Source organism: Natrix helvetica (assembly GCF_964273705.1).
Source record: "Natrix helvetica genome assembly, chromosome: 4".
NCBI classification, from domain to species: Eukaryota; Metazoa; Chordata; class Lepidosauria; order Squamata; family Natricidae; genus Natrix; species Natrix helvetica.
Genome location: NC_138550.1, coordinates 47,220,530 through 47,364,708, shown reverse-complemented (window position 1 = coordinate 47,364,708; position 144,179 = coordinate 47,220,530). Strand labels below are relative to the sequence as shown.

At 35.8% G+C, this 144,179-nt stretch overlaps 1 protein-coding gene across 2 annotated transcripts; it reads left to right on the top strand.

The window, feature by feature from the left end:
* Nucleotides 1–24,398: 24,398 nt before the first annotated feature.
* Nucleotides 24,399–90,698, top strand: NRIP1 (nuclear receptor interacting protein 1). 2 transcript variants are annotated; one of them, XM_081951473.1, is made up of 2 exons: nt 24,399–24,919; nt 85,216–90,698. In XM_081951473.1, the coding sequence occupies exon 2, from the start codon at nt 85,534–85,536 to the stop codon at nt 89,017–89,019; it is 3,486 nt and encodes a 1,161-aa protein (XP_081807599.1). In that variant the 5' UTR covers nt 24,399–24,919; nt 85,216–85,533; the 3' UTR covers nt 89,020–90,698. The 2 variants fall into 2 exon arrangements, with proteins under 2 accessions (XP_081807599.1, XP_081807600.1); XM_081951474.1 differs by lacking the exon at nt 24,399–24,919 and adding an exon at nt 25,013–25,191.
* Nucleotides 90,699–144,179: the final 53,481 nt, after the last annotated feature.

Sequence of the window (144,179 nt, the reverse complement as noted above, 5' to 3'; positions counted from 1 at the left end):
ACACAAAACCCACCTATGCTTATTCTGAAAAGATAAAGACAACATACAAATTTATCATCTCATCTGCTCTGGGTGAGAACTGGAACTATTTATTTGAACATTATCTAAATTCATTTTTTTCCAGAATACTGAAATGTGAAACCAGGTTGAAGGTTAGAATAATAAATATCATTAATTTAAAAATAATGTAGATGCAATGAAATTCAACAGAAGATAGGAATAAGGAGAAAGGAAAATTAGAATTAAGGGTGAAATGAATGTCTCTGAAACAGATTAGACTGTCTTGGCAGTAGATAATTAGCAGGCTAAAGGGTGTGAGGCCAAGTTCTAAAACGAACATGTGATAATTATTCACATATTGAGACACTTGTTCAAAGTCAGCCATAGAAGTTGCAAATGAAAACAACAGTAAAATGCCGAGAAAAAAAGTGGCAAAATGAAATATGCTGGAATTACAACAAAACATGTTATAATATGTTGGATTTAAACATTTCATTTAAAGAAATTTCTGCATTTGAAATGCTAATTTTAAAACAATATATGCTTTTTAGGCCATCTACTCTTATAATTTTGGAGGGGGGGAATTAAGGACTCATTTCCAATGGTTCAACCCACCAAGTGCTTTCTGCAACTTAAATAAAAACAGCTGCCCATCATGAACTCATATTTTAAAAGGACATACAGTTCTGCCCATACCAGCTGCACATGTACAACAGGATATAGAAACTTTATACATGCACAAGCACTCTAATTCTTTACAGGAATACTACATTAAAATACAGGAGGGCTTCTGTCACTGGAAGATCCTTATGAAAGGAAGGATAGAAATTAACAGTGATCCACAGTAGTGACGAGGGAAGTAAATGTGAAAGAAATTAATCTTCTAAAATGAAGGCCAAACAGAGACAACAGAATTCACTTCTCTATTGTTGTTGATAAACTATGAGTATTATTATATAATAAAGATGGGTGGGTACCAGATAATTTCTTGAGTCCAAATGCACTCTAGTTATTTGGGAATAATACATTTAAAGGTGTGGCATATTCAGACCATAGCAGTAAGGAAGTTTAATCACTGATGGCCTAATGCAGAAAAGAGTTCTTTGTTTTACAAAGACACATATCATCGGAACATAAAATGTGACATGCATAAAACAAGCAAACCTAAAAGCATCAAAGCATAAATGGATCACATTAAACTAGATGCTTTAGAAATAAAGTAGTTTAGGTGGACTGGAATGTGTCACCCAAGTTAGATAACTATATTCATAATATGATCTCATATGATGGAATGGACTGACAATGGTAATTCAAACAGGTATTATGTACCATATTTACTTGTAAATGAACTGAGAACTTGAGGTGCCAAAATGCATCCCCAACATTGTGGCTAATATATAACTCTATATAGTAATCCTCTTTAAAAGTGTCCATATAGCCATTTTATATTCACATATAAACCCATCCGCAGATAAACTGAACCTCAAAGCTTTTAACCAAAAAACCATGAAATGGATAATCCATTGTTTGTCTAAATTAGTAGTTCTTTAATTAGGGTATTGCTTACTGTTTATTTGCTCCTCTGTTGTTAATCCTGGGGTTAATCTCTGCTTATCTGGGTGTTAATTGCTGGCAAGGAGTGTTCTAGTCTTTTTATTTTCTTCTTTTTATTTTCTCTTTGAAATGATGTGCAAATATTGTTTTTGATGGGTGATTTTGTCTGAATGTCAAGCTTCCAGGAATTCCCTAGCATTTTGTAATGTAACTTGGTCTAGGATGCTTAGTTTCACAACTGAAACTATGGCTAAATCTGCCCATGTGTTGTGAAATTAAGGAGGGTTCATATTTTCATCTGACTACAAGTTGATGTTCATGAATGTGTTCTGCTGGTTTTCTACTTGTCTGGCCTACATAATGTCTGTTAGTCTTCACTAATACTCTAATACCCTAATCAAGGACTATTAACTCAAACAAGTTTTAAGCAACATAAAGAGAACATTGGATGCAAACTTCAATAATAAATGAGAAAGGACTGCATTCAGGAACTAAATGCAAACTTGGAATTATTCAAAAGTAATCACATCAGTGATGATAGAGAAAACCAAAATCAGGAACAGTATTCTAAAAACTTTTTTTGTCATATTTCATCCATGATTTTATCTGTTAATGTTTTTATTGGCTATGTTTTTTACAATGGATGCTTTAGTGTTTTTCAGTGTTTTTATGTTATAAGTTGGACATGACATGGGCAGCAAATAAATTTTATGAGCAAGCAAGCAAAGTTTCATGATCAGGACTGTGACAGAAATGATTATACGGGAATTTAGGCATGACAGGCAATATACCAATTTTCTGATAGGTAAGTACCAAGTATGGATAAAACTCTCATTGAACTTTTAAAGCTGCAGGGAAATGAGTAGTTTAAGTAGTAACAACTTTTTGTTAAATATAGAAAAAAATGTGTAGCCTAGAACATATAATGTACACTGCTTAGAACTATTTAGGTTAAAGTGGTTTGTATGTATGTGTGTGCATGGATGTTCATGCACATGTGCATGTGTGTGTATGTGACATCAGAATAGCTGAAGAAAAGAGATATGTACCAATTCCTCGCAAATGAGTTGCTTAAAAGCTGACAAGCAATAATAGAGCCATACATGAAGAGAGAAGAATTTAAAATGAATAGGCAGGTTTCAAAAAAGGCAATGGGATACAAGTTCAGTGAGCTAATATAAAATGTATAATAGAGAGATAAGAGAGTACAAGAAAGAGGAAGATTATCTTTGCTTCATTGACCACAGTAAGGTCTTTGCCTTGTGTAGATCATACAAAAATGTGGAACTTATTAATGGCTAATGGTGTGTCAGGAACCTGAATATGCTTCTGAGGAATTTTTCCAATGAACAAAAAACTGTTCTAAGAATTGAATTGGTTCTGAATAAAGAAAAAAGTGAAATATATATTTTAACTTACATAGCAAATACATGAATGTTAAGATCGGAAGGAAAGATAACTCAAATAAAATTGAAGCGAGAGAGTAACAATTTGAGACATGTATTTTCCCATGTAGAATTGATTCATTCTTGATCTCAGATTCTACTTGAAAAAAATGGCAGTTGGGGCAAGGAAAGTTTTTTTTCACAATTCTATCTGGTATGGCAATTATAACCTTACCTGGAATGGGACACCCTTTTCACCTGTATTCATCTCGTATTCACAGAATAGGAAGAAAAGGAAGGAAGGAAGGAAGGAAGGAAGGAAGGAAGGAAGGAAGGAAGGAAGGAAGGAAGGAAGTTTCAATGATGCATTAGTGTATAATTTGGGAAATAGTGCATAAGTGGGAAATTGGATAGGACAGAAAACGAAAAATACAGATAGTCCTCAACTTACAACAGTTCATTTAGGGACTATTCAAGGTTACATGGTACTGAAAAAAGTGGTGCAGATACACTGCAAAAGTCCCATGGGCCGAATGAAAAACCAATTATTTGGTTCTTGGTGAAATAAAACTGATTGTTCCCTTGAAGCAACAAGCTCAATTCACATTCTCTGAGTAAATGTCTATTGGAGTGGATAGCCATAACAAATTTAATTAATAATAACAATAGGCAATAGGCTTGAAAAAGTTATGTTTGGCAAAGTTGTAACAGAATAAGAGAATGGAAAGGGCATGTAGACATAATTAGACTCTGGAATATCTCTTTATTATGAACTATAACTAGAGGCAGCTCAAAAAGAAAGTTTTCTATGCATTGTCCTGGAATCAAATCTCACTAATTATTTAAGCATAGTAGTCGTAAGTGCAGGATGGGAATGTTCCTGCATGCTTAAGTAATTTTCCATTTCCATATGGTTCCAGTCTGAAACATTTATAGTATAATGGAGAATAATGTTTACAATTTATCATATTTTCTGCTTTTAAAATAACATGCCTCAAGTTTAAAATTATATTCAGCCAGGTTTTTTTCTGAAATATTCTGAAATATTTCTGAAATTATTTCCAAATTTCTCTTATTTGAAATTTAGTCAATAACTAAATTAAATGAGAGATCATTACTTCAACAAGGAGAATTTTATCAGTTTGTTGGATGTTGGAGAAATAATTGTGAAAAAAGCACATTTCTTCTAAGCTAAAATAGCAACTAAAACAGTCTATTGTAGTTTTATAAAGAAAAAATAACTACATTTTCATAATTATATAAAATAATTTCATAATCAGTATACAGTATTCATGCACATAAATATATGATGCTAAAATGACTGCAGACAATATGGAATATGATGAATTTCATGTATGCAAAATATGTGAAAATAAGATTGTATGAATAAATTATGTGATACTCTATTGATTTTTGTCTATGAATGATTGGATAGTATTGCATTTCTAAGTTGCTATGTGCCATAAGTGATGATGAACTTTTTACCTAAGACTAGTTTGCTTACATATATAGAGTATAGATCTATGCATATTTTGATTCTTTTGTGGAATCATAAAAGTCTGGATGATTTTATTTTATTTTATTTTGTGACAACCACCACAATTTATTATAGAATATGCTGCTTAATTTAAAATAAGAAACTGCTAAATCCCAAAATACAACTTGTTCTGTAAGTTTCTCTCTATTGGAGCTGGAAAGAAAGCAAATGTCTATTACCGTTGATTTCTAGGTGTTTTGCAGGAAAGTAACAAGGCTTTTGGCCTATATTTTATAAAAATCACTAAAATTTCTGGATTAAATGTTCCACATCATATATGATTTCATATGTTTCTTATTGAAATATTATTTAATTAAAAAAGGAAATCCTGCAGTACAAAGAGAACAATATTGGTATGGAAGGATGGTATGTTTTAGTCTCCATGTTCCGATAGTCAAAAAACATTATTGGGCTTTAATTGTTTTGTGTCTGTGTGACACACATACTACATTCCAATGTTGTTGATTTCAGTATTCTAGTGACGACATTCTCCCATCCTCCAATAATATTGCCGTATCAATCTTCAAAACAACTATCGCAACAACAACAATTCAAAAATAGTACTTTGAGAATGTGAATCAAAAAATAAAAATAAAGAGCAAAGAAAAAAAGAGTACAAGTGGAAACCATTGCAATAGTAAAAATAGAGGAAAGCTGACAAAGGATAGGGACAGAGAAAGGCATGGTGGAAAGGAATGTGAAAAGCGGGAGAAAAGTAAAAGGGGAAAGAACAAAGTATAGAGACAGAAAAGGAAAAGAAATGGGTCAAGCTGATTCTACAGTAAAAAAGCAAATAAGAACAAATCATGAAATCACACAAAATATTTTCCCTTCTGAACAAGTACAATGGACAGAGCAGCTAGAATCCATCTGTCAAAGGAAGTGCCTGCTGCTGTCACTGCCTGTCTTTTCCTAACAGCTGTATCATTTTGGGCATGATGATGATGATGATGATGCAACAAGCAAGCTTCTTGGGCTTGGAGGAATAAGAAGATGCCTGGAGCAGAGGCCAAGGGTGTGTCAGCTGAGCACAAAGTTTCATGCTACTTTGTGGCATTTTTCCTTCCAAATCTATGCTTATAGCAATTGTGTCTTGTGTACAAAATACCTTAAGTTACATCCTTGGCAAATTATTATATTTCATTGATAGACTTTGAATCTACAATCATATGAAGAATTGATGCTAAGGACAGAAAAAAATAAGTTTCCCACCACCTTCCCCATAATACAGTATACTATCAGTCTTCAAGATAGGCCAGGTAAGAAAACTGAATCCACAAATACTATTGAATTTTATTTTATTGTTGGACAGTATGACAGTTTTCCTCTGTTCCCTCTTCTACCAAAGAGAAATAAAAAGGAGTAACCATTCCTTCTCACACTCTTCTCTTTCTCAGCGGTAAGCTAATATTTCTTCATTCTCCTTCATACCATCTCTATGTGTTAGATTCAGTGTCGCCTTCCACCTCTGAAGGAGACATTGGCAAGGTGTTTTGGGAATCAACTACACATTTTGACAGTTCCTGAAGACCACCTGTGGAAAGTCAGGGGAAACTAGAGAGTTTCCCTGGCCTTTTTTCTGGCCTTCCTAGTCCAATGCCTATCAATTAGCATACAAATTGGAACAGTTCTTCCAAATTCTCTAGTATGCCTTGTATCACTAATTCATCTTACTAGTTCATGAACAAGCACTTCAAGAAATTGGTCCATTGGAGCCAAATCATTTTACTCCACACACTGCATATAATTGAAAAAATGTATTCATGTTCTCTGTGATTGCTTTGCTTTAGTTTCTGAACCTCTTCATTTGCAGTTGCCCTCCCTGCAAAATTATCACATACACCGTAAATTTTATATGAAGTTTTGGTAATTCTACATGGGGCTGCCCTTGAAGAGCATCCAGAGGCTTCAGCTGGTCCAGAATGTGGCCGTGTGGGTTATCATGGGGGTACCTAGGTGCTCCCATGTTACATATCTTTTAGGTGGCCTGCACTGGTTGCCGGTTGCTTTCTGGGTATGATTCAAGGTACTAATTATCACCTTTAAAGCGCTCCATGGCTTAGGCCCAGGGTACTTGCGAGACCACCTACTGCCATCAGTAGCCTCCCACCATCCAGTGCGATCCCACAGAGTTGGCCTCCCAGTCGGCCAGACAGTGTCAGCAAGTGCCCCCAGGGGGAAAGCCTTCTCTATGGGAGCACCTTTCCTCTGGAATGAACTGCCCCCGGAGCTTCGCATAATCCCCGACCTCCGGTCCTTCCAACGCGCCTTAAAAAGTTGGCTTTTCCAGCAAGCCGGCCTGGCCTGAACAAAATAAAATAAATGCTTAATTTAATTGTTAATTTTAATCCAATTTTTAAAATGTTATTGTTCATGCTAATTGGGTTTGTTGGATATATCTAATTTCTTTTTAACTTTTGTAATTTGTGTTTGTTTTAAATGTTGTATGCCGCCATGAGTCCTTTGGGAGAAGGGCGGTATATAAATCCAATAAACAGTAAACAATTGTACAGCATCAGAGCAGTGTACTCAATGAGGGGCACAACTGTCCCTTCATTTAGCAAACTCAGAACAAAAGCCATCCCGGAGTAATGTGCAGGAAATTCTGATGGCCAGTCCATAAACAATGTCCACCGCATTGTGAAAGTCAGAATTGATCCTGGGCTGCTCAAACCTGTCTGGCAAACTCCCATGACAGCAAAGAAATATTGATTGGGCTGCAGGCTGCTGAGCTGCTCCTGGCTGAGGCAAACTTTCTACCAACTGCTGTGTTTGCTCTAGCATGGCATTATGTAGATTTCTTATTTGTATATCCATTTGTTGTTGATGTTAGAAGAATGTGTCTGCTATTTATTCTGAGGGCAGTGGGGTGCTCCGAAGATGTGATGCTATCTCCATGATCAAAGACACAGTTCAATGCCTCTCTGATAGAAAGCAGTGAAGGTTTCAAGATTAAAGTCAGCCCTTTCAGGTACTGTATGCCATGTCAGGAAAGAGATATTGCAAAGACTACTGGAATTCTATTTAATTGTTGTAGGATAATAAGAGTATCTTGTTTGTCTGATAGACTTTCTCACTGCTCCTATTACACCCAAGAGAACCAAGATGGACTTCCTTCGTCCTCAGAACTGAGCTGGTTTAATTAGTTGCTCTTGCATTCCTTTTCCAACATTTCCTCTGTAGGTTTCTACACATACAATACATAACTAAATATATACTTCTATTACATTCTTCTTTTTGTTTATATTAAGATGGAAGCCAAAGATAGATTATACACCAAATTAAAAAAAAAACAATAACATGAAGACAACATCAATGTTAATTATTTTGTCTTTTTGTAAGAAACTTTTCAAAATCAATTGTAGCACGATATTCTTCTTAAATTAATATAAAGATCACACAATATTGAAGCATTGTATGACTCTCCTCATCACAACTATTACATTCATGAAAATATTAATACAAGTTACTAATTGTTTATAGAACGTATTTTTCAAGACAGATACTACATGACCATCATGAAGAATATTCCAGACAAGACATTATTAAATCTGGACATAAGAATCAAAAAAGAGACTTACAACTTGAAAGCTTTTGAAGATGAGTTGGTATTGGTGCTGGAAGAGCCTTTAAAAGGAACTGAAATATTAATGAGAAAATGAAAAAAAAATAGTGCATCAGCTGGTTTTAAGATTAATAAATAGGAGACAAAAATATTAGCAAAAATATGAAGATACTACAGAAAATTGTAAGTCATTGTATTTTTTTTTCTGTCTGCTTTTGGCTTTTCTTTCCTTTTCATTCTTTAGATCTCTTACTTTTATTTTAATTATTAGTTTGTGTTAGTTTTTATTACTTTATTTGAAAATCTAATAAACTTATTTTTTTAAAAAAATGGTATTTTAATTAACGAGCTTATTCTTCATTTATTTTATTACTCAAACAATAATAGCACTTTTATCCCACTGCTTCAGATTTACAAATATTCAAAAAAAGTTCACATATGTATTTGGACACAGATCTTAGGCAAAGCTTTTGATTATCCAAAACAATCAGAGATTGAGATGCAACTTCTTAGGATAAAGGTTACTACACAAATATTTGCTATAGCCCCATATATGCTTACATCTTGCTTAGATCAGAAGCATGTTTAATATTCAACTATAATTATTGCAGCCTTTTTAAGTATACGTATATTGTGATTTTATCCAGTAGAATAAAAAGTCTTTCTGCAGTTTCATAAATTAGGAATACAATAATAAACGTAAGCTTCAACTAAGCTTACATTTTAGGATGTGCAAAATGACAATTTATTTCTGCATTTGATGCACGCTTGACATAAAAGCAGGTATAAAATTTTCACAATTCACAGAAAAGCTATTTTGGTCTCAATTTTTTATAGTTTGCCTAATTTAGAATACCCATTAAAAAGCCCAGCCATGATAATCCCGTAATGAAGTTTTTAATTATTGCACCTGGCTCATTGAAGAACAGGTTTACTGTGCTTTTTTCCAAGGATCTCTCTCTAAAATAGAAAATTTGTTCTTATGGCATTATGATGGTCACATGAATAGACCATATTGACACATTCTTCAAAAGAGATACAAAATAGCTGAGAAAAAAAACCAAAAAGACAAGAATATATCATCTACAGTAGAGCTTCTATTGTAAATATGTCTGTTTGGCAAAATATTTTTACTATCAATTTCAGAAATGGGGGCTTATGTTGTTTGTAATAATTTAAGATTATTTATCTTAATACTTTTGTCTATGTGGTGTGTCTGGAAGTCTCTAGGTCTGTATGTAAAAAAATGGTCAAAGTAGAGTTTTATTTTTCTGTAGTAAAATGAAATAAATGATTTTTAACTATGTACATTAAAGTAATTAAAATTAGTATGTTTTAAACAATGTAAGACTAAGTGTGAAACAGAACTAAGTACTAATGAAGACTTCCTCCTTCCCTCCATTCCTCCCTCCCTTCCTTCCTTCCACATGATTGTAATATTACAGAGTAGAGTTCATTCATTATAGAATCTGTTTTTAAAAAAGCTAATATGTAGCAAGGCAAAATGTGTGACTTGATGTCACCTACAAAGCTATATTAGATGAAGAAGGGAGATTAAGATCGAAGCAAGAGCTAAACCAACAAGGGATAGATCTGGAATGGTTGTCTTTCCTCCAAATCCAATCATGTTACTCAAAAAATATGAAAGAGTGGGGCATTAATGGGAAGTTAATGGAAATATACAAGATACTTTTGGGAGCAAAAGATAAATTTATAAAGTTTTACAAATTTTTATTGGAATATAAGATGGAAGAACAGCAGGTTAAGGAGACAATGGTTGCATGGGCAATAAACTTTGGTTTTAATATACACCTGGATACACGGCAAGAACATTGTGAAAGGAATAGGAAAATAACATTGTCAATATAGTATAATGAATACTTATATAAGATGTTTTATAGGTGGCATCTTCCACCCACAAGAATTGCCAAAATGTTTAGAAACTCAGCACCAAACTGTTGGAAATGTGATCATGAATCAGGCATGTACGACCACATGTGGTGGTTGTGCCAAAAAACAAAAGAATATTGGCAGAATATCCAAAAGTGGCTGATAGAGATAACCAAAGAGGAAATAGAATTCACTCTGGAACTATTTCTTTTGGGAATTATCAACAATAAATCTAACAAGGGGGTAATTTACTTAACAATACATATTATTACAGCAGCAAGAATGGTCTTTGCCCAAAACTGGAAAAACAGGGAAATTCCACAAGAAGGAGAAATAATTAGGAAAATTCTGACTTGCGCTGAAATGGATAAATTGACATGGGAATTGAAGAATAAAGATGAATCAGAATAATATAAAATCTGGGATAAATTTTATCAATGGTTGGGACAAAAAAGGAAAGACCCAAAATAAGCAATGTCTAAGATTCATAGAATGGAGACTAGACTCATACAGAAGTCTAGTGTCCATTCTATGAATCTTAGTCATAGAACTATAATAGTGAAAACGTATAAGATAAAAACAAAGCAACATGGTTGGAAATATGATATTTCTATATTTGTAAATATGGAATATGAAATGTTAAAAAACAGGGTGGTTATAATGTATAACTTTATATTTAAGCATGTACGGCATAGATTTTGCCAGGACAGTTACATTGTGTCCAATGTTTTAATTTTTGTTCAATTTTGTTAAATTAATCTTTTAAGAAACTTTGAAACAAAATTTGTTGATCAACAGGCTAATTTTGCCATTATTTTTAATATAAGTAGGAAAGATAGATGACCTGGAAGAAAGCCATGTATTACAGATGCATTTCTTGCTAATTACAATAATTTTTAGTTTCCTTAAAATTAGACTAGGATAGGATAGGGTAGGATAGGAGGGGTAGGGTAGGGTAGGGTAGGGTAGGACGGACTAGGCTAGGGAAGGGTAGGATAGAATAGCATTTTTGGGCCAAATATGATTGGACACAGAAATTGTCTTCAGTGCATAACCTCTCAAGATAATATTGAGTGTACATACTAAAATACAAACAATATGTACATACAAACAAGTGTACATACAAAAAACAAGGTAATATAATCTTTTTTTAACTTTTAACTTTTATTTAATTTATAAACCGCGCCCTCTCCCAGAAGGGACTCGGGGCGGTGTACAGTCATATTAAAACACAATATAAATACATAAATATAAATAAATATAGATGGAGGAGGTAACATATAAACTGTACAATAATAGTTAAAATTAAAATTGGAGATACGTTAAAAACTACCCCTAAAAAAGCTACCCCAGAATAAAATGTTTGCCAGGAGGTTAAAAACGGGACTATAATTGCCTAATTCAGGATGGCTATATGACAATCTAACCAAAGTATAACCTTATGGAAATACAGGCATAAATGAATTAATGGAAGTTTGGATATTTTTAATTGGAAATATATTGCAATTAGTTCTTGAATAAATAAGTAGAAAAAGAATAAGTACATGACATTTAAAATAAATCTATATCTCATTTATATTTCACTAGCTAATGACCCGGGGTTGCCCACATATTTTATAGATGTCAAAGTGTTTTTCTGACAGGGAGCCATTGAGAGGTGCCTTTCTTTCCGCTACTCCCATGCCCATCATCCCTTCCCTCTCCCTTCCCCCTCCCTTGAGCTCCTCTTTATTGGCCTGTCTACGATCCTGGCACGTTGCCCTGAAGCATTTGTATTTGTATTTATTAGTTTGTAAAACATGTGTAAGATAGCAGGTATAAATATAAACATGGACGTGAACAAAAGAAATGAATACAAATAAATAAGGACAGTAGGACAGGAATGGTAGGCATGCTGGTGCGTTTATACACACCCCCTTTATGGACCTCTTAGGAATGGGTGAGGTCCACAGTAGACAGTTTAAGGTTGAAGCTGTGAAGGTTAGAGGATGTAACAACGGAGTCAGGTAGAGCATTCCAGGCACTGACCACTCTGTTGCTGAAGTTGTATTTTCGCTCCTCTTTCCCGCCCTGTCTACAATCCTGGCACATTGCCCTAATCCATTAGGCACTTTCCCATTGGTCCACTGGAGGGTGAACATCATGGCTGGTTTTCCAGAAGAAACTGCAAAGGAACTGACATCACAAACAATTGCCATTCTAGGATGCTACATTCGCTCTGCTTAACGGCCCAGGCTCCTTCCCATGACATCACAAACACTTGCTGCTCTAGGATGCTGTACTCACTCTCCTTAATGGGCCAGGTATTCCAGAGTTATGCTGGAACACACACACACACACAGAGACAGACAGACCCCAGGGGTGTCTTAACCCCCACCCCAACCCAGTATTTGTTTCCAGAGCCATCCATGTACCAAGTTTGATTGAAATTGCCCAAGGCACTCCAGAGTTATGTTGGAATGCACACACACACACACACACATCCCAGGGGTGTCTTATGCCCGTCCCGTCCCCCCCCCCAGTATTTGTTTTCAGAGGTAAGTCATCTGTGTACCAAGTTTGGATAAAATTGCTCCAGGTTCTCCAGTGTTATTCTGGAACACACACACAGACATACACACAGAAACACACACACCAGGGGTGTCTTACCACACCAGTATTGGTTTCCAGAAGGTGAGTCATATGTGTACCAAGTTTGATTGAAATTGCTTGAGGTGTTCCAGAGTTATGCTGGAACAAACAAATATACATACATCCTTTTTTATATATTAAAAATAAATAAATATAATAATAAATATAATTATATATTTCTTTATATATAAAGAAGATTAAATATTTTTATTAACTTAAAGGAACTTACATTTTCTGATAGAATAAATGACAATCTTCTCAAAAAAATGTTATTCTATGATACATAATACATGTATAAGACTGACATATAAATAATTACACAATATAGCATTTGAGATAGTTAGCATATTCCTATGCATATCTGTGAACCAGTTGGTATAGTGGTTAAGTCATCAGGCTAGACTAGTGATGTGAGTTCTAATCCCACTTTGGGCATAAAACTAATTGGGTAGAGTTGGGCTAGCCACTTTCATTCAGCCCTAACAAAGAGGTAGTAGCAAACCACTTTTGAAAACTTTACAAGAAAGCATCAGAAAGCATATCCATCCCCTAAATTTATGAACTTTTTTCTAAACTGAACCCTTTATTATACAATAGTAATTTTAACTTTAGTACTATTACTACATTAGTTAAGAATGGAATTATGTTACATAAAGAAGTTCCAGAAACAAAAGCTATAGTACAGAGCTGTATTTTGGTTATTCACTGCAAATAGCTCTAAACTAACCTAACTAAGTGATGAAAAAGAGACTCCCATCACTATTCATTTCTGAGTTCCTGATATGAATTAATACCTATATATTCTACCAAGTACTGAACACTATATCAGTGACCACAGAGTAGAAAAATACTACTCACAAAAAAATAAAGATGTGAGATGGTTGCTATGAATTTCAATAGCACTAGCCAAACTATATCTGGGATGAAGTGTGTTTTTCAAAGGGCAAGTCTGAATCCTTTCTAAAGGGATTCCGTGTACTATAATTTTTTAAACCTTAAACCTTAGTGAATGTTACTGTTATTTGTGGATTTCCCCCCTCAAGTGCAATATGATTTACTAGATTTACTAGATTGTACCTCGGAAGACTCCTCCCACCCCCCTCCGCAAAAAACGGAACCTGAAGATAAATTTTGTAACAACTGCTCTTTGGATGTCATTATTTTCAAATAGTTTTTTGAGAACAAATCATTTGAAGGGAGCTGCTTTCTGGAATAATTTTGCACACCTAGGAGGAATAAATGTCTTCTGATATCTGTCTTTAGCTGGGTTGGATGAGTCAGGCTGATCTGTAGGCCTTTCACCCTTTAATCATTTTTATAATCAGTGCAACAAAGCTTTAGGTACTATGTAACAATGTTATGCTTAAGAAAAATCCACTGGTCAGATCAACCTGGATAACTACTTAACTTGCTGATCATTGGAATGTATTTCATTAAAGTATTCCCATGCAAAGCCCAATGACCGTGACTGAAATGTGTACATTGTGGATCCTCTTGCTGATTATATGAACATATTAAACAGACTTCTCCAAACTGTATCCCTCTAAACACATTTGATTACAAACCCTAGAATTCTGACACATTATGGCTATTGAAGATACTTGCTAGGAATTCCGGGTGGTTCTACCATACATGAAGGATTTAATTTGGGAAAGATAATATAAACAAATATCTTCTCAACTCAATAAATTATTATTATTGCATACATTCATAACAGTACACATTTATACAATTATTAAAGATAATAGTTTTCTTCTAGGTAATTCAGTTTAGGAGATAATACACACATGGAATAATAAACATGGAATATGATGCAAACTAGTTGTACATTGTCATCAAGTAAATGCTAGAAAAGGTTAGAAGCAATACAGTACAATAGTAGAGTTGGAAGGGACCTTAGAGGTCTTCTAGTCCAACCCCCTGCCTAGGCAGGAAACCCTATACCGTTTCAGACAGATGGCTATCCAACATCTTCTTAAAGACTTCCAGTGTTGGGGCATTCACAACTTCTGGAGGCAAGCTGTTCCACTGATTAATTGTTCTAACTGTCAGGAAATTTCTCCTCAGTTCTAAGTTGCTTCTCTCCTTGATTAGTTTCCACCCATTGCTTCTTGTTCTGCCTTCAGGTGCCTTGGAGAATAGTTTGACTCCCTCTTCTTTGTGGCAACCCCTGAGATATTGGAACACTGCTATCATGTCTCCCCTAGTCCTTCTTTCTCTTAAGCTAAACATACCCAGTTCCTGCAACCATTCTTCATATGTTTTAGTCTCCAGGCCCCTAATCATCTTTGTTGCTCTTCTCTGCACTCTTTCTAGAGTCTCCACATCTTTTTTACATCGTGGCGACCAGAACTGAATGCAGTATTCCAAGTGTGGCCTTACCAAGGCATTATAAAGTGGTATAACACTTCACATGATCTTGATTCTATCCCTCTATTTATGCAGCCTAGAACTGTGTTGGCTTTTTTGGCAGCTGCTGCACACTGCTGGCTCATATTTAAATGGTTGTCCACTAGGACTCCAAGATCCCTTTCACAGTTACTACTACTGAGCAAGGTATCATCTATACTGTACCTGTGCATTCCGTTTTTGTTGCCTAAATGTAGAACCTTACTCTTTTCACCATTGAATTTCATTTTATTAGATAGTGCCCAATGTGCAAGTTTGTCAAGATCCTTCTGTATCTTAAGCCTATCTTCTGGAGTGTTAGCTATTCCTGCCAGCTTGGTGTAATCTGCAAATTTGATGAGTTCCCCATTTATTCCCTCATCCAAATCATTGATGAAGATGTTGAAGAGTACTGGGCCTAAAATAGAGCCTTGGGGTACTCCACTGCATACTTCCCTCCATGTAGATGCAGTTCCATTGAGGACTGCAAGAGCAAGAGCTATCTTGTTTCCTTCATAAAGAAACCGGTGCTTCAAATGTAAAATGGCAACCCTTATATATGGTCTAAAGATTATATGGACAAATATACTTTTTGTATAAAGTGATATCCATGTGATTTGGCATTATATTAATATCATCAATACCAAAGATATCAATCTTGGTGAAGCTGGGTCACTGTGCATATTTTAATTTGACTATACCAATTTATAATTCTAATTATAATTTATAAAGCTTTATTCTATCATACAATATTGATTTGCTTCTTGCTTTTATAGATGGACACTTATTTTAATCAGTTGCAATTTCTATGTGTAAAACCTGTGAAGTACTCTCATATAACTATAGAGAGTTTGTGAAAGGGGCAAATTAGTATCGTAGAAAAGGCATCCATATAATGCACAAAGTACATCAATAGCATGGATCACTGCTAGATGCACTGGATATGCAGTATGAAGTATTATTTACAATTTGTAAAGGTATTGTAGTAGCATGCAAACACATATTTTACAGATTAAGCATTCAATAAGTTTTGCCTATTGCTCTTAGACTTTAGAGCATGGTTGACTGATCTGAGTTAATAATGCAGAACCCTCTGGTCCTGAATAGTGAGAAGTATATTTTTAGCACAGCTATCCAGTTAAAAGAGGATGCTGACTTTTATAAGCATACAGGTTCTGCAAGGAAAAAAGTAGAGATAGATGATAGATAGATAGATAGATAGATAGATGATAGATAGATAGATAGATAGATACTGTAAATATACAGAATATAAATATAGATATGCAGTATAGATACAGATATAGATATATTGTAGATATAGATACAGATATAGATATAATACTAGATAAAATGGTTTTGAGTAATATTATTATATGCATGTTTGAAATCAGAATTGCAGAGTATGTGAATTAGCAAATGGTATAAGTAGCACCAATCAATTCCATATAGTTATAGTTTCATCAACAAAAACTATTGATGAAATGGAGACACAGATAACTTTGCAGAATTTCTAAAGCATTGGAGAAGGACAAAGAGGCAAACCTAAACAATACCAAAAATAAATCCAAAATTTATCAGTAAGAAACTAAGAATGTTCACTGTTCATACAATCATGACTACCATATTTTTGGAGTATAAGACGCACCGGAGTATAAGATGCACCAAGATTTTGAAGAGGCAAATTTTTTTAAAAAAATTTTTGCGCTCTGCAGACCTCCCCAAAACGGTCCTTTTTTGCAAAAACAGGCCCATTGTTTTTTTAAAAAAGGGCATGAATAGCCTTTAGAAGGCTTATAGAGTGCTCCTGGGAGCTGGGCCCCTTTTTTGGCTCATTTTTTTGACTCATTTCTGCCCTCCCCAGCCCCCAGGAGCACTCTGAAAGCCTCCTATGCATGGCCATTTTGGTGAAGGGGGCAGAGTTTCAGGAGGCAAAAAATGCTGTATTCAGTGTATAAGATGCACCCAGATTTTCAGCCCTTTTTTGAGGGAAAAGGGTGCGTCTTATACTCCAAAAAATACAGTATTTGTTTGAGAGAGAGACTGAGAGGGGCAAGTTTGAATAGAATAGACTGTTTTGTAAAATGACTTGGATGACAAATGAAAACACTGAAAAAAACCAGTTCTGCAATATTTTGATGAAGGCCTTACTTGCATCTGGAATTTGTCTAATGGCTAAATGCTTATCACTAGTTGTAAAAAAATTATACCCAATTCAGACTCTAAAATGGTTTTATTTTATTGTTTCCATTTCAAATTCAAGTAAGCAACATTATTGCAAGGACCGATATAGTGGCTTGCAAAACAAGTGCATGTAAGAAATGGTAGATGGAGCATGCATGTGATTAGGTTAGAATTTCTGCTTTTATTTTCATCAGTAGCACACCCACAACTTACTGTGTGCAGGAATGGATAACATCATCCCCTACCCACTCATACCACTCACAACTCATTGCAAGTGCACTATACCTACCTCAAAGCAGTGCTTCAACACTGCTATTTTTTTTTATCCTAAGCTGTTTTAAGCCTTTATGAGCAGATGGTCTGCAGTGCCTCCTTCCAATCTAATGACAGCCCATCTCTGTGATGGGTGGGGAGGGGAGAAGGGATTGTTCGCAAGGCTCGTCTTCCCCGTGTCAAAGGAAAGGACAAAAAGCAGGGGAAGAAACAATAAAGACCTCCATAGTTCATACTTAGAACAGTTTGTTGCTTGAGCAAAAACCTATGCAAAACCATTGTAATCTGGACTTGAATTTTACTGAGGGTTTCAAGAACAGCAGCACAAAAGACAAGCATCTTAGGCAACTATGATGGATTACCCTAAGACTTGTAACCTAATCTGTATTTTTTTCACATAACATTAAGCATTAACAGGTGAAATGTATGCTAGAAAGTTCAAATTGGCATGTTTTGATTTTTCTGCTCCCCAAAATAGATTTTTGCTTACAACCTGGTAGTCTTTGGCTTACAACCCTTTTGTTTAGTAATCGTTTAAATGTAAAATAGCACTGAAAAAAGTGACTTATGACCATTTCCACATGACTGTCACATAATCAAATTTTGGATGCTTGCCAACTGTGGCAAGAAAGTTTGTAAAGTGTGGCAAAATTCTTTCAACAACTGTCCTGCTTAGCAAGAGAAATTTCAGTTTAAATGTGGTTGTAAATCGAGGACTATCTACATGGAAAAGAAATGGAATTAATATTATTGCAAATAGTGTTAAGTAAACAATGAAACATTGGACATAAATGTTACATTAATGTTGAAGAATGGAAGGTCTGGAGTTGTAGATGGTTAATTAGAAAAATGATTTGAAATGAAGCAGTGCGCTTGTGGAATGCTGTGTGATTTGTTTAAGATATATGTGAAGTCTATCTGAATAGCTGTAGGCACAGGGGCTACCTACATCTGGCAATGTTCCATCTTTAACCTTGGATAGACTTCTCCAATCAAGATTGATATGCAATTGGAGTCTTTCAAGAGACATTGGTCCTGCTTCATGAGCAGATGGCAGCAGTGACTAAGAAGGCCTTCATCTGGAATTTCCTAAATTGGGTGACATTTTAGACAGCCATATCCTGATCACCTTGCAGTTTGACTACTGCTATACTACATAGGGGTGCCCTTAAAAAACACTTGGAAAACTTCAGTTGGTCCAGGATGCAGTAGCACAGACATTGATGGTTATATCTGGATGTGGCTATATAACACTTTATATAGTACAATGTTTGCAGGTTTGCTTCCCTGTGCAATTCAATGTGAAGGTCATTACCTATATAGTCCTACATGGCATAGGGTCTAATAACTTGAGGGATGGACTACAACTTGCAGGTATTTTGGAGAATATTAAAGCTTGGCTCCTTGGCCAGATTGATCAAACTCCCTTGTGAGTAATAGGGCTTGCTTTGATTACTCTCTGGTTTGTGCCATTTTTGTTGTTTGTTCTTATCATTACACTGTGTTCCCTGAAAATAAGACCCACCCCGAAAATAAGCCCTAGCTTGATTTTTGGGAGTGGGTCTAATATAAGCCCTATCCCAAAAATAAGCCTGGGATAAGAGGTGGTGAGTGTGCAGGGGGTGATGGTATCCAGCAACAGACACAGCCTGCTGGCCCCTTGGCACAGCACAGATAAGTCCGAGCCAGGAGGAAAGAGGAGACAGGCGATCTAGACATGCTGCATGGCTGCCTGACTCATGGGAGGCTCATGGGAGGCTTGCGCGGTGGCACAGCAGCAGGCAAAGGCAGAGGCACAGGGGGAGGCAAGCCATTCTAATGCATGATGCAGGCGCCTGCCCTGACACAGCTGTAGGCAAGCCAAGAAATGGTGGGATAGGTTAGGTTTAGGTTAGGTTTATTAAATTTATAGACCACCCCCTCCCCCCGTAGGGACTCGATAGATAGAACAGGCAGTGTGTTGGGATTGCTTGCCTCCGCCCTGTGCCTCTGTCTGCCTCTGCTGTGCACTTTTTCACCCAGAGAGAGAATGGAAGCTTCATCTGCTTGCAAATTGAGCACTTTAAAACAGAGCTAATTACTCCATTTCAAAGCGCCCCATTCATTAATCACTCTGTTTCAAAGCACCCCATTTGCAAGCAGACGAAGCTTCCAGTCTCCATCATTTCTCTGTCCGGTGAAAAGTGTGTCCACCCTGGGAAGCCTTGTACACCATTGCGGCCACGGGCAAACAGATTTTGGGAGGGAGTGGGCAGCTGGTTGCAAAACAAGACATTTCCTGAAAATAAGACCTAATTGGTCTTTTGGTCCAAATATATATATATATATATATATATATATATATATATATATATATATATATATATATATATATATATATATATATATATATATATATATATATATATATATATATATATATATATATATATATATATATATATATATATATATATATATATATATATATATATATATATATATATATATATATATATATATATATATATATATATATATATATATATATATATATATATAGACACACACACACAAATAAATATAACACAAATATAAAAAGGCAACATAAAAAATAAAAATATGGTTTTTTGCCTGGATGGTCCTCTGTAATGAGCCGAAGGACAGAAAGGGGGAGTAGTGAGTTCCCTCCCATATTTGGGCATACCATGGGTTGTAACACAAATACATATACATATACATATACATATACATATACATATACATATACATATACATATACATATACATACATACATACATACATACATACATACATACATACATACATATATATATATATATATATATATATATATATATATATATGACCCGATCTTATTTTCGGGGAAACATAATTATTATTTTATGGTTCCATGGGGCTTTATCTGTGAATTGCCCAGGGTTACTATTACTGGGTGTTAATATTAATAATATTAATACTACTTATTGATATGAACAATGTGTCAAGACTCCGACGGATGCCCTAATTAAATCATGAGCCTCGAGTCAAGCTTCAAAAGAAATCCAGTAATTTATTAGGAGCTTCATGTTGGCACCTTCCCATGTGAGCCAGCTCTGACCCCAAGTAATTTACGGTCTCAATCATGACCCTGTTTTACCCCTCCCCTCAGGGTGTGTCATCAATCACATTCATCCACAGGGCAATTTCGTGGGTTGTAGAAATCACTCCACTTTGGCCGCTGTAAGTAACCCTGGGATACAACCTTGAGAAAGACAAGTCTGGAATGTGCATCTGTCTTTTGCTGCTGTGCTGTTTCATTGGTTTCCCATCTCCCCTCTCCTATGGCAACTCGAGAGCATGCCAGGGATGCTTTGCGAGTTGACACAGTGCTATTTTACCTCTATTTTAAGAGAAGTTAGGTAGAGTGAAAACAAAAATTACAGGGAAACTAAGCTGTTAAGTGGATTTGTAAACTTATTTGGCAGAATTATGATTGAAAAGGGCTGATAAAATGGTTTTTTGAAAAGTTTGTATGAATATAGAATTTAAGACTAGTTGTTTAATGGCATTAGAAAAATATATGAGAATAAGACATGATTGAGAATAAATCAAATACTAAGTATATATTCTACACTGAGGAGGAAATAGAACAATGATGTCTGATGCCCTTTGTTTATTTATTGAATCAATTTGTATGTTTGCCCATCTTACCAAATGACTCTGGACAGAAAACAATATTAAAATAAAATAAAAATAATTACAAGAGATTTCAAAAATTAAAATACACAGTAACCAAGAAATATAATAATCCACAAGCATTAACACAGCCAGGAAACAGCGTCACACATTTGGGGCCTCTGATCCAGGAACAGAAACAGACCTTACAAAAGACTAGCAGAGTTAAGGCCATTCTGATCTCTAAGGGAAAAATGTTCCATAAAATGTATTTATGTATAAAAGCAGACAGAACGTTTGTGGTAAATGCTAAAGGTAGGTTAATTTAGTATAAATGTGAGTATAGTTTTGTATTTAAATAATGCCAGGTTTTTTATTCAGAACCCAAATGATTTGCAATGAATGTTGGTTTATGTAGGCTGAATGTATGGATCTGAAAAGTAATGTGTTAAAGGTCAGAGTATCTGAGCTTGACAGAGTCAAATGGTTATTATCAGTGCAAGTTCTATATGAATGATAGATAAAACAAAACAAAACAAAGAAATAACAAAAAAGCTGGAAGATTTGTGTAGCTTGGATAGAGAAATTTCAAGAAATTCAAGTGCTGGAAGGAAGATTGTAGGTAATACATAATCTGTTGTAAGGAAAGAGTATTTGTCAAAAGAAGAAAAAAAATCACTATGTATGAGACCCCTTCTTCCCATATATGGAATTGAGATATGATTTGTATTAATTTGCTTAAGCAATTTTTTATTTGCTTATTTACTCTTTATTTTTCTCTGATTGTATATATTTTACATGGCTTTTTATTTTTCCTTTTTAACACTTTGCATAAGTGTGGAAATGGAATGGTGCAAGAAGTAGGTGTATATAATTTCTATTTGTTTTTACTGTTGTCATTATTTAATTTCATGAAATATATGGGATTAGTGACACTGAGTATATTCAGTGTTAGAATATTTTATATAAAGCCTTACTTTAAATAATGGATTTCTTTCAACTAATCAGTGCCTGGTCTTCACAACTTTTTACATATAGCAATAACACTAAAATTCAATTATGAATTAATTATTTTTTATCTTTTTTCTTTTGTTAATTTTGAAGAGCTTGTTCGAATTTATATAGCTTAGTCTAACCAATGATTTAAATTAATTGCTAAAACTGAAAATAATTTGCCCCACATGAAATACAGTATTACTTTCCCATTCTTAAATTATTAATGTTGAATCAAATGCTGAACTTACATTAAGTTAGAGTCATATTTTCTTTTTATTAGATACATTTCCCACAAAACAGATTTCACTCACACTTTTTTCCTAAAATGACTTTCAGTTTCAAGATGTGTCATGATAGATTCTCTGTAAAGGAATGCATCTTGAAAGTTGTAGGACCAACATTTTATGCCAAGTTATATAAAATGACATGTAAGACGATGTAAACATTAGTGACCCACCCATTAATCATTATTTCAATTAATAATATGCAGGTAGTCCATGGCTTACAACAGTTCATTTAGTGACCATTCAAAGTTACAACGGCACTGAAAAATGACTTATGACTGTTTTTCATACTTACAACCTTTGCATTATCCCATGGTCATGTGATCAAAATTCAGATACTTGGCATCTGACATAACAACATATTTATGACACCTGCAGTGTCCCAGGGACATATGTTCTCCTTTTGTAACCTTCTGACAAGCCAAGTCAATCGGAAAGCCAGTTTCACTGAACAACTGCTGTGATTCATTTAACAACTGCTGTAAGAAAGGTCATCAAATGGGGCAAAACTCACTTAACAATTATCTCATTTAGCAACATAAATTTTGAGCTCAATTGTGGTTGTAAGTCCAGGACTACCTGTATTAAACACTTTTTAAGTACTTTGTTGTATCAAACACAAACCAACATTTACTGCAAATCAGTTGGGTTCTGAATCAACAACGTGGCATTATCTAAATATTCAACTGCAAGAATATTAATATGGCACCACTCTTATTACATTTTGCTATAACACTTGACAACTGACCTGGAATTTGACAAGTTAATGAAGTTTTTGTCCTATTGTCTATAAAACCGTAATACTGGAAAAGAACAGGTGATCCTGTATGACCACCTGTCTTTTGTTCCAAGGCAAAATTCTTTATTTACTATCTAATTGTTCAATACAATTATTAAGGTAGTTTAAATTCTTGGTTCATCTAACCCAGGCATGGTAACCCATGATTTTATGATCCGCAGGCAACATCCACCCATTTGGCTGTCTCTGTCTAGCTTGTGGTGTGGTAAGGGAACAGTAGTGGCAATGAGAGAGCAGTGGTGGCTGGGGATGGCTGAGGGGCAGCAGGGGGCAGCAAGGGAGCAGAAGCCCTCCACAACAGTCCCTGTTCCTCATGTGGCCCCTTGGGAAAATTAATTGCCTATTCCTGACCTAACCACACTTTGACTTAATGTCAAATAGAATTTTTTGGAGAACGTTGGTAGACATGAAATAAAATCTGGTAGAAGAATTAAAACAACAATTGAAACATAATGCAGTAAGGTGAAATGCAAGTGCATCATAAAATATTTATCTATTTCCTCTTTAGAAAGTTTTAAAGGAAAATATAATTACATTATTGTTTCTATTATCTAAAGACAATGCTATTTAGGTCACTTGCTCCTAAGTACTGGAATTTTTACAACACTTAAAAGATTTTTTTTTAATTTTTTGGGCATCTGACTGGGTATTTCCTTTCACCTTTAATCTTTTAGATAACATAGAGCTGTCATATTTGTTTCATATACATTAAAAAGATTTCAATTTATTGACCATTCTTCTAGCTCATTCATATACTATGGCTAAATTTGAATATTTGCTCTGTATCAGTTCACTGTGACCCAACATGAAATCATTCATCTGAGGAAATTATTTGAACTTCCCTAATTACCTTCACCTGAAAAGTCTAAAGCAGTTCATGTTAAATTGCACTTCTGTTAACACACACACACACACAAAAACACACACGCCTTGGTTTGCCATGCCTGTTTGTTGACTGTATATTCAAATCAACTTTGAAATCAACTTTATTTGCAAGCCTCGTAGCCTTCCATGAGACGGTGCCAAATAGTCAGCTGTGATCTGTGTCAACATACAACCGCCCCCTCCCTTTCTCCATCAGATTTTCCTAGCTGGTGGTGGGAAAGAAAAAGGTTAAACCAGCGAAACTTGGCCAAACGAATGAATGGCAAGAGAGCGAGAGCGAGCGAGAGAGCGAGAGCGAGAGCGAGAGAGAGAGAGAGAGAGAGAGAGAGCGAAATGGAGGGAGGGACTGACAGGCTGGAAAGAAGGGAGGGGAGGGAGGGAAGATCGTAGGCTGCGGGTGAGGCTTTGAAAGTCAGCCTCGCAGGCATTGCAGCAGAGCCCCGAATCAGGGAGAAAGGAGGGAGGACGTTTACACACAGAGACGCAGATACCCTGTGGAGAGGGTGAGGGCAGCTTCCTGAAAGGGCATTGTGCAGTTGCGCGAGTGCAGATATGCTTCTGTGCGCTTTCGTATCGGCGTCGGAGGCGGTGGCTTCATGAGTTGCTTGGTAGAGCGGCGGCCGCTTTCTCTTCCTCTTCCCTTCCATTAAGCCGCCACTCGTCGGAGCTCCCCACGCTAGAATTAACTGCCTTGAGTTCGCGTCCGCTTGTCACGGGTGGCCTTTGGAGCAAGGGAAGGTGCGCGCGGGCGCGCGCGCTCAGAGCCCTCTGACGGGCTGCGGACAGGCGGGCCGGCGCTCGCTCCAGACAGGGCTGCTGCCGCTGCTTCCCGAGGACGGCAATGGTAGTCGCGGAAACGGCCGGCGGGAACGCCACGAACCTCATTTTGGGAGGTAAGCGCGAGGGCCCCGGTTGGCTTTTCGCCGGAGGAGGGGTACGGGAGGGCGGGGAGAAGAGGGCGAGGACGACGAGGAAGAAAATGGAAATGGCCGCGGCTGAGGTTAGGGACTCCGGGGGTAGAGCGAGCTGGAGAGGCGCCGCTTTGGCACCCTGACAAGAACCGGGATCAGGGAGAGACTCAAACGGACGGATGGGGCACAGGCGCTGGAGGAAGAACGGGGAACGGGGTACTTCGGATCTCTCAGGATTATTTCCGGTGGAACCGGTCAGTTTCTCCCCCCCCTCTCGCTTTTCCTCCCACCCCTCCCCCGCCACAGGGGCTAAATAAATAAAGTTTGGAGGCGAATTAGGAAAACAGAGCGAGCAAAGTTTGTGCTCCCTGATGTATGGGGCGGCTTTTTAAAATTCTTTTCCCCTTTCGCATCCCCCATACTTTCCCCTCAAGCTTTCTCTGAATTAGGGAGCCCACAAAGTCTTGTGCGCAGTAGCTGCAGTTCCACCAGCTGCTCCTCTGCGGATTTAGAGCCGAGGCAAACCTTGGCAAGCAAATCCTGAAGGCTCAGCCCTCTTCTTCCCACTCCCTTCCTTGCTCCAGAGCCTCCTTGTACAGCTCGGAAGCTCCCGTTTCTTCTTTAATTTGCATGCACAGCCAGGCCATGCCTCTTTTCTGCCTGTGCTCACCTCTTGTTATTTATTCACTTCCTTTCCATTGGCAAACAGGGAGATATACACGCATGCATGCATGCATGCATACACGCACACAGATGTTAAGATTTTTGTTCCCAGTCCAACCTTATCTTCAATAACAGATATTTCCGAATCGCTTCGTTCAATAATGTGTTCCCACTTTCTTTATTCCATATCTTGTTGCACCATTTATCTCTAGTGATGATTTTCTTGGCTAAGGCTGCTTCAGAAATAACAGGGAGAAAATGGTAAAATCTCTATAGGTTTTTTGGATTGTACTTACTGAATTTAATGACAAACAGTTGTGATTGGAAGATCACTGGCAGGGGTGTTAAGAAACTTTCTAAAAGTATAAAGTCTATAATGACTTGACAACACTGTCAAACCTTAACACATTCTGTATTAGTTATAAAGTTGTGACATTATTAAAAATGGAAGTGCAATATATGGATAATTAATGTATATTCTTTTGGTCAACTATTTTTCTAAATACGTAGTTTATTTGCCAAACCAATTATTTCTGCAATACCGAAAGGCATATTTTTGGGTACAAAGCAGATGTGGTGTCATGCATAATATAATCCACAAAGTTCATTTGGAACATAGGACAATTCAACTTTTAATTTCAGCTTGATTTTAGAGGTGAAGGTTGCTCTTTACTCTCTGGAATAAAGCCTGTTATGAAAGAAAAGATGAATGAATCTGTATTTAACTTTTAATGGATTATAGCTCGGTGTGACATATGTCACATTCTCAGTAGACTAGTTAAGCATGTGTGATCTGAATAAGCAATATGCTTAATAACACAGAAGTATTTTATGTTTCCAAGTGTTCTGCTTTTGCTTTCTGTTTGTCCCTGGTATTTTTTAATCTTTCTTTTTAAAAAGTTTTTGGCTCATTTTAATTCTTCAAGGAATTCAGGAAGGAATTTCTTTTTATATAAAAAAAACCCTAAAGCATTGGTTTAAGACAGACGATAATGAAAATATTGGTAGAGTAGTGGCTATTTTAACCATTGTAAAACAAATGCAATGTTTAGCTGAAATATTTACATTATAGAAGTCCCTAAATTCAAAGTAAGGTATAGACAATTATTTGTGTTTGAGAAAATATGCTTTGGTTTTTAAGTAAATTCCCAGGCACAGACTGATCATATAGATATACACAAATACATTACTAATAAAGGTGTGGCACTGAGAATGTAACTTATTAATGGAATGTGTTCAAAGAGCTGCACTTACTCAGTAAATTCCAGATTCTTTCAGTTGCTTGTATTTGCTCAATACTTAACAGTTATAGGATTTAGCATGATTAATTTGGGCAAAAGTCTTGTGCTACTGTTGGCCCCTATTTTTGGGCATACTTTAAATTTTTCTTCATAATTGGAATAGGATTAAAGTACCTACAATACCATCTTTATTATAACAATGGCGGTAGCACTTAGACTTATATACCACTCCACAGTGCATTACAGCATTCTTTGAGCAGTGCACAATGTCATTATATAACTTTACTAAACCAGGATTACTAATTTCTCTTCCTTTCTCCTTTTTTGGGGGGGAGGGTGGAGGTAAAAGTAAAAGATAGATCTGGTCACAAGGCTGCCTTTCCATTTCTTTATCAGATTTACATGGCATTATTTACCATTGTGTGGATGCTTTTTCACAAATTATCAATATTTATAAGTTCTTAAAATTTCATTTCTATTAAATAACCCCAAATTATAATTTTCAGAAAAAAGTGCCAATCATTTTCAAACTACAGAGTTTAGTGTAGGATGGCACTGTAATCAACAGGAGATATTGAAATGTGAATTTGCTTGTTGAAATATCAAGGTTTTTATTCATATTGTTTTCCTAGTCATTTACACATTATTGTAAATTTTTGTGTGTGCTTGGACTCCTACAAATTCCTAAAAGGCCTATGAATTCTTAAAAAAAAAAAAGCCCATGTCAAGTCAAGCTTGATTCTTGTGGCTAACCAACACGTCCAAGTTGTCTTGGAAACAATACATAGATCTATAAAAGGCTTATTGCTTTCTTCTAGGAGGTCTTTTTTATTCAATTTCCCAATCTTCTCTACAGTCCTCAGATCACTTGGTGATCTCCCATCCAAGGATTAATTTGGTCTTTTCCTCATTATTCTGATCTTAAAAAATAAGATCACCAAGAAGTGTTAGAGTCTACCACCAATGGTGGTATGGATTTTAAAACTGAATAATAATTAAAAGAAATGTTTTTTCTCAAGTTGCTTTTTTACAACTATATAATACCTGCCACAAAAAATGAAACATTATTTTAAAAGTGGGATGCTTAAAGGTTGATTTGGATATGTTGATGCTGGATAAGGATTCTTCTTGTCTTTGTTTCTAGTGAAAACTTAATTTCAATATCTGACTGAAATGCATACTGCATAATTCTTTTGATTTTCTATTTAAACTTTCTGTTAAATAATATGATTACTCTGTAGATTTTTAAAAATATAGATGAAATATGCATGTAGTGAAAATTAACAATTAATATAGATCACTTCCAGTAAGGATGGTGGTGGGGAGTGAAAGTACTTCCTCTGATTAAACTCTTAGGAAAATCCATTTAAATTACATTAATTTTAAAATTAATAATTACATTGGTATGAAATTTGCTATTGGTGCCAGTGTGAGATTTCCTTCCAAAAGTAATACCAGCTTCAGTAGATTTTCTTCAGAACTGTGGAGAAAAAATGGAGAAAGAAGTTAGATTGTCGATATAGATATATAGATATAAATACAGATATAGATGTGCCAAACTTGTAAATTATTGCCTTTATCAACTGACACAATGTGCTGTTTAAAATCTACCAGTTAAATGCCAAAAAAAATCGTACAAAATCTAGTTGGCTTTCAGGTTAGTGATCTCTTTTATCACTTCTCTGCTTCCAAAAGTGGCATTTAAAACATTGATCAACAAAATGATTGATGCATTTGCAGCAGATGTGGAAAATACAAAAACTACTTGATTTTATATAAAATTTCCTTGTATCTTGTTTGTGAATATGACAGTACTGTTAATATTATGTTCCAATACAACAGGTTTTAAATCATCTAAGAATGCCAAGATATAAAAATCTAACTGCTATAGAAGTTACATAAAATTATGAAGGTCTGAAAGATGCTGTATAGTCTTGGGTGGAGATCCCGCTTCCAGTGAATCAGGGTTGATACAAATAATTTATGGTCTGTGCTACTGCTGCTTTGTTAATTGCCACCAAAATAGACTTTGGCCATTTTAGAAAATCTGTTTCCAGGTTATAGAGATCAGTACTAAGTCTTAAGAAAAAGTTAGTGCCTTGGAATATTTTTAGAATGTCAGTAACAATGTATTACAATGCATAAGAAAAAAAAAGTTATTAGACACAACGTTAATATTTACCACATGGAATAATATTGTAGGCTTTCTACTATATTGATAAAGAGCCAGTTCATAAGAAGAGAACAAATACATATCAATACACAAGTATACATTCAGAATGAAATGTCTTTCCATTGTAACAAAGTATTCATTATCTATCGTAACATTGTATGCTTTTGTTGCTTTCTTTTTCCTTTCCCCTCATTTGTTCTGTTTCCTTTTTATGTTTTATATAAACATAATAAACAGTTCTATGTAGCCCCACTCCGAAATACAAAGAAACTTCAGTATGCAATTGCTGATCAACGTCCATGATTCCCCCAGTAGTAAATGTAACAAGACTTCTTTAAACCCACAAAATTTAACAATTATTGCTTATAATCTGTTGGGTATCTCATGTTCTAAAAGGAAAAAAAAAGAAAACAATATTCAGCATTACGAAACAAATAATGATCTCAGATTCTCTTCAGTGTATATTTATCTGACATGTTGTATACTGTAACCCTATACAGGTAGTCCTCGTCTTACAACAGTTCACTTAGTGACCATTTGAAGTTACAACAGCACTGAAAAAAGTGACTTATGACCATTTTTTACATTTATGACTGTTACAGCATCCCCATGGTCATGGGATTTACATTTGGATGCTTGACAACTGATTCAGATTTTTGATGGTTGCAATGTCCTAAGATAATATGATCAACTTTTGCAACCTTCTGACAAGAAAAGTCATTGGGGAAACCAGATTCAATTAACAGTTAATTTAACAACTGCAGGGATCAACTTAACAAACATAGCAAGAAAAGTCGTAAAATTGGACAATTTTAGTTAATGAATTTCTCACTTAGCAACACAAACTTTGGGCTCAATTGTGTTCATAAGTTGAGGACTACCTGTACAGTGCTTAGTTTTCTAGATGTAAACTATATTGAATTCAGTAGGACTTAGATTTTGGATAGAACTGGTATTGCTTCAGAAAATTATTTATGCAATTAAGTGATTTAGACAAGTAATTGCTTCTCAGACGTACAGAATTATTGCATAAGTTACTCATGTCCTGCAGGAAAACATTTTGAAAGTAAGAGGTCCTCCTTTCCCTTCCCCCCTCCTCTTCCACCACCATCTCCACCTCCTTCATAAATAATAAGAAGGGAATCAGAAATGTATCTGATTATTAAAATATAGCAAATACGGCCTAGTAAAAATAGTAAAAAAATATATATCACTGACTTTTTTATTGCTTGTGTCTTTGTTGTAAATATATCTGTTCTATAAATTGAACCAATAGTGTTTTTTTTTTTTGACAAAAATTTTTATTGGTTTTTCAACATTTATAGGGAAAAGGGTAAATGGACAGGTATACAAATTATGACAGTTGCAAAGTGTGACAGGCGCCCCTCTCTCCATACTCATAGTATACATTTATATATAATGCATTGGTATATAATTGATTACAATCAGCATATTAGTTCTGTTACTAAATTCAATCAGATTAAACATTACAATATAAAATCCAGATATAATTCCATTATCACTTTCGGTCAGTTTATAATAATATGATTTTCTTGTTTATTTTTGTGATCTGAGTCTTCTTGCTATTGCCCCATCTCCCTCCACTGGCAGAGCTCTGGCCCCTCCCGTGTCCTGCGTGTCCGCTGTAGTGTCTCGTGTTTTTTCTAGGAGTGTTCTATTTTTTTCCATAAAGGCCTGCGCCTCTATGGGTGAATTGATTCTAATTCTTGTCTCCTCCCAGAATATCAGCATACGTTCAGGCATCAACCATCTAAACCACACCCCTTTCTGATATAATTTATTCGCTAATTGCGAATAATTTTTCCTTTTTTCTCTAATCTTCTTAGGGATCTGCTTCAGAATGGTTATCTCCATATCATGGTATGTCAATGCTTGCCCCCTTTGTACACCCAGAATTTCATCTCTTGTGCTTTTTCTAAGAAATTTAATGTGAACCTCCCTGGGTACATTGTGAGTTCTAGCATAAGCTGAGTTCACTCTATAAACCAGGTCTATTTCCCACCCCATCTGTTGTTTTTCTTTATGTGTGTAGTCAGCCAGGATGTTTATCATGATGTCCCTTATGTTTTCCCCATCTTCTTCTATAACATTTTGAAATCTAAGGTAATAGGACATTCTCTCAAATTCTATTTTCATCTGTTGGATGTCAAGATCTTTGTTCCCTTTCTGCACAGCTTCTACCCCCCCCTCACCTCCTCCACCCCCCCTTCCACAAGATTCAGTCTTTGTGAGTTCTTATATATTTGGGCTTGATTTTCTTTAATTTCATCTTTCATTTCCCTTAGCTGTTTCTTGATTTCCTCCTGGCCCTGTAAAATTTGTTGAAGCATTTGTTGAAAGTCCATCTCTGTAGTCTTATGTTGCATCAGTTCTGTTATCTTTGACTGTGTGGCTGGACTGGATGTTGCGGATGTTGGAGCAGAAGTGGCAAAGCCAGGTTTTCCAGGAGGAGGTCTTTTGGATGCCATCCTTTATAACGTTAGAAGTTCAGTCCATATATAAGATAAACAGTTAGAAAAGAAGGGTAGCCAGGTGAGTCCAGGAGCAGAAGAACCAGGCAGAAGAGAATCTCTCCAATAAGTCTGGCAATAGATAGAAAATTTCCCCTAGAAGGTTTAAAAAATACCAATCCACAAGAGATTCCTCTGGGAGACACGGAGACAAAGACCGGAAGCCTGAATTTTAAAGGTGGAGTCAGGTTTCAGAGTTCATAAAGACAACGGAAGTGTGCCATCTTGCCCTGCCAGTTTTGGGCACAGAGGCATAACAAAGTTTTAAAAAGTTCCAAAAGTCCTCAAATCATTGTAATATGTAGGATTAAATTAAAAAGAAAATCATCTCAGCCTAAGTGAGGCTTCATTCGTTGGCTCTCCCCCCTCCTCCTTCCCCGGGGGCTGAGAGCAAAATTGTTCCTCGCCGCTTGTCCAAGGGGGGGGGGAACCGCCCTCCCTCCAGCCGCACCTCCAAAATGCTCCGAAAGTTTAAAGTTTTAAAAGGCTGAGTAAATCTTCATGCAAAATAAGGGATGAAGAGAGAAGCAACCTCACCGCACCGCAGCTGCTTCCTTCAATTGTTGCATTCTCCAGTCGGCTTGTAGCGAGGCGCGAGGCGTAGGAACGCGAAGCGCCCTCTGAGCTTGCTCCCCGGTGCCTTGGGCGCGCGAAAGACCTCCCGCCGGCCGCCTCCGCTGCAGGAGTCCTCCGCGATGCCGCCCCTCCGGCAGGACCCCTCTGCGGGGTGTCCTGTGCCCCCCAAGGAGTGGGGAAGCCCACCAGGGAGCCGGAGCGGGCAAAAAGCTGCCCGCCGCCGCCGCCGGAACCGGAACCCATCAATAGTTTTATTTTTTCATAGCAAAGTTTAAAAAGAATTTAACAAATGAATAAATGAATGAATGAATTTATAGCGGATTCAAATGAAAGGATTATTTTTAGAGAAATACATTTCTGACTTTTGGACAGAAAAATGTAGCCTTGTGTCCTCTTCACTTGCCACAACTGCAATTTTTATTTGCAAGACCCTTAGTCTGGATAGGATTAAATTTCTTTTTCTAGTGATTATAAAGATCATACTTTCATATATACTAGTTGATTGTTACTATGTACTAGTACAGATGTAATAACATTTTATTTTTTATTTATTCAGTTTCTATAGCCATCCATATTAATCAATGATTTTGGATGGATTATAATTAAAAAAATATTACAATTGAAACAATAAAACATTTTTATTATTCTACTGTGAAATATAGTGGGCAGAAAGTATCTTAGAACCTGTTTTTGTTTTCATCAATCTCCAAGAATGATTTGTTGTAAGCATTATACTATAATATATTATATTATCTAATGAAAGGAGGTATTTCCAGAAAAATGTTCCAGAAACATCTTTGGATAATGTTTTTCTTATGTATTTATTTATTGTATTTTTAGATTGTTGAATCAAAACACTTGTAATGCATCAATCAAAAAACATAGTTAAAATATCCATGCTAAGTTTAAATAAATTAAAAACCACAATTTACTATTCAAAATGATACAAACTGAAAATATTTTAATTTTAATAATAATAAAAATGGAAAGTAAATAAAATAAATTTGTAACACTACTTTGATGTACTAGTTAAGGTGCTGGTCCAGAAACAAGAAGATTGTGAGTTCTAGGACTTCTTTAGACATGAAAGCCATCTGGCTGATTTTGGACTAGTCACTCTTATCCCAACTCAACTCATAGGTTATTGTTGTTGGGAAAAGAGGAGACAGGTATGTTAGCTCTCTCACACACACACGCGTACACACACACACACATGCGTACACACACACACACACACGTCAGGATCAAAATATAATAAAAAACAAACATCAAATAACACAAATAAATTTTAGTAAATTTAATTCTGGTGATTAGAAACTATTCTACTTATTCTCTTTGTAAGAATTCTATCTTTGGTAATTTTAGAACAAAATGAAGGTTGCAAGCCTTAAATGTGAGACACTATTTCATTATTAGAGAGTAGCAACAGAAAAACAGTGAGTCCTGGCTTCCATTCAGTAGGCATTCCTAAATTCAACCATACTGAAACATTTTTTTCTCACTGAATGGAATTTATCACTTATCCCTTGCTGATTTTCACACAAAGATTGGCTATTTGTAAACAAGGAGAAAAACCAAGTTTTAGACAAAATATACATAGAAAGGTAAAGATTTTCTCCTGACCAGTCATGTCTGACTCTAGGGGCTGTGCTCATCTCTGCTTCTTAGCATAGGGAGCCCAGCATTGTCTGAAGACACTTCTATAGTCATGTCGCTGGCATGACTATACGCCAAAATGCATAGAATGCTGTTACCCTCCCACTGAAGTGGTACCTATTTATCCACTTGCATTTGCATACTATTGAACTATTAGGTTGGCAGGAGCTGGGTCAAGTAATGAGAACTCACCACTTCATGTGAGACCATGCTTGGATCTTGAACCGGGGCTGAAGCTTTCCAGTTGACAAACAAAGCGTCTTTAACAGCTGAGCAATCATGCCCCCTAAAATATATATATATTTCAAATTAAAAATCAAGTTATTTATTTATGCACTAATTATTTTCAACTGAATCCAATAAAATTGGATACTAATTCCATTTGATATATTGAAATTGAAAACAGAATCAAATTATATGAAAAAATGTTGATGCCATTGGCATGTACATTAAAATTGAAAATGCTATCTTTTTTGAGGGGAAGAAACCCCATATAACAGCTATATCAAGAGTTTATTAAATCTTTATTTTTCATATCGTCAATTATATAGTTCATAAAAAACTAAAGATGCTGATTATTGCACATGTACATAGCTATTGCATCATGTCATCTTGTGAGAAAGATGTTATACATGTGACTGCTTACAATTATGCAGTTGTTTATACTATTATTTATATTGTTGGTAATATAAGGGTTATTTTGAGAATTTATTTTATTTAGTGTATTGCATGTTTTAGGAAAATAATTATTTTGGGGCTGCCACAAAAATGAGGGAATCAACCTATTTTCCAAAGCACCAGAAGGCAAGACAGAATACAATGGTTGGAAACTAATTGAGAAACTTTGTAACAGTAAGAATAATTAACCAGTGAAACAGCTTCCTTTCAGAAGTTGTGGGTGCTTCATCACTGGAGCCTTTTATAAAGAGACTGGACAACTAATTATCTGAAATCGTATAGGAGGTTGAACTAGAAAACCTCCAAAGTCCCTTCAAACTCAATTATTATGTATTCTGAAAATTGGAATATAAATAGAAGGAATAGATAAATACAATAAGTTGAATTTCATTCCAGTAGATTTATAAAACCAGTTTCTCCAATAGAAGATTTCTGGTAAACTTTTATGATGCAGTGTGTAAAATAATTATTTTTATTTTCTAAATGCAGTGAATCTTTGATTCAATAGACTATTTGGAGCAAGAAGGATGACTGTTATTCACAAATGTCTGATACTATATTGCCAAAAGTATTCGCTCACCCATCCACATAATCAGACTCAGTTGTGAGCAAATACTTTTGGCAATATAGTGTATATTAGCGAGTGTTTCACCATGGCAATATAATTTTGCTCCATTGCATTAATCATAGAGTGGGCATAGAGGTGCGATGATAGCATATGTTTATTAATATTTTTTTAAAAAAATGAAATTTCACTTTACATATTTATAGTTATGAATATAAAACATCAGAACCTAAATTTCTCAATTGATATTTGAAAAACCTATATTATAATCTTAAAATCCCCCTAAACCTGCATATAATTATTTCATTATTTCATTTCCACACAATTTAAATTCCATCATTCTGCAATGAGGAAGATTATTCACAAGTGGAAAATGTTCAAGACAGTTGCCAATCTTCCCAGGAGTAAATGTTCCAGCAAATTCACCTCAAGGTCAGACCATGCAATGCTCAGAGAAATTGCAAAAAAAAAATCCAGACGGTACATCTCACATGCTACAGGCCTCAGCATGTTAAATGTTAAAGTCCGTGACAATAGCATTAGAAAAGACTGAACAAGTATGGTTTCTTTAGAAGGGTTAACATGAGAAAGGCTCTTCTCTTTAAAAAGAACATGACAGCACAGGTTAGGTTTGCGAAGGTTGCATTTTAGCAAATCAAAGACTTCTGGAACACTGATCTTTGGATAGACAAGACCAAAGTGGAAATATTTGGCCATAAGGCATAGGGCCACATTTGGTGAAAACCAAATTCAGCATATCAGCATAAACATCAAGCATGGGGGTGGAGGAGGGATGATTTGGGCTTGTTTTCCAGCAACGGGACCTGGGCACCTTGCAGTCATTGAGTCAACCTGAACTCCTCTATATACCAAAGTATTCTGTAGTCAAATATGAGGCCATCTGTCCACAGCTAAAATTTGGCCTACTTTGGGTGATGTGAGTGGACAATGATCCTGAGCATACCAGCACATTTATAACAGAATGGCTGAAAAAGAAAAGAATCATGGTGTTGCAATGGTCCAATCAGTCCAGATCTCAGTCTGACTGAAAGGCTGTGCAGGACCTCAATAGAGCTGTGAACAGAAGCAATCTTGTAAAGAAGAGAGTGCCAAAATCCCTTTGCAAGAGAAACTAAGAAACCAATAGAAGTCATACTTAAAACAGTTACTTCAAGACGTCGTTGCTAAAAGTGGTTCTAAAAGCTACTGAATCATAAGGTGTGCTTATGTGTGTGGCTTTTCTATTTTGCCTTTCTTTTTGTAAAATAAATGATGGCATGATGTAATATGTCATGTGTTGTTGTTCATCTATGTATTCATCTGCTTTTAAGAACTGCTAAGAACCAGATAATTTTTTACTACACCCTGATACATAAAAACCATAGAGCTCAAAGAGAGTGTACTTTTTTTCCACATGACTATATATGCCACCCATTTCACTGTTGAAACTACTCTTGGTGGCATACAAAATGAACATAGGAAGATATTCATGCTAGCAAGGTTTAATACTCTACTTTTGAAGCTTGCAAAAGGGCAGTTTAGTAACATTCTCTATTTATAGCACCATTGCATATGCTTGAAAATAGCTATTAAACCAACATAGCATAAAATATATCAGGGTTAGAAGTTTATATACTTCTCACCAAGAGCATGTGTTGACCTGAGCCTGAATTACATTTTTGATCAGTAGATACCTCTATCTTTTAATACATTATAACAACCAAATGTATGTATTTGTCCTTTGATTATTTATTCCATAAAATAATAAAATCTGTATTTTTTTCAAGGGGCTTTAAGATTGGAATATAAATCTTCTAACTTTATTTGAAAGTTATAGGAAATGCTTCTGTTTTTACCTTTTTCAAATCAAACTAATTTTTTAAGGTACTACATTTTGTTCCTTTAATAACAATATGAAAACTTCCAAGACCGTGTAGGCTTTGTGTCTATTTTTTGTTTTTGTTTTCATCAACTTATATTTTTGGTTGAATATGTAAAGCTGTTGTACTTTTGATTTATTGATATTTCATATAGAAAGAATTATTATAGCATTAATTGATTACGTGCCATCAAGTTGGTGTCCATTCTTAGTGAATATATAGATTTTCTAAATGAAATCTGTTCCTAACTTGGTTGTCAAGCAGTGGTGGGTTGCTAACCGGTTTACTACCATTTTGCTCATGCTCACATGTGCACACGCATGTGCAATGCTTCTGCGCATGCACAGAAGCGTCCAGGTGGGTGGATGGGGCCTCACGCTGCCAGCACTACTGGTTCGACCAAACCAGGCTGAACCAGCAGCAATCCATCTCTGTTGTCAGGTCTTCCAACAGTACACCTAACACCAGTAATGCTTGTGGTCATTGTCATTTTCTCTCTCTTTCCAGCTTGCATAGCATTAGAGTCTTCTTCAGAGACATAGGTTTTTGTATAATGTCTAAATTGAAATAGCATACTGTAGTGTTAATTGATAAAGTAAGCTCTGTATTTTGTATGTAGATGAGTTGAAGTTAATCTGTCAGGAATCACTAATCTCCAGGTTAGAGAAAACCATATCACCATATAATGTGTTTATGTAACACCATCACAAGAATGACCAAGTATCCATTCATTCAGTCAGAGGGGAAAGCCTAGACTTTAAACTTTAGAGTATTGACCTCTGTAAAAGCATTGACTCCTTTGCACTGCGGAGAGCAAATCATTTGTGTGTCGTGCTGTCATTTTTGTCAGCAAGAAAAAATCTAAAATAGGCAAGTCATATTTTAAAGTCTTCCACCAGTTAGCCTATTCCTGAGTAAGGAATTAAATGTCTGTGCAGCTGAGATTTATTGCTGAGTTCTTGTATGAAGGCTAACTATAGTCCTTACTTATATCAATGCTTGTTTGAAATTTTCTTGGCAGTATTTCTTTTTTGAGGATAGGATCAAAATTGTTGGATACCTTTCATTTTTGAATAGAGGAAAGTAACACTTACCTTTTCAGCAGTTTAAATGGCATTTACAGCAACTTTTTAGTTTATCATATTTGAACTTGTACTAGATAAGGTTAATAGGTTAGCAACAGAAGGTCAAATTACGAGGCATTAAGCTTAATTAAAGCAGAGCAGGAGTGGCAGGAATTTGTGACAGCTAAATATGTTCCCTGCAGACTAATGCCAGTTATGATGGAACCATGCCTTAATTTAAGTGATGATTAACAGTTTGACATGCTAGACATTTCTAGCCAATCCCATCTGTTCTACAGGTTAAGAAAGCACACCTTTGTGAGCTGATGGATTGATTTTGGTGCCTTTCTGGTAAAGCTTAGAAGTCCAAGGCCAGTGCAAGTTAAAGTTACATTGCTTAGTAATCTTTAACTGTAACTCTTTCGTATTGTGGCTACCTGTAAACTATAACATTGCTATAGAATACAAATAACTTGTCAACCAAGTTATGAGAATTGGAAGAGATATACCAGTGATGGCAAACCTTTTCAGTACCGAGTTCCCAAACTGGAACATATGTGTACGGACAAGTTTTTTGGCTATTTTAACACTATTTGGGGGGCATTTCTCAGACCAGAAAAGGCTGGCAAAAGGGCGTGTTTTTTTGGCCATTTTTCAAGCTGTTTTCCAGCACTCCAGCACCTGCAAAGACCAGTATGCATGCCAGAAACCAGAAGAGCAGCTGGCGACTGTGCGCATGCCCACAGAGCGGGCTCTGTGTGTCACTTCTGGAATGCCTGCCATAGGTTTACTATCACGGAAATATGCCATGTGCCGTATTCCTGTACATTCACTTTGAAACAGAATTGGTTGTAATTGATTTTCTAAAGTCATATAAAAATAGTTTACATTAGCATGGACTTTTCTGATAATCATCACATTTTCTGTTTGAAATTGAACACTGAATTTTGAAAGTGACTCACTTGTTCCATGGTTTTTTTTTTTTTTTACTTTGGACAAATAGTTAATCACTATTAAAGGAGCGCATAGAGAAAAAAAATGACTTTTAATTCACAGCATGTGAGAAGGGGTTTTACAATGTGTGGCAGAATGGGAAAGTGGGATACAATGATCGTAGAATAGGTACAGGAACATGAATGCAAAAGTAGTTGTAAGATTTCTAAAACAGTGCAAAGTACAGAGTTGGGAATTCGAAGTAATATATGAAAAAGGTTAACTGTTAACATATGATTGAATAATTGAATATTCAGATTATCTTTATATATATGCAACTCCATGGAAGCATATGTGCATGCATTGATCTTAGGATGTATGAATTGATTTTTAAACAAATATGCATATGTGCCAAATAAGTATAATATACCTATATACAGTAGAAGTATATAGTATGTACCTAATCTGTGTGCTAGATCAGTGTAATATACCTATGTATAAGTAGATATATCTATTTAGTTCAATAGTTGTACTTTACTTTATTTGAATGCTGACTGCTCCTAATCTCATTTGTTTGTTGTATTATATTTGGGTTATTTATTTGGAATTGTATTTTATTGGACATAAATAGAATGTGATGAGTGGAGATGACTTTTAAATAGTATCTAGCTTGTTTTCCCCACTTTCTACATATATAGTTTCAAATGATTAAGGTTTAGTGACTCACCTTATTATTCTTATTATTTGTCTAAGGTAGTTAGATTTTATAAAAGATCGTTTGTAGCTTGCACTAAAGTGAATGCTGTCTTTATTGTAGTAGCTTTCAGAGTTTTCAGAAGGTAAAATGTAATTTAATTGCCATGAGAATTATGAAGTGGCAGAATATGTAGCTTTTTTTGAAATAAAAGCATAACAAAATGTTATTTTAAAAGTAGGATATTACAGGTGAAACTCAAAAAATTAGAATATTGTGCAAAAGTTCATTTATTTCAGTAATGCAACTTAAAAGGTGAAACTAATATATGAGATAAGACTCATTACATGCAAAGCAAGATAGTTCATGCCATGGTTTGTCATAATTGTGATGATTATGGCGTACAGCTCATGAAAACCCCAAATCCACCGTCTTAGAAAATTAGAATATTACATGCAATCAATAAAACAAGGATTGTACATAGAACAATATCGGACCTCTGAAAAGTATAAGCATGCATATGTACTCAGTACTTGGTTTGGGCCTCTTTTGCAGCAATTACTGCCTCAATGCGGCGTGGCATGGGAGCTATCAGCCTGTGGCACTGCTGAGATGTTATGGAAGACCAGGATGCTTCAATAGTGGCCTTCAGCTCTTTTGCATTGTTCGGTCTCATGTCTCTCATCTTTCTCTTGGCAATGCCCCATAGATTCTCTATGGGGTTCAGGTCAGGCAAGTTTGCTGGCCAATCAAGCACAGTAATCCACAGTCATTGAACCAGGTTTTGGTGCTTTTGGCAGGGTGGCCAGCTGGAAAATGAAGTCAGCATCCCCATAAAGCTCGTCTGCAGAAGGAAGCATGAAGTGCTCCAAAATCTCCTGGTAGATGGCTGCGTTCACCCTTGTCTTAATAAAGCAAAGTCCTGTAGTTCAGTGGTCCAAAGTCCTCTTTTCTGATGAGAGCAACTTTTGCATCTCATTTGCAAATCAAGGACCCAGAGTATGGATGAAGAATGAAGAGGCCAATCAAGCACAGTAATCCCACGGTCATTGAACCAGGTTTTGGTGCTTTTGGCAAAAGGTGCTCCCATCAGAAAAGAGGACTTTGGACCACCTGCATACTACTTTGCCAGAAATTTAATTACTGTGTCAGAATGCTTCACATGAGTTGAGTTAAACAAGATAACAAATCAAATAGCACATTAAAACAATTCTGCATTTATAAACCAATAACAACAACAACAACAACAACAACAACAACCACCACCACAACAATATATATTCTACTGAAACATCATCAATGTATTATTGGTAATAAAAAGATTTTTTAATAATCAATTAATTAAACAGAATTAATTTTAGGTACAAGTGAAATTGTATCACTGTGCACAGATTGGTTTAAGCTAAATTGTTTATCAAAGCTTTAGGTTCTCCAAATATCCCTGTGTATAGACAAATCTAATACCTTGGTGGGAATACCTTGGTGGGAAGGTAACAGCATTCCATGCACCTTCAGCATTTAGTCATGCTGGCCATGTGATCACAGAGACATCTTCAGACAGCGCTGGCTCTTCGGCTTAGAAACAGATGAGCACTGCCCTCTAGAGTCAGGAATGACTAGCATGTATGTGCAAGGGGAACCTTTACCTTTATAGACAAATCACTTGTATGAATTTATAATGGAAAAAGCATTAGAGTTCTATCTCTGAGAACTACTTACAATCTGCCATGAAATTGTATTTATGGAAAGACATATGCTAATGACACTTAGTTATAATTCTCCTTTCTGCAAATTTACGGTTGCACTACTACAGAGCCTCTGATTGTCTCCAGAATGTTAAGGGTCTGACTGTGGGAGAACACACTGAAGCTGAGTTCATGAAAGATTAAGTAGCTGTTGAATACAGAGGATAGACTTTGGGGTGTGAGTAACATGCCTATTTGATTGGATCATATTTCCCTTCTGGAGTAGGTTCACAGTCTTGAGTTTTCAAGTGGATTAATTTTTGCTGATAGAGGAGGGGTGTAGTGTTTGTCACATACACTGTTAGAACATTGCAGTTTGCTGTTTTTGCTATAGACCTTTAAAATATTCTGGAAACTTCTGACCAGAATGTGGCAGCATAGGTGAAAAATGGCATCTTTCAGAAGTACTACAACATCCATAAGTTGAAATATATACATTGTTTGTTCCTTGCATTTTGAATTCGGTTTGAGAGGGTGTAATGTATGCAGAGCATATAACATACTAAGAAAGTGTAATGTACAAAGACATGAAAATAAAAGTTTATGTGTTTTGGTTTTAATTCTGAGGAAATTTTCTTTGCTGAACAAATTGCTAGTTTTGAGAAAGTCTCCTATTTATTACAGCCTAGATGGGGGTTTGAACCCTATTTTTTGTATGTAGGTCTTCTCCATTTTTAAATATTTTGTAAATGGATTTGCAGAATAGTTGTTTGTTCTTATAGCATTGTATCCCAGATAATACTGGAATAGGAAATAATGATATTCTGGATGTGAGATTTCATATTTGAAATGCATTGATTGTTCTTACTCCAAGGAAAAAAATGGAATATATCTGGGAATAACAGAACATTTTGGAAAAAAATCACACTGTAATGTATATAATTTTGTGATAAGACTATAGCTGACTGCTAGGCTATGTGAAGTAAATCTAGAGATCTGTAAATGTAGAAGGGGAATAACAGAGTATCTTGGTGGTGATAGGTTAGGAAAGATATGGAAGAAACAATGGGTAGGCGGGTGTTCCAACATAAACGTGTCAAGCAATTTTGTATAAACCTTTCGTTCTAGCCCAAGTGCCTCATTCCTTCATTTTCAGAGCAATATTTATTTGTTTATTTAAATTTAATGGCTACCATACTTCAAAGGACTCTGGGTGGCTTATAATTTTAAAAAAGTATAATACAATGAGAAATAACCATCCTATATCTAAGCCTGGGAAAACAGCCAGGTTTTCAAGGACTTTCTGAACATTATCAAGAGCTATACCAATCTGTGGGAGGTGATAATGTTCCAAAGTAGGTAGGCACTGTGACAGAGAAGGTACACTTCCTAGGTCCAAAAAGATATTGTTAATTGGAGGGATTTGGAGCTCATCCATTCTGCCTACTCTTCATGACTGGATAGAAACTATTGGCAATAGCATTTTCTCAAATATATTTTGTACTGTTGGAGATTTTGAGCTTTTGTTGGAAAATGTCAATTTTGTTTGAAAATATTAGTCTGTATTTGTCCATAACCTGGCAGTAGATGAACAAAAGAAATTATCATGTTTCATTAAAATCTGGTGGATGAGGAGAAGGATGATAACTTTTCAAATAATGGGAGCCTTTTAGGTACTGACTTTGTTGGGGAAAGGATGTGCCCTTTGTGGTTTTTACCTTTTGGGCTTTCCTCCTGGACTCTGAATCCCTATACTTGGCTAGGGTTTCCTGCAACAAGTACTCCAGATTATTGGGCTTTCACTTGAAGAAACTGAAAGTTTCAGTTGATTGGAGTAGAGACAGCTATATGTTTGATGCTTGCTGTGATTATACCATAATCCAGTCTCAAGCCAATGACACTAAGACTGTTGGCTACATTGATTGAGTTCCCGTTGGAAGGCACTGGGACTTTTTCTATTTTTCCAGCTTGCAGGTGCTGTGATAATTCATGGGCTTGTTGGCTGCTGCTGGAAGCTGTTGTCACTGTAGCATGGTGTTTTCTGCAGTTTCAAAGAGAGAGGCTGTTGACTCCAGCAACTGGGGGTGTCATGGATTATACAGAGGTGGTGGTGATAGCTGACTGGTTTAAAGAATGCTGTGGACTCCCTTCCCTCCTCTATGGGATTATCTTGTCCCTTTATTGCTGACTCAACTTGGTCGGCACTTTGGCATCATCATGGTTCGCTGTTTCATATAGGTAGTCCAGGATTTAACGTCACAATTTGAATCAGAAATCCCATTGCTAAGCAAAGTGGCTATTAAGTCATGCCTGATTTTATTATGTTTTTTGTCACAGTTATTAAATGAATCACTGCAGTTGTTAAATGAATCATGCAATCGTTAAGTAAAGGCAACTTGCCCCATTGACTTTGCTTGTTGGAAGCCAGTTGGGAAGGTCACATATTGCAATCACATCACTCTGGGATGTTGCAGGCATTGTAAATATATGCTGCTTGTCAAACACCAGATTCTGATCACATGACTTAGGATGTTGCAGTGGTCATAAGTGCAAGGAATGGTGTAAGTCCCTTTTTTCAGTGCCAATAATTTTGAATGGTTGCTAAACAAATGATCAAGACAAGGACTACCAATGTAGTGCTGTCTTATTCATGCTTTCTACATAAGAATGTTGAATGCTTTTCCTCCTTCCATGTAAGATACAAGAAACTATAGAGCAATTCTTTTCAGTTTGTGCCTCTCCCTTTGAAGAGGCTGCAATTGTAAATTCAGGAAACATAATCCCTAATGCCTTTTAGAAAGGCAATGAGAAAAATGTTGCAAAGAGAATTTGAACTGTGATGTTGATAAGGGTGGACTGCCAACTAGTAATATTTGTTCTGATTTAGAGGAATGTTTTCATTTATATTTTAGTTCTAATAAATCTGTATTTATAGAAGTTGTAGGAGCCAAATTGGAATCTACAAATATTGTAAACAAAAACAGTTGGATTTTCTGGTTGTTCAAAATGTGTGTGTGTGTGTGTGTGTGTGTGTGTGTGTGTGTGCCCGCATGCACGCACACACACACGTTTATATATTTCTGTTGTAGGCCATCCGGAACGAGTTGGGAGTAGACCTGAAATGTATCTCTCTTGCCAGATTCTATTGGATAGGACAACATAATTGGGAAGAGGCAGTTGCTCAAATGTTTCCTTACTTGTTTAATGTATTTATGAATAAATGTATAAGAAATATTTGTAATGAAATATGTTGGCTGGGGGTGTGAACTTACCTTTACTTTTGTATGTAAATGATGGTATGTTATTGCTCCAGACCCTGAATAGTTTGTGCTAGTGCTGGCTGTATTGAAGATACAAAAAGTATAGATCTGAAAATGATCATAACAAAATATATAGTGTATATGTTAATGAAATGGAAAACATTACAAATTATGTATAAATGCATGAAACAAAATAAAACCTACTCCAAGAAGTTCAGTTTAATTGGTGAACTGTTGAAATGAGCTTATTTCATAAGCTTATTTTACAAACTACATCTGAGCTTGTTTCACAACTTCGTTTTGTTTTTTGTTAATTTTGGAGTTTTGAAGACAATGCAGTATATAATTCTGAACTCATGTTCTGTATTTCAGACATATTTCTAAGAACAATTAAGTAGCAGACAGTCACTCCAGACTATGCCACAGAAGGAAGCTTCTATAGATAGATTTGAAGAGACATATAAACAGCAATTATATACCATATCAGTGTCATGAAAATCTATTAAAATTCGTTCATAATTTGCAAATGTATAGTAATGGTATGAATATATGTAATATGAAAATTATTTGAATACTTAAGGAACTGTGCAACTTGCAACCAGAATGACCAATTATCTAGCTATCCTGTCCATAAATGTAATTAAGCAAGAGTTTTCTCTTAGTGAAAATTAAAACATCTTCCTAAGAAATTAACTCATTGAATGTAATAGTTTTATTGGATGAAACAAAAGTTTGGTATTATAGAAGAAAAATATGTTTTGCTTATACTATGTCTCCTAATACAATTTACATAGCATATTAACTAATATACATAACAAATAACAAGTAATTCATCCTCTATATATATTATTCTAATATAAAACCTGTAATGTAAGATTTTTTTAGTGTGGTAAAGCACTTAAGTATGGAAGTAGGACTTCAGATTACAATTTATCTCTGTCTCTCTCCAAATTACTACCAAAAACTGTTATAAGGTTAAGATAATATCCTTATATAATGCAATATGAGCTCCTGGTCAAATGGCAGGTTATAAAACTCAAACAAACAATGCTAGAGCTACTTCATAATTTTCTTGCTTATTTTATATCTGTTCTAATTTTGTAATTTCAAAGATTGAATAAGAATTATACACAATATTCTAAACAGTTACTATATTTATAAAATAAAAAATCCCTTCCCACCCCTTATAAGTGATATGTATCTGTCTGTCTGTCTGTCTATATATGCATATATTTATGTTAGTGTGCATGTATGCATGCACATGCACTTAGTATGAATTAGATCTATTTTTAATAATATATAAACTTGGGTGCTAAAGAATATTCCTCAGAATACCATGGATAGTGAGGAAAACAATGAAATTGACTCTCAAACAAATCAACTCCGAATTCTCAGTTGAAGCACAAACAATCAGATTCAAATTATTTTACATTGGACATATTGTGTAAATACCTATTTCTCTGCAGAAGGTTCTAATGCTGGAAAAAATAAAAGAGAATAAGAGGAAAAGGATTGCCATTAAACACACACATACACTCATATATTTAACTTGATGAGTGTGTGGTTCAGTCAGCCGGGTCTCATCTGATCCCTTAACTATTGGTAGTTTATAACTTAGCTATTACCCTACACTGGAGTTTAAAGTGTATGAAAGGAAAAAGAAATCTTTAGTACACAACCTTTCAGAATCTAACTTTTAACTTCTGAAAGCCTATTTTTTTGCTTCCTGGTCATTAATCACATATGTTTATACAATATTTTAAAGCTTTCATTGAAAGTGAAGGTGCCTGCTTTCTTCTAGCAGATGAATTTGCAGATTTTGAATTAAATGCATTAGTATGCTGATGATATTCAGTCTGCAGGCTCAGAGTTGGAGCGTCTGTATGATTTCAGATAGTAGAATTGAGCTTAAAAAAATGAACTGAAACTGAACTGAAGACATTTGACTGATTCCAGAAGCTGTATATCAGGATATAATTGGGATATAATTCTGGATTGGGTTTTATTATGCTTTAGTAGATTGGTTTTAGTTGTGAGTCTTCATGGATCCTGGAGCAATACCAATTATGTAAGTTATTTGGCAAACAGTATTTTTAAAAACTTTGGTTATTAAAGATGAATCAGGACACATCTGATATATCTTTCTAAGCTACCCAAAGTCATGAAAGGAATGGTCAACATATGAAGATTTTAAATAAAAAGTAAATATTTTGTAAATGTTCATCATTCAGGTATTTTATCCCAAACACAACAAAAAAGGAATACAAACTTATGAAATTAGCCTTTTTGGGGATTTTTTTTTTTTTTGCAGCCATGTCAAAAGCACTGAGGTGCTTCCAAGTTGAAAAGATTAGCCAGTGACATCACCATTGTTAATGGCATGTACTCCTAGGCAAATCTGAGATGACAACTCCAGATTGTTATTAGTTAATTTGTTGAGTCTTATTAAATGATCAGTAAAACATGTTTGAAGTAATGTCAGTGTATTCAGAAAGTATTCAGACCCCCTTCACTTTGTCATTTTTTTATGCTGCAGCCTGATTCTACAGTTCCTGAATTTCATTTGTTTTCTTGTTAATCTACACAGTACCCCATAATGACAAAGTGAAAACAGAATTTTAGAAATGTCTGTAAATTTATTAAATAGAAAAAACTAAAATATCACATTGGCATAAATATTCAGACCCTTCAAAGTACAATAAGTACTTTGTTGAAGCACCTTTGGCAACAATTACAGCCTCAAGTATTTTTAGATATGACATGACAAGCTTTGTACACCTGAATTTTCTGCCATTCTTCCTTGTAAATCCTCTCAAACTTAGCGAGGTTGGATAGTGACCATCAGGTGGACAGCCATTTCCATGTCCCTCAAGAGATGTTCAATAGAGTTCAACTCGGCTCTAGCTGGGCCACTGTAGGTCATTCACAGAGTTGTCCCTAAGCCACCCCTGTGTTGTCTTGGCTGTGTGCTTAGGATCATTGCCATATTGGAAAGTGAACCTTTGGCTCATTCTGAGTTCCTAAGTGCTGTTGTACAGGTTTTCATTGAGGATATCCCTGTAATTTGCTTCATTCTGCTTTTCCTCAACCCTGACCAGTCTCCCAGTCCCTGCTGCTGAAAAACACCCCCATAGCATGATGCTGCCACCACCATGCTTCACTGTTGGAATGATATTGGGCAGTTGATGAGTTGTATGTAGTTTCTTCCAGATATAATATTTATAATTGAGGCCAAACAGTTCAATCTTGGCCTCAATTATAAATATTATATCTGGAAGAAATAATATTTCTTTTTTATCAGACCAGATAATCTTGTTCCTCACAGTCTAAGAGTCCTTCTGGTGCTTTTTTGCAAACTGCAAGTGGGCCTTCATGTGTTTGGCACTGAGGAGAGGCTTCTGTCTAGCCACTCTGCCATAAAGTCCAGATTGGTGGAGAGCTGCAGTGATGGTTGTCCTTCTGAAACTCTGTCCATCTCCACACAGGATCTCTGGAGCTTAGTCAAAGTAACCATTAGGTTCTTGGTCACCTCTCATACTAAGGCCTTTCTCCCTGATTGCTCAGTTTGACTGGGCAACCAGCGCTTGGAAGAATCCTGATTGTACCAAACTTCTTCCATTTGTGAATTATGGAGGCCCCTAAGCTCTTAAGAACTTTCACTGCAGCAGAAATTTTATTGCAGCCTTCCTCAGATCTGTGTGTTGCAATAATCCTGTCTCTGACTTCTCCAGGCAGTTCCTTTAACCTCATGGCTGTTGCTCTGTTACAGTATGCATTGTCAGCTGTGAGACCTTGTATGGAGAGGTGTGTACCTTTCCAAATCATGTCCAATCAATTTAATTTACCACAGGTGGACTCCAGGTGGAGTCCAATCAAGGTATAGAAACATGTCAGCAACGATCAAGAGAAATGGGAGGCATCTGCCCTAATTTCAAATGTTGTTGCAAAGGGTCTGAATACTTATGCCAATATGATATTTGGGGTTTTTTTATAGACATTTCTAAAATTCTGTTTTCATTAATGGGTAGATTAATGAGAAAAAATGAGTTTCAACAAATGTAGAATCAGGCTGCAGCATAACAAAATTGACAAGTCATTTTGACACCATTCAATGTTACATGACAGGGCTCTTACTAATTAATGATACTACCTTTCCTTATACATTTCCCCATGTTCAAAGAAGCTGCCTTAGGCTGCAGATTTATGACATAGATAAGGGAGAAAAGGAATTTGCTCTGTTGTATTTCTTTAGTCAAATATAATCATTGAGTTCAGTCTAGATCTGTTTCAAAATCATGTAGGGAAACATTGAATTGTCGCTTATCATTTTGCAGATTTCAGAAGGAAGCATATTGAATAGAAAGACTTATTTATGTAATATGGAAATCTGCTGTAGTTGAATTTGTCAATATATTTATTTGATATTCACAGTTGAAAATGTTAAAATACAAAGAATACACTTATTTTATCTCATAATGCTATAACTTTTTAAATACATATGAATGTATTAAAAGACCTTTTTAAAACACAGTTCCTTGTCTAATATACAATTTTTAACTATTAATGGTTAATTGTTTTGGATTTTTAAAAAAATGGTTTTGTCCTGCTTTGATGCAATGTAGACAGCAGTGCTTGAAAAAAAATACAATAAGGTTTCAAGATTCCATATAAGTTTCATTATCAATGCAATATAGGAGACATCAGAGCAATAAACTCTATGTTGTTATATCAGAATTGCTATAAACACCTCTGCACTCACTCTGTGTATTGCTACTCTTAATAGAAGGTCAAATCGCTGTAATATCAATTTAAAATAATTTATAAAATTATATATTTTATCAGATTCAGATATCTCAGTATTTAATGCTGCTGAGTTTATACTAAGAGGTCTCACAACTCAAAACTCAAGAAAGCTAGATAGGTGTTATTGATTTTTGTAATATTTGGTAAAGTAGTATTTAACTGCAACTGCAATCAGATTAACTTCCTCCTACATTACAAGAAAATCCCCACCAAAAAGCCTATTTTTAATTGTTTTTTTTTAAATATAACTATTAGTTGTAGAGTAAGGCCAAGATGTTCTTTTTTTCTTCTATATTTTATGACTTTATTTACTAGACTTCCTAAGTGGTTCTCAACCTTCTCATCAATTGATATTAGAGTTAGGTGTGGCATCCATTTTTTTTGTTACTACTTGGCAAAAGAGAGGCAAATCTCTTTCTCTCTTACTTTCTGTCACATTAAAAGAGTTTAATAGTTTTCCTTAAGGTTGAAAGCCAAGGATCCCTTTTAATCAAAAACAAAGGATTGCTTTTTCCTCTCAGCTTTGTCCAGACTGAGCGAAATCTAGAAGGAGATCAAAGAATGCTTTTTACACATTTTTATAGCAGGTTACCAGATTCATCCTTGTAATGTTTACACTCCCATCCCTTTTCCCTGAGTTCTAGAGTATATGGGTGTGGCTGTTCTTCAGATGAAATAATTTCATCTTTGCGGGTAGCTATGCTGCCACTACACATTTCCTTTTCCCAGGAATAAGTTTTACATTAATGGTCCCAGTTTCCATTTTTTTAACGAGAGTCACTAAGGCCACTTAGTTTTAGAATGTGTGAAGTTGGATTGCAAACTCAACATGAATAATTAATCAAACCTACTTGCATTGAACTTTTACCCTGACAGAATCAAGCCCATATATAGCATTTTGTTGTAACTTTTAAAAGCTTCTTTAAAATAATATATATGTTGAAAATTAAGCAGTACATACAGTGTTATTGTCATCCTCAAAGTTCCATCATTTTAATATAAAGTAAAACATTTTCATTTCATATTATTTGTTGTATTGCTAAATTATACCGAAATTATTTTAAGATTGAACAGAAGATACATATTGTAAAACCAATTATAAAACCAATGCCATCCTTATGTTTATTGAAAATTAACTACTCTAAAGCAGAACTCTTATTGGGTAATATTGGTGCAGTATGTAACTAGAAGAGATGCTTGTGTACATTTCTCATACTAGTTTCTGTAACTATTATGAGAAGATTTTGAAATTATTTTTAGAAATGATTTATTAGCATTATTAATATTATTTAAAATTGATTTTATTGATATATTACTCTATAATTATCAATATTTTAAAGTAGTATATGAAAATGAATTTTATATTAGCTAACATTCTTTCTGTAATTTGCAACATTTGCTTTGAACCACCAGTGCAAATTCTTTGTCAGTTTGTTTGAAAGGAACGCAATTTTTCTCCAGTGTGCTGAGTAGAGAATCCAAGGAATGGGTTAACTCTGTCCTTCCTGCTTGAAGACTGAGTCACTCAATCTTCTGGTCACGCCTCCCTTGCCTGTGCATTCCCCAGTTTGACTCAGTCTTTGCTCAGAAGAGACGTGTAGAAGAGCACTCTTAGAACAGAAGGACAGACTATTCCTTGGATTACTTTGGAACTGGTGGTAGCTACGGAATTCTCGGCTGATACCACCTTGAATGCCACCAAATTTGCTTCTGCAGCCATTGCCTCCTCAGTGGTGGTCCGTCACCTACTGTAGCTTCACCATTGGCAGGCGGACATGAAGTATAAGTGGAAGCTAACCTCTGCTCCCTTCAAAGAGTGCAAGGTCTTTGGAGAGATCCTAGAGCCCATTCTGGTGGAGACTGACAGAAGAAAGATCCTGCCTTCCTTATACAGAAGAGTGGTCCGCTGTTCCTTGCCTTATTTTTGTAGGCCTTCCTTTTGGTCCACAGATGGATACCTGGGTCCTAAATACAATGAGACTAGGTCTCACCCCCGAGTTCCTCTCCACACCCCCAGGTTTCTTCATAGGTTGCCCCATATCAAACACCAGGGATTTTATAATATCATTTCCCTAGAGTGGGGTGAAAATTGAGATTTTACAGTATCCTTGCCCTGGAATGTGATGGAAATGGAGATTTTACAGTATCCTTGCCCTGGGGTAGGGTGGGAAGGGAAGGGAGATTTTACAGTATCCTTCCCCAGGAGTGGGGAGGGAATGGGGATTTTGCAGTATCTTTCCCTGCAAGCCATGCCCACCAAGCACCACAGAACTGGTAGTAAAAAAAATTGGGAATCCCACCACTGATATACACAATTTATATAATATATTTTTCTATCTACGAAGCTAATTAAATTATAACTAGAAATAGAATTTAACTTGGTAGCAGTGAAATTGTTTTTGCTGACTTAAAAGTATGCTTTAAATACGTGGGTCACTTTTTTCTTCTGTCCCAGTTACTATTTTGTCCAATTCTTGCTCATTTTGAAACCCATATTGTTCTAAATCCTTTTTTATCTTGTTTGAATCTATATATATGGCTACCAGTCTATTTCAATTCGTTGCAATTTTAGCTAGTGTAATCGTGATTTAATGTTTTAAAAAATGTTGAATAAAAATTACTTTAAAAAAATAAATATGTGGCTCACTTTCAACCACAAATAAATTTCAAAACAGAATGTCCCATTTAGAGATACAATAATTTATTTCTTTGAGTTCCTACATTTTAACACTGCACTAAGATTTTTTATCGAAGTTTATCTGATTTTTAAAAATATTTTGAAGATACATATCTTTAGGTGTGTATGTGCATGTATGTGTAAAACATGTACATACATGAATATAACATAGACAATATTTGGCATCCTTTCCAATCTTATGCTTTATAGCATCATCCCATGATACTGATTAATGTAATAGGTTATCAGGCATGGTTTTTATTTCATTAGATTAAAACAACGGTTTGACAATGGAAATCAACAAATTACCAGCAACAAAACTGCTAAGTGATCATTAAATAATCATGTTTTTCTTGTTACCTGAAGCAGCATGTAATCAGGATTGAGGTAAAATAATGTTGCAAGTATGTCCAGTATAAATCCTACCATCACAAATAGTTAAAATATAATCCTAGGCAAAGTCTGCTTTATAGATAATACATGATAGTACTGAAGAAGGCAACTGAGTCTTGGTAGTTGAAGATTTGTCTAGTTTCGGAGTGCTGTTGCTGAATTAATTGGAAAGTATGATTTATCTTCCCTGGAAGTGTTTAATCAGAGGCATATTTTGGAAAGTTATGGAATTCCTGAACTGGGCAGGAAACAGATTACCATCAGAGTCTATTCAAACTTTTACATTCTCTGATCTTGTAAAGTTTTTTGGGGTATTGAAGATAATAAAATGATAACCAACCTTCCTATTACCTAAATACTAATTAGACCTGTGAATGTCAGTCTTCAGCATTCTCAGCCAATACAAATGATGTTGAGAATTGGGAATAAAAGTCCTCTTAAATGGAACGTATCAAGATTGGGGAATTCTGGGGAAGATTTTCCAAAAAGAACAATTTTCTAATGTTTACTGTAATTAACTTAGGTCTTTCTGTTCTAATTTATAAATGTTTCTCACTCTTGAATAGATTTCTAGTTACTAATTATTCTTAGATCTTCTGGATAGCATGTTTGAAATCTCTCTACAGATTTTCTATAATATTCAAATCTGTGAATGCCTTTGTAACATCTCCATCTTTATTGTAAATACTTCATGGATGAGTTGGAACAATATTTTGGACGGTTGTCTCGATGCTATACGCAACCCCTTTTTATTTCCAATTCTTTTACTGACTATGAGACATTGACAGATAGGAAATGTTGATTTTGTTTAATTTGCTCTTCAACCCACTAGTCACTGACTGCCATATAACCTCAAGAATGAAAAAAAGACATATTTATGACTATTAACTGGCAAAGTATTCTTTTTTCAAATATTATTCCTCCCTCCCCCCAAATATTTCTTCTTTGGTGGTGGCCAAGCAATTCAATTTTTGTTTTGTTATTGCAAAACAGTACATTCAAAAATATTTCAGGAACATCAGAGTTTATTTTACATGTAATTTAGATAATTACATTTGTGATGAATCAAAACAGTTCCTTCTGACAACTTTCACAAAGCATATCATCATTGTTTATTATATTGTGGGCAATTACATTAGTATAACATAAACTTTCAAGAGGTTGTTGCAATGATCTGTGGGTTTTGTTTTACACTATTTGGGCAGACCTTAATCTACCAAAACTTGACTTGATTCAACCATTGTATGTAACTTCTGTTTCTTAACAGGATTTTTAACAAAGAGGAAATTGGTTGTTGAAAGCGTTTAGATATTTTTATAATCTTCTGCTTTGTAAGAATACATTACCTTCATTTTCAAATGCTCAGACTTTGCTTAAATGAACTCATGATGATTGATATTAGATATCTATCATAGTGTGAATGGTTAGAAGGCTCAGAATGTTTGTTCACGTGTGGGATTTTCTTCGTGTGACTAATTGTAAGTCACTTTAATTCATTTGCCTTATTAACAACTTTATTGTGCGATTAAAAAAAATACTGAATCAACTGGAAGAGTGCTTAGAATTCTGCCCCTACCATATTCACTAATTTCAAATCTATAATCAACTTCATATAAATTTCAGTCATGCATTTAAATCTGCAAATAGTTATGTATTTATTTACATACAATTTGACTAAGGATACCTAAACATTTGCAGGCAACATTACAGTAAAAATGCATTCATCTACAAATAAGCAGTTTGGAAATTATTCTTGATTTGGCTGACTAGTTCTGGTAATGGTAATATGCAAAATTATTTTTTAATGATTTTGTAGCTGAAATTAGCATTCTAATAATATAGGTGGGGTTTTTTTTTATACAAATATTTTTGTATTGAAAATAATCATGTTTTTGTTTCCTAACTTTTTCTACATTTGAAAAAAAGCTTGCCACAAGAGGTGCATAGCATTTAGAATTATAAACTGTTATAAATTATAAATTATTTATTTTTATCCTTAATGTTTTGCCACTGTCATGGGCTTCATAAAATTGAAATTTGCCTGAGACAAGGACATTTTATTCATTCCTTTATGTATTTCTGGATTTGTTTGGTATATATATTTCTTATCAAGTATTATTTAAACGTACAATTAGCTCAATCATTTTCCCCCCTATTATATCGAGAAGGAGAATCAGGCAAATAATACTCTTAAAAAGTAACTTATTTTTTGAATGCTTGCCCTCATTTTCCCAAAGCTTTCACACTTTAGTCCAAACTGCAGTTATTATTTCCATATGCTAATTCAATTATTTCCATGCTAGGCTACATCTCGGAACTAGGGCAGCGTTTTGTGAATATTATCTAAGAATTGATTGTATGAACTCTGAGGAAGTGCAGGTGTTAATGTAACATGATTTCATGGATGAAGCAGATTATGCTATTCCCTTCTAGAGATTTTCAGAACTCTGTATAAGACAAAAACTGCATTAATCAGTCTTATGGATTATTGTTTTTTGAAGTTTATATAAGAAATATACCTCTCCCTTAATAGTAGGGTTGGAGATTGTAGACAGTGGTAGATGCCTTGGAATTTGGGACTCGCATTCTGTAGTAGTTATACTCTTTCTTGAGTGGGCAGTTTTACTTTGTGATGAGTAAATTTTCAAGCTCTTCGCAGCTTTTGAATGGAGTGCCATAGATGTTGGTTTTCTTCTCATTATGGTTTAACATATGTATGAAACTCCATTATTAAAGAAGTTATTTATTGGTTGACAGTGAGTTACGAGTAGCATGCTGAAAATACATCTCCATAGTGAGTTGAACAGAAGAAGCTATTAATAAAGTCAGCTTTTGCCAGACAAGGTAGAGAGAGACAGGAGTATAGAAAGAATACAATAGCTCACTATCATAAATACACTTTGTATTGTTATTTAACTTTAAATTATATATTTAACTTACTGCATGAGTTTGCAAAAGCTAAATTAAATGATGAGGTAAACATCAATTTCCAAATGTAGTTTAATTGATTACTTAAAAGTTTACATTATTTGGAAAATGGACAGACTGTGTCATTTCAAAAGTGCTACTTGGATATAATTACATTAACTTTATTGTTATTATAGGCAATTCACATTATGTGGCTATTGTACATGCTTCTGTGCCTCTTATGCCTGTTAATAGAACAGTATGTGTTACGTTTAAAATAGAACAGGATTACTTCAATAGAACTTAGTTTAAATGTGACAAAACAGCTTTTAAACATAAACCACATGAATTAGGGACAAGAAGACTTGTATCTGGGAAAAACAATAAAAATATTTTATATATTTTATGTGTATAGAATAAAGTAAGCCATGAACATAGAGTTGAACGTAATTGTCCATAGGAAGGCCTAAATGCTTCAAGGGAAGAGTTATTTAGAGAGAAATGCCATTCATAGAGTTATGTATTAAAATACTAGAAATTTCTGAGTTAAATAAGGGTGAAAGTACATAGTGATAGACCAGAAAATTGGAGAACTAGATAAATGCGGTAAATAAAGTAATTCACAGATACAACTTTAGAAAAATAACAAGAAAGGGCATGTTCAGAATAGTTATGCTTTGAATGTTAAAGTCTAAATTCTAAAGTCTAAATCTAAATTAAAAAGACTCATCTGTGGAATCACCGAATATTAGCTACAAAAGTAATTTACTGTTTGAGTAGTTGTTATATCCCTGAAGCAAATGCTAAGTATGATTTCAAATAGAAAATTAATCAGGAATCTTGCTTATTTCTTTGTAGAAGGTCTCTGATATCAAATACTGAAATTAAGCAAGTTCTTGCCATTAATGGAAACAGAATAATTGGACTCTGGTAGTTCTATAAGGAATTTCCTGGGATCCATGACAGTGATCTGTGAATATGCTTAGCTTATTGTATATATTAAGAAGGTTTTTAATTCACAAATTGATGCACTGCAAAGTTGTACATCTTTGATCCCTTCTAATCAATTTCTTAAGGCAGCTAGTCTTTGACCATAGGTAGTCTAATATAATTACTAGGAAACTGGAAATCAGATTTGACTTCTTGTTTTTTTCTGCTCCCTGTATTATTCATAAACTTAATGATGGCTTTAGTTCAAGTAGAGTTATAAGGGCTTTAATGTAAACTTAGAGGTTGATTTGACAACCGGGAATTGCTGCAGTGCAGTGGCATTTCAGCTGTGACCTCCTTTGCTGGTTAAATCTCAATATACTCTTTGCGTAGTAGCTTTCCAGGGCTATAAGCTGTCTTGTCTATCCCAGCAAATCACTGCTATTCTTGTTAATCAGTTCAAATCTTCACATTGCTCGGGTTGTGTGTAAAAATATAATGGAAACAATGACTATTGTTCTTTATATCTTATATTAGCAAACTAGCTAATGTATTTAAAAATGTTAGATACATTTGGTTAATCAAAATCAAACCTTCCAATATAAATGTTTTCTTAATTGTATAGACAGAAGGTGTTTGAAATAAGAAATAGAAGGTTTGAATATATTATTTCTTATGTAAAACAATTGCTTGATTGATTTTATAAACATCCTGTATAAGTAAATAGGTTCAGGTGATTACATAGTATTTAGACTAAAATATAAACCCTAAAATATTTCAAATCATTGTTGGAATTGACAGGTTTTTGTGACCATGCAACATGGTAATATTTTCGGTATTCATGCAGCTTCTTCTTGCTGTGATATCCTTGTGAAGACCAGCATCCAGAATATGTAAACTGTTTCATGTTGCCTAGGGTGCCCCACGAGGAGGCTTGTCTATATTGTACCCCAAATGATAATATTATATTAATCTATTCAGGTATAATTTCAAGTTTTGAATATATTTTGCAAAGTGGATGCCTATGCACAACAATTCAGTGTGTTAGAACTATTCTACAGAGGGCTATAAACAAATTCTTCTCTGCAAATTTGCTTCAAGCTTCACTTCCTGATATCAGCAGGAATCAAATTACATCTCATTATGTCATTATTTTGACATAATGAGAGTGAAAAACTGTTTTTAACTATAAATGTTCCTTTGCTTTTTATAACTTTCCATAACTGCTGTATTATGTGTCAGAAAGAGTAAAACTTTCATTGCATATGTTGTAATTGTCCTGAACTGGGCATCCTCAAAATATGTGGGTTTCAATTCCTATAATTCTAGTAGTGGCTATGCAGGTTGGGAAATTTAGGAACTGACTCCATATTTCTAAAATTCCTAGATTGGGAAAGGCTATTACTTTACATACTTAGTATCAGGAAGATAACTCATGGTTGATACTCATGTACCAACACCATGTTGCTCTTGCTAGTTTCAATTAGTCTCCAGTCAGCCCCTTATTTTATGTTTTCTTGGAGGAATTCTGATGATACCTTAAAATACACTGTGTTGAAGGGTTTGTGACTCAGTGTATTCGAACACAGCTTCCAGTTTAGTTAATGATGTAGTGTATGGAATGAACCAAGGTTGCTGGTTTAATTAATATAATTAATCCTTGATTTATGAGCAGTTGAAACACCCATATGACCAGACTTATTTTTAAAACCATTTTATAGTGGTCATTAAGAGAATCACATGGTTGTTAAGCAAATCCATCCTCACAAATGGACATTTTGTTTTGCTGGAAATCAGCAAAAAGAAAACAGAAACCAGCAAAAATGTCACAAATTGCAGTCACACGATCACAAGCCATTGCAAAAGGTTGTAAATGCGAGTCCATTCCTAGCACTTGAAATTTGGTCATGTGATTGTGGGGGTGGTGCAATGGTGGCCGGAAGAGCTTCAGCAGTTGTAAAGCATCTTTCCAAGGTCATTGTAACTTGCATTGTTATTAAATATTCAGTTGTAAATCAAGGACTACTTATAAGCCAAATTTCGTCAAGCTATGGGAACATAGCTACCAGATCGCATTTATTATTAACATAACTAAGCATAAGATTTGCTTTTCCAGATGTATCAACGAAGACACATTCTACGTGAATTGTTTCATGCATTTCTCTTCTCTTTTAATAGCTGTCATACTTTTATTTTGTATTGAAATTTCAACTGTCTTTCATGTTCATATGTAATATGGATGGATGGACCATCTTCATTAACCTAGTAGAGAGATAACTAGTCATAGCTACCAGCCTCTTCAGAAGAATCTTTTCACTATAATTTCTAAAAAAGAAGGCAAAAGACAGTCTCATTCTTTTAGCATCCTGATACAGTAGGAACACATGGGATGCAATATATATTATCTTCAAAATAAAATCACTGATTCATTAAGAATATTAAATCTTTATATAGTTAAAAATAAAGTTGTAAAGAAAAAGAAGGAATACACAATTTATTTATGAAGAAGTCAAATATACATGTGTACATGTGCATGCACACAGAGTTTACACAGCCTAAATCTATATCCATGAACTTAAAAGAATTTCTAGACTAACCAGCTTCACTGATTCTAGCCTTGCTGTCCAGATTTTCAATATCCAACCATGTTGCTGTTAGTGGGGATAGACAAGTTTTTCCTTACCTTGCTTTCAGCTAGAAACAAAATCATAGGATCCCTTCTTTTAGAAGTCCATCTGATAGAAAAGGCCATGCCAAATTTTTTAATTTTAGAAATTTTTGAGTGTAATTTCCAACATTCAGGGTAAGAGATCTAACTCGTTAGACAGAATATACATTGAACAATGTGTAGGATCACTCTTAATTTATAGAATTTGAAAGGCCTCAGCTATTCTTAGCAGTCCTAAAAACAAACATTGATGTTCATATTCAAATTCAAATTAATTTATTACAGCTGCAATGCCAGAAAATCAATGGATAAATTGTTTTCTATTTACCTTAATGTTGATTCTGATATTGTAATCTTCAAGGGTACCACAGAATATAAATAAGTTATTACAGCATATCATATTTACACAAAGAAAGATAAGAATTTTCTGAAGAACTGTGTGCCTCTTCTCTTGTCACTCTTCATGCGCAGAAGGTGAATGCTTGCTTGCAATGAACTTCTTTCTACATCTACGGAGGCTGCTTATTCCTGGAAAATCATGATCTGCAATCAGTTGACAGGGAAATTATTTATTCATTTAGACAAAATATGCTGAACAAAGTATAGAAGTTTTGAGAATATTTTCCAGTGAGGAAAATCCATTTAGTTGGAATTAGATGGGAAAAACATATGGGGGGGGGGAGGAGGAAGAGGGAAAGGGAGAGAGGGAGGGAGAGGGAAAGAGAGAAAGAGAGAGGATAGAAAGAGAAAGAGAAAAAAATGGTTTTGCCTTTATCTTCATTTTGGGAAGGAGACAATACGGTGTTATATTCTGATTTCCCCCCTGATATTACATTTTACAGACACTTTGAAAATATCCTGTTTTTATATTAAATACAATTAACTGATACTGATGTTTACTGTATCATTGAAATTATCAAAGTAAAATCAGTAAAGGGTAAAGGGTGCTGGTTTGGTTAAAACTAGTAGCAAAAAGCAGAGCACAGATATTATGCTTCCTGAAAAATGATCCCTAGTTATATCTAGCATTTTAAAATTCAATGTTCAGTGTAATTGTGGTATTTCAGGGAAGCTGATTTACAAATAAAATGCTGAACTGTAATTTTACTTGACCTTAGAACTGCCTTTGTGGCACTCTGTAGGGAAAAAAAATCAAAGTGGAATGACACAAATTTTGTTCAAGAATAAGAAAACAAAATGTGCAATGAAGTTGCTTCCTATCTGATGTCAATAGCAATAGTCTTCTTTCCCAAAGGTTCACTTATATAATCTTTTATGAAAGACATTGCATCAGTGTTTCAGGTATGTGCTTTCCAGTTAGTTATTAAATTGTTTGTTTTAAATGCCCAAGATGTGTTTCCTTTTGCATTACAAGGGTTAAAAGGAAATAGCATCTTGTCAAAGACCTTGTTTTTAATTTTACCTCTCACACTAGCACAGATCCGGCTATGAACAGCCCAGATTAGTTCATAAATCCTTTGAAGAGATTTAAGATGTCCTTCAGCCAATTTGAAGGTTTTTGTCTTGCAAATCCAGTACAAGGGCGCCTGCAGGCATCTCGACCCTTGCTGTGCTGCTGATGCAGCTCAAGGTCACGCTAACCCGCCCTGTGACATTCTACAACAACCAGGGGAAAAAACACACACAATGCAGTGGAATTACTTCAGCATTCAACCAACCAAAAACTTGCTCCATTCCTTGCTAGAAACAAATACAGGGTGTGCTTCCCCACTTCTATTTCTTTTCTTTTCTCCTCCCCCACTTGATAGATATTGCTGAAGGAAATAATCCAGGATTTCTCTGTGTGTGATGTCAAGGTCATTTCTTAATTAGAACACATGTAAAGAACAAAGCTAAATGGCTTCAAAACAGCTTTGTAGTTGATGGAGAGGATTTAAATTATTTAAAGAGATAGTTACCCACATATGATGAGAATGAATTCTGAAGACATTAACTAATTCACTGTAGTTACACATGCTTCCCAAAGAAATATCAAATCTTAATGAATAGAACTCCAATTTGTATTAATGCATTATGCATAATTCAGCAAAGTCTTCAATTTTATAACCTCCCATTTTATAAGCATATCTAAACAGTGAAAATACAAATAACATTTTATTTGCTTTTTCCAACTGAATACTATTAGAATCCTTAAGAATAAGGTAACATTTTGTATTATATAGTTGCATTTATGTTGTATAAAATAGAAGTGCATTTTGTTGTAAATAACAATATGAGATTCTGATCTTTCAATTTTCTGAAAGTAAATGGTATCTACCTAGAAAGAACAGACTGTAGAATAAACAAAGATGGCTCCATATTACTGATATTAAAACAAAGCAGGGTAATTTAGTGCACCTGCTAAATGAATAATTTCATGCATATGTATGCCAATATAAGTAGGAGTTATTACACACTTAGAATCATGAACTTGCATTATTGTTTCTAGCTACAGATCCTCTAAAGCAGGGTGACCAATTCATGACAGACAAGCTGCTCTACCATTTGTGCTTCTGATGTCACACTGCCAAATCTGAATATCAAAATGACTATTTTCTGTGGTATGATTTTTACTTGTTTGGAAAAAAGAGATAGTTTTAAGGATGTAAAATGGAGAACATAGATCTTCTTTGAGGCACACTACTCTTGTTAACTCAAACGTCCCCTGCCCTTCCATTGAAATGAGCTAAATGGTCTATTTTTTTCTATTGAAACCTGCTGATTAGATAAAGTGAGGCAGGTATATATAATAACATAGTGCACAGTTGATAATGTAGTTTACAACTTGATAATGTGCCTCTCTTAGGTATCTGGTAAATGCCACAATGATGTCATATGTGTAAGGATGTTATTGACCAAATTACATGAGTCATATAGTTTATATATCATGTCATAACTGGCATGTAATGTGTAATTTGTCTCAGTTGCACAAATTATATCCAATGATACCACGAATCACAACATCCCAAATGTACGCTTCCTGTGGATGCCCATGACACTCTTCTTTTCTTTGATTTCCTGGCCAGCGCACTTGTTTTCCACAGCCTATTAACTGTGCTATCTGCTGATTACAAAGAAAGGTCATCTGGTTTGACTTCTAATGCCTACAACCTTTGCTTTAGACCTGTCATGGACTTTTTGGATATAAATCATAGTGAACCAGATTTCCAAGCTTCAAACTGGGCCTACTATAGCCTCATTTGTGTTTGGATTATGAACATTTTAGTTTATTAAGTAGGCTTATCTATTTTGCCAGTTTAAAATGAATCTGTGGTAACAATTTATTCATTAAACAATATGTAGTGGGAAACAATATAACAAATAATAAACAGTAGAAAATATATGGGAGATTTAGCATAAATATTTGAGCCTACAATGTCAAATAACTAGCAGTTAATACAGGAATTTTGCATGTTATTTGGTTCAGTGAGAAAAAAATAAAACAGAAATTTAGAGAGTAGCGGGATAAGTGACCAGGAATTTCAAGAAATGTTTCGCTTTATATAGTGTTAAGTTACAAAAGATGTCAAAGCAAAGTCTCACAACCCTGATAAAAGATCAATCCATGACCAAAATAAGAGCAGACAAAAGCTGTTTTTTCTATATATTTTTGCATTACCAAGACCAGAGAAATGAATTTGAATATTGAGTTCAGTATAAATAGATCCTATCTTTGTTACCCAGAGCAACTATTGAAATTCTTACTGTGAAATGTTTGGATCTTTTTGCCATGACAAGTGGAATGATATTTAAAACTTTTAGTATCCACACACAGATGCTAAACAGGTGTGCTGTGTATAGATATTGCTTAGTGGAAAATAAAAAATAAAATAGAAATTTACAGATGACAATTTCTGGATTTAAGAAGGAAAAAGGCAGAAAGAAAAAGTATTTTATTTGTGTTGGTGTTTTTTTATTTTTTTATTTTATGCTAGGTAGTCTTAGTATGCAATTCTGGTCCTCAAAGTTTGATCACAGAAACACAAAGTTGGAAGCAACTTAGGAGGTTTTCTCTCCAATTCCTCCACCAGGACAAGGATGCTAATGCCATACCAATAAATACCTGTCTAGTCTTCTCTAAACTTCTCTAAAAGTGGTAGAGCACTCATAACATCAGGAGGTAGTCTGTCTCATAGCTTAATAACTCTCACTGTCAGGAATTCTGTCTATAAAGCTTCTAATATTCATTTTTGTCCAATGGTGCTAATGAAAATAAATTCACATTCTTTTTCTGGGACATTCCTTCATGTATTGGAAGACTGCTATCATGTTGTAATGGCAATGTGAAATACCATTGTTATTTTAAGAAGTTTAGTGACATACGTTGATTTAACCTTCATATTAAGAAAAGTCTAGAAGTTTAGAGTTCATTCTGAGCTAACTTGTTTTTAAAGTTTTGTTTACTGAATAAAGGAGAAGAGGTGTGTAGTTGTAAGGCTTTTCTTACTGCAAAAGTCTTAGACTTTCAATTTCCAGTCCAGAATCATGTGCCACTCAGTCAAGGTCAGGTCTTGCATTCTTATGACCATAGCAGGGACATGAAGTCATTGTGCAAGATTTTGATTAAAAAAAACTTTGGGGTTGTTGTTTGTGGGGAGCTTTTGCACAGTGCTGGGTACTATAAAATTTGACCACCTTGGGGTATCTCTGCTGTCAATATCAATGGCTCCTGACAGCTTGTTATTTGGGTATCGTTTGGTCTCTCTCTCTCTCTCTCTCTCCCTCCCTCCCTCCCTCCCTCTCCTTGCCTCCCCCTCCCTCCTTCCCTCTCTACCTACCTACCTACCTACCTACATACATACATACATACATACATACATACATTGTTATGCTTTTACATCTGTTTACTTGAGTTAATTATAAAGCTTAAAATCTCTTCATTCACTGATGTGTTCATTATCTCTACAACCAAAAGACCCAATTTCCCAAAGCACTTGATTACTGCCCTAACACTTGGCAAAATACTTACCTCCCCCTAATCTTTTCTTCTTTAGCATGAACATACCAGATTCCTTCCTTGGCTTTCAAGCCCTTTTTATTTATTTGTTTGTTTGTTTGTTTATTCATTCATTCATTCATCACACTTATAAACCTCCCCCCCATCTCATCTAAGAGCTCACCTACTGCTACTCTGCGTGCTCTTTCCAGTTTTAAAGTATCATTTTTGTATTGTGACCAGAAGTGGACACAATATTCCAGGTACAGTCTGAGCAGAGCAATAGAATGGGAAGTGGTATTATAATTTCCTGTGATCTTGACCCCAAATTATGATGCAGCCCCAAACTGAATTTGGTGATTGAAGTACATTGCTAGTTTATGATTAATCTGAGGTCTAATAAGACATCCAGATCTTTCTCACAACTATTGCCAAGCTATGTACTTAATTTGTACCTCTATGTCTGGTTTTTCTTGCCAAGTGCAGAATCTTACAGTTTTCAACATTAAACAACAGTTTCATTGTTCACTATTATCTATCAAAATGTCCTCATTTATCTGTATTTACTTCCTTTGTTCATGTTTATGTTCATACCTATTCTTGTTATCTTATACATGTTTGACAAACAAACAAACAAAAGAAGAAATAAAATCTTGAATCTTGCATCTGTCTTCTGCCATGTTAGCAGTGTTCACCCTCACTCAGTCTTTGTGCCATTTGCAAATTTTGTTCCCTCTATTCCTCATATAAATAGATTATGGTACCCTACTGCATACCTACCCCCATGTCAACGTACAGATCTGTTAATAACTACACATTTGCTATAGCACAAATCCATCTGGTAGTAGGGCCATGAGTTTATAAATGGGGTTTCTGAGAACGTATAATTGACTACAGAAACTTTAATTCAATATGATTCTTATGTTAATTCAAAAAAATGAAAAGGGGATTTTAAAAAAGTTTCAGCCATGTGCTATCTACTTAGAAAGAAATCCTGTTCGTCATAAGAATTCTCAACTTGTTTTTGTTTCTTTTATTAGCTTTCATCCATTGCTTCTTGCTTTGATTTGAGGTGCTTTGGAGAAGAGGTTGACTCCCTCTTTTTTGTAGCAGTCCCTTAGATATTGGAAGACTGCTATCATAACACCCCTAGTCCTTTTTTTCATTAAATTAGACATACCCAGTTCCTCCAACTGTTTTTCATATGTTTTAGCCTTCAGTCCAATCCTTATTGGGTCTAAATGCTCTCTTGAATAGACCTGTCTTCAATGCACTTCAGAAACAGAAAGAGTTTGAATTATCAGGTGTTTCACAGAAGGTGAATATTTCTGGGAGGTTTTGACTATGAAGTCTCTATAGATGCCATTCTGTCAGAGAGGTGTACCTTAATAGGTCAGGGGTGGGTTGCTGACTGCGTTGCTGCTGGTTTGTGACCATGTATAACACCTCCCAATACAACAGTGGTCACAGTTGGCATACCAGATATATTTATGCAAAGACTCTCCTACCCACAGTTTTTCCCAATAGCTTTTTTTCATGATTGAGGGCTACAACCCCTTCCTAATTTTTTAAAAGATAATTATAATGATTAAAAATTAAAAAGGTGACATAGTGCAAAATAATGTTTAACTTCGACATTGCATACAGCAGGTCTATCAAACTGGTGGCCCACGGACCGGATGCGTCACATGCATGCCACACCCACCCTGGCTCCACAAAGGCAAAAATTGTCACAATATATCATATGTGACATGACACAATGGGGTTTGACAGCCATGGTATACAGTAATGTATTTCTGAGTTGGGGAGAGGTTTAGAGGATTGGTTATGTCAATCCTGGCATATAATTTATCAACAGTTAAATTTTCTGAGTGCACTCATCACACGTTCTCAAAATTTAAAATGTGCCCTCAATCCAAAAACTTGTTTAACCCAGGTATATAATATCGAATCTAAAATACAGTTCACTTAAATATAGATATAAGTAATTAGTACAAAAAATAGAATTGAGATGATGCAGTTACAACTTTTGAAAGTTTGACATTTCTGCTACCCACTTTAGTAATTATATGTTTGGGGAAGGAATTTCATAATCCATAAGCTCTTTTTTTTTAAAAAAAAAAACTATGCTACTTTGAAAGTAAACTAGCAAATATATTGTTTTCTTGATGATTTTTAGTGGTAGTGTTAAACTGCAGTGTTAATTTTAATTAGGCTTAGAACAAGAAAACCCTTTTAATCTCTAAAAGATCCAAGATGGGTTATATGCCAAAATTCCATCTTCAGCACTCCATCATAGGAGCACTTTTAGGTCTACTACAATCAGTGACGTGCGGTGAGGTTTATGGCTGGTGAGGCTGGTGACATCATCAGGAAGGCAGGGAATGGGACCACGTGTGCAGGAGGCTGAGGCTGCCTCAGCCTCCCTCCTGCACACGTGGTCTCATTCCCCACCTAGGATTTCCTGGGTCCCCATCCTAACCAAAGATTAATCAAATCTGACCCCGCTTAGTTTTCTTGGAATCAGCCATGGCCTTCTAAGCGCTACGTTCAATATCATATCACAAAATAATAATTGTAAAAAAAATGCATCTGCTTTTTCTCTCTCTTTCAGCAACGCAATTCTTAACAAGGCGCCGGCCATGACTCAGTTTCCAGGGTCCTTTTGCGAGCGAGCTGGCAGGGAAACGGTAGCCGCCAGTCCGAAAAGACGGTCGCACTTTCCGCTTTCGCGAGCAACTTCCCTTAAACCCACCGTTGCTCAGTGCGAGGAAGGGAGCCGCTTGCGCATGCGCATTCGCCCTGGAACCATGAGCTTCGGCGTCAGAACCTGACAGAAGGCGGGGAATGGGACCACGTGTGCAGGAGGGAGGCTGAGGCTAGAGGAGCCTCCTGCACCTCCCTCCTGCACACGTGGTCCCATTTCTCGACTTCCTGAGTCAAGATGAAGGGGACTGCAAGCCACGGTCTCCTTCATGTTGACTCAGGAAGGCGGGGAATGGGACCACATGTGCAGGAGGGAGGCTGAGGCTAGAGGAGCCTCCTGCCCCTCCCTCCTGCACCTCCCTCCTGCAAACGTGGTCCCATTCCCCGAGACTCCTCAGCACCTTTTCCCTTTTTTTTCTTTTCATGATGAGAGCGGTGAGGCTCTGCCTCCCCTGCCTCCCCTGACCGCATGTCCCTGATTACAATACTTTGCAGTAGAAAAAGTTGTAATAAAAAAAGGTATGCACACAATGGTGCTATCCTATGCCTTCCCACAACTGCTTTTGAAAATCCATTTTTTAAAATTATCAGACAGCATTTAGACTGTCCAAGAAGTTTAAGTCATATGCTGTAGTTCTTTGAACTCCAACCATGATGCTTTGTACCAGGGGTGGGCTGCTGCCAGCGTTGCTTCCGGTTTGCTTTGCGCGCATGCCAGATGTGCGCTGCACGCGCGTGCACAGTTGACTATGTTCTGCACATGCGCAGAACATGATAAAATTACTAAAAAACACCCGGGAGCCAGTTCGTGGGGGGGCAGCCTGGATCGCTCACAGTTCTGTGACCCAGGCCAAAATACCACTACCGGTTCGTCCGAAGCGGGCCCAGTTGGGAGCAAACCACTTCTGCTTTGTACACAGAACATTCTAACAGAACATAATAACTAATTTGCCTGTTAATGGGTATCATGCGTTTGAATTAGAGCAAAGTGCTTGATGGTTAAACTGAAATAAATACAACTTCCTTATAATCTCTGTTTTAAGAAATTCATATAAAGAAAATGCTAGGTATGCTGAAAAGATCAGTGTCTAAATTAAAACTGATAGGCAGTGTGAAACCTCCTTTTTTGTCCTTGCCTAGGATGTATGTCCTTAATAGTATATAAGGTTTAGACTTCCCTAATATTACATTATAATTTATTATCCTAATTTATTGATTTGTTACTACTAATTATACTTCATTTACCTCTGTGTAGTTTCCAGTACCTAAGGGGTTGAAAGGTTGCTGTAATTGGCACTTGCAGCTGCTCTTTCTTTTGACAGGGGATAATTTTGCAGCCTATGCTTTGTGTGACAGCTGCCTAATTGGGCATTCCCCCCTTGTAGTAAGCCTGCCTCCTCCAGCCTCCCTGCTGACAAATGGTGGTGGATTATAGATGAGGGCATGTTGACCCATTCGACCTTGCTGAGGCAGTGGGGAGGGGCCTCCTGCTACTTCAGGAAAGCTTTAGGTCATTTAAAGGACAAGGTCATGAGCCAGGTGGGAAAATAAAATGATATCACATGACAATAGCCTGATGACACGGTCAGTATGTCAAGGACAAACTGATTGGTATTGATTATACTTCCCTTTATGATCTGACAGTTAAAGTACTGATATTTCAAAAGCATTTTCCCAATTTACAGGAGATGAAATGCCAATAGATATTATTTTTCCCTGTTCCTTTAAATGTAGGTCACATGTATAATAAAGCTTTGCCAATAATGATTCAAATTCTCAATCTCATTACCTAGGAAATACGGCAGTTTCTGAAAAATGAGATTTGGCTGGCAAATTACAAATAACCACTTGCTGTAGAATATTTTAAGAACTCGCATCCTTGTGAAAGTTTTATAAGTCCCAAAGCTTTCAGTATTTTGGAGACACATTAGTCTGAAAAATGAAAATATAAGCTCCAACTTCTGTTTAACATGAAAGCAAATCTAAATGGTTATAATAAAAATATGCTTTCGTAAAAGGTGACAGATATTTTACAAATATTTTGTAACCTATTTTCCTATGTTGACATGTTTCCTTTTTTCTATTTCCTATGGTGTGAATGATACCATATTTGTTTAATTTTAGGTGTTTTAAAAATATTGTTAATGTAACTTGACTTTGAACATTGGGATTTGTTACTTCCTCAAAGAATTTTCAACATTTTTAAAAGGAAAAAAACATATATTTTTTTGTGTTCATATATTTCTTGTTTTGAACCATACTATTTACTATTTGTTATTAATGAAACCAGAATATGCTTTTATATCTAAATCCTAGCTCTCACTAGGAAGTAATTTTAGTTCCTTTAGATAAAGAGCCAGCAGTAGTAAAGTATGATGAATTTGTTCACTCAAATAGATTTGTATGTATTTATGTGTATTCTGACCTTGTCATGCATATGTTTAGCTATTCCCTCTACCTAAGTCAAGCTTGGTAGAGGCTTAATTTTCTGTCCTTGTACACATATGCTTGATTAACAGTAGGGGGTATCTCAGCGGAAGGCAGGCTACCCTTCTCCTGGTATTGGTTGGGACCTAGGCATTGGGGAGTAAAGTCGAAGGAGAAAGAAAAGAGATTTTGCATTAGTATTCTGTGAAAGTGTTACTGTCTGCAGAACAAATTGATTGCTACAGTGTACCTGTGCTTGGCACCACTGCTGTGAAAGAAAGGTATGCTTGAAATCTCTTTTATTATATTACACACTTCAGGAATACTTAATATGAAGTTCTTTCTTGGCATGTGCTGTAGGTTGTAAAAAAATGAAATAAAATGACTAAAAAGTATGAGGGAGCATAATAGGATTCTATTTGTTTACTACAGTAAAGTATATAACCAGTTCTAACTAGTCATATTTTCCCTTGTATTTTCCATTGATATCATAAATAGAATACTAATAATAAGCCATATGAACTGCTCAGTTACAGAAATGTATAGTAATGTTTTGTATGGAGGTTAGACGGGAGAAATTACTTTTTTTTTTTTACAAAATAATCTTAACATTCAGTGTTGGAAAACATTTTAGAAGGTTCATATAGTTTTGGTAGATCAACTTATTTCCCCTTTCATTGCTATTACTTCAATTTCAAGAATAAAATTAATAGAAGGGACAGTAAATATTGCAATCTTTAACATGCTAAAGATTTCTTTTGAAAATAGGATAAAATATAAATGCCAAGATTTAAATTTAAGTTTCAGTTGCTATAACGTTTTTGAGTAAACCAAGGTAATTTTTCATTAGAAAAGCTCGTATAAATGGATGTGTTTAGTTGCTAATTTCAATTATGCATGTTTTATTTCCATTTTATTTTTCAGTGTGTAATTGATGTTACTTTAGCCTATGATGGAAAGTATATTGGACTCTGTTACTGTAGATTCAGGCTTTTTCAGTGTATGATGTTTTGTTTCCGACACTGTTGATAAATCTTTAGAATTCTGCTTTTAAATACATTAAAACATTTATCTTCTGATTTTGTAATGTAGAAAATAGATTTAATTAAGCTGCAGAATGAGTGTTCAGTTTATGTGATGCATCATAGTATTAGAGAAAATCAAAATGTGAAACTAAAGCCTTTTGGAACTGATGGACAAACAGTTGAGGGGGGGGGAGAAAAACCGACTTCGTTTTTGTCTATAATAACTGCAGCAACATTATTGTATGCATAATCATGGAAAGATTCATAGAGAAATGGTTGGTGAAAATGAGGGAATTGGGTGAGATGGCCAAATTGAATTCTTTGATCGTAAAAAAAAAAAAAGGCAATATCTACAATTATTGCTGTCCGGAAACCTGTTATAGACTTTTTTAGTGAAAAAATGAACTTATGATTTATGGCTTTGATAATTAGAAAAAGTGGAAATAAAAAGAGAGTTTTTTTGGAACCATAGAGTAAAAGATAAACTTATAATTGTGTTTATAAGAAAATCAGAAATTACCTCTTTATATCTTTTCTCATTTTTTCCTTTCTTTGTTTTTACTCCATATTAGTTTTTCGTTTTCTTTTAAAAGTATCTTAAAACTTATTTTAAAACAAAGAACCCAAACGAACAGCTGTTATTATTATTACTATTATTATTATTCCTTGGTTAGGACCTAAACTGTTGTTTTTACCAGTCCCAGATTGTGAATAGAATTGAAGATTAAAATAATTATAACAACAACAACTTGGAACTACTTCCATCCTGTGATGATATCTGTAACACCATCAAACATCCAGATTTGCCTATCCCAAGTCCTTGGTAAGGAATGCCAAAAATGCCAAACCCAATCTGAACAGCAGGCTCCCTGGGCGATGAATAATAATGATGATGATGGTGATGTAAAGTTTTTACCAATCCCAGACTATAAATCAAATTGAAGATTAAATCTATAGTATAGTAATAATAACAATAATAATACAGATGTGTTAAAACTGTTGTAGACTTATTCTATACTTGACAATTCAGAAGATTAAAAACCCATTTTGTTGTACAAATTTCCTTCCAAATAAATATATATAGACTGCACCTTTAATTTGGCAGAAGTATATTGTAAAACTGATATGCATATTTAAACAGCTTGACTTAAAAGGAATCTTGAAAACGTATTATCAAATATTGAAACTCTGGACAAATAATTGAAGTACTTCAGTGTATAATAACACTTTAGTCAGTCCAATTAATATTTACAGATACTCAATCCTATTTGTAATAAGGGTATCTTTGAATTTATATTAAAGTGTGTTTGATTATGACCATAGGAGTAGTTGAGACCTGCTGAGCATAAAAATGTATTGATATCAAAATGAGATTTATGAAGTTCTCTAATATGTTCTTTTATAATAACAACTATAATAAAGCTTCAAAGTCAATCTTTTAGAGATTTACATATTCTATGTGCTCTTAATGTATTTCTCTTATATGTTGTTCTTATAACAACCAATTTTGTTGTATTTAAGAACAATGACAATAAAGATTATACTTACTTATAAATTAAAAGCAATGTAAACAATAAAAAATAATAGTCATTGCTAAAAAGGTTAGTCTAATGAAAATTAAATCTACAACAAAATCTTAATGTTAGAAAAGCTTGATGATATTTTCAGATATTTCTTTTCAACCCTTTAAAATGAAGGTTGTTGTGCCCTAAATTATTAATTTTATTCTATTATTTGCTTATTATTGTGTGATAATAATTACATACATTTGTTGTGTGAACCATTCAATAGTTATAAACAAGGTATAGTAGTTTAAACCAAGGTAAAAAATGATATACTTTTGACTAATGTAAATGAATAAATCGGAGAAGTACACATTGACCACTTACCTTCAAAATATTTTCTATGTTGCTCATCAGTGCCAATCCATATTAACAGTTTTGGTAGAAATAAATATTTGTAAAACTCACACATCAGAATCAGCAATTATCTGTTGATGACTTTGTATATGCTTGCATTTCATGATTTTGTATGAAATAATATAAGCAATGTCTGAAAATATTCTAGATCAAAAATAGGAAATTATATAATATTCTTAAAGATATACATGAAATCATTAATATTTAAAATACAAACAATAGCATTTAATATCACTTTGCCCTTTATTTTTATCATCAGGTATGCTGAATATATCCATTTAATTTTAGATGCAAAACATATGTTATACTACTGACTGATAGTATTTCACAAAGTTCAGAAATGCTTAGAATCAAGATAGTGTGTCACATTGCATTAATTCACTGTAGGAAGCCCCCATTTTGTTAATTATTGCTTATTATATAAACTGTAGTTGTATTAAATTGTAGATCATGTTTTGGAAACCCTATTGATTAAGATCACAAAGTACATTAAGCATGATATGTAAACCCAGTTAGTCTCCAAGTGACCTTCAAAAGAATCCATAATTACATTTTGATAACCGAACCTTAATCTTAAGGAACAGTGAATACTAGTAGCAAGACCTGTAATTTCTAGGAAGAAGAATAGTTAGTAAAGAAGATAAAGATAAGTCTGACCACATATTGATCAATTAACCTTGCTAATCAGAAACAGCATCTGCTAACTGTTTAGGCATTTATTAAATTTGCAACCATAGAGCAAATAAAAAGATTAAGAGACTAGAAAAACAAAACAGATAAAACAAATAGCAGTAGACTTAAGAAGCAAAGAGGAAGAAAGTAAAATAATAAAAAGTTAACAGAGACTTCAGTAGAGATACATAAGAAAATTGGGCCCCAACTAGTGAGGCATGGAGTCATCTAATTATGATTGCTATAGAATAAAATTCTAAAACCTTCAGGTAATTTCTTCTAGACTGATTGTTCAGAAAATAGTTGTGGTTTAGACCTGCTTTGCTAGAAAAGTCAGTATTGGGACTGTTTAGATAACAGTACTTATCTTCCTGATAATCCTGGTACTTTTCCATATCTTGCAGTCCTAAACTATGATTCTAAATAAATTAAATTGCTCAGAATTACAAGTAGCAAAAACATGATTGATTAATATGAGGTCCATTTTATACTTATGTGAATTATTCAGTATATAAAGCTGCCCTATTACTTTCACAATGGGTAATATACAATGGTATCCATATATATATATATCCATATATCCATATACATACATACATACATACATACATACATACATACATACATACATACATACATACATACATACATAAAGTTTACAATAGCTGGTTTGCATTAGGAGTTATAAATTCTGTGATTTGTAGCAGAAGTCCTTGGTGCCTACAAATATTAGGTACAGTATCTTATTTTGTATATCATACACGGAGAGAGAGAGTTGTTATTTTGAACCCACTAAATTACATTTAATGTACTGTTTTATATATGTTACTGTGAAAGACAGAAATTGGTGAATGTCGACATTCACCGGTGAATGTCAACACATACCAAATACATAGGGTTAGGGTTAGGGTTAGGGTTAGGGTTAGGTATTTAGTGTAAGTCATAAATAAGGGTATTTAGCAAATATTTCGGACATTCACCGGTGAATGTCGACATTCACCAGATTTCTGTCTTTCAGTGTAACATACACACCTTGCCACCATTATACAAAGTAGTTCTATAACTTTATAATTTTTTAATTATTAATTAAATTTATATGCTGTAAATCTCACTATCAAAATGACTCTAGAAATTATAATAAGCAACACCATTTTTATTGTAAAGGTGTATGTAACAGAAGGTTTCAAATAAATTTGATTTCAGTAACATTTTTTTTAAAACTACACAAATGAAAAAGAAATGCTCTTAGAATTATTTCCAATTCTTTAATAATAGCTTTGTTGCAGCCCTATCTGAACATTAAGTATCCTTGTGGATTTACAGTTATGATCAATGTGTCACCCTTTCTACTACAAATGTGGCATTTACTGTTGTTTTCTAAATGTTGAATTTTCACTTTCATGCAATTAGTTGGCAAAGCTTGTTCTTGAGCTACAAAATAAAACCTGCAATTTCTTTCTTTCACACTCCTACTCTTAACCAGTTCCATGTAGGTTCTTTTATCAGTTTTTGTTTTTACTGTATATCTTTCAAGTATTGACCATGCATTGTCTTCTCCCAATTAACAAATCAGTTTTCAATTGTTTCTTTTCTACATTTGGCCTTTACTTTTTTCCCAAGAGTTTCCCTTGATTGACTTCCTATAGCAAACATTCTCAGCTTTTCTTAACATAGTTATTCACACAATACTTTTCTTCCACCAGTTTGTTTCACCTATAGAAATCATCTATTCCTTTCAGCTCTTGGCAAATAGCTGCCAAGCCAAGTTGTGGAACTACTGGAGAAGCTGAACCTTCTACCAGCTTTTTTGGAAAATACTTTATACTTCAGGCCAATTTTATGTCAAAGAAGTGATTAAAGACTATTTTACTGAGAAGAAAGCAAAGGGAGTGTCTTAACCCTGACTTTAAAATATCCAGTCTTTACTACAACAAATATTAAGGGACAAGAGGATCTGGCTGTGAAATTAAGCTGTTTGCAAGGATATTTTGCAAATGACCACCAAGGAAAGAAGCAACTAAGAAATAGCCCAGACAGCACTCAACCATGTAAAAGAAAACTGGGGAAGTTACAAAACAAAGCTGGAAAACAACACAAAATTATATTCTTTCGATCATATATAATTCTCACAGAGTCATAGGTATTATCTTGCTTAAGAACAAGTCTGCAACAAAAAGGACGATTCTACTTCCTTCCCATAAACACCTGGAGAGGAGGATGTTGGGTTCCATACCATACAAGGCATATACAAAAAGAGGAAAAAGTCAAAGAACATGAGGCCGACCCAGAAGATGGAGAGACAAGATCAAAGACATACTACAGCAACATCAATTAACAATGGTTGAGGGCATCAGAAGAGCAAGAGCCAGAACTTTGTATCTCCTTCAATACCCAAAGTGGTAAAAGAGGAAGTAAAGAAGAAGATGTAGAAGAAGATAAATATGTCCCTATGCTTAAGGATTGGGACCTAGCAATTATTGCACTCATCTATAAGAAAGGGAAAAGACTGTTACTGTCAACTATCAACCTATACTTTTTCTTAATATTATAAGCTAAATTTGTGCAAGACATCTTCAGTGGAAGTAGACTGGATGGAACAGGAAGGATTCAGGGAAGGCCACTCAACAAATGAGTAATGTGTTATACTTCATCATCTCATTGTAAAATACATTTCTCAGACTATTATTTCATTCTGTGTAGCCTTTGTTGATATTAAGGCAGCATTTGACTCTGTGTCTCGAATCAAGCTAATATCACCATTGATAGCCAACTACTGCTGCATAATACCACCACTGATTGCCAACTACTACTTCTTATTTGTGCATTACAGAAACGCACAGCTCAGAGTAAATTTACCTCTCAAGGACATCTGACAACACCTATTCCAACTACTAAGGACGTAAAATAAGTGATAAAATAGCTGGCGAGATTGAATTTTCATCCACCCAAACTAGCAGAGAGAGAGAGATTACTATGGTGTTGTATACAGATGATTTAGTAATTCTTTAAAGGATTCAATAAACGTTTGAACACTTTGTACACTATTGTAAAGAGAACGAGTTGGAAATCAACTACTCTAAAGCTAAAATAATGGCATTTGCAAATCACCCTAAAAAATCATACCTGGATTATTAACATTCTATCAAATAGGTGCAATGATTTTAATATCGGGATCGCATCCTGCCCCATACATCCCTGCGACCAATTCGCTCTCACAGAGAGGGACTCCTCCGGGTGCCGTCCACTAAGCAGTGCCAGAGGGTGGCGCCCAGGAGTAGGGCCTTCTCTGTGATGGGCCCAGCCCTCTGGAATGACCTCCCCCCCGACATTAGGACAACTACCGATCTCCTCTCCTTCCGCAAGAAACTCAAGACCCACCTGTTCCGACTAGCCGGCCTGGCTTAAATTAGAACTATATTCTCTAATCCCCCTGGCAATTTTAAATGATAAATTTTAAATCTTAGGGTATTTTAATTGTCTTAATTTTATTGTGACTGCTTTTAACTTTATGGCTATTTTATTTGTGAATTGTAAAAATGTTTTATGGATATTCCTCCTCCGTGTCATATGCTTGTATATCTAATTGTATGCCGCCCCGGGTCCCTTCGTGGAGAGGGAGCGACTTATAAATCAAATAAATAAATAAATAAATAAATATCTAGGGGTAATTTTTCAGGCTAATGGACATAAAGGGGCTTGTGTCAACTATTCTTCACATAATGCACCCAGGAGTGTGGCAGGTTTTTAAGTATTTTATTATTCCGGCACTATGGGACATTAATACATACCTGCAGCCATCAAGCTTTTCGAGGCTAAGTCTCTAGCCCAGTTGTTATATGGTGTACAACTGGATCCATCTTCCAATCTTGCATAATTAGAACTTGTCCAGTCTAAATTCTTAAGAGCATGCTTTCAAGTTTCACATTGCATCTCTATTGCCTCATTATCCATGATGAGAGTGAAGACCAGAATTTGGCAAACTATGCTATTCAAATGTTTTAATTGCTTTAATGTTTCATCATTTAACTTTGATTTCTGAACTTGTTTGATGTATTTGATAGAAGCTTTTTCTTTTATTTGATTCTGTAATAAATCAGAAGCTTCCACATTTCCCAAATATTTTTAACTTTCCTCTGGTGCTACTGCCTTATATCAAATCTTCATTGTTAACCTGTATTCCATAATCTTCAATAGTTTTTCCTGCCTTTATGGTTATGGTTCCACATTTTTCAATGCCAAATCACATCCCAGTATATTTACAGAGTTCTTTTGTTCTTTTTAATAAGGAAACTAGTTCAGTCTTTGTTTTTCCAAATAATTTTAAATCATCCATATAAAGTTATTCCTTTTTTTGTCCAATTTATATGCACAGTTTGCCTTGTTCAAAATTGTTGGTAATGGGTCTATTGATAGTTTAAAGAACATTAGTGATAATTATTGCTCTTATTATTGTTGTTGTTTTGGATAATCCAATTAGCGTTGTTCTCTGCTTCATTCTTAAATAAGCCTACATTACTTAGTTCTTTCTTGTAGTGTTTAAATTGAAACCTCTGCCATAACAAAGTACATAGTAGCACAAGGGGTCATTTTAAAAAACCCTAAAGTGTACTTGAAACAAATGGGTCAATTCAATTTTGAAATGAAACCACAAATATTTCTATTAGGTACAATTCCAGAAAAATATCACAATTAGTATGATTCATGCTGACAATTACAAGACACATTTGGCACAACATTAAAAAAGAGAAACTGACAATGATAACCACAGTTGGAGAGAATACAGCAATTAGAAAACGACAATATATTAGTTTATAATATAAAATACAAGAAATTGCTTTCATATTTTTGTATTAATTAATGAAACTGTAAACTATGATAAAATGACAGCATATATTCAAAATAGAAGTCTAACAAATTTAAGCAGGAATAGCTGCTTTGTGTTACACAGCAAGACAAAGGTAGACATTTGAAATATGGTTCCTTCTCTTTCCTTGTCTTCCTCTTGACTTCTACTTTCTAGGTCCTCTTTACTTCCTTGTTCTTTTTCCCATGTGCAGTATTTTTCATACAATTCCTGCGCTTCTTCTATATTCTCTAACTTATATCATTTTCCTTGCCAAGATACCAGTACCATTTCTGGTAACAACCATCTGTACATTATTCTGTTTTTATTTAACTGATTTGTTAAAAATTGGTATTGTCTGCGTTGTTCACAAATTATTTGTGAAATCTGTTTAAGCGTGATCAACTCTTTTCCCTGGAATGTAATCGTCCCTTCTCTGGGTTTTTTGTACACTTCGTCTCTAGTTGGTTTTTTTTTGGCAAATCTTATGTACACTTCTCTCAGGAGCATATGTCTTCTGGCATAATTAGTATGCACATGGTAAACTTCATCGATGTCCCCTCTCAACTCTTGTTCTTTTGTCTGTAGAATTTCAGTGAAGATTTCAAACATTTTTCCTTTCAGGTCTTCCTCCTTCTCTTCTGGTATGTTTTGTAATTTCATTTTCAAGTTGGATTATTGATAACTCTAATTCTTTATTAACTTGTCTATATTTCAGCTCCATTTTTTCCATCTTCTGATCTGTTTGTTCTGTTTTTGTTTTGATGTTCTGGATTTTCTGTTCGTTGATTGCTAAGGCATTCTGTATCCTTTGAATTTTATCATCCACGTTTTTGATATTTCCTTTCAAGTCTGCCATTTCATTTTTCATTTCTTCATAATTCCTCCTTGTCTCTTCATGATTTGTAGCTGTCACTTCTTGGTTTTTCGTCAATGTCTCTTGTATCATCTGGAGCATCAATTGCATACTCTGTATTGTTGGTGCTGGTCCCGTTGTTCCTGCCATCGTTCCGCCTTTCTCCAGCCCCAATGCGCTCTCAATTGATCTTTGATTTGAGGGGGAGGATGTTGCTGAAGCAGGATTGGATGTTGTTTTTTTCACTAACCTTACTGAAGTTGCCATTTTTATTCCTCTATTTATCCTTGCCCACAATTACATACAGATTCTGTTTTACTACTACTTTATCAGCAATATCAGTGGTATCAATAATTATATATCTCAATATTTAACAATAATTAACCTTCCTTAATATCACATTTCAATATGTAAATGGTCCCTGAAGCCTTCGGAGCACTTAAAACGACCCTCCGAGCAACCCGGAAGTCACTTCCGGTTTGCTCGGAGGGTGGTTTTAAGCGCTCTGAAGGCGTCAGGGAAGCCTCTGGATGGTCCCTGAAGCCTTCGGAGCACTTAAAACCACCCTCCGTTTGCTCGGAGGGTGGTTTTAAGCATTCTGAAGGCTTCAGGGAAGCCTCCGGATGTTCCCTGAAGCCTCCGGAGGGCCTCCGGGGGGGCGGGGGGCTCTTTTCGCCCTCCCCAGGCTCCTATAAAGCCTCTGGAGCCTGGGGAGGGCGAAAAAAGCATGTAAAAATGGGGGGGGGCGTTGTCCGTGCATGCACACTGGGGGATCGCGCATTGCATTATGGGTGCGGCACGCCCGCACATGACCCCCCGCGCTCCCCCCACTTGTGGCACGCGAGCCAAAAAAGGTTCGCCATCGCTGGTATAGGTGGATGGAGGAAAGAAACAAGGATCAATGAAGGAAGACAACAAAACCCAAAAATAGTAGTTAAGGAGAATTAACACATATATATGTATCCAAGTGGTTTAAACTTACTAGAGGTAATCAGCCAATATAGCAGACAGAGGAGTAAGATAAGAGGGTTAAGAATTGTGAAATACAAATGAAATATAATAGAAAGGGAAACAATATAAGGTGAGCGATATCGATTGGCAGAAAGAATAGGAAGAATAGGAAGCTCCAGTTCGTATTGTATTGTGTAAATGTGGTCTACGTCTAGTTTTGTGTGTGTGTGTTTTACATGTTTGTAAATAAAATTTAAAAATATTTTTTTTAAAAGAAATATGGTTCCGAGCTGATACCGGTCCAAAAATAATAGATTATTTATTTATCTATCTATCTATCTATCTATCTATCTATCTATCTATCTATCTATCTATCTATCTATTTATTTATATTTGGTACTTCTAGACCGCCCCCTCTCCCAGAAGGGACTCGGGGCGGTGTACAGTCCATAGAGAATATCACAAAATACAATAAAAAATTAAATATGTACAGTTTGGAGGAGGTTAAAATGCAATTAAAAGAACTGTACAAAGCTAATATAAATATAATTTTTTTAAATCCCTAAAACAGACACAACAAATTAAAAAACCCCTAAGATAACCAGATAATAATACATTTGCCAGGAGGGACAGTTGTAATTATGCCAGGCCTGCTAATCGGAACAGGTGAGTCTTCAATTTTTGCCGGAAGGAGCGGAGGTCAGAAGTGGTTCTAATGTCAGGGGGGAGGTCATTCCAGAGGGTTGGGCCCATCACAGAGAAGGCCCTACTCCTTGGTGTCGCCCGTTGGTATTGCCTAGTGGACGGCACCAGGAGAAGTCCCTCCTGTCTGTGTGAGATGAAAGATTTTATGTTGTTTAGTGTAAATCACAAATATTTATATTAGCATTTGGGATATAAATGTAAGAGAAGGAAGAAAACTTCACTAACACATCTTTCTGTGGAGTTTCCCCCCCCCCCCATTCTATAGCTTGCTTTCTTTTTACTTTGTACTCTACACATTTGATTAATTGGTTGATTATGTGCATCAAATCAATGTTGTCTCTTAGTGAATATTCAGATTTTCTGCATAACAAAGTGAACTGGACTTTTAGTTCTTTCAATAGTGCACTTATAGTTATTATAACTGAGTCTATGCATCTTTCTTCCGGTCATCCTCTTTTCTTTCGTTCTACCTTTCCCATCATTAGGGTCTTCTCCATAAAGATACTTCTTTACATAATGTGGACAATTTGAGTCTTTTATTGTGCCTCAAGTGAGAACAAGTGAGACTGATTTATTTGATGAGTCCTTTGTTTGTTTTCTTGACTTTCCATAGTATTTTTAGGAGTGTTCTCCAACACCAGAATTCAAAGGCACCAATAGTGTTCCTATCTGCTTTTGCAAAGTCCAATATTTGTATGCTTAATCTTCTAAAAATCTAAACATGTATGGGAAAGCCCCTGCCTGCAAAAAAATTGAAAATCATTATGCTTTCAGATTTTGAACAATGAAAAAAGTCGATGTATTTGTCTGATATATAAAGAGAGCAGGTGAGGATTTCCTTTAAATTGGAATTTTCACAGCTTCTTTAATAATTAGGAAAAGAAAAGTGGAGTGTTGAGTACTCAGTTATAAAATTGGGAAACTGCTAAAAGGTATCATGTAATTGTTACTGTGGTTGTTGCTGTAGATTTATTATATGTTAAACAATCAATGCAGCAAGAAAATATAAATATATAAATAAAATAATTAGTTTTATGGTTACCAAATTATTTTCAGTTACTAAATTGATTTCATAATTGAATTTATTTATTTATGTGGCCACTCATCTCGTATGCATGACTGTATAAGCAGTTTTCACTAGTTTATACATTTGCTCTAAGTTCACTTGTTGTTTCAGTAGTATATAGAACATTGTGAAAGAAAAAATGTATTTTTCACATTTCATTCAGTTTTGTTTTATTATAAGTAATAGTGATTAACCTTTAGTATGCATTATGTAAATTTCCAGATTATTAATATATGCGCTTATAGATCAAATAAGGACTAATGTTCATTAGTCTTTCCACTATATCAATAAAGAGACTGTTTCATTTTTGCTATTCCCATATTTGATGATGCAACCAGTGATTGATCTCAGGTTGTTGAGTTACAATTATATCACATCTTTAAACCACTTTCTAGAGGCAAAGCAAATATGTGATGTCATCTTCCTCTGGTCATTTCATTAATAAACTGGGTAACATCAGTGCTAGTCAGTGTAATTTTTAATCCATATTTATGTACATTAGTTTGGGTACTGCACCTTGATTAGGGCATTGCTTTCTGCTTTATTGTCTTGTGTTATTCTCTGTTTATCTGCTGTGTGGTTGTAAAATGAGAGATTTTTGATATATACTCATTTTCTCATTTTCATAGTTTATTTTGCTTGTGATGTAATGGATATCCATTTTGTTGGGAAATGATATACGGGCAGTTTGTTTCCCTTTTCTGGTGTTCCAAGTTACGGCAGTATGTTTGTGCTCAATCAAAGCATTATCTGATGCATTCCAATATGATTCTTGAAGTAAGAATCTTCTTAAGAGAATGATTACATTTAATATTCTTTAAGACATGTGATGAGAACTCATTCCAAATTAATAATGCCCCTAAATAATATATTTTAATTTTAAAAAATGATACATTTGTAATAATGTGTAATAATCTAGGACAAATTTCTCTTCTGGTTAGAAACTCACAACAGCTAAAGAATCTCGATAAGGTTGCTTTATTTGTATGCACTTTCATTTGGTTTTGGATTTTCCAAATTGCTCTTGTGATCAATAAAAATCTCAAACTTGTTTGCACATTAGCTGATCTAAAGTATTTCATTCCTACTAGGTCATGAATTTTGCCATAAAACATCCTCCTGTGAGGATTCAAAGTTTCTTATACTGTAAGATTATCATGTAAATAAAAGTCAGAATTACACTTCCTTCCAAATATTCCTTACAGACTATAATGCTATAAATACAATGACATTATGACAAAACAACTAAAAAAGAGAAATGGAATTCAAAATGGTAAAACTAAAAATCAGGAATGTTGTAATGATTAATTTAGTAATAATTAAGATAAAATTAAGATGTTTATCTTTCCCATAAAAACCTTTTTAATGTTGAAGTTTCTAGAATATAAATAATATGCTATGTCTAGGTGTTAAAGAGATCAAAACAGGCTGACAGTTGAGAACAAGAAAAAATATAGTGTAAAAATAATATTCTAATTAATGTACTTTAAGTGCAGAATATCTACTCATAAATGACTTTCAAGGAAGTCAAGTAAAATTGAGAACACATATGTATTGAACTATTCAGCTGAATACTAAGCACTTGGCTTTTTTTTAAGGAAACAAAGATAATTCAAAATATAAATATAGATAAAAGGGTTCTTTCAGATTTAGACCACTTAAAATCACAAGGCTACCATTAAACTCTAATAAATTGATACATTTAAAAAACCCAGTATAGTAATTAAAAATCTTTTACAACTGTAGCCTCTTTTGCTCTCTTTTAAGTTAGGTATTGCTTAAAAGTGTTGTTGTTCAGTTACTAAGTTGTATCCAACTCTTCACAACTCCATGGTATATAGCAGAGTTCCCCAACCTTTCTGGCTTCTTGGACTGGTGGAGGGTGGAAGGATGATTCCATGCGAGTGACGGGCAAGTGCACTGACAGCAACGGAGCATGTGTGCAGGTGCTTGCCTATTGCTCATGTGAATGGGAATGTGCACATGCTTGCCAATTCCATGACCCGATTCTGATGTCTCAAGGCCCAGTAGTGGGCTGTGGCCTGGTTGTTGGGGACCCCTAGTATATAGTATGCCAGGCTCTCCTGTTGTCCACTGTCTGACCACAAGTGCTTAAATGTTTATATAGGATCATTCTAATTATATATTCTTTCAATTCTGATTACTTGCTAAATTTTATATCTATCTTGTACTAGAAAACACAGTTTTTAAGTGGAAGTAAGTGAAATGTGTCTGGTTATTATTGTGCTCCACATAAATATAATTTATCTGGTATTGTTTGAACCATTTATTATGCTATTACATTTATTATACTGTTATATGTATAGTAGCATAATAACATGCTATTATATTTAAGAATCAACTTTATTGTAGCTAATAGTGATGCGATTATAATATGTTTCATCTATGATGAATTAGATATATCTTCTGTTGGCATTACATGTCTGCATACAATTGTAATTATAATTTTAACACACTAATTAATGAATAGAACATTTGTTCGTGACAGATCTAGGGTTCTATTTGTAGTCATTTAGGTTAAGGTTAGGATTTTACAATTTTTTACTATTTTTTGAACCTGTTTTTCCTACTATTAGTAAAGTTTGAGGATCTGTGATGAGAGTATAGATTTTTTTTTCTTCCTGTGGAAAGAAAATTCTTAATATTGAGAACTTTTCAAAAATCTCTTTCCTAGCATTTCCACTGATTTCTTGCAATTGGGTATCCTTTTTTTCTTTCTAATTTTTTTTTTTAATTAGGCACATTGATGATTTCCCCTAAAGTGCCTAGAGTTTGGAATCCCAATTAATGCTTCATCCAACTATCTAATTTATTTTACACATGGGAGAGTGAATAGTAGTTAATTTTCTTCGAGTACCTTAAAAAGCTTGAATGTCTTTCATTTCTCATGCATTCCTTACCCCCATCTACAGGTAATCCTTGACTTATGACCGCAATTGTGACTTGATTTTCAGGTGTAAGTTGTTAAGTTGTAAATCAAGGCCAGACCTGATTTTACATTTTTTGTAGTGATCATTAAACAAATCACTGCAATAGTTTAACAAATCCATGGTCATTAAATGAATATCACAGTTGTAATTGCAAACATATTTTTACAAATGGCTTTTTTTGCTGGAAACTGGCAAAAAATGTCAGAAACAACAAAAAAAGTTGCAAATTGCAGTCATGCGACTGCAGAATCCTGCAACTAGTCAAAATATTGCCGAATACCCAAATATGGTCATATTATGGGGGGGGGGGGGTGTTACACAGCATTTTATGATAGCCAGAAGTGCTTTGCAAGCCATAAAAAACTGGAGAAGCATCATACTGGAAGTGGTTGATAAATTAATAACAGATCCCATCTCCCTAAACCCATCCATCTTACTCTCTCCTTCCCCATATTTTAGTTACAGTTGATAATTTGTATTTTTATAATGTTTTATTATTATATACATACTTTTCTATTGTTTGATTCTTTTTAACATTGTAAGCTGTCCAGAGTCACCGTGTGGTGAAATGGGTGGCAAATTAATAAAAAATAACTTGTTCTGAGGCCATCATAATTTTGAATGGTCATTAAGCAACCAGCCACAAGTTGATACTACCTGTATTGTGACTATTAAGCATGCTACTTCATACGTTATTTCTCTTTCCCCAAATGTGAAAGTTTACTTTGCATGTACTACTGTTATGTCTACTTCTATCATGTCTTATTTATTACTTATTTATGGTGTTAATTGTGGAATAATGATCCATTAAAAAAAGAAACCCTTAAGTTTCTTTGAACTTCAGATAATTATTATTATATACATCTACAAAACCTATTAATCCAAAAACTAGAAATATTACCATATCCAAAAACTAGAAGTATTACCATATCCAAACTTGTATAAATGGTCAGTCTACAACTTTTCTAAATTTATCATCAATCTAATAGAAATCCTTATGAAGATTTTTTAAAAAGAGTATTAATCAATTTATTAGGACTGTGGAACCTCTGATCAATTGCCCACACAACTGCATTCCAGAGCTATTGCAGCTTTCAGTGCTCTTCAAAATCAAGTGAAGGATAATAAAATTATATAGGAAAGTTTACCTTAAATTATACATAGAATCTTGAAATGCACCTGTTTGTATGAAACATAATTTATTTTCTGATTTGCTTGATATTTTATTTCTTTTTATTTTACAGGAATCAAGTGTTTATAATACGACGAAAGAAGATGGAAAACAATATTGTCAGCCCCTAAAAAAATATTTCTAACCTGGCACCATATTTAAATAGTCCCTTGGCATCATAAATGGTGTATATTAAAACAGAGGAAAATGGAACGCTGTGTCTTCTACAAATACTTAATGGAAAGACCTGCAAAAGATTATTGCATCTGCCTTGCATCAAATTTGGAAAAAATGTGTACATTTATTTGTTGAACTAAATTTCAGTTCACATATAATACACTAGATACTAAGTAGAATAAGAAGAGAGTTTTTTTGGATATTTGTATTGAACATGACTCATGGAGAAGATCTTGTCTCTGAGATGCACCAGGATTCCATTGTTCTAACTTACTTAGAGGGATTACTAATGCATCAGACAGCCGGAGGTTCGGGTTCTGTGGTTGACAAAAAGCCTACTAGTAATGCTGAAGATCAAAATTTCAGCGTTTCTGGAAATGCATCTCCCAGCTGTCAGAGAGATGGTGTTCCTAACACACATACATACAGAAGTTCTGGTGTGTTGCATCATAAAAAGGCCAGATTGCTACAGTCTTCTGAAGACTGGAATGCTGAAAACAAAGGGCGATTATCTGATTCCCTTGTGGATATAAATGAGAAAAAAGAAGTGTTGTTGGCTGGCATGGTTGAAAATGTGCCTAAAAGCAAGCAAGATAGCACATTGCTGGCTTCCTTACTACAGTCATTTAGCTCTAGGTTACAGAGTGTTGCTTTGTCACAACAAATTAGGCAGAGCCTTAAAGAGCAAGGATATTCGCTCAGCAATGATTCCTCACAGGTAGAGAAAGACTTGAAGTGCTACGGTGTTGCATCCAGTCACTTGAAGACTTTGCTGAAGAAAAACAAATTGAAAGATGAAAAACTGGAGACTGGTCTGCCAGAGCTAACAACAAACCTAGTTCAAGATCGGTTTAAAGAATCTACACATTCAGGACAGAGTGGTTCAAAAGCGATGAATGAATCACTTTCTTGTGCTGCAAGATTACAAGCTGTTGCAAGCATGGTGGAGAAAAGATCTAGTCCTGCTGCATCCCCTAAGCCAAGTGTTGCCTGCAGCCAACTTGCTTTGCTTCTATCAAGTGAAGCACACTTGCAGCAGTATTCCAGGGAACATGCTCTAAAAGCACAAAATGCCAATCAAATTGCAAGTGAGAGACTTTCTGCTATGGCAAGATTAAAAGAAACTGTTCCTCCAAAAGATGTTGGTCATTTTAAACTATCAAAAGGAATGGAAAGCCATTTGAATGGTCAGGCAAGATGTTCAAACAAAACAATAACCAATAAAAGCAATATCACAAATTTTCACAGTCATATGGGCATAATTCATTCGTCTCCGAAAATTATAAACTTCAAACCAGAAAAAAGTCATATGAAGCCACCTACCAACAGTAGTTTACTTTTGCACCTCCTGAAAAATCATAGTACTACAAAGCAGACTAAACGGTATGAACAAAATGACAGGTCCAGTATTTTTGAGGAAAGCAGTACACCAACTACTGTTGATGAATACTCTGACAACAACCCAAGTTTTACAGAAGATGATAGTAGTGATGATGAGAGTTCCCATTCAAATTGTCTTCCTATAGATTTGTCTTTCAAACAAAAAACAAATACTCAAGATTCAGGGCAGACAGCTTCTCTAGACAATTTAACTCAATCCTTGTTTCATAGTTGGGAATCAAAAGTCCCATGTCTGGAAAACATAGAAGAAAAGGATTCTTCTAAAAATACAAAATTGAATCCACATCAAAAAGTAACTTTACTGCAATTGCTACTCGGTCATAAAGAAGAAGAAAAGTCACCCAAAGTTAGAGAAACTGAAGGAACATTAGTTCCAGCTGATGTGGCGAAATTTAATTTTTCAATGAGTAACAGAACTCCTATTACTGAGTCCTCTAATACTAATCGAATAATTCCAGTACATACTCCTCCTTTGCAAACTTCTACAAAAGCAGATTCACCTATCAACCTTTCACACAATTCTCCTTTAATGATAAAATGTAATTCACCACCATATACTTGCATCATACAGCCCGAGAGACTAACTAATCCAGCTTCTAAACAATTGATAGATCTTACTATTCATAAAGAACTTCATGGAAGTAAACAGAATAAAAAAGAAACTTTACAGACACCATCATCTTTCAGTGCAAGTAAACTATTGCAAAACTTAGCTCAATGTGGGATGCAGTCTTCCATGTCAGTGGATAACCAAAGACAAGCTAGCAAACAAGTGATGACTCTTAACACTGAGAAACCAGTAGGATTAATAGATGGACTAAATACTTCCCTGCTTCATAACACATCATGTACACTTGAAAATAACAGAATGCTCACTAATCAGTTTCTCCCAGGAGAACAAAAACTTCCCAGTTCAGAAATCCAAAATCTTCTAGAACGGCGCACTGTACTCCAGTTACTTCTGGGAACCTCCAACAAAAATATGAATGAAACAAAGGAAAAAATATTTTTAAAAGAAGAGAGTTTAAAAGATCCAACAGAAAAAGTTTTGAATGAACAAATACTGACTGTAAAAATAAAAGCTGAGCCTTCTGAGGAAGAATCCAGTGCCCTTCAGAATTCAAATGCTCAACAAATAATTGAAAATGTTAATAAGAAATTTCCAGAAATGACTCACTCTTTAGAGAGAAATATGGCTATTTCTCCAGCATCAGAAGAATTTCAGTCCCAGTCTCTTACATCTCAAGACTTTTCCTTTTCGAAGAATGGACTTCTAAGTCGATTGCTGAGACAGAGTCAAGATGGCTGCTCTGCAGATATTCTGGACAGGAGAAACCATGAACAGAGTTTTGTGGAATCAAAAAGTCACAATATGCTGCCCAAAAAGAGAAAATTGCATTCTGATTCTTTAGAAGGTCCTTTAAAAATACTAAAAAGTAATAAATGTAGAATATCTGATGTCATAAACAATCACAAGTCTACTGCAGATTCTTTGTATGGTAGTTGTCTTAACCAAAAAGAATCTAAGTTCATCAAAAGTGATTTTGAAATAAAATATTCTTCAGGTTATGGGTCAAATAATGAAAGTGAAAACAGAAGTTGGTCTAGAGAAAGTAAAGGATTTAATGTGTTAAAACAACTGCTTCTATCAGAAAATTGTGAAAAAGATATATCTCAGCATAGAAATAATTTATTAGTAACAGATGGCAAAAACAAAGGAAGCAAACATAACCTAACAAATAATGAGAAGGCTGAATTCAATGTTTCTCCTGTGCATACTCTCATAGGGAACCCCGGGCAACCAAGCAATTGCTTGGACTACCAGACATTTCAATATTCAGTTGCTATGAAGAGTCCTGCCAGTTCTCCCTTCACTGAACATTTGGGAGGCACAGTATCATCAAAGCCAGAATGTGACCAGTTTAGCATTTGTCATATACCTAATGAAAGGGGACCTCTAAAATGGGTCATCACTGATTCTGACAAAAATGATCTTGAGAGAGACTCCCCAAGATTGACCCAAACTAATCCAATATTGTATTATATGTTACAAAAGGGGGGAAACCCTATTAATATTCAGGAAACCCATAGCAAAGATGCTTGGAGAGATAAATCATTTATAGAAAATTCATCTGTCACAATGAAGAAAGAGTTGTCTCCTGTCACAGAATGTAAAACATTTCCTAATAGAAGAAATGCATACAGCAGCCATTCAAATAATAGGGTGTCCATTCAACACAATGGAGAAGTATATGGACTCTTAGAAAAGGTATTAACAATAAAAAAAGAACCCGAGTAGGTTAAAATCTTACAAAGTGTTTACAATCAGGTTTGAATATTTTCTTTGAATAAATTAATGTAAATCTAGCATGATTTGAGAAGAGCATGGTATAGCTATGGTTTTATTTGATGGAATTTTTTTGCTGATATTTAAGATGCATACAGCTTTTGTTCTTTATTTTTGCTTTACTGGAAATTTATCACAATACATGTCATCACGACTTGTTAATTATATAAACGTCCATGAGTAATTTGCAGCTGGATTGTACTCAGTGAGTAACTTCTATTACTGTCCTTGCACATAACTATGTGCTTATGTAAACCCATAATATTTTCCTTACATGTTTCAAAACCATGAAGGTGATAAATCACAGACATTGATTTATCACAAAAATCAAAAAGCTTTATGTGATTTGTACACATGGCAAACAAAAGAAATGGTGAGCAGATTTATTTACATATACCTGGACGAGTGTAGGAATAACTATAAAGACAAAAGCAACTGTAGTAAGATATGTAAAACAGGATCATTTGGAGATACTGGTGTTACTAATGTAATACAGTATCATTTATAAAATAGAAGTGCATCTTCAACATATATTTTCTCTTCCCTCACAACTGGGCTACTACCATCTTGTATTGTTTGCTCATTTATAAAATGTTAAGAATATTTTTTTATATATAAATGGATCATCATCCAGGCCAAGTCATTTTTTTTTGTAATACTTATCAGTGTTAACTAGAGAATTGTACACAATGAAATTTCTAGTGCTTCCAAATGGCTTGTAATTTGTGTTTGCATAATTGGACAGAACCACAAGTAACACTGTCTTTTCTTTAGTTGCCTTTCCTAGACACTCAGCTGAAATAAATTAAAATATAGGTTGTGACTTTAAAAAAATAATGAAGCTGAATCATAAATTACTGGAAGTAAAAGATGCATCTCTTTCACTACTTTTAATTGTTTATTTATTTACATTTATTCAATTTTTCCAGGGAAATTAACATATGAATAAAGTTGAAAGATTCCAGACTCATGCTTAAAAAAAAGAAACAAATTGTGATAGTCAATCTATCATTGTGATCTATTTTTCATGAATTCATATATATAAAAGATTTATATAGCTAAGATGAAAGATGTATAAATTACCAAATGATCAAAACCAGTTCATGATCTTTTTAAAACTTTTTCTATCCTAGCAGTAAGAAAGGAATTGTAGATTGGAAGAACTGAATGATTTTAATATTTAAATGCCTTAAAATAAATAAACTCTTAATTTAAATGTAGAACTGGAAAATATTGTAAAGTAAATAAACTAAGCATCTACTAGTGGGAAAGATGTTATTTTATTGATTCATGGAATTCCAGATACCTAAAGGGGAAAGTGGCAAGAAACATCATTAATAAATGTATTATCTTCAAAATTGTTGGTTTAATTTATTCCACTAGACCTGAAATACATGTTAAACAGATTACAATGCTAAATGAAAATAACTTTTAAATTTAGATTAGTTTCAATAAATTGGTGGATTGTTTAAAATTCTACTGTGTTTTCCCGAAAATAAGACAGGGTCTTATTTTCTTTCAACCCCCGAAATAAGTGCTTGGCCTTATTTTCGGGGAGGTCTTATTATTTTTGAGGTGCAGAAGGCGGTCACCTCATGGCTGTTGCTGCATTGAAATATTTTTGGGGAGGGTTTATTGGGGGAGGGCTTATTTTAGCGCATGCACTCAAAAGCCAATTGGGCTTATTATCCGGGGAGGTCTTATTTTCAGGGAAACAGGGTATATAATTATAATGTTGAAGTATCAAGGTTACTGGTACTTTTATATATAATTTTTTGCATTTATTTTCAACACATTATTTGGTAACATCTTTTATTATGATTAAATCCAGATCAATTCAAGTCTTCCACGGATTTGGGTAAAATTGCATTTGACAAAAAGCCAAGTCTAGTGCAGCTCAGCTCAGCAACTTTAGCTATGTTGAAATATGTCTGTAATAGTTATTATTGGCAGAGTAAACTTTTTATATAATGCATATATACAGATACATATCCTTGGATATATAACATTTTAACCCTGAAAAGTTATGCTGAGAGTAAATGAGAAGGTTACTCTAATTGAAAATCCAGAAATTTATTTCCACAATAACCAGTATGCCATCAAATGAATTGCAAATAAAATGTAAATAGCATAACATCCTTCAATTGTTTCCCAGAAATGCCATTATTCCTTGAGAAGTTAGCATTATATTCAGGTGCCATCAGTAATTTTTTTTGTAATTTCACCTAACCCTCATTACAGCTATTACATGACATATAGGCAGTAGCAGCAAATTATGAGTCTTGCTTCAATTCTTAGGTGTAATATTGAAGTTCAAGTCCTGTGCTCATTATAGGTGAAAAACTCCCTAATCAAATTAAATTGAACTTTTTGTTAAGTTGTGTGGGTAAAACATGGACAATGTGTTTTGTTTTTAAATGGAACAAACACATTGTGCCTTGGAAGTTCTGCTGAATTATTCCAGGTGGCTGTGATTCAGCAGAACTGAAATCCAGGATATTTTGGTTATTGTAGATTTCATCAAAACTGAAGTCTGGAAGTCTCTTACAAGAGGAATAATGCAAACCCTACTGTCCCTTGCTCTTTTCTCCTTTATCTTCTACATGCCCTATACAACAGGTCATTTACCAATCTTCCCTATCCCATCTTTTCTCTACTCATTATGCTATGCTTGAAGGCAAGTACATCGGCAGCAGTTAAGATCGCTAGTGAAAGGATGATCTGGGAAGATTCAGAGGGTGGGCATATGAATAGGCAGAGTTGAACTCAAGGATATTGATCTATGGAGATGCTCAGTCATCGTGGTTGTCCCAAAGATGTTTTTTCAAAAGGCAACTGGACTTTGTTTTTTCTTGAAGATGTTTTGTTGAAGGATAAAGAAGTTTCTTGGATGAGAAGCAAAACTTCAAGAAAAAACAAAGTCCAGTTGCCTTTTGAAAAGGCACCTGTGGGCCAAAGATATTGGCAACAGCTGTGCCCCTGCCTGCGTACCTACACTGTATTCCCAATCCCTTCCTTAATATTTTCTAGCTATTTTCAATTTAATGTCTTTTGCTTTTGCCCATTGGCACTTCCCTCCCACTTTCAACAACACATACTTTGGCCTAGATATGGAACATAAAGAACCGAAAAGGAATTTTCTATGCATGGAATTGTTCATGAATAGAATGATTTGCAAGTTACAATAGACATGTATTAATGCACTGTTATAGTGCAATCTTATAATGTATGCTCAAATATAACTTCTTTTGAGTTCAGAAGATTTAATTCAAATACAGTCAGGAAGCAGTTTTTTTATGTGTTATTTTGCATTACAGCATTTATAATCAGCCATTTTAATACAGAATGTCACTTTTCAATTACTAAGTTATATTAGAGATCATGTTTAATGGGCTTGACTGGTTTATTGTGTCTCAAGCATGACAATCTGGTTAAAACTTTTTTGCATCATTTTTAATAATACTTTAGTTGCTTTACTCTTCTTGCCACCTCAGTACCTCACACATGTATTATTGTAATAATAACCATTAGTTAGCATTGCATTATTAGTATTTTATATTAGACATTTCTAAATATTTCTAAAATTAGAAATGTTTAAACTGCAAACTTCAAAATACTACCTTTAATGTCTCAACTCAAACATTTACTTCCTTGACAGAGCAAGACTTAGAATTGCAGTTAAAATTAAATTATGTAAATCACATGCCTGAACTTGATTCCTGTAATGCAGTTGAGTGTAAATTTAGTATTTAGATGGTAAGTGAAGAGAAAGGTTTGATTTGAAGAAAAAGCACATATTCCTGCAAGTGCTTTACTTTCAGCTTGACCTCAGGGCTGAGAACTAGAAAACAAAAAGCAGTCAATCGACTTTAAAAGTTATTTTAGGAACTAGGGTTTATCCCACTCCTTTTGTTTCCCTCTTTATTTTTATTTCTTCTTTGGATCCTATCTGGATCTCTAATCCTGCGTAAATTCAGTTGCAAAAGCATAAAATATATACAAAAGTAATAAGTAATATTTATCTCATTCTTCCATCATTTAAAAGCAAACATAAATTGAGATATCCCCAACATTTGGTATTCTATTTTACTAGGAAAAAATGTTTTATTTTCCACAAGCTGTGACCCCATGAATATAATAGGGCTTACTTCCAAGTGACTATTCATAATCTTGGGTTGCACAACTGAATCACATGCATGCCTACCTGAAAATAAATACTACTCAGATTTTGCACAAGTGCAACACCTCCATTTATTCACTAAATCTTTTTTCAGGGTTTCCAAGTGAATCTGAAAAAAGATATACTTCTTTAAGAAATCTCAGTTTCAATGCAATACCACCTTTTTTTCAGGGCCAGGCTGGTCTAATAAATAGAAACCTACTGTAATTTCTCAAGATCAGAAATACTTGATTTTTGAGGTGGGTTCAGCCACCTTTATGTTTTTTTATAACAAGAAATAAGTATTTAATTTTTTGTTAAGATTTCATTTTCCCCTGGACTGTCACTAATGAGAGCAAAATATTACCAGTTAATTCTCTGCTGCATCTTAGTTGAGTAAACTGGCAAGTTATATTTTATATCTATATCTATATATATGTATACATATGTAAATATGTAGACTTCTTAACATGTTTAATTTTTTTTCTAAAAACTATGATGTAAATAGTGGTTTCTTTAAAATGCATATTTTGTATTATATCAAATGCAAAGAAATTAACATTTTAATCATTTTGTTCTGTATATTCCATGTATTAATAAATGTAAATATTATTGCATAGGTTTAACATTTTGCATGTATGTATACAGTGCAAGTCTGGAGGAATGTATAGAAATGTTTTATTTAAAATTGTAATAATTGCTGCATGATAAATGCATGGGGGACCCTGTGCATCTCTGCAATGGCAAAAATTGCCAAAACCAGATTATCCAACATCACTGTATTCTGTTTCTGAACATGACTTCTGCTATGGTATTTCAGCTTTGTAAAAGAATCTGCTTCAAAGGAAAGAGCCTGGGGAAAAAGAACTACTTTCTTTAAAACAAAAATATCCTCTCTTGCCCCCCAATCACAAGCATTGTTTATGTTTTTAATTCCATTTAAAGCCACTGAAATTCTATTGCAGTATTTACAGATAATGTAACCTTGTTTTGCATTGACATACATACAAATTATGGAATTTATACAGGCTTTTTTGTTGTGAAGTTTTCACTGATTAAAAAAATAAAAAATTATCATTTTATTAAGACATGACTTATTCATGTAATGTCGCAAAACTGTACATATGGCAGTGTGAAGTTTTTTTAAATTCTTTCAGTGTTTACTTCCTGCAGAAAATTTGAATAAATGAAAAAATGCATTGAATTTGTAGTCCTAATCTATTGATTGCACTGTTTTATTTGCAACCAAACAGTAATTCTTAATTTACCATAATCTCTCCTCTTGTACACTAATATTTCATGCATAAATCCCATAAAGAGGAAAAAATACAATCCCTTGTAATATTTGAATTAGAGCAGACAAGAAAATCTTCAATTTACTGTGCATCACATGGAGATTATCTAGTATATTTGTTCACTAAGATTCTTTAATCAGGTGAACTTCAGTTTACAGTAACAGTATTGATCCCAGGAAACGGAATTAGTATTATAATACTTTGACGCTAATAAACACCAAGCTTTCTAATTCATACCCTGTTGAAACATGTATACCTAGTACATTGTTCCTATTTATTTTATATTTATGTCCGTATTTATTTTGGGTTGCCACTCTCTTTCTGTCAATTGTTATATCTAGGTCCATTTGAACATAATTCCCTTATTGAAAGGATTGAAGTACTGTACGAATTGAAAGCTCTGCCTTCTCTATCCTACCATCTTTTAACAGTCATCCATGCCTTGTTTTCTAGAACCTGCTTTGGTTTTTTTTTTCCACTTTAGTTTTCCTAATTTGTTTTCTGCAGATATTAGATACTTGCTGACAAAGCTCCTAATCCTTGCAAATTACCTCCATCTATTTCACACACACACACACAACTCAACCCCAAACTCCTTATACATACGTAATAATTTTATTTTTTTATTTTTTTAATGGCATATAATTGTACATTTAGTATCTTTTTTTTGAGAATTTTCTAACTCTTCTAATTTTTACTTAGATCTGATTATTTGGCAGTGGGATCTGGATAGTAGCTTTCTAAAGGTTTGGAAATTAGCTCTTCTAAAATCCAGTGTGCCTATATCACGATGCTTTAGTGATCTCTCTGCACTGCACATTTATCTAAGGACACAGAAATCATTGAGGTATATAACTTCAGCTGTTCAGAGTTCATTACTTAGAACTTCCACATACTCTGATTTTCTCTCCCCTAGTCCCATTCTTACTACTGAGCATCAAGTTATTTTATGGATAGCTTTCTCTGATATAGTTATCTCCTGTTCAGATTACTACAACTTGATCTACATGGGGCTGTCTTTGAAGACCAATTGGAAGCTGTGGCTGGATCAGAATAGAGTGGAATTTACAGTTTTGTCTACCCTGTAGTTCACCCAAGCAATAATGCTACATGAGCTGCACTAGCTTTTAGTTAATTTTGGGTATAATTCAGGGAGCTGGTTATCATCTTTAAAGCCCTACATGGCACAGGACCAGTATATTTGGGGAACCATGACACCTTGAAAGCATCTCCCTGTCACTCTTAGTTCACATTAGGTGGGCACACTCCAAGTTCCCATGCTTGACTGTTGCCACCTAAAAGGACCTTGGGCATGCACCTTTTCAGTGGCCACTCCAGCACTTTGGAACAGCTTCCTGCCTAAGAAGGATCCCTTGCCAAATTTTACTTATTGTTCTGTCTAAGATTATTGATCAGAATTCAGCCAAAAACTGAATGACAAAGTCACTAAATATTTATTTGTAATTTAATTCTTTGTAAAATAAATCATTCCCTCTTGCTACCTTTTCCTTTGTATAGGAAATAATGATCTTTCATTATCAGGCCTTAAACCTACCCTCACATGCATTAAACAAATTATACAACTGGTTGCATTTGCTCATTTTGCCATTGGGACCTTTGTGAACCTCATTTTGTGGGCAAATTTACTACCAATGCTAGCTAGTCAACAGTGGGATTGGTGCTGCTGCTAAAAACTACTGCACTCCAAACTTTCAACTCTGCCAATGCTCTGGCTTAACTATTCTGCTTTAATCTTTTTTCTGATTGTTTCTTATATCAGATCAGATAAGTTCAGTTCTCTTTCTCTTCTAACTCTTATTACTCTGTTTAGGTTTTCCTTTGACCTCTATCTGTCTCTGTAATGTATGAGTTTACATACATTAGCTGTTCATCAATTTATGTAATGTGGGCATTCTCACCATCATGTTATTTCTGAAAACACCCTATCATTTTCTTTCCTGAAAGCACAAGTTTAGGAATTCTTTCTTACAAAAATAATATTATTAATTGTAGTGTTTTCTTTAAATTCATTCTTTCTGTTAAGCAAACTTACCAGCAAACCAACAATCATCAAATCTGTTACAAGCTAATTCATAAGTCACTATGGGAGATGTGCTAGTATATAGGAATCTAAATATGTGAACAGAAATGTTTTCTACCACTCAAAAACCACAATTTATTGCACTTTACTATAAACAATATAAACAAACCCTAACCCTATGGACCCTTCCTCTATAATCTGTAATACCTGTTTTACTAATATACATATGAAACGTATCCTTTATATGTCAACATCATAATAATGTAATATAATTTCTTACTGGGCATAGAACTGGTATTTAGTTGCTATACCATAATTAGCATAAACTGAAAGATTTAAATGTATTTTAAAAATCCTATAAACTAGATTTTTTTTATATAATTTTTTTTGGGGTTGAACTATACAGTGGTCTTGACCAATCAGAGATGGTAAAATGGAACTTACCATCTTATTTAAGTCTAATTAGAAAATCATCACTTCACCCTCACAAGAATTGAGCTCTCTTGAAAAATACAATTTGATTTTAAAAATCTCTTTATATTGAATGCACAGAATAAAATGTATAGCTTGCAAACTTTATCTGTACAGGGCAAATTCAATGTAACCAAATTTAATCTAATTGTATTAATCAAAATCGATACATTTGCTGTTGTCTATTAGAAACAGCTCTCTGCAGATATTGTCTGCTAAAACCATATTTTCTATATTTTGTCTGTATTTTACTAAGGCAAAATTGTTTTTCAAGAGGAAACAAGACTCATCTTTTGAATTATGCATTATTGGAGAAAAGAAAGCTCATTTGCAAGAGACTTTAAGATCAAATCAAGGCATTCAATTACACAAACCTCAAAGACATATTATACAACTTGAGCTGTTAATCTTCCCTGATACTATAAAAAACCCTGCATAATCTTTCATATCAAATTTCCAGAGAATATTTACATTTATGTGAAAAGAAGTCAATGTAAAAATATAATTTCACCCTGATGACTTTTTCTAGGTTAGCTGTGCTAGTGACATAAAGCTAGGTGGCAGTTGACACACTAAACCACTCTAAGCAGGTCACCGTCTACTCCAATGTCAATCATCTGCCTAGTCACAAAGTAAAACTAGGCCATTAGCTTTTTTCCAAAAATATCAGGCTTGCTTTTTCTTCATCATCTTCTTACAGTACTTTGATTCAGCTATCACAATAATAGTAACATTGGCTATATATGCTGTAACCATAAAGTATATGAGAACAGTTTGAGAAGGAAAAAAATGTACAAAGCCAGTAATTTGTAGGTGATCTGGTAAAACACCTTCCTGCCCATTTGTTGACAATGTTGCTGAAAACATTAGCAATTGCTTATTAATATTGCTTTCCTTTGTTTCCAGAAATATCACTTCAAATTCCACAATATAAATCCTGATATTAAGTGAATCAATACTGAAATATCTTTGTCACAGGTTCTTTTAACTTATACCCAATTTAATGAGCCCAAGATACAAAAGAGCAAATAACACAAGTTCCTAGACAACACACACAAGCAATCACATACTATTTACTCACTCTTTCTCACAACCATCACTCCTATTAGTGCTCCTTGCGAATAGTACTATTTTTTATGAGTACTGCTAGAGGAAAAACATCTCTTGCTAGCTTCTTTAGGTTACTTGCCTACTATGCTTCACCACATCCTCAACTGTTAAAATGACATTTTTTAATAGTCAACTTTGTTTTGTTTGTTTGTTTTGTTTTATTGGATTTATATGCCGCCCTTCTCCCAAAGGACTCAGGGCGGCGTACAACATTAAAAAACACACATCCCGAAAGTTAAAAAGAAATTAAATACATATCCAAAAAACAAACCCAATTTATAGGACAATACATTTTAAAAATGAGATAAAATTAACAGGCCAGGCCGGCTTTCTGGAAAAGCCAACTTTTTAGGGCGCGTTGGAAGGACTGGAGGTCAGAGATTATGTGAAGCTCCAGGGGCTGACACCGAAAAGAGGAATTAAAAAGACAAACCAAAAGCAGCACAGGTGCTGGCAATTTTCTGGGTAATTTTCTGGCCTGCTGTCTCACACCCATTTACCAAATATATATTTAAATGTCAATCAAACCATGCCGTCTTGTTGTCAGGGTCATGATAAAAGCATATTAAAATCCATCAATAAACCAACATAAATATGTGAATTAATAAAACAGATATTTGTATTTCCTATTTCTTAATCACCCATCTCCCTCAGAGAGGGGCTCTGGGTGGTGTACAATATAATCAATTAAATTAACATCCAAACTGGAATTATTTAAATTAAAAAGTTTTAAAATCATAAAAGTAACATGATAAACTTTCAATAGGTAAAACATTCCAAGATGAGGAGTTAGCAGTTGTTAATGCAGGTGGTGGGGGTGATGGGGGTGTCTCATGCAGAGCGCCAGACTCAAGCAAGGCCATATAACCAAGTTTTGACTCCTTTGCAGAAGGCCAAAAGATCGGGGTTTTCCTCACGTCTGATGGCAAGATGTTCCACAATGTTGGGGCAGCTGCAGGCCCTCTTTCTAGACTTTGCCTGTCAAATTTATTTGACTGATGGGGTCTGCATCATATCTTTCCTACCTGAACAACTGCAACAGGCTGATGTAGTGGGGCAAAGCTGGTTCTATAGGTAACCTGACTATATCATGTAGGGCTTTATAGATGATGATGAACACCTTGAATTGGACCCAGAAGCAAACTGGCACCAAGTGCAGTTCAAGAGCAAAAGTGTTATATGTGCCCTTTTTTGAACACCCAGTATGGCTCATGCAACTGCATTCTGTACAATCTGATGCTTCCAGATATTTTTTGAGGGTAGTCCCATGTAAAGCATGTTGCAATAGTCCAGGGGTGTCAAACTCGTGATCCATGGACCAGATGCTTCACGCGCTGGCCAAGCACATCCCTGGTTTAGCAAGGGGGGGAGTCACAATATGTCATGTGACAACAACATGACGCTGCAAGTTTGAACTTTTGGACTCTCAACTTACATACCAGGTCTGTTTGGAGTAGTGCAACCCCAATCAGGAACAAAGATGATAAACAACTGGATACAGAGGGGCACACCCACAGCCACTCCATCTTACCAGGGTTCAGTTGAAGTCATTATTCCCCATCCAGACCTACACAGAGTCTTAAGTGTCATGAACGGAGATCCACTGCAATACCCACTTCACCTGGCATTGAGATTTATAGCTGGGTATCATCAGCATATTGTTGATACCTGGTCCATGATGACATATGATCTCGCCCAGTGTTTCATGTAGTTGAATGAAGATAGTATTGAGCCCTGTGGTACCCCACACAGGAAGGGCTGTGGGCTGGACCTCTCACTCCCTATTAACACCAACAGGGACTGTAGCCTTAGACAAAAGAGATGAACCAGCACAAAACTGCCACCCATCCCTAATTCCCTAGGTTGCTTCAAAAGAATACTATGGTTGATAATATAAAAAGCTGCTGAAAGATCAAGAAGAGCGAAGATGGTTGCACCACCTCTATCCCGCTCCTTCCAAAGATACCAGAGATAGTATGCAAGGCAAGATGTAATGCTTTTTAACATCTAGAAGAAAACCATGGGAGAGGTCATTTCTCAATTTGTTGCCAAAGTAAACAAAGTTTCTTAAATTGGCTTAAAATCATTTAAGTTGCTTGGAATGAAGACAAGCAACTTAAATGGTAAATGCAGATATGCCATCTCACCTGATAGATTTGTGGTCAAATATAGCAATGTCCATTTAAGAGTTAGCATAGAGTGATTGCTAAACCGATTAAAAAATCCAAAGTTTAAAGTCACCGTAAGCATCTCCCCACTTTCAATATTAATTCTTTTTTCTCTCTAAATTCTTTCTGTAAAATTAGCATTAGAAAATGGATTGGTTGAAATCACAGCCCTCTAAGCAGGCTTTGCCAGAGGTTTAAAGTTTGTTGTCATTCTTAGGCTCCCAGTGTTGGATGTTGGATAACCATTTGTCTGAAGTGGCATAGGGTTTCCTGCCTAAGCAGGGGGTTGGACTAGAAGACCTCCAAGGTCCCTTCCAACTCTGTTATTCTATTCTATGCCTGTCTGTTGGGACTTGCTTGACATTATCTCCAGTTTTGCGAAGACATGTCAGTCCACCATGTTTTTCACCCAAAAGCCCCCAGCAATGGCTAAAGTTGTTTAAGGTAATTTTCAAAATATCCTGTGCACTATTTTGAATTCTAATATCTCTTATTATATGTGCTTTACCCAATGTAAAATATTTGTAGGTGTCCTTTATAGCCTCATATTTCAACTGAAACATTTTTTTCCATCTTCAGGCAAATACCTTTCCTGATTCTTTAGTCTGAAATACAGTCCTAAATCTGAGAAATGAAAAATTATTCAGCTATCACCTGCTCAAAAATTAAATGTACTGTATTAATACATTTTGATTTGTAATATTTTTAGAGGTAATGTTAACTGCTGGCTTTGTGATCTTTTTCCAACCAACCTTTTATTTGTTTTCTCTTTTAGTTCATGTTTCTGTAACAAATAGAAATGATCTGGGTTTTCTATGGGAGTTGTACATTAAAAAACAAATCATCACTCCAAAGTCATTGCTGATTAATTTCTTCACTTCCTTGGGAGAAACACTTATGCACTATTCAAGGTTATGTACTTTGGGATCATAGAATAATTGTACCTTCAAAGCATATCAGTTCAAACTACATAAAGCATATTGTGGCATATGTGATATGAATTCCCTGGTCAAATGCTGTCCAGTGATGACCTGAGCTATCTCAAGTTTCTATTCTGAAATAAAAAAAATGTTAACTATGAGTGTTATAAGATTTATAATTATTGGGTGCAAAGATTTTCCATTTCCAATCTTTCACAAGCTTTACAGCAATAACTGTGCAACTTCAATGAACTTTTAAAGAATTCTCCTACGTTATATTAGAAAATCCATTTAAATTAAAGTTACTGTACTTTCTCATAGTTCATGGAACCACTGCTTGAGCTGCAAAGATATTTTAATTTGTCACTGTACTTCAGTTCTGTTGTCATTAAAAAAATCAGAGAAATTTCAACAAATACTTAGTAAACCTAACTCATTTACCAAATTATTTGCATACATTTTATATTCCTTGTGAACTTTGTACTGCAATGTCAAAAGTTATTTTTACTTTTTAAAATACAGAATGTGTGTGTGTGTGTGCGCATATGCATATTTGCAACATAACTATGAACAGTTTGAACAAATAAGTGAATGGAAAAGGACTAAATTTCACAAGGTGTAAACTTGTATATATGTGTGTGCATGCACACACGCGCACACACACACATGCACACACACACATGCACACACACACAAGATGGATTCCCATAATAATTTTGGGTGGAAGCACAACAGAAGAGTGTACACCTTGAAAAATACAATCAAGGAAGGAGAAAAACATATTTCTTGTGGGAACATGTTCCAGATTATGGAGTCTAACATAGAAAAAGCCTCTTCTCCCAAAAATGATTCTGTATCCTATTCCTATCACCTTCTCAAAGATTCTATCCAATTTTGGTTTTCTGCCATCATCATATTAGGTATCTTCCGTTACTTCATTTCTTTTAATTTCTCAGTAAACACAAGAGCCCCCTGAGATCTATTACTTGGATCTCTCTAAATTCTGCATATAACGCCATTCCAAAGGGCCAGATTTCGAGGCAGAGGTCCATGGGGGAAAAGAATGGGGGGGAAAATTCTGAGAAACAGAGAGTTAAAAGGAACAAATATTAAGAGGAAGGTATGAAACATCAAGCATGTCATTTATCTCAAGGAAAATGTGACTACAATTTATATTATGAAATAGAAAGTGTTGCCAACAATGCTAACGAAGAATACAATTTTTTCCCATCCATGTGGAAAACATATACATTCTAGAAATATAGATTTTATGTTTTCAAAAAAAAACCCTCCCTTAACTCCCAACATCTAGAGCAGTGCTTCTCAATTATTTTCTGTCATGCCCCCCCTAGGAAGAAGAAAACATTTCGCGCCCCCCGCAGAACTGTAAATAGTATCATTTGTCTATAAAATTGTTATAAGTACACCTCTGCATAACACTGTATCCTTATTAACGTATAAGAGAATAAAAAAAGAAAGAAATGTGGATCAATTTACAACAAAGAATAGCTTTATTTACTGTAGCAGAAAAGATTTAAAGGAGCACAGGATTTAAAGGAACACAATATTAAAAAAAACTTTAACCTGCAAAACAAAAATATATAAAATAATTTGAGCTGAGCCCCCCTTTACGGAGCCTCGCGCCCCCCCTGGGGGGCCCGCCCCACTATTTGAGAAGCACTGATCTAGAGAGACAATCCCAGATTATATGTGTTTGAGTGTATGTGTAGAACCAGAGTAGACATAACAGTAATCTGTAATTAGTGATTTAAAAAGACCATCAGGATTGTTTCTGAGAGATGAAGCAATTTCCTTGATCAGATTATGCAAACATAATAATAGTTCAAGGTCACATAATAGTTCAAGGTCTGTGTGCATCTGTGTGTGAGAGTGTGAGTGAGTGAGTAAATGTGGGAGTGAATGTTTAGCATTTTCTTACAGGACTAGTCATCTGCTTGGTTGGTATCTTCAACAAGTGATTGAAGCTGTCCAAGCTGACATTACAAACCATTTGTTAGGCGGGTGAGAAATCTTCATGTGCACAGTCCATTATGAAGATCTCAGCTTCATTAGTTCAGCTATAAGGTAAGTATATTTGGCCATCCAATATCTCCTTCCATTTCCCAGTAAGCAATCAAGAAAAGAACTGCTAATAAAAGATAGATGTTAAAGAGAGCCAGAGAGTTTTGAAAGCCAAGAAGAAAATAGATCCCTGTGTCTTTAAAGAATGAAACTAAATGCTATATAGACAAATACAATTTCATCTTATGGGCTTTGAGAAAGCCATAAAAACTGCATCAGCAATTTGTAGTGTTCAATACAGCATTTAGAGAGACAACAATTTGTTTAAATATGCTTGACATAGTGTTTAAAAGCCAAGAGAGAGACTTATATTTAGTGAAAAAGACTTATATTTAGTGAAAGACCTAAAATGTAAGGCAAGTGATATTTTGTTATCATCTCTGTTAGTGGCCTTGGATGAATCAGAAATTCCCAAACTGTAAATCTCAAATTATATCAAATAATAATAAAAGGAACAAGAAAGTCTGCAGCAATATTATCTACATTGCTGAAAGCCTAACTGAACAAATCAATAATCAACCTTCCATATGAAATCACATTTGTATATATTCAAATAAGGAGATTGTATCTCTAACCCATATTCTGTTAAAATGTCCATTCTATTGGCAGTGGCAATTAAAAATATATATAACCCCAGTAATTACAAAGTTAAATTTCTTTCGTGTTGTGAAGATCAATACTTTCTTTTTAAGTGACCAAATTCTAAACTTATTAAGAGCAGAAGCAAAATTTTATTCTTTAATGTTAGCCCATAGAAATCAGCTGGATTTTTCTTCAAACATAGCTTATCTTATTTCTTCCTTATGTTCCTCTTTATGTTCAACAGCTCAGAGATGAGAGTCCTTTAAAAAACGGTTGATGTCTAAAACATATGAATTTGTGTTCTAGCATCCATTTTTCTCTAGCTGTGCTAGAGAATACAGTTATCATGACTGAAATAAAAACATAAAATATGTAAAACTCATAACACCGAAAAAGGGGTACTTCTGGGTCTGTTTCCTGAAGGAAATTCATGCGAAATATGAGAATTATCATATAGATAACTTTTCCTAACTTGATCTAGAAGGCTTCTGAATCACAATTATCTCTATTAACTTGATCTGCCTGCTTTCTATTTCCTTCAAGTATGGAGAATCAGCATAGGAGTGTCAAAATCAGCAAGAGGGAAGACACAGCATTGAGATCCATAACACCTGGATCCATGATTTACAACGGTTGATCTAGCAACTGTTTAAAGTTACAATGGCACTGAAAAATTGACTTACAACTGTTTCTTGAACTGATGACTGTTGTAACATCCCCAGAGTTACATGGTCAAAATTCACTTGGCAACCAGGATGTATTTACAATGGTTGCAATGTCCCAGGGTCATGTGATTGCTACTTGTGATCTTTCTCCCCAGCTTCCAACAAGCAAAGTCAATGGAGGGAGCTGGATTCATGGCTAGACAGTGGTCCAAGCCTATCCTTAAACTAAATATGAAGGTAAAGGTGAATAATTTTGCTTCAATAACTAACAAACTTATCCTTAATGTTATTTTTTTAAGAAATGAAAAAATTCAAAAAAATACAGATATTTATTCTGATCCTAACTTTTGAATAATTATCTATTCAGTAATTGTATTCATATCATTGCAGGTATTTACAAATGTATCTCAATAAGCATTTATGCTAGGAGAAATATGCAGTCCAAAACTTCTCTACATTTTCTCACTGGTTCTTATTTATTACAGCTAAGATATTTTCCACAAAGATAGACTAGCCTGAAGGACAAGTCAACTCAACCTAAACATATTGACAATTTTTAAAATGTTAATATTGATTTTATTTATCTAAAAAAGTATCACAATTTTGAAATTATAAATAGATTACTTGTAGCATAATTGTCAGTTCATTATGAATTACCTTATGGGGGTATATTTCTTATAGGAAAATAATGAGACATCGGGATAAATCTAAAATAAAAAGATTCATTTTCAATTGTTTTCTTGTCCAACAATTTTTCCCATCCTTCTACATTCTACAACTAGAAGTGGGTCTGAATATATTTAAATCAGTACTGTAGAAAGCCTAAAACAACTTGTAAGCAAGGCATGTGGTGAATGAGTTGTTGGACTACATTTCTTTGCATACCTCTGTTTACAACTTTACATGAACCTTTTCAACTTTTTAGGCTTGGTCAATTACTATAGTAGGTTGAGAACTTTAATAGTGATTTTCTTCCTCAGAGGTTAGAGAGAAAATAATCAAATATTATTCTTTGGATACAGTAATCTTGAATTAAATAGGCTTATTTCTTACTAGACATGAAGAGATTTGCAGTCTAAGCCTATTATTTTGAACATATATACGAGACAGTAAGCATCACTAAATAAAACAAAGCTTGCTTCTGATGAAAAGTACATGGAATTGCTTTCATGAAAAGGTAAAGTATGCTTTAAGTGTAAATTTGTTACTCTTTGTGCAAGGAATGAACAATGTTCTGATTTTTGTATTTTCCAAATTTCTTTTTTTTATTAGATTCTATTTAAATAAATACTTTTAAATAAACAATAAAGGGTTTCATAATGTTTTATTATGTTTGAATATTCTTTCTAATGTTTGCATTTTTGCTTTAGTATAATGTATGTTTCTGCAAGCTTAATTTTTCTATAGGAAAATGTATATAAAATATATATTTGCCCATTTTTCCAAATAAACATATTTATTTCCCTCATTTTAGGGCAAAATTCTATTTAAAAAATGAGCATCAAAAAGATTGTTGGTTCAATATGTATTTGGCTAGTATAGGTTTACATTAGTATGTATTTATATTAGATGAACAAAGGTTTTCATCTCTCTCTAGTATTAGTCATATAATATGAATAGAACTACATGTAGAACACACAAACTGTCCTTTCATGATGAGACTCACTTGTTTGGTCTGTGAAGAAATTTTTTAAAAAAGATTTCCTAGCTTAATTCAAAAAGATTTAGGCCACAACTGAGTATTTAATACAAGTCAGTGTATCAGATTGTTATGAAATAATGTTTCTTATAGTCCTTTTCAAGAGTCCTTTATGTGTCTCCTTTTAATCTTTCATGTTTTCACAAATATTCAGCGCTCAAATCCCCTTGCTATGTTTTATTGGGATAACTGTTTATATTTTAATTTAAGAATGCCCTGCAATAGGCAAAAGCTTTTAACACAGATGCCAAAAACCCCCAAAAGTTAATTTCAAATAATCCCATACGTTTTTTATTCTTATTTAAGTAGAAAGTGCACAAAATAATAAATTTCCTTTGTTTATATCTTCTTTTTGTAGGTCATTCTTTGGGGCAAAGAATTCAGTGACATCGACTTGGCCACTCCCACCCAGTCACATGACTGCCAAGCTACTCCCACCCAGTCACATGGTCACCAAGACACTCCCATCCGGTCACATGACCACCAAGCAGTGACGTGCAGTCAGGGGAGGCAGGGGAGGCACAGCCTCACCACTGTCATCATGAAAAGAAAAAAACGTAAAGGGAAAAAGGTGAGAGCTGAGGTCAGACTGAGCTAGTTGCTGCCTCAGCCTGCCTCACCATGGATGACTGCTTAACTGTTTAAAAAATCCTCTAAAAACGCCCTCTACTATGAGGCCGGAAAACTGCATGCTGCTCCTATGTCAGGAATTTTTAGACTTTAACCCTTAAGTTAAGCAAGGGTTAAAAGCCTAAAAATCCTGACGTAGGGGAGGCACCCAGTTTTCCTGTCTCCTAGTAGAGGGTGCTCGTTTGGGTGGGGCTTCTTCCGAGAAGCTCTGTGTGTGTGTTTGTGTGTGTGCGTGTTTGTTTGTTTGTTTGAGAGAGAGTTTGTTTGAGTGAGAGAGGGAAGGGGGTAGGAGAGGCAAGAAAGGCAGCCCACCTTACCCGGCCAGAGGGGTGTCGTCTCCAGCTCCAGTCCAGCCTGCGGCACTTGCAGCCCCCGCCAGCTCCTCCAGGGACTCCCAGGCTCGGCGCTGGAGAGCTGCCGCAAGAGAGGCCGGCCAGGTTGCTGGTGGCAGAGGTTCCCTTTGTTCTTTTGGGCAGGGGAAGTGGGAGGGGAACTTCCTCCGCTCCGTCCACACCACACCTGCGCTGCCCTTGCCCAACAAGCGTGCCCCAGATGCCGCGTAGCTCTGGTGGGCGGTGCTGTGGCTGAATCCTGGGGCAGAGGGCGGCAGGGAGTCCGGGCCAGATTCTTCATGGGGTGGCTGGCCTTCCCTGAGCCGGACCGGCCTTGGTTGACCCTGACCAGAGGGCTCGGGTGCTGAGGGCGTGGTCGGGGGAGCTGGGCCAGTGCCGCTTGGCTCTTCTCTGTGGAGTGAAAGGCGGGTGGTGGCAGATGGATACTCAGAGCCCTTCCTCTGAGCACAGCACTCCCTCACAGCTCCCGTCGCCCCAACTGGCAGGCGCCGCTGGCCCAGGAAGCAGCTAAGCTGAGGAGTCCTGGCCGGCAGTTCGGCTTCCAGAGCAGGCGGTGCGGGTGCCGGTGGGTTTCTCCGGGCTTTTGCCTTCCAAAATGCGTCCCTGTTTTTGCGGAAAGCAAAAGAATGGAGAAGAAACCGGGAAGCTTCAGGTATGAAATGGGGCCATGGAAGAGAGTTTTGCCCTTTGCTGGTGAATGTGGCCTCATTTCACACCCAAAGCTTCCCCGTTTCTTCTCCATTCTTTTGCTTTCCGCAAAAACAGGGATGCGCTTTGGTAAGGTGGAAGCCCGGAGGAGCCCACCGGCGCCCGCACCGCCTGCTCTGGAAGCCGAACTTGTGCCCATCGTGGAGGGATCCTATCCCGGGCTGGCTTTCAGAGACATGGAAGGCTCTTTCCTCAGGCGGGCATCTTTTCCAGGCTGTGGAATTCTGAGAGTTGAAGTCCTCAAGTCTAAAAAAATTGCTGCCTCACCAGCCATAAACCTCACCGCACGTCACTGCCACCAAGCCACTCCCAGAAAACAGGCCACAGCTACAGAATAGGTTCTAAAAAATTTGAAACCCACCACTGGTTCAGTTCTTTCTTTTCGGAAACAATTTTCTCTGACATGTTTTTATTTATTTTTTCAGTATTGTGCTAAACAGATTCACTATTATTGCATGGACAAATGTGCCTCAATAGGACACATGGCTTCTCTGGGTAGGTTTGAGTCGATCTCTTTCTTTATTACTTGTCATGTGGAGCTTTATTTCTCCCTTATGTCATGTTCAGAACAATCCTTTCCCTTCTGAGTTAACATGCTCAATAATCTGCCTGTAAACGTACCAGCTTGTCCTTATAGAATGATCCCTGTTCCTTATCCTCAAGTATAAGTATATGTAATGCAAGATGCTTAGAATGTCTTTTCAGTCTTGTTACTGCTGGTTGGATGCTATTCAAGACTTAATGACTGAGTACTTTCATATCCTATCAGCTCTAAGAAGAAAAGAGTTCAAGTTTTGAGATCCAATTTAATGCAATCAACCCTACTTTGGAGATGTTGACTGCTTTAGAAAAAAAGTGATTACTGGGAATATGTCCATTCATTTTTGTGTAAACAGAATTAATCTGCTTATTTGGGCAGAATTTGTGCAATTTCTACAGATATTGTTTGTGTATTCAACTGAAAAGGTTGTGTTTGTCCTGAAGTAACTACTGAAAAGAACCAAACAGCTACAAAGACTATGTAGTGCTGGAATTGCAATGACAATTGCATGGGAGATTTCATCAATCTCCTTTTTAATACCTATTTTACTTTTGGCAGGTAGATCCGAAAAGCCAATAAAATGTTTTAAATCCTCTAACATTAATTTGCAGGTTATGTAAAATGGTGGCTGTCGGAAGCATCTTCACAGGTTTCATTAGTTTTTGTTATCAGAGCCAACAAGTTTAGGAAATATGAATGGTGCATCCAGAGGCTAACGTTAATGGCCAAACAAATGTGAATACCAAAGAATGTGAAATCAATTGAATTTTGCATATTGTCACGAATGCAGCAATTAAAACAAAATTTCTCCCTTTTTTGCACGTCTCTAAAATCCATATCTTCCTTCTAAGGTAAGATCCAGAACAACCCAGGCTATAATTCCTATGATACTTAGTTTATATATAGTTAGTGACCATTTTAAGTGGGGAATATTAGAATTGTTGCCAACATATCTGAAGGTTGCTGGGTTAAAGAAGGTTATTGGTGGAAATAAGTCATTACTGAGTCAAGGATCCAGCGGATGAAAAGAAAAATATTTGCTCAGTGTATACACATGGCTGAGCAAAGACTTCATTCGCTAATGTTTTCCTGAAGGTGTGGAAAAGTCAGTGCTGGAAATACTTGTTTTTTTCAAGCACATTCTTGAATGAATTAACATTTTTAACACAGAATTAACACAGAGACAGCCTTGGTCGCGTTGGTTGATGATCTCTGGAGGGCCAGAGATAGAGGTTGTTCCTCTATCCTGGTCCTATTAGACCTCTCGGCGGCTTTTGATACCATCGACCATGGTATCCTATTGCGCCGGTTGGAGGGGATGGGAGTCGGAGGTACCGTTTTGCGGTGGTTCGGCTCCTACCTCTCCAACCGGAGGCAATGTGTGTTGACAGGGGGACAGAGGTCGACCCCGAGGCCACTCACTTGTGGGGTGACACAGGGGTCGGTCCTCTCGCCTCTCCTGTTCAACACATATGTGAAGCCGCTGGGTGAGATCATCCGTGGTTTTGGGGTTGAGTATCACCTCTACGCTGATGATACTCAGCTGTATATTTCAACTCCAAACCACCCCAACGAGGCTGTCGAAGTGATGTCCCGGTGTTTGGAGGCCGTCGGGGTCTGGATGGGGGACAACAGACTTAAACTCAACCCCTCCAAGACTGAGTGGCTGTGGCTACCGGCACCTCGGTTCAGCCAGCTGATCCCATCGCTGGCCATAGGGGGCGAACAATTGCCCTCTGTGGAACGGGCGCGCAATTTGGGCGTCCTCCTTGATGCCCGGCTGTCAATGGATGACCATGTGGCAGCCGTGGCAAGGGGGGCGTTCCACCAGGTTCGCCTGGTGCACCAATTGCGCCCCCTACTGGACCGGGATGCCCTACGCACGGTCACTCATGCGCTGGTGACGTCCCGCCTGGATTACTGCAACGCTCTCTACATGGGGCTGCCCTTGGGACGCGCCCGGAGACTGCAGTTAGTTCAGAACGCAGCCGCGCGGGCTGTGATGGGGAGTACGAGGTACTCCCACGTAACACCTCTCCTGCGCGAGCTGCACTGGCTACCTGTGGTTTTCCGGGTGCGTTTCAAGGTGCTGATTACCATCTTTAAAGCGCTCCATGGCACGGGACCTAGTTACTTGCAGGATCGCATCCTCCCACATACATCCCTGCGGCCAATACGCTCACACAGGGAGGGACTTCTCCTGGTGCCGTCCACTAGGCAATGCCAGCGGGCGACACCGAGGAGTAGGGCCTTCTCTGTGATGGGCCCAACCCTCTGGAATGACCTCCCCCCCGACATTAGAACCACTTCTGACCTCCGCTCCTTCCGGCAAAAACTGAAGACTCACCTGTTCCGATTAGCAGGCCTGGCATAATTCAACTGTCCCTCCTGGCAAATGTATTATATCTGGTTATTTTAGGGGTTTTTTAATTTACTGTATTTGTTTTTAGGGGTTTGAATTTATTTTATATCTGCTTTGTACAGTTCTTTTAACGGCATTTTAACCTCCTCCATGTCAACTGTCAACTGTACATATTTAATTTTATTGTATCTTGTTATATTTTGTATGAACTGTACACCGCCCCGAGTCCCTTTCGGGAGAGGGGGCAGTCTAGAAGCATTAAATATTATTATTATTATTATTATTATTATTATTATTATTATTATTATTATTATTATTATTATTATTTAGTAAACACACAGGCTGGCAGTAATATGTATGAACTGTTCAAACTCTATTATATTTGAATAACTTGTGATTAGTGCAGACTCTCTGTTACACTTGAAACCTCTGTGTGCATTGAGATCAAAAGTGACATTTCAAGATCACATAACATTTCTGCTCAAAACAAGTTCAAAAGTGTTCTCTAAATTCATGACATTAAGAAACTGCAGAATTTCCTGGTAAACTCACCATCTTTATTTATAATGAAAATCAAGGGAACAGTTCATTTTCTATCCTAGCAATGCAAGTAGGGATGCACTTTGAAATCTGAACTTCAAGTTGGGGCTGTATCAAATGCTCCTTAAGAAATAAATGCAGTGACAAAATGACATTAAGCTGCTTTACATGGCACATTTTAAAAAGTCCGCAAAAGTTGTATCCTACATCTTTCTCTTCACTTTCTTACTATTTTGCTCTCCTGAAAAATTATGTTACCATAGCTTTTGTCTGCACTGTATCTTCATGAAGTTTAAAGAAAGAAAAGAAAGATACATTGCTGCTTCCTGGTCACAGAGAAAAAAAGAGGAGAAAACAGAAATAAGAGATCCACTGGATATAGAGATAAAAGCAGAGATAATGCCAGGTGTGGAAAAATAAGGAGGAAAGTGAAGAGAGAAAAATGTGAAATATGGACATGCTAAAGTATTATGAGGATTCCAATTTTTTTTATATGAATTTATTAAGTTTGACACCCTTGGTATTTGCTCTCCCTAATAATGTCTTGTTACACTTCCAAATAAAATATATCCATCCTTATACAAGGATGTTTGCAGAATTGGGGAAAAAAATGGAAGGTGGTGCTTGTGGCAGTGTGATCAAAGTCTCATTATTTTTGTACATGTGTTGATGTTGCATACATTTGCAAAGCAGTGACATGCGGTGAGGTTTACTGCTGGTGAGGCTGGTGACGTCATCAGGAAGGCGGGGAATGGGACCACGTGTGCTGGAGGCGGAGGCGGAGGCTGCCTCCAGCACACGTGATCCCATTCCCCGCCTTCCTGAGCGTGCTCCGCCGGCTCGCACTCGGCAGTCCTCGAAAGCGACTGGGGAACGACGAGAACCTTCCTGCCTCTGCTGGACTTTGCGCAAGTCCAGCAGAGGCAGGAAGGTTCTCATTCCCCAGTCACTTTTGTGGCTTCGTCATCCGGGAGCGCCGACAACATTTCTGCCTCCGCAGCTCACGGGCGCAGACGGACGGAGGTAGCCAGAGTGGCGCCAAGGCAGTCCGGCGGGCGAGCGACCGAGGATCAGGCTGCCTGATCCTCCATCATTCGCTCACTCGCTCTTGGTCCTCCCGGACCGTCTCGGCGTCGCTCTGGCTACATCCGTCTGGCCGCACCCGGGAGCTGCGGAGGCAGAAATGTTGCCAGCGCTCCCGGATGACGAAGCCACAAAAGTGACTGGGAAACCCCAGTCGCTTTCGTGGCTTCGTCATCCGGGAGAGCCGACAACATTTCTGCCTCCGCAGCTTCCAGGCGCGGCCGGACTGATGTATATAATATTATAATATTATATATATATATAGTATATAATATTATATACTATTATTTCATGAAGAGAGGTGAGGCTCTGCCTCCCTTGCCTCCCCTGACCGCACGTCCCTGGTGTAAACAAAGCATTTGCTAAACAATGTATTTTCTTACTCTAGAGCTTTGTCAACCAGATCCTTATGTCGTTCTAAGGCAGGGGTGTCAAACTCGCTTTGTCACATTGTCATCACATGATGTCTTGTGCAGTCGTGGGTTTCTATTATTTTTACTAATGGTTTGCTTGTGCTCGCTCGGATGCATAACGCTTCTGCATATGCACAGAAGTGTCCGGGTGGGTGGGCGGAGCCTCCCACCACCGCTACTACTGGTTCACCCAATCCGGGCTGAGCTGGCAGCAAGCCACCTCTGGTATTGTGATTTACCCGATTCTCTAAAATGGTGGTGGGTGTGGCCAGCACATGACACATCTGGCATACAGGCCATGAGTTTGACACCCCTGTTCTAAGGTCTAACTTAACTTACATATGAAGAGGTTTTTACAAAATGAAGCTTGTGGTAGGTTCTTTGGCAGACCCCAAATCTTTCTTATACAAGTATCTTTTTCAGGACATTCTTCTAGGGCAGGATGAACATGAAATGGATGTATGTAGACTCCACTGAAATGGGAATTGCACAAGGAAAGATTATCTTAAGTATTTACATCAGAGTTCAAAGTATGATTTTTAAAAAGTAAGCAAGCGTCAAGGTGAATTTGTGCTGTAAGTCTAATTTTTAAATCAGAGTTGGCAGGAACAGTAAATTAATTAATCCCAAATTATAGTAGAGCTGCTAAGATGGTATGTATGACATTCATACTAATACTGAAGTGCAGCTAATGATTAATGTTACTATGATGAACACTAAAGAAATTAATAAAGATTAGACCAATTATTACAAAGTGTTACTCACTAGAGATAGTTCAGTGCAAAATATGATGTACATCATGAAGAAGGGTAATCACTTTCCCCTAAAACAATTATGTTAATAGAATGATAAAGATCTAATAGAAAACTGAAACACTTAGAAAAGGCTTCCAAGCAATTTTTCCTAAGTTTCTTATATCTGACTTTCCTTACCTGTCTGGTTTTTAGGATTGAATAGTCACAGTTCTAGAAGTGCAGCTCTCTGTTAGCTAAAGGCTGTAATAGCCTTTAATATGTACAATGTAATATGTAATAATTTTTCTACAAGTTTATTTATTGATGTTATCAATTGTTTTAACCACAATATAAAAATTGTTCCTGCTTAAATAAAAGGATCATTGGAACTGGTGAGATTTTCATAGAACTTCAAAAACCACTGACATTTTTTTAAACAAAAGCCTTTCTTTTATGTTTCCCATATCTGTAGTTTGATATTAACAATTGTATTTGTTAAAATATTAATAGTAAATGTCATTAATAAGTACTGTCATTAATAAGTACTGATTAGTGATTTTGTATGAGTAGATAGTTTTAATGACATTTTAAAGAGATACTTATTCACTTCTGGATATATTTTAGTTAATTCTAAAAGAGCAGGTACTACATACTCTATACCTTGATGGAAATTAAAAGCATCATTTACAAATAAAATAAGTGGATTCTTCATAAATAGCATATGGAATTTTACAGTGCAGGAACAAGGATATTATAACATTTGAATAATATCTGCCTTAATCTGAGTTTTAAAAATGCTATTAAATACATCCATGTTACCTTGAAAATTATCCCATTTCTACAACGGCAACATCTTTAGCAGGCCTTTTAGACAGCAGCATCTACAGCAAACCAGTATGCCACAGAAGGATGACATGTATACAATGTCATTGTCACAAAAAAGGTTCCATTATGGTACACGTGTCTTGATATCTGACACAAGTATCACCATCTGTGGATACCCATGATTGAAATCTGTGCACATTTTGAACTTTATTGGGACAAAATATTTTAGCTTTTCTGCAAGCATAGCACCACCCTTGTAAGTCTTATTAAAGATATGCTGTTTTAATTATTGTTCGCCCAGAGCCTGACATGGCTGCTGTAATGACTGCCAGAGAAGTTCTGTCCTTATGTGAAATCCAAAACAGTTTTCCAATCACTTCTGAAGCATGCAGAACTTTAATGTACTGAATAGTTATGTAAGAAATTTTGTCAGAGCTATAATACAGACCATAAATATCTCATTTTCCTTTTTGTTAAATTGCTTTCTTGCACATTTTCATAAGCTGGCCCAAGAACAAATTTGCATTAAGAAGATTTGGTAGCCAAAGATAAAAAAATACACCCATTTTATGGATTAATTTTACTTATAGCTATTTTAAAATCTTGACAATAACAATTCTGAGTTATTTATATTCAGACACATATATTCATTTACCAAAACATGGTGAAACTTATTAAGGGCCTTAGATCTGGGTTGCAAAAATTAAGGTAACCACTAAATGACAGTAGAGTTTTTGTGGTCCAAATATTTGTTGGCCAGATCTGGTAACTAACTCTAAACAGAATGCAATTGAAACTGCGGTTAAACAACTGCAAAGGTTTGAGTGAATGCTATGCTGGTGACCAGGTATCTGCAACAATTGGTTTGGTTGTACTTTAGTAGGTGTGTATTCACGTTTCACCTAGATAAGAAGTTGAAATTAAAATAATCAAGAGACTTTGAAGAGTTCTTCTATATACACAGTCTACTGTGTGGATAGTAAGCAAAACATATATATCTTACAGGTAGTCTCACTTACCAATTACCTTTTCAGCAACTGTTTGAAGTTATGACAGAGTTGTAAAAGGAGACTTATAACTGGTCATAACATCCTCATGACTGCAATTCCGGCACTTGGGAAGTGACATGCATTTACAGTAATTGCAGCATCCAACAATCAAGTGATCGTCACTTGATTATGACAATTTGTGATCTTTGCAACTAACTTCCAAAAAGCAAAGTCAATGGGAAAACCAGCAGGAAGTCACACATCACAGTCACATGTTGTTGCATTTAATAACCCATGGTGATTTTTATCATGATCACAGCCCAAACTGACATTGTAAATTCAACACTATCACATAAGTTTTCAATGACCACATTGCTTAGCAATGGAGTTTCCAGTTCTAATTGCAGTTGCAGTTAATAAGTGAGGACTGTCTGTACTTTTGTTCTTAAGTCAATCATCAATGAAGAAACCATTTAAAGTATACTTTTAATTCTAAGAAGTTTTCTATAATTATTTCCAATAGACATTCATATAGGATATTTATCTATAATTTATCTTTGTTACTCCTCGAGTAGGACTCAAAGTTTTGAAAATCGAGTGTGGCTTTAACCTGGTACTAAATTCAACCGAGTATTTCAAAACTGGATTAGGAGTTTTACTGCAGCATTCAGTTTCAATAATGTGCTATTTATTAAAAAGGTATTAATGACACCAAATTTATACTAATACTTTCTAATAGTATATGTATCAACTTTTTTTTAATTCTATGCAAAATTTATTAATGAGCTGAGCATCACTACTACTGAACGCAGAGCAATATTGGAATGGAATAGAATAGAATAGAATAGAATAGAATAGAATAGAATAGAATAGAACAGAATAGAACAGAATAACTTTATTGGCCAAGTGTGATTGAACACACAAGGAATTTGTTTCCGGTGCATAAACTCTCAGTGTACATATAAAACCAAGGTAATATAATCAAAAGATATCCAATAGGGGAAGGTAATAGAAAAGATGAGAAGGATAATAATAATATAGTCATACTGCATATGTAAATACCCTTAGACATAAGACAGTGCTGTGGTAATTAGGTGATCAGCAGACTGATGGCACAAGGGAAAAATCTGTCTTTGTGTCTAATTGTTTTGGCATGCAATGCTCTATAGAGGCATCCTGGGGGGAAGAGTTGAAACAGTTTATGTCCAGGATGTGAGAAGTCTGTAAATATTTTCTCAGCTCTTCTTCTGGCTCATGGGTACAGGTCCACAAGGGAAGGCAGGCTGGTTGCAATTGTTTTTTCTGCAGTCCTAACTATCTGTTGAAGTTTGTACATGTCCTTTTGGTTGCTGTACCAAGCCAGACAGTTATACAAGTACAAATGACAGACTCAGTAATTCCTTTGTAGAATTGTATCAACAGCTCCTGGGGCAGTCTGAACTTTCTAAGTTGATGCAGGAAGAACATTCTTTGTTGTGCCTTTTAAATGATGGCTCTAATGTTAGGTGTCCATTTCAAATCCTGGGAGATTATAAAATCCAGAAATTTGAAGATCTTTACTGTTAATACTGTGTTGGCTAATACTGTAAGAGGTGATAAAATAAGATGCCTCCTCCTAAAATCCATTTTCATCTCAACCATTTTAAGTATGTTCAGCTCCAGATTTTTCCAGCTGCACCACAGATGCACAGTTATTCAACCTGGTTTATATGCAGACTCATCATCATCTCAAATGAGACCAATGATCGTTGTATCATTTGCAAACTTCAGTATTTTAACCAAGGGATCCTTTGAGATGCAGTCATTAGTATAGAGAGAAAAAAGTAATGGAGGGAGCACATAGCCAGGGATGGTGGAGCTGTGCTAATTGAATGGATATTCAATTGATTTTACCTAGCTTCAGCTGCTGCTTACTATTTGTCAGAAAGCTTATAATCAACCTACAAGTGTGGACAGGCACAGCTAGCTGAATCAGTTTAGCGTGAAGAATTTCTGGGATGACAGTATTGAAAGCCGATCTGAAGTCTACAAAAAGGATCCGTGCATAAGACGTTGGGGATTCAAGATGTTGCAAGATGTAGTGCAGTGCCATATTAACAGCATCACCTGCCATCCTATTTGCACAGTACATAAACTGCAAAGGGTCTAGCAGTGGATCCATGATGATTTTCAGGTGAGCCAGCAGTAACCTTTCAAAGATTTTTATAACTACAGGTATTGTAAAGTAATTGTGCCTAAAGGTTTGTGTCACACCTTATGTTGTTGTGAAAAGGGAATGCCAAGTAATCTATCCCCTACATAAGACATGCTCTTTCATTCTCTGTTGATCCAGGTTGACCCTTTACATAACAATCTATTATCTTTAAAGGAATATAAACGATGTCTAGGAGACATTATTTAACCAAACATAGACAGATGGAGGGGAGCTAATTCATTTTATTATAACTCTTTCCACATTTTGCCCTGAAATATAAAAACTGTATGACAAGAAAACAAAATATTTCTCTGAAAATCTATTTCTTCTATGCTTCTTTCTAGTTAACTCTCAGGATTGAAAAAAATAAGGAGTCATTAAAGCAAAAGTCCTTGATGCTTGTTATTTGAATGATTTGAATCCTGAGGGAGAAAAAAATTCATTAAGTTGCACAATCTAAACCCAATTTTAGAACCAATCCATGTGGTGATACAAGAATTTTTAATGCTATTCAAATATGTAAAGACATATTTATTGGAAAATTTAAGGTTGGACCACAGTACTTTTTTTTTTTTACAAATTTAAGGTATATAAATCCAAAACAAAACCTGAAGGGAAAATAATTCATCATTTCCTAGACTTTCAGTTAGATTTGTATAATACTTTCTTAATTTAAACCTTAGCTTTCTGCATTAAAATTTTTCTTTTCATTCAATGATTCTTGCTGCCTTGAGACTGAAAAAACTCATATAGTAATACTTAACATTTGCTGACTCTATGTAGGAAGATGCAAATACCCCTTGATTAGGTTGTGCTAATGAGAATAAATGTACTTCTTCATTTTTATATTAAGAAAGATTATCTGAATCCAACTTTTGAAGCATGGTAGCACGCACCTTTTACAGTCAGACTAGAAGTATAAATGTTTAGGGGGACATATGCAGAAGGGGCTAAAAATGAAGGACATGATGAAAACAATTAATGAATCAATTAACGTGTGTCCTCTAAAAAAGAGACATTTGGGATACTGCACATAGCTTAATGGCTTAGGGTTTGATGCATGAATTAATCATGTATTTTTGAATAAGCATCTAACCTGCTGTTGCTCAATTTTATGTATCGATTGTTAATTGACTTTATTGACTTCCATACCCACCCCTTTCACTCCCCAAATCCTCAGGAACAGTTTAAAACTGATCCACATTTGTTCTCATTGCAGTCAACCTTGAAATGCTAAGTATCGCAAGTGAGGCAAGCAACAGTCTATATATGCAGTGAAAAAATAGCACCTGGCTTCCACCATTATTATGCTCATTATTTGATGATAAAACCAGCTAAACTAACTAGCTAACTAGTTAACAAATTAATTAACAACCAACAATGACAGTGATTTGGAAGACAGCTGAAAAGATAAATGAAACGCCGGCATGAAATTACTGCAGCTTCCTACTATGGAGGAATGGAAAAGCATAGCAACTGGGCAACAAAACTACACCATTGAGGTTCAGCTAATGCACCCAATTGAATAGATTGGTTTAGGGTGTTCAGTATACAATACAATACAATACAATAGTAGAGTTGGAAGGGACCTTGGAGGTCTTCTAGTCCAACCCCCTGCCTAGGCAGGAAACCCTATACCGTTTCAGACAAATAGCTATCCAACATCTTCTTAAAGACTTCCAGTGTTGGGGCATTCACAAATTTTGGAGGCAAGCTGCTCCACTGATTAATTGTTCTCACTGTCAGGAAATTTCTCCTCAGTTCTAAGTTGCTTCTCTCCTTGATTAGTTTCCACCCATTGCTTCTTTTCTACCCTCAGGTGCTTTGGAGAATAGTTTGACTATACATAATGATGTGGGATGAAAAGGAGACAACACTGAAGACCTAAGAATATTTCTAAGTTGCAAGAGTTCTGCAAGGAACAGTATAAAAAAAAATCCAAAAAGCAAGGTTATACAAACTGGTTATGAGAAATATCTGGAAGCTGTTATTCCTGCCAAAGGTTGTGTACAAAGCCTGAGAGATATCCAAACTGCTGCTTCTGCCATATTTATTATTTTCTTATATGTAAACAATTGCACATTAAAAAAAGTTGTCAAATATCTGCCTAGAGCCACCTTGTAGAGAAGAAGGGCAGCCCAGAAATTTAATAAATAAATAAATTTGCAGAAATATGTGGTCTTTTATTCTGAACAGCATAGAAGCTTCTTCCCACTTAGGGATTCAGAACTAATCTAATTTTGGGACATAACTATATAGCAAAGAAAAAATTTCCTCATTCAAGGTTATGTTCAAGCATACTGATAGGTAGTGGTCAAATGTTCTTTGTGGCTTTTTTTTGTCTTAGCTCATTTATATACTATTAAAACTCTCATGTCTCTAAAGTTAATTTGGGTGAAACAGTATATCCTAAGGCAACAATTTTTACTCCAGGGTACCTGAATTGTCCAAAATCTGGAGCCCATAACCCCCATGAAATTGACATTTGGCAAATGTTATAAAATATTTTATGACATAAAAGTTATCACAAATTATTTTATGATATCATATAACTGTGCTATCCAGTTCAAAATGGGCTACTTTCAAGGCAGATATATCTCTGAATATCACCCTGAATTATCAAGAGTTTTTCCAGAACATTAGAGATTACCATTGTTGAGGAATCTGGAATGGAAATATCTCTGAAATGTAGACTCAATGGGTCGTGGACTGTCTAGTGTACCATATAATTGTTTGAGATCATCTGGTTCTATACGCCAAACCATTGTTGATGGAACAAATGTAGATTATCAGCTTTTGGCCTATTAAAGGAATAGTTTTGAATAGTGTTTTTTTTTTACTTTTACTCATCCATTTCCATCCCTATCCCATCCCCATCATTCTTTTTGACAGGTTTTCTGATTATAAATCATGTGGTAATTTACAGACTAAAATTAAATCAAGGATTTATGTCACTTTTCTGTTGCAATTAATAGATCTGAGAGTATTATTGAAGCAGTACATCTATCAAATCAGCTATGCCCCATGACTTTCTTTGGCCCTGCTGATTATACCTTATAGGAGTCACATTTCCACATACCTTAAGACAGTGGTGGGTTTCTGCCGTTTCGCACCGGCTCAGGAGAACTGTTTGGTTAAATTTACCAATCCGGTGAGAGGAGGTTTGACCGGTGGACCCAGAAGTAACTTCCAGAACACCTGCCCTGGCCCTATCGCTCACTCGCCCAGCCCGCCACTCACTGATTGTCTGGAGTCCAGCCAATCAGTGAGTGGCTGGAGGCGACCTGTTTAAAAGCATGGCGCCAGAGTCTTTCTCGTCCCAAGCAGCTGTCACATTGCGCTTGCTGATTGGTCCTCCCTTCACTTCAATTTGTTTTCCAGCAGCTTGCTGCTTCCCTCAGGTAAGCAACTAAGCGTGAGGGGGGGGCGGCGGGAAGCCAGCTTATGCCAGCTCGCGGCTTTCGGCCTTGTGAAAGTGTATGTCACCTGGCTGAAAGGCGCTGGTCAGTGATGGCACCGGCAGCAGCTTTCGCACGTGGCCAAAAGCTGGTGGACGGCGACGATGGTGGCAGCGGCAGGCTAGCTTTCGCAAGGGAAGGCCTTTCCCCTCGGAAAAGCCGCAAGCTGGCGTACGCCATGCAGCCAAAAGCCCCCTGCCCCCCTCTCCAGCCTCGCCTGAAGGGAAGACCTTCAGGCCTTGTGAAAGCCATGACCTTGCGTACATCACGTGGCTGAAAGGCGCTGGTCGGTGATGGCACCAGCGGCAGCTTTTGCACGTGGCCAAAAGCGGGTGGGCAGCGGCGATGGTGGCAGTGGCAGGCTAGCTTTCGCAAGGGAAGGCCTTCAGGCTTTGCCTTGTGAAAGCCGCGAACTGGAGTACGCCACGTGGCCGAAAGTAGGTGGATGGTGGCGGCAGCGGCAGGCTAGCTTTCGTGGCTTTCGCTAGGGAAGGCCTTCAGACCTTCCCTTGCGAAAGCTGCGAGCTGGCATACGCCACGCAGCCGAAAGCAGGTGCATGGTGGCAGGATAGCTTTCGCCTTCCCTCGCGAAAGCCATGAGCTGGTGTACGCCATGCAGCCGAAAGCCCCCGCCCCCCTCTCCAGCCCCGCCTGTCTGGCTAAGCCTGCCAGGGGGCGTGCCTAGCTAACCAACAACTGGGCCTCCAGTCCGGTAAGTTTATCTGTCCTGCTGCCTCATTGCCGGCCTGCTCCCTGCTGCATCCATCGCATCGGAGAGCTGCTGATTCTGCCTGCTGGTAAGTGACCCGGATTTTTTTTCTTTTATTCTTTTAATGTTTTTATAAAAGAATAATTTATTTATTGTGCATAGAATTCTTTTAAATTGTTTTACTTAAAAGTATTGAATATAGAATATTTTAAAATGGTTTACTTCAATTTATTGTGTGTAGAATACCTTGAAATGGTTACAGTATAAATTATTGCTGGTAGAATACCTTGAAATGGTTACAGTATACATTATTGTGTGCGGAATACTTAACCATGTTTTTAAGGATTTTTTTATTTATAGAATATCTTTTTTATTATTATTTTTTGGGAATTTTTATTTTTTAATTGTTTATAAAATATATTTACTACAAGAAATGTTATTCCTTTTTGCAAATGTTTTCTTTGTGATGCAATATGTTGCATTTAAGTGTTCAGACCAGGTTTATGTGTCTCAAAGTGGCTGTTTTTCTATGGACAGGTCAGGTTGGTACAAGGAAGCTTTGCCAGATTTTGTGTGTTTCACCCTGGTTGTTTAGGTAATTCTGAGGTGGTTGCTGGTTCTGTGAGCTTCCTGGCACTGTCCTTTATAATTTCCCACAATGCCTTGATGGTTTTTATTCCAGTGGCTTTGTCTTTCCAGTCTTTAGGGTTAGGTAAAAAAAACTGGATTCATTTGCACTCTTTTTGGGGGGGGGGGATTGTTATTTTTTGGTGTTTTCCTAGCACTGTCATAGTTTGTGTGGGTGTGGGTGTGTAATGTCCCACAGTTATCTACACATTAATAATGATCAAGAACTAATAATATTTCCTTATACATTTCAGTGACCTTTCCTTACATAATTGGTGTTTTCTTTCATACTTTTGGATTTCTAATTTCTGTTTCTGTTAGTTAGCAATTGCTAAAACAAATCCCACATAAAAAGTATTCAAAGCCTTCTTGATTTTAATTGTCAATTTATTTTTCCTGCACATTGTAATATTTATTCATTTTCACATCTCTGTTTTTCCACTGTTGTACAAACACAATTCCAGCAGCTGCTAACATGTGTAAAATTAAATATATATTGTACTCCCTTTCAAATAGCCAACAAAATATTTCTGGTTTTAATTCCATATCTTGCTTTACTATTGCTTCTAACCACTAACTTCTGAATAGCTACTTGGACCGACCTAAGTAACAAACCTAATTCATATATTCCTGTTTTTTGGAACTGAGAACTAAATTTCAGGAAAAGGAAATCTGTATTGCTCTGGGAATCAACCTATAACATTCATTCTTGAACTAATTTCTTGGATAAAAGACTATATCTTTCCTGTTTCTCATCTTTCCTGAAAAGACTGTACATTGTTGGTTGAAAGCAGAGGTCTCTTCTATTACCTGTAGTCCTCAGCTTACAATCACAATTGAGTCCAATATTGTTTTATTTATTTTGCAGTTAGTATTATTTATTTTTGTACTTATTTTAATCTTATTGTAGTTCATCCATTGGGGCAAACAATTCAGTGATATTGTCTTGGCCACTTCCACTCAGTCACATGACTGCCAAGCCACTCCCACCCAGTCACATGACCGGCAAGCAACTCCCACCCGATCACATGGTCAGCAAGCCACTCCCACCCAGTCACATGACCGGCAAGCCACTCCCACAAAGCAGGCCACACCCACAGAATAAGTTCCAAAAAAAATTGAAACCCACCACTGCCTTAAGAGCACTAGACTGGGGCAGAGGATCCAAGCAATTTAAGAAATGTTGGTTTGCATATATTTAAAATGAATTACAACTTGAAAACTACAAAGAGTCACAAATGTGATTTGTTGAAGTTTAACTGATGGAGTTAATTTTCAGAAGACACATCTTTTTTCAAAGTTCAAAATGCAGAGAAAAATAAATTCCAAAAGTCATTTCTAAATGATGTGGTAACAGATCAAAGGGCTTTTCTTCATTGCAATATTTTCATCCTTCTAGAACTGAATCACACTGGACTTTGGCTTTTGTTTGAAATCTTTACCTTTTAATAAGTGAACTTTTGAAATTACCTCAGTGAACAAAGGTTTCTTTTTTACAGTTAAACTTTTAACCCGTCTGGTTGAACTGGAATAGGCCAAGGAGAACACCATCATGTTTTCATTGAACTTTTTACCCTTTTAAAAAAATGGGACAAGTTTAAAGTTTATATTGTGAGCAAGAGGTCTCTAGTGGGTATTTCTGGTATTATTAACTTTCTGACCTCAGATAATTAAAAGGGAACAGTGAAGGCAATAAGTACTGAGAGTCAACTTTGAACTTTCAACCTTTCTTGCAAAAGTATTCTGTGTACAAGCAGTACATATATACTCACTCCATTTATTATTAACTTTTCTCAACCATTAAATGCAAAATTACACCAGCATAACAGCAACTACTTCCGTCTCGTTTTTAAATAAAACAGATTTCTGAATTTATTATTTTTGGGTTTTATGTGAAAAAAAAAATGAATATGGATTCAGTCATTCTGTTTTTTTTTTAAAAAAAACCAGAATCTCAATGTGTAAATGAACTAGCTCTTTTGAGGACCAAAGGCTATTTATCTCCCCTTTCTATGACTCAGATTGAAAAGGAAGAATGGCAGCATCACCTACACACAGAGAAGAACTTATAACATGTACTTTTGTCATTTTGTTCACTAAAAACATCCCAAATTTCTTTTCACAATCATCTGAAACAGAAGGGAAAACCGAAAAAAGCCAGATGCAATCAATCAGAACAAATCATGAATAACAAAAGTCAGTAACTTTATTATCCACCACTTAAGTTATAAGAATCTCACTATCCTGCCTTCCCCTGGGAATGACTAGATAAGACTTCAAAGATCTTGGGAGAGATAAAGTGTATGGCCTTGTGGGCTACACTAGGACTTCAAGCTAGCCTCTTTCTTGCTCCCTCTTTCTTGCCTGGCTGTTAATTTCCCCAACATGAATAAAATTAAGCCTTCCTTTCAAAATATTGCTGCATTATAGATCAATCAAATTATCAATCTATCCCTTAGCTGTGGAGGGGAATATACAGGAAGGTAGGTTTGAACTGCTGTTAGTCAATCAACCATCTCTATTATGAATATGCAGTATTTGACAATGTAACTTTCATTATTATGAACATGACATTATTATTTTTTCTCCAATTTCTATCATTTAATGTTTATTTTTAACCTTATTGTCTTACATTTAAGATAAAATAAATGTTGCCTATGTATTATATTTAGAAATTTTAAAAAATAATATAATGTTTCATGTTTTCATTATCCTGAATATTTTTGTAATCCTTTAAACAACAAATAAGAGGTTTGGTGACTATACATGAAAAATATATTTGTAAAATGTAAGAAACATCAGATAAAACTTTAATACTTCTACTGTTTTCTTCTTTGCATTTAGGATATTATGCAAGCTATAGTGCTGTTGCTATTTTAATTATTGTTTATTGCATATATATCAGCATATGTATTCAAGCAAGTATTTACATACATTATTCTACTAAAACTTTAAATATGATGCTGCTTAGCTTTATCATATAATTACACATCCTTATGTATATACATAAACACACCAATCTGACAATAAGTAAAACAGAAAAAATGTATAACATTCTGCTTACATTCTTACTATAGTTCAAATTGTATATTACTTACCTTTCTCTGCCAGTACAAGTCATTATCTGGCCAAGAAAGATACAGAAGTGATGGCTGGAATCCAGAAGGTCAATGCAGAATCTGCATGATGATTTGACATTTCAGCATAAATAAAATCAACTATGGGCACAGTTTGCATGTCAAAATCATAGGCATTGTTCATGGAATAGCTTCTATAATTAACTTTTATCCTCAAGTGTGAAACCTAATTGCAGAGGGATCTACAGGATGGTCAAGGATGGTAGGATTATAGAAGTAGCATTACAATAACTTCCGTTGCTTGTCAAAGAAGTAAGTGTCTTTAGAGAAAATCATGTTAATAGTAAAATTAACCCATATATATGTGGATCTTTTAATCTAGAATTAACCAGGACTCCAGAACCATATACAAGGTTCCAGCACAATCTATATTTCAGGCCACAACATTGCATTCTTTTCTCACTTGCCTGGCTGATTCAGACCTCTTCAGTTTTCCATTGTTCTACTTCTCATGGTTTGATGGTGTTTCTGCCAATTGACTCGGAGTTGGGTATACTCCAAGTTACCTGAAACTACACTCCAAATCCTCAAATTGAAGAAGCAGGAAGTGGCTATGCACACTACCTTAATAACACATGCTACAAACAACCTTATATCCACATGTTTCCCAAATGCTTTGGCCATGGCTTCATGATTTGGGAAGTACTGTGTTTCATTGTTATGTTAATCATAATATGTTTCTATACAGACAACAGTAGAGACTTACTTACTTTCTCATGTATACATACATACACAGAGAAGCAACTGCAGAGAAAATTCAAGAGAAGTGGAAAATTGAGAAAAATAAGTACAGAATGGAAAATACTAATGAGCAATGTAATTTTAAAAAATAATTGCTATTGATCCAGGAAAGTTATATGTCTTTTATGATTATTTATGTTATTGGGGAAGTTCACCAGAGCAGTACAATCTGATAAAGACTGCAACCCTGTATATACTTAGGAAGAAATCTCATTTGATTCATTGATTAGAATTCAACAAAAGTCTCCAAACTCCCTCAGTCCCTTTCAACACTATTACTGTAATTAATTAATTATGTTTATCGTACCCCTGAGACTCCGGTTTTACTTATTGACTGCCTTGAGGCCAGCACAGTTTCTTCCGCCAAGGTCGTCCACCACTCAGCGAAAGACCGAACTCTTGCACAAGTTTTGAACTGGGTGTGGAGGGGGTGGCCCAATGAGCCAGTTGGGCCTGAATTTTAAATGTTTGTAACCAAAAGGGATGAACTGTCTGTTGTAAATGGTTGTTTGCTGTGGGGGGACTGGGTAGTTGTTCCAACCAAACTTTGAGTTGCGGTATTAGAGGCCTTGCATGTAGGGCATCCGGGAATTGTCCGGATGAGATCTTTGGCCAGGAGTTACATGTGATGGCCTAACATGGATAGGGAGATTGAAGAGTGGGTGGCTACCTGCACACCATGCCAGAAGTCTAGACCAGCTGCCCCAGAGGTGCCTGCTAAGGAATGGGAATGGCCTCAGTCAACCTGGTCGAGGGTGCACATTGACTTTGCTGGCCCTGTTCATGGACAAGTCTTCATGGTAGTTGTGGACACCTACTCGAAATGGTTAGAGGTAATCCTCATGACCGCTACTACAGCAGAAGCAGTGATCAAAGCACTATGGAGACTTTTCTCCACTCCTAGTCCTAGTCTCGAACAATGGGCACCAATTTACGGCCATGGAATTTGAGACTTACTTAGCTACTCAGGAAATCAGGCATGCCCTGGTCGCTCCATTCCATCTGGCCAGTTATGGATAGGCGTAGAGAATGGTGCAATCTGCAAAGGAAGCCCTATCTAGAATGGGGTCGGGAGATTGGCAAACACGGATAGACCAATTCCTCCTTTACCAGCACATCACGCCAAGTGCAACCACCAGCAGAAGCCCCGCCGAGCTTCTGATGGGTCGCCAGCTAAGATTGCCATTAGACCGGCTACACCCAAACTACTCTGTCACGACACCCCCTGATTTGACCAGAAAACTTAGATACTTTAACATAGGGGATCAAGTTTATGCCCACAACTATGCTGGGAGGGGCTCTCTGGATTCCTGCCATTGTTACAGGAATCACCAGATCTCACTCTTACCAGTTAGAGCTCAGGATGGTAGGATTTGGAGGTGGCACATTGACCAATTCTGAGGCCGCCTCTCCCAATCCAACCTTGGGCAACCAGAGGTAACTCCTGCATGAGTTAGCCAAAGCCCTACCCAAAAGGAACACAAGTTCACTCCTTCCACAGACTACTTAAGTCCAAAGGTACCGGGGTACTTATCTGCTGAAGTTGCCGGGTTGCAGCGAGTTCCGAGCGAACCAGCTCCAGAAACTCCAGCCGTGCCCTGTGGAAAATTCCAGGAGCTTCCACCAGGCGAAGCCAGAGAGGAAACAGGTCCATCCAACCTGACTGAAATTCCAGCACCAACTGAACTGCGCAGGTCAGGGAGAGCTACTAGAAAAGCCACCTACCTGCATGACTACATCACAAGCTGTACAAATGCAACTAAGAGGGGAGGGGTGTTACATACTGAGAATCAGTATACTAGTTTCCACCAAGGTCCTCTGTCCCGGCGGGAACAGTATTCAAATCTCATTGGTCAAAGGGTCTGACAGCTCCCTATAAAAGGACTGCTGCCAGACAGAGCCATTGTTGGATTGTACATAGTTGTCACTTAATGAAGAGCTGTTGTTGCTGAAGCCTGAGTCTTGCCTCTTCCATTCACCCTGTCTAACACTCTAGATCTGCTTATTGATATTGCTGCTATTGCATCCAGCTTCCGTAGTCTTTGCTGCATGGCAGATCCGGGCGTATTGGGGGGGAGGTGGAGGAAGGGAAGATAAATGAACTCTTCTCCACGAAGGCTTTTCTCAGGAGCCAAAGTGCCTCCTTAAACCAAAGCCTCTGACTAACTGGGAAAGAAAGCCGTGTTTTTTGGGCGGCAGTTTCCAAGGCAGATTCCAAGCACGGCTTTCTTTCCCAGTTACTCAGAGGCTTTGGTATACTCTGCCCTCACCCTCCTCCTCTTCCTGCAAGCGAAAGGTGCCTCAGAGACTGGGCAGGCAGCTCTGAGAGGACAATGGCCACAATGACTTCACTCCCCAGCAATGTGAGGAGCCGTTGCTACTGCCACCACCTCCTAAGCCCTCCTGGGTGCCAAGCCAAGCAGGATCCCCAAAAGCAAAATGTCTCTCCTTTCCAGCCACCGTGATCTCTGCAGTACCTGCTTCACCTGCCCCTTTTCCAGATGACCCAGGTGGCTACATTAGGAATATAAGATGCACCCAGATTTTCACCCTCTTTTTGGGGGGAAGAAAAGTGTGTCTTATACTCTGAAAAATATGGTATTTAGTATATTTCTTTTTAATATAGGCTTTTTTGAGTGATGTCATCACTCTGCCATTCATAGGCAAAAGCAAACTTTAGCTCAACTAACATCTTGCAGTCTACTATTAATACTATTGTGGCAAGACACAAAACTGAAATGAGTGAACCTTGTTTTTCAGAAGACTTACATAGGATTGTGTTGCAAAAGAGTAATGATCAAATCAATGCAAGGAGAACAAGAGTAAAGTTTGACATAAAGGAGATTGTGGGATCATTTAAGAGAACAAATGGTTGCTTACAGCATTTATTTATTCTACTTGTATATCACTTAATCAGCAGACTCAGGGCAGTTTACACAACAATCAACATCTGTTACAGTTAAGAATATCCACAGTAAATATAAGTAGACTAAAGCAAACAATGCCTAAGCAATGTTACAAGAAAATAAGGATAACCTCTAGTACAATAAAAATGAAACAAACTATAATAAAACCTATTAGAAACCTACTGATTTTCAAAGGTATAACTAAAACCTTTTCCTGAGAAAATGATACTGGATGAACTGATTCAGACAACATAAGGCAATCCTGCTAATATCTGGGCAGGACTTTGAATCACACCTTAGATCAATTTTTTAATTTTATTTTTGGTAGTTGAGGACCTGAAAAGATTTTTTTTTACATTTTTACAAAAAAAAGTTAGATAAAATAGAGGTGTTAAGGTGTAAGAGGCTTAAATATTTTTTTTACTTCTTTAGCAGAAAAATCATCTAAACTGCCATTGTTATTCAACAAGTGCCATAATTAATGGGCAGCATTACATTTGAGGGGTTTTGTGGGTAAATTCATGTGCTTTGGGGAAAGTTTTGATTCCTGATGACTGCCTGGATTGGTCCCTGAACCTTCCTTGCAAGAGTTTCAGAAATCTGAATTGGGGGATGGTGCTAATTTTGTGGCATTGTGTGTGGGTGTGTGTGGGTGTGTGGGTGTGTGGGTGTAGTGTCACAACCCCTGGTATGCCCAAATATGGGAGGGAACACACTGTTTCCCTTTATCTGTCTTTTGGCTCACTCCAGGAGACCAGGCAGAAAACCATATTTTTAATGTTGCCTTTATTATATTTGTGTTGTATTTGTGCAGATAAATAAATAAAGGAAGACTAGTATAGATCTACAGTATTTCAAGCTATTTAGATCTCATCAGCTAGCCATACCCTTCAAATCCCAGTAAGGGATATGGCTAGCTGATGAGAGCTAAATAGCTTGAAATAGATCTATACTAGTCTCTATTTATTTATTTATTTATTTATTTATTTATTTATTTATTTATTTATTTATTTATTTATTTATTATCAGCACAAACACAACACACACACACACACACACAGAGAGAGATGAATGTCACATGATCTGGTATTTCTATCAAAACAGAGGCCATATGATCTGAAATTGGGGAAGCTCCTGGTATCTGTCTTGTTATCATCAGATCCTGGTTATCATAGGACTCTTTAGTGTGACAGTTCACTGCATAGAAATTGGATTATTGGAAATTAGATTAGTCCATCCCAACAATTGATAGTCCAGAATGGGTTTCAGAGGGATCTGGGAGTTATTTTTTATGGTCTGCTGCATGATCCATCTGAATCTGTGTTCACTGCTTAGAATAGGGCTGTCCAGGCCAAAATGGGATTTGGGCACGCACCATTTTTGCTAGCAGAGGCACCACAGGCCAGTTCTTTGCTATTTCCAGGCTGGCCCCGTGGGCCAGATCTAAGCACCACGCAGGCCAGATTCAACCCACAGGCCTTGAGTTTGACATCCCTGAAATAGGGAGACAGCCAAGACTTTAGATCAGATTATGCCATGCAACTTCTCTGTTCTTCTGGATCCTGTCATTCCCCATTGTTCATGGAAGAGTTCAGAGAGATGAAAAGGGAGACAAGACATCTAGTGCTCAACAAAGGAAGAACTTGACCAAACACAAGTTAGAGCTGCTATTAAGGCAGTGGTTCTCAACCTTCCCAATGCCGCAACCCTTTAATACAGTTCCTCATGTTGTGGTGATCCCCAACCATAAAATTGGTGTCTCGGTTCCTAAGACCATCAAAAATATGTGTTTTCCGATGGTCTTAGGCGACCCCTGTGAAAGGGTCGTTCGACCCCCAAAGGGGTCTCGACCCACAGGTTGAGAACCGCTGCATTAAGGCCTATTTTGTAATGATAAGGCTGGCAGTACATCAGCATTTCTCTGACTTTATTATGTCCATGGATCAACATCCCACATCCCTGTTCTAGGTGATACATGTCTTCTATGGGTTGGGTTGAAACAGCATTGGTTCACATTTTGGGGTAATATCAGGCAAGACTGGATATGACACTCTACATGGGGCTCCCCTTGAGATGCACCCGAAGACTACAGCTAGTTCAGAATGCGGCCGCGCGGGCCATCATGGGAGGGACAAGATACTCCCATATAACACCACTCCTGCGCGAGCTGCACTGGCTGCCTGTGATTTTTCGGGTGCGTTTCAAGGTGTTGGTTACTATCTTCAAAGCGCTCCATGGCACGGGACCTAGTTACCTGCGGGATCGCATCTCACCTCATACATCCCTGCGACCAATCCGCTCTCACAGGGAGGGACTCCTCCGGGTGCCGTCCACTAAGCAGTGTCAACGGGCGGCGCCCAGGAACAGAGCCTTCTCTGTGATGGGCCCAACCCTCTGGAATGACCTCCCCCCCGACATTAGAACTACCACAGACCTCCGCTCCTTCCGACAGAAGCTTAAGACCCACCTGTTCCAGTTAGCTGGCTTAACCGATTCATAGTCCCATTTACCTCCTGGCAAACATCTTATTGGGTAGTTTTTAAGGGTATTTTAATGTTTATTTGTATTTTATTTTACATATTGTACAGTCTACATCCTACCTCCTCCGCGTATCTATTTGTATATTTGTATATTGAATGTATATCTATATTTTGTATTATACTGTTTTAACATGGCTGTACACCGCCCCGAGTCCTGTTTAGGAAAGGGCGCGGTTTAAAAATTTAATTAAATAAATAAATAAATAAATAAATAAATAAATAAATAAATAAATAAATGAGTTACGTATCCATCCTTGCCTAACCTGACCTCTCTGTGATTTTTATATACCATCAACAATGGTATCCCTCTAGATTTGGGGGTGGGGGTAAGTGACATTGTGTTGTGCTGGTTCACCTCTTTTCTCAGTTCTAGGGTCAGTTCTAGCTGGTAAAGATTGGAGATGAGAGATCGTACCGTCATACCAATTCTTATAGTACAGGATGCTCTCTCCATTCCTTTCAACATCAACTTTCCTATTCACACTAGGGTGAAGCATTATTGGTATGTTGATGATATTCAATTATATAACTCTGCCCCTGGAGAATTAAGTGATGCTGCAGATGTCTTATCCTGATGTCTCGAGGCTGTGAAAGTCTAGATAGTGAACAAGAGGCTTCAACTAAACGCTCACAGACTGAGTGGCTTTGTGTTTTAGGGCATGCTGGTTACAGAATTATGATATCTTTAGTACTGGATGGGGTTATATATGATAAGATGATATTTATCTTTTAACACAGAGTATGTTGAACAGAGTATATTTTTCTCAATCTTCTTTCAGTTGGTCAAAAGTCAATAATATCATTTCCATCCAATTTTTCTATATCATCACTTTTCTCCCAATTTTAAAAGTTGGTTTCTTTTTAAAGTGCATTGGGTATAGGAAAAAGGATGAACTTTTTAAAAATTAGACATTGCATTCCATAACTTTCTAACTGACTTAATTGTTTCCAAAGATATTCGAGTTTTAGCGTATTTGGATCCTAATCCAAATTAGGATTAATTGTCCACCGAACTAAAGGTGTTATTTATGTATTGCCAAACTGCCTTTCAGTAGCCTTTGGGAAACATAGTCTTTGCAGATGTAATAATGATATGAAATAGATGAAAACTCCTGACTATTACACTTAAAATGACAAAGTCAAGGACAAGTGGATATCTTTATGCAAAGTAGCATCAAGTGCAGATATGTTACTAATCACTGTGGATTAGAAGGAGGATGTCTATGTACGTATAACACCTTCATGCTGATCTTTTACTCTTTCTCATTTTAATTAATACAGGTATAAGGATTTAGTCTTTTCACTGAAAGTATAATGCTATTTGGCAATTAAGCAATAAGACATAATTAAAGATACAAATCCCTTATTTTGAAAATGTTTTATAAAAAGTATTTTTATGCCAAATATCATACAAAATATTGAATCTCATGCAAAAGTAATCTTGAATTATGTTTATTTCATTTAATGAATTCAAAAGATTAACATTGACTAACAAATCACTTCCAAACCAGTTCAAGACTGATTGAAGCATCAAAAGAACCAAACATAGCAAAAGTGTGATCTACATTGAAAAATATTTTCTATATTTGGGTACCATTTGGAAATTTGATGAAAATAAAAGGCTTTCCATTCTTTGCAAAACGGAAGAAAATTTAATTTACTCCAAGAGAAAAGTTCAGAGGGTCAGCATTGGTTATGAAATGTCCAACAAATATGGGGAAACACTTCCCCCTTTTTTATTGTACAATAACTTCCTTAGTGACCAACAAACCTTCCAAGCTTCTTGTTTCTCAGTTAAATCTCAAAAGATGATCTCATGAATTAGCTTTTCTGTAGACCCTTTCTTTAAAAAATCTGCAGAAGTAGACAATTGGGGAATCTGTAAATGTGTGGTGATATTTGTAAAAATATTTAAAAAGCACTGCCTGACATAATAAATGCTCATTTATAATGCTAAACACGAGAACAAAACATCAGAACTTTATTTGGGAAAAGAAAGCTATTTATAAAATGAAAGAATGGATTTTAGTCCATATTAGTGATCTGATAAGATGTTGTAAGATCTTACAAATTACCCTTGATCATATGTGAAAGCAGATGAGTAATGGTGACATACATTTATTGCCTAATAGTTGACTTCCTACAGTTACATGTCCCCAGTATTCACAAATTGAATGTGGCTCTTCAGGAACACTACACAATGAAGACTCTAGAGTTCATAAAAGGCAGATAAAATAATATTTGTGGCATGTTGAGCTCAAATACTAGGCTGCCAATAATGAGGCGATAAAGTATGGCCAAGATAGATGCTATTCTTATAGCATAAAACACCCATATTTAGAAGTGATGTTGTTGAGAAAACCAGAGTTGGATTAATATATATAAGAGCAAGCTGTGTGTTTCAGTTCTCTAATGTGTAAAATCAAAATAAATGCCAAACACCTGCTGAGTGAGAATGAAGCATGGAACAAAAAGCTCTTACAATAAAATAAACTAATAATAGTAAAAACAATAAGTGCATATATTTTCAACCTCTATCCCACATGATTTACGCAATTGTAATAGTTGGCAGCTATACAGTTTGCAGTATTATTAAAATGACAGCAGTTTGTGGCCAAGAATTCTTGCTAGGTTGCCAATCATTTGCAATCCTATTAACAAAGGCTGTTGGTACCTAGTTGTACTGAAAAAGTTTGGTCATTAAAATACCACAGGCCTGATTCCTTATTACAAACACCTAGCCTTGATTTCTAGGAAGCACAATATTTGTTAAATAATGTTAGATGATGGTGCCGAATATCTGATCTCATCAGTCAAAAGCTATGACCAACATCAATTGAAGATCTGAGATACTATACCACATAATTTGGTACATATCATTTCCTATATTATTTGTTGGTTTATTGTTATATGCTGGCCAGAGAGCAGCTCCTTTCCCCATGGTAAATGGTGGGAAACTCTTAATAGGTATTTTATATTTTGGAAAGGCAAAGGTTATGACTGGAGCAATGGAACAGTGATGTCCTACCGAATATAGGCAGAGTCAGGATATGAGCCTTCCCATTTCAGAGTAGTATTTCAATATCATTTAAAAAACAGCAGCAATGTTGCATATTCTTCAATATGTTCAATGTTAGAATATTCTCCTTCGTTCGGCAATTGCAAGGCAAGTTCATATATTCTTCTTTAATCGCAATCTTTAAGTTGTTTTAATGTCCAATTTTTAAAAATCTTATTTTTAAAAACAGAAAATTTAGAACAGCATTTTCCAAGGGAATATTTTTCTTAATATTCTTTTCTTAAAATCAACGTTTTAATCAATCTTTTGCTTCTTATTTCAAAGATTTGTAGTTACAACTTTCTTTTGCTTAGGGTTTAAGGAACTTCACTCCGTGCTTATCATTTCAAAGGCTTCTAATGGCTGAAAAGAAATTAACAAGAATTGCTGAAATTGATTAGAAAAGTAAGTATGCAAACTTAGTGTCTTTCAAAGGTGTCTACTACAATTTGAGCAAGATGGTTATTTCCTTGTTCCCCATTGTTCTATATCAATTGGAGTTTGGGGTCTTCTCACAAGAAACAGCTGTCTGGAGCACCTGTGATCTCCCTCTTTGTCCATAGATGAATTATCAAAGAGCTGGTCTACTTGCTGATTCTTCATTCTGCTATGGTCATCGGTTTCCTTTTCATAGAGTTGTCTTCAGCCTGCTATTTCTTGCTCTGAAATCTGAAAAAAATTATTTTCATTCTTTTCCATTCTCATATTCCACAAAGAACTCCAAAATTATTTTATTTCTGCTTAAACAAGAACAAGCTAGTTTTTAGAATATGTATGTGATTTAAAAATAATAATCTAATCTCACAAATCTATGATTTAACTACAACTTGCTGAATGAGTCACACATAATACTAACCCATAAACTATTGTTTACAAATCAAAATGACGAAAATGAGTTGCTGTCATATTATTGCTTAGTATAATATGTGAACTTGGTACTGGAGTATCAAATTAATGACCTTCAAGATATTATTGAACTAATTTCCCAGACAACTTCAATATTAGCTAGAAAGTTTTCAGTGCTTATAGTGATGTTAGTTCTACAAGATGTAATAACATTGGGATATGTATTTGTTAGATACCAGAAACATTGGTAATGGTTTACACCAAGGTCCTCTGTTCTGGCAGGAACAGAGATTCACTCTGATTGGTCGAAGGGTCTGGCAGCTCCCTATAGAAGGGCTGCTGTCAGACTGAATCTAATAAGGAGCTAATAAGGAGCTGTTCATTACTCTGAAGCCTGAGTGTGCCTTCATTCACTCGATCTAACAGTATTTCCTTCAAATCCCACAGAAAATGTAAATGATATTTTATAAGGAAAAGTATTCCTTCTGCTTAAAAACTACCATATAACAGAAGATCATTCCAGAATTAAGTTTATTTGTAATTGTTATACACAAGGAAGTGAAATACTTATCACTAATGCCAACATCCTAAGTTCTCAGAGATAACAAGATAATGTTGCTGTTAGGAAGAAGATTTCAAGAATATTGTATGTCTCTATCGATGCTGAAAAGTTCAGCTGTTTTTCACTTCTGGGATCCTGAAAGGTGGCAGTGCTGTAACCTGGAAGAAATGACCTATATATACAAGTTATGACAGGTGGGTATAAAAGGTCAGAAAAGCTAGGTTTTTACATGTCTTACATGGGGTTGCATGCTTAGACTGAAGCCAACATGGGAATGCAATTTGTTTCTTCCTATTCCCCCGCCACCCCCACACGTTATTTCCTTCCCTTTCTTTATTCCTTCTGCATAGTCTCATATGTCTTCTACTCAGTGCGGCTTGGTCGCTAATAATTATATCCTGAGCTGCAGCTTTCTGTCTAGTTTCCATCTTTGTGGATACCTTATATTATCATAAAAGATTTTTTTTTTTTTGATTTGCCTATTAATCTTGGTGTAAACATGTCACATATTTTTATTGTCCTTTAATTTAGCCACAGTAAGAAGCACATATACTACATTCACTTTGATGTCACAAATAATATGTATTAATGGCTGTGGTTGGTGGCTTTTAGGCATGGAATTTATATAACTTTTTAACTATCCACTCTAGATGTATAATATCTTTGAAAATAATGACTTATATTCCTTGAGTTTCCAACAAATTATGGCTAAAGGACAGGGGTGATTGAGAGTATTATAATGCATATGCTGATAACTATGCTTTAACTCTATATAAACAGTCTGTAAACTTCCTGTCTGTACTGTATACTCAAAAGTCTTATAAGAGCATTCAGTTGTTGTTACTCATTAGCCTTTGATGGTTCTGGTGGAACCTTGGTATGCCATCTTGTGTATAGTAGCAGAATTACATTGGACTATTTCATTTCCAATTCCGAAGAATTAATATTGTTCCGTCCATGATTCGGAAGTAAGAAATTAACTGTTTTAGCAAAGCACAGCCTATAAAGATAAGGAAACAAATGATAGAATGTTCTTTTTTTTCTTTTGGCTTCATTGGTTGCAATCAAGGGCAGATCTTGTATGGCAATGTCATGCTACACATACTGTCATTTTAATAACATTTCAATTTACTTTCCCTGTTGGTCTATATTTTCTGCTTCTGGACAAAAAAATAAAAGTATTTATTATTGGTCAGTGATTCAGAATAAATAAAATTTACTAAATGAAACGATAGGATACAACTACAAACTAGACCATAAAATAAAGCATAAAAGATTGAAAATGTACAAACACGTTTGCACTATTTTGAGATCAGCAATACATAGGTTTTGTATGTTGCAAAAACTAACTTTGCCAGCAGCTTAAAATATTGACATGAAATGCCTTTTAAATAAGTAAATAATTACACTGTAAAATAAAATTTCCTTTAATTTAAATAATCAGAAATTTACACAAGAATATTTTGTGTACACTACAAACTATAAATAAATGCATAATGTAAAATATAAATTATTCAAATGACATTTCTATCATTTTTCATGTACTTGATAAAGAGTTCCCCTGAGTCATATTTAAAGTAGTTTCTTGGGATTTTATAATTCAGAATAAGCAATAGAAGTGCTTCAATGTCACATTTCTGTGTTTCATAGGACTGATAAGGTAGAGAAGATGTATTTAAAATATAAATCAAGAGCAATTTAAATGAAAGAAATTGAGATCAATTGTTTATGTTCCAAAACACATTCTTATCAGACAGGAGTTTTCTTCCTTCCTTTCTTCCTTCCTTCTCTTTCCTTTCTCTTTCCCCTTCCTTCCTTCCTTCCTTCCTTCCTTCCTTCCTTCCTTCCTTCCTTCCTTCCTTCCTTCCTTCCTTCCTTCCATAAAAACTATTCTGAAGAAATAAATGAAGAAATAATTGCACTCTCTTGTAAGAACATTTTTAAGGTAGAAATTACTTTGTTCAACACTTTGCCATCAATTTACTTCAAAATTTATCCCACAGTTTTTCATAATTAAGTGGCTGGCTGTATTAAAACACATTATTTAGGATTTCTAGAATCATCTTGCCAAATCTTTCTTCAATATTACTTTCTAGATCTTGTGTGAATTAAATATGCTAGCACAAGATTTACATACACTTTTAAAACTTAGCTGGGAAAGATTCTTGCTTAGTCATCACTCCCTCTTACAAAGAGTTTGTAGCTTGTACAAACATCTGTCATTCATGTCATGAAATTTAAAATCTGCCCTTGCCATATTTTCCAACCTTGATTTCTTAACATCAAGGCTAGATAGTGAATCATTACCATATAAGTTTTTTACCCTTGACATTCCACCAGTAATTGATTTCAGCTCTCCTTTATTACATTAAGCCAATGTAGATTTCGGAGGTTGAAATTCTTTCTTAATTAACCTTATTTTTTTTCTTTTCCCCCCTTAACATTTAAAACTGACTCAGTTATGTGCATTTAGACATGTTTTCCATATATAATCAGAGCAGGGGTTTGGAGCTGGCATAAGTAAAATATTAATACCTTTCATTAAAAAAAATCAAATATTTTTTTATTCTGCACAAGTTAAATATCTTTTAAACCAAATCAGCTATTCGTGTAAGTACAGATAAATAGCACTTAATACATGAATTGATTACACCTATAGCTAAATACATAGTAATAACAGAAATATAATAGGATTACCTTTGTTGTACAATGATGTTCGTAAAACTGCTCAATTCAGTTTTAAAATATAGAATATGCTGGGCATGTCCCAATCAGTTTTTTTCTCAGAGACATTGTTTATAAAATGTATGTATAATTTACAATGTACAGTTCTATTATTTTAAAAAATTATGCTATTGTAAAAGGATGGGATTGTGTGGCTATTCATGCCATTAGCAACATGAAGGGCCAAATAGAATAATAATAATAATAATATTTAATGCTTCTAGACCGCCCCCTCTCCCAAAAGGGACTCGGGGCGGTGTACAGTTCATACAAAATATAACAAGATACAATAAAATTAAATATGTACAGTTGACAGTTGACATGGAGGAGGTTAAAATGCAGTTAAAAGAACTGTACAAAGCAAATATAATATAAATTTAAACCCCTAAAAACAGATATAGCAAATTAAAAAATCCCTAAAATAACCAGATATAATACATTTGCCAGGAGGGACAGTTGAATTATGCCAGGCCTGCTAATCGGAACAGGTGGGTCTTCAGTTTTTGCCGGAAGGAGCGGAGGTCAGAAGTGGTTCTAATGTCGGGGGGGGGAGGTCATTCCAGAGGGTTGGGCCCATCACAGAGAAGGCCCTACTCCTCGGTGTCGCCCGCTGGCATTGCCTAGTGGACGGCACCAGGAGAAGTCCCTCCCTGTGTGAGCGAATTGGCCGCAGGGATGTATGTGGGAGGATGTGATCCCGCAAGTAATTAGGTCCCGTGCCATGGAGCGCTTTAAAGATGGTAGTCAGCACCTTGAAACGCACCCGGAAAACCACAGGTAGCCAGTGCAGCTCGCGCAGGAGCGGTGTTACGTGGGAGTACCTCGTACTCCCCATCACAGCCCGCGCGGCTGCGTTCTGAACTAACTGCAGTCTCCGGGCGCGTCCCAAGGGCAGCCCCATGTAGAGAGCGTTGCAGTAATCCAGGCGGGACGTCACCAGCGCATGAGTGACCGTGCGTAGGGCATCCCGGTCCAGTAGGGGGCGCAATTGGCACACCAGGCGAACCTGGTGGAACGCCCCCCTTGCCACGGCTGCCACATGGTCAGCCATTGACAGCCGGGCATCAAGGAGGACGCCCAAATTGCGCGCCCGTTCCACAGGGGGCAATTGTTCGCCCCCTATGGCCAGCGATGGAGTCAGCTGGCTGAACCGAGGTGCCGGTAGCCTTGAGCCTCCACTCAGTCTTGGAGGGGTTGAGTTTAAGTCTGTTGTCCCCCATCAGGCCAAATAGAGGCCTTTTTAAAAATCACCAAAGGAGCCATTGTACTAAGTAGTGTAATCATTCATGTGCCCCCACAAGACAGACCCCATTTTTGTTGCTGAATTAAATTTTTCTTTTGTATTGCTTTTTTAGGAGAGTGTGATGGTTGGAAACTTGACAGCCAAGGTTTGAGACCTGAGCACCATGTGATGGGGTGAGTTCCTGTTAATGGGCCAAGTTTCTGCCAACCTAACAGTTCAAAAGCATGCAAATTAGAGAAGATAAATGGCTGACACTTTGGTAAGAAGGTCCCAGCCAACCACAAGCTGACTGTAAAAACATAGTTCTTGTCATCCATTTGCCTATAAACAACTCTATAGAGCACATGTGGGTAATCTGATTATCTCTTTAACCCCAGAAAAAATTCAGCTACTTGATTCCTTGTTCAGGTGCTGTTTTAGCTGCAGTGTGTTACCCTAAGAATTTAACTCTCCTAAATCTATGCAGACAATTTCTGTATGAACTTAGCTCTGTTTTAATTTCTGCCTGTCTTGGCTTTTATCCACAAAATTATTCACCCCAAAGTAGAATTAATAATCATGGAATGTATTTCATACTTCATATCTCACAAATGATTATACCATGACCTAAAATCAGTTATTGAAACACAAAAATGACTGTTTCTATAAAGTAAGCTCAATAGTTTTATCTTAATGGAATAAATAACATCAGTTCCAGTTAGCATTTTCCATTGAATATACACTTTCCTTTCATATGTCAGGAAATATCTCTCTTGAAAACAATCTTCAGAACTATTGTACTAAATCAGTTGGATAGTCATAAATTAAGACACTGTTCAGTGTGACTTAGGAAACAGCCTTCACTTCTAACTAGAACAATATACTAATATTTCAAGGGCTAATTGAATAATCCAAAAGGTAAGGAGCAAAGGTTTAGAACTTTGAAGAATTCAAAAAAGTTTAAGATATAGAGTGATAGCAATAGCATTTAAACTTATATACCACTTCACAGTGCTTTACGACCCTCTCTAAGTGGTTTACAGAGTCAGCATATTACCCCCAACAATCTGGATCTTCATTTTACTGACCTTGGAAGGATGGAAGGCTGAATCAACCTTGAGCCTGGTGAGATTTGAACTGCCAAATTTCAGGCTGCCAGCAGTCAGCAAAAGTAGCTTGCAGTACTGTACTCTAACCACTGTGCTATCACACCAAACTAGAGTGATGCAGTACTAGTCCTATCTAAACATATACTAGATATTGCTGTCAGGAGCATTCATGGTGAAGAATAAATATAAAGTCAAGATTGCAAATTAAAGTCACATTCTTTTTATGTTTCTATGTTATGCAGGTCGCACACATATATGTGTAAATAGGAAGGGCTTTGATAGCATATTCAAATCTGTCATTTTTAAAAAAATCATTTTCTTCTTGCAAATATCCATGGCTTCTGACCAATTACTGGAAATGATAATAATACTTTTATTAATAATAGTTGGATATTATAAAATAATAAGTGTTTTATTCCACTGTACATATACCAAAATACAGAAAGGGAAGAATGTTATTTATATTGTAAACACACAGCATTCTGCTTAGAGAAATTAAAACAAAAATAATTGGCTTTTAGTATTTGCTGCTGCTATCATTTTCTTCCAATTACACACAAACAATATTATATACATATTTCTTATTTATATTTGTATCATATTGGCCCTTCACTTGGTTCATTGCTGAAACAGCTTGCATAAGTACAATCAGCAAATCTTTGCAGTAAACTGAAGATTCATTTCAAATAGATAATTCATGACCATATGCCCATAAGGAAGTTATTAAGCATGAAGGAGACACAAACAATATATCATACTTTTTAATATATCATCATGATATCCTCATATATGATGCAACATTACTTGTTTGTTTTTAGCACTGCTAGAATGAGTATCATAATCTTGCACCTAAAGAGTGGCTACAATAAGCTATTTAATTTTTTGGGAGTTCAAAGTAATACAAGTAAATTTGGAAATACCTCCACACACACATAATCCTAAATTAACACTGGTCCTGAATTCCTACTAGTTTAAACGAAATGTGTTCAAAAGGGAATAATCCAGAATTATAACTAATAATTAAATAATGTGTCTAGAAAAAGTATAAAATACTAGTTATTCTTTATTTTAATTTTTTTTAAATGTAATTTAATTTAATTTAAAAATTTTCTTGTTTTTAGAGACATAAATCTTTTGGTACACGTGAATTACTTTTATTTTGTCATCCTCATTGCTTTGTGTTTTTTAAACTTCTGTAAAACATGAACATATGAAACAGAGGCTATAAAAATTGACTCTGTTTCATATACATAAACAAAACTGAAGAGCAATAAAAAAAATCTGTCAACATGAGAGTCTTCCTAATTCTAGAAGTCATATTTTAGTATCTATGTATTCTGCTTCGTCCCTTAGCCAAACACCTATAAAAATTTGTTCAACCCACAAGTTCCAATTCTTAAAAAAAAAAAAATCCTCTAATGTTCAAACCTGTCCTACCTCTAACTCTTCAGTTACTTCTGTCTCACATATACATATTTTTTCTTTATTTAATTCCTTCTTTTTTCATCTATTTACAGACACACACACACACACACACACACACACACACACAGAGAGTGAGGGAGAGAGAGGGGGAAAATGAGAGAAGGAATGTATGGCTGAGGACAAAGCCATCCTCAACCCAGGCTAGTGGACTAGGATTCCATGATGAATGATATTGGATTCTGATATACCCAGTGGAATGCTAACAAATGTATAGCAATTGACCATTGCACTGCTAGCCCCCAAACATCTGGCTGATATGCTCAGCTGTCCTCTCAATTGATTTGCAAAATTCCTAAAATTGGTCTCTCATGACCTGGGTCCAGGATACCACTGGAGAGACCCCTTCCGCCCCAAAAGCCAGAGGAATGCACTTCCCCCATTTAGTTTCTTGAAAGAATCATGCATGTCCATGATCGGCTAAAATGGGTTCAAATAACAGACTTCTTCTAAACTTTGTGGCTTTACCTCAGTTACAGCCTTGTCATCATGACAACTTGATCTTCTTTTATGATAGTTACTAGATTGTATAATCAGACGAATGTTAGGGATATAGTATATCTTGACTCTAGCAAGTCTCTCATGGCATACTTATCAACAAAATGTTCCATTTGGGGTTAACAACTAAACTGTTAGGTAGATCCACAATTGGCTCAAGGATCATGAAAGGGTAATTATAAATGGGGTTACATTTAACTAAAAGACATATTGAGTAGGATATCACAGGGCTCTGTCCTGGTGCTGCTTAGCCATTTTATAAATAATATGGACAAAATAATTTGAGGGAATTCTATATTTTTATATGACAGGAAGAATGGTTAATACTTGGGAAGAGAAGGAATATATATATATCAGCTAGAAGAGTGGGAAGAAAAAAAATAGAATGAAAATCAAGAGGAAGTAATGTAAAGTGATACATCTAGGTAAGAACAATGAAAGAAACACAGAGAATGGGTAAAATCTGTCTCAAAAGCAGCATATGTGAGAAAGACTTGGGTATATTAATGGATCACAAGCAAAACATGCCCCAGTAGTATAATGCAACCACAAAGAATCCCAGCAATATCTTGAAGAACAATCAAGAAGGTTATAGAGTCCAGTTTATAGGAAGTAATTGTCCTGATCTATCTTGTCTTGGTCTAACTTCACTTGAAGTGTTGTTTTTAGTCACACACTTCCAGTTCAAAAAGGACATTGGCAAACTGGAGTAAGTTCAAAAAAGGGCTATCAAGATGGTGAAAGGACTGCTGGAATGATTAAAAGACCTACTGTAGGTATGCTTATCTCGCAGAATAGAAGAAATCTAGTGGAATGAAATCCTGATAATATGAAGAAATGCTGTGAAACTATAATGAAATTTCTCACAATGTTTTATCAAAGGCATTCTCATGTAGAACCACACTATGATTTATATTTCTTATATAATG

Bases quoted from the DNA above. Each gene is read 5' to 3' on its own strand.
- NRIP1 (XM_081951473.1), top strand. From the start codon at position 85,534: ATGACTCATGGAGAAGATCTTGTCTCTGAGATGCACCAGGATTCCATT.